Source organism: Rhinolophus sinicus, linkage group LG02 (assembly GCF_036562045.2).
Source record: "Rhinolophus sinicus isolate RSC01 linkage group LG02, ASM3656204v1, whole genome shotgun sequence".
In the NCBI taxonomy this organism is placed as follows: Eukaryota; Metazoa; Chordata; class Mammalia; order Chiroptera; family Rhinolophidae; genus Rhinolophus; species Rhinolophus sinicus.
In genome coordinates this window covers 180,260,580-180,404,758 of record NC_133752.1, presented here as the reverse complement: position 1 = coordinate 180,404,758, position 144,179 = coordinate 180,260,580, and the positions used below count along the sequence as shown (strand labels likewise).

Here is a 144,179-nt window from a genome sequence, read left to right as displayed (position 1 = left end):
GAACAGAACTTAAGAGATAACTTACTTCATCCAAGAGCATATAGCTAAGGGAAAACATTGTATAGAAGCAACATTATAAGTAAAACTGGAGGAGGCAGGAAGACAGATTGGAAAACCTAAAACAGTCAACACAATATTGAAGAAGAACAAAGTTGGAGGACTGACAATACCCAAATTTAAGACTTACTATAAAGCTACAGTAATCAAGACAGAGTGGTATTGGTGAAAAAAAAAAAAAAAAAAAAAGATCAATGGAACAGAATAGACTGGCCAGAAATAGATACAACACCAAAAACATAATCAGTCAAAGAAATAATTGATAAGCTAGACTTCATTAGAAATTTAAAAATTCTGCTCTGCAATAGACAATATCAAGAGACTGAGAAGACATGCCACAGACTGTGAGAAAACATTTGTAAAAGACACATTTGATAAAGGGCTGTTACCAAAATATATAAAAAACCTTTAAAAATCAACAATAAGAAAGTAAATAATCTGATTTTAAAAATGGGCCAAAGATCAAAACAGGTACCTAACCAATGAAGATATACAGATTGAAAATAAGCATATGAATAGATGCTCCACATCTTTTGTCATCAGGGAAATGCAAGTTAAAACAACAATGAGAGAGAGAGAGAGAGAGAGAGATATCCAAGATGGCAGAGTAGATAAACATTGTGCCTTTTTCCTTTTCTGAACACATTAAAATTACAACTAAATTATAGAACAATCAACCTGGAGAACCATCTGAAGTCTGGCAAAACAGATATTTTATAACTAAGGAAATAAAGAAGAAGCCACGTTGTGACTGGTAGGAGGGGCGGAGATGCAAAATGGACTGGCCCCCAACTTCCGTGTGGTGCTTGAGAATCAGGAGGGATATCTTGGACATGGAGGTTTCCCCCAAGAAGTGAGGGACCCCAGCTCCACACCAGGCACCCCAGCCTAGAGTACTGGTGCGAGGAAGAGAACCCCCATAACACCTGGCTGTGAAAACCAGTGGGAATTTTGACTGTCCAGGTCGGATGGAAGGCTGGGGGATACCCAGATGTCCTCTTAAGGGGCCTGTTCACAGATTCACTCATGTGCAGACATTCACTCTGGGCTGTCAAGGACGGACAGTACTTTGGGAGGTGTTGAGGCATGGGAGGGACAGAATGAGGTGAGTGGCTTCGAGGTGAGGGCTGGAGGACAGTCACCATTTTCTCGGAGGTGGCTTTCTTCCTTGTAGCCAACAAGTGGGCACCATCTTTCCTGCGTTGAGCCTACCCCCACAGGCAAATCTGAATCTAATTGGTCTGGTGAGCCCCACTGATCCACCCCACTGATTCAGTGGGAACCCACCTTACCCAACTCCCCCAATGCTGGAGGCACTTTCTTTGTGAGAAGCCATCCCTGTCCACATCACACTCTTTCTTGGAAAACTATCAGAATCCATGGGCCCCAGGTGGGCAGCAACTGGCCTCGGTATACTCTGAGACTTTTGCTGAGTAGCTCCAGGCTCAGCACAAGCACCAAACCAGAATCTACATAACCTGGTGACCACAACTCTTCCCACCCTAGTGACTCCCTAAGAGCCTGTCTCACCCAACTTGCATACCACACAAGGCTTTATCAGTGGCTGAACCTTAAGGGAGCTGGCAGGTGGCAGCATGCCTTCAGGTGTCCTGGATTTTTGCAGAGATATTCCAAGTCCGGTACCAGTGGCAAACATCCTCAGTTCGCAGTGTGGTCTCTCCCATGTGCCTCTAGGTTTAGCACAGGCAATGAACAACCATGAGTCACTTTGCAGCTCCTACCAGTGGGTCACAGGTAGTGTGTAGTCCCCAGTGGGTCACAGGTAGTGTGTAACTGGGCCTGCACTAGAGCCCCTCCCAAGAGGCTCCAGAACCAACATACTTGGAGGTTGGCTTCAGACCACAGCAGAGTACCACCAAATTAACCCCACAAATGGCACACACAAAGGGTGGTCCCAAAGGACACCAGAACTCACTGGAGCAAAGCCAATTAAGTGGGTAAGCCCCCTGTATAGCAGCCTATAAACTGTGGACATGGCCAAACCCCATAGCCAATCAGCCTGAGGGTCAATTCCACCCACTGACATGCCAAAAGCAATCAAAGTTCAACCATAACAGGAGGGCACACACAACCCACACAAGAGACACTCCTGGAGCATCTGGAGAAGGTGACCAGGGAGAGTGTGCCAGGACCCCAAAGGACACCTACTACATAAGGCCACCTGGCCAAAACTGAGAGACATAGCAGATCTACCTAATACATAGAAACAAACACAGAGAGGAAACTAAAATAAGGAAACAGGGCAGCCAGATGACTCAGTTGGTTAGAGCGCAAGCTCTGAACAACAGTGTTGCCAGTTCGATTTCCACATGGGCCAGTAAGCTGCGCACTCCACAACTAGATTTAAGACAACGAGCTGCTGCTGAGCTTCCAGAGGTGTGGCCGGATGGCTCAATTGGTTAAAGCGCAAGCTCTCCACAACAAGGTTTCCAGTTCAATTCACACATGGGATAGTAGGCTGTGGCCCCTGCAACTAAAGATTGAAAACAGCAACTAGACGTGGAGCTGAGCTGTGCTCTCTACAACTAGATTGAAGGACAGTGACTTGGAGCTGATGGGCCCTGGAGAAACACACTGTTCCTCAATATTCCCCAATAAAACTTAAAAAAATAAAATAAAATAAAATAAGGAAACAAAGAAATATGTCCTTGATGAAAGAAAAAGAGAAAACTCCAGAAAAAAAATTAAATGAAATGGAGGCAAGCAACCTAACTAGAGGCAGAGTTCAAAACAATGGGTATAAGGATGTGAAAGGAATTTATGGAGAACTTCATCAAGGAGATAGCAAGCATTATAAAAAGATATAGAAACCATAAAAAAGAACCCGTTAGAAGTGAAGAATATAATAACTGAAGTGAAGAATGCACTAGAAGGAATCACCAGCAGACTAGAGGAAGCAGGGGATCAAATCAGTAATTTGGAAGACAAAGTAGCAGAAAACACACACTTGAAACAGCAAAAAGAAAAATAATCCAAAGAAATGAAGATAGTTAAAGAGACATCTGGGACAACATTAAGCATACCAATATTCACATCATAGGGGTACAAGAAGGAGAAGAGAGAAAGCAAGATATTGAAAACCTATTTGAAGAAATAATGATGGAAAACTTCCCGAACCTCACAAAGGAAATAGGCATACAAGTTCAAGAAGTGCAGAATCCCAAACAAGATGAACCCAAGAAGGCCCACACCACGACACATTATAATTAGAATGGCAAAGGTTAAAGACAAAGAGAGAATCTTTAAAGACAACGAGAGAATCTTTGCCTTTAGAAAGCAGCAAGAGAAAGGCAACTAGTAATTTATAAGGGAGCTCCCATAAGATTATCAGCTGATTTCTCAACAAAAACTTTGCAGTCCAAAGGAATTGACACAAAATATTGAATGTGATGTAAAGTAAGGACCTACAACCAAGACTACTGTACCTAGCAAGGCTATTATTTAAAATAGAAGGACAGATAAATATCTTTCCAAACAAAAAAAATAGAACCACCAAACCAGTATTACATGGAATGCTAGAGGGACTTCTTTAAAATGGAAAAAAAAAAAAAAAAAAAAAAAACCCTCAAAATTATGAATAATAAAATGGTAATAGCTACATATCTATCAATAATTACTTTAAATGTAAATGGATTAAATGCTCCAATGAAAAGACATATGAAGGCTGAATAGGTAAGAAAAAAAACTCTTATATATGCTTCCTACAAGAGACTCACTTCAGACTGAAAGACACACACAGACAGTAAGTAAATGGATCAAAAAAGATATTTCGTGAAAATGGAAATGAAAACAACCTAAAAATCTGGGGTAGCAATACTTATACCAGACAAAATAGACTTTAAAACAAAGTCTATAACAAGAGACAAAGAAGGACCCAGTAATCCCACTTGTGAGTATTTATCCAAAGAAACCCAAAGTGCTACTCAGGGGGACATGTGCATCTATATGTTCACTGCAGCATTGCTTACAGTAGCCAAGATGTGGAGGCAGCCTGGGTGTCTGTAGGTGGATGAATGGATAAAGAGGAGGTGGTACATATATACAATGAAATATTGCTCGGCCATGGAAGGCAATGGGTTCTTGCCAACTGTGGCAGTATGAATGGACCTGGAGGGACAGATGCAACATGAATTCATTTATATGTGGAATCTAAAGAACAAAATAAACAAACAAAACAGAAACAAACTCATAGACACAGAAAATATTTTGATGGTTGCTAGATGGGAGGTGTATTGGGGGTATGGGTGAAGAAGGGGAAGGGATTAAAAAGTACAAATTGTTGTTACTCAGTAATGATGGGGATGTAGGGTATAGCATAGGGAATATTGTCAATAATATTGTAATAACTGTATGGTGTCAAATGGGCACTAGATTATTGGGGTGATAGATGGGAAGGGGTAGGGGGTAAGGTAAAAAAGGTGAAAGGAGGGCCGGCCCGGTGGCTCAGGCAGTTGGAGCTCCATGCTCCTTATGCCGAAGGCTGCCAGTTCAATTCCCACATAGGCCAATGGGCTCTCAACCACAAGGTTGTGGGTTCTACTCCTCAACTCCTGCAGGGATGGTGGGTTCTGGCCCCTGCAACAAAGATTGAACAAGGCACCTTGAGCTGACCTGCGACTGAGCTCCCGGATGGCTCAGTTGGTTGGAGCGCGTCCTCTCAACCACAAGGTTGCTGGTTCGACACCTGCAAGGGATGGTGGGCTGCGCCTCCTGCAACTAACAATAGCAACTGGACCTGGAGCTGAGCTGCGTCCTCCATGACTAAGACTGAAAGAACAACAACTTGAAGCTGAACAGCACCCTCCATAACTAAGATTGAAAGGACAACAACTTGACTTGGAAAAAGCACTGGAAGTACACACTGTTCCCCAATAAAGTCCTGTTCCCTTTCCCCAATAAAATCTTTAAAAAAAAAAAAAAAAAAGGTGAAAGGATTAAGAAGTACAAATTTGTAGTTACAAAATAGTCATGGCAATGTAAAGCATAAGGAATATAGTCAATGATATGGTAATAACTGTCTAGTGCTAGATGGGTACTAGGCTAGTCAGGCAGAACACCTCTTAAATTATATAAATGTCTAACCACTACGTTGTACACCTGAAATTAATATAAAATAATATTAAATGTCAACAACAACAACAACGACATACCACTGCATACCTATTAGAATGGCCAAAATCTGGAACATTGACAACACCAAACGCTGGAAAGGATGTAGAGCAACAGGAATTCTCACACGTTGCTGGTGGGAATTCAAAATGGTTTCGAAGACAGTTTGGTGGCTTCTTACAAAAGTAAATTGTACTCTTACCAAATGATCCAGCAATCACCCTTCTTTGTATATACCCAAAGGAGTTGAAAAGTTATGTCCTGACAAAAACCTGCCCATGGATATTAATAGCAGCTTTATTCATAATTGCCCAAACTAGGAAGCAACCACGATGCCTTTCCATAGGTGCATGGATAAATAAACTGTGGTAATCCAGACAATGGCACATTATTACGCGCTAAAAAGAAATGAGTATAAAGCCATAAAAAGACATGGAGAAAATTTAAATTGATATTACTAAGTGAAGAAAGCCAATCCGAAAAGGCTACATACTGTATGAATCCAACTATATGACACTGGATAGAGTAAAAAAGATCAGTAGTTGCTAGCAGTGGGGGTGGGAGATGCATAAGCACAGCACAGAGGATTTTAAGGCAGTAAAAAATTCCCTGATAGTATAGTGATAAATATATGCCATTATAAATTTGTCCAAACCCATAGAATGGACAACACTGAGAGGGAACCCTAAAGTAAATTATAGACTTTGGGTGACTATGATGTGTCAATGTAGTTATTCCTTGGTAAAAAATGTACCATTCTGGTGAGTGATGCTGGTAACAGGAGAGGCTATGCATGTGTGTGGGGCAGGCAGTATATGGGGAAGTTTCTGTTCCTTCTTCCCAATTTTGTAGTAAACCTATACCTGCTCTAACAGAAAAGCAAACAAACAAACCCTTTAAAGAAAGATCGATTGGGAAACTGTAATAATTTAGTTGTGAAATAAAGAGATCTTGTACTAAGTCAGTGATATAAGGAATAGCTGAAAGAATAACAAAGAATGATCTACAAGGCTCCTGCATGAATATGTGTAGATATCGGGATAGTGCATATGCAAAGATAAGTTCAAATCGAAAGCTGAGACAATTGTGAGCCCATTAACATTACTGTAGAAATAAAGATTTAAAGAAATGTTAAGATTTTCAAACACATAATAATGGCAGAGGGTAGAAAAGCCTCTTGGCACATGGTATGCATTCAACACATGTTTACATTATTTTATTATTATCATTATTATTATCATTAAGTTGTTTACTGCATGGGGGGAAATGTGGTTTAGTGGGAAGAACTTGGGCTTTGCAGTAAAAAAATGTATAGGATACTGGGTACATTACCTCTTAATGTCTTAGGTTCCTCAGCTTCCTGCTTCACTAGAATGTTTCATGGATCAAACAGGACAAAGTGATATATAAGGGACTTTGGAAATATAAAGCATTGTTATTCAAATGGAAGATAATATTTGTCCTGGCCGCAGTATCGCAAGCAGAGTCAAATATCTTCGACTTTCAGGCACGCACTTTGGAAGAAGAAGCAGAGTTCCAGGCCCAGCTTTATCCTACGAACTCTGTGGCATTGAGCAATTGTTTTCTTTTTTTTAACCCCGAACTTAAGCTTCTGGATCTATAAAACATGTATAATTACAGAATTGATAGGGTGAAAGCTGTTGGGATAATGCATGTAACACACATGATGAGGCATGCTGTTGGCACTCAATGTTAACTGTTATTATCACCATCCATTGTGTGGCTGCAATGATCTTCTTACAGTTATGTAGTAATTGTGGCTCATGAAGGCAAAATTCTGCCTGAATTCTAAGAACCAGAAGATCAGAAGGCTTTTAAAGCTGACGCTGAAGGATAATTTAATCAAGGCTGAAGAAAATAAACAAAAATGTTTCCTAGCCCATCATATACATATGAAGTAATAAAAAGCAGTGCATTACTGTTTACTTTTGTAGTTGGAAGTAAAATTGTATGCGGAGTGCCATATTTTATTTGCTCTTCTGAATTTTCGCACTGAGTACATATTACTTCTCTTAAAAGATGTATTTTTAGAAAGTGCAGTTCTGAGAAGCCAGCTTCCACTTACTCTGTGTCCAACACACAGTACATGCACTGAATTTTCTCAGCCTCTGAAGGTTATGAAATGTAAGCATAAAATATTGAAATGAATCACTTTGGACACCAGTGCAGCTGTGTAGAAATTTCAGAGTTCACTGTGGCGTAAGAGCAAGGAAACTATTAATTTCTAATAGTCTATATGAACCTGACAATTGCATGTACCTAGCAGGTGTTGCCCAGGAAGCTGTGTTTCCTTAGAAGTAATGACATGCCATTATTGGAGCCATTTTTCCAAGTCTCTAGAGTGTCTGTAATTAAGAGGTTTAACTGTACTTAAAATGATATAAAGTGTCATTAGTCCCATACTAAATCATTTCAGATTACTGATTTATTTGCCAGTAAAATTAACCAGGTAATTTTCTCAACCTGGCTAATGTAAGGTTTCACATATGAGCACTCCTACTGATAAAGCTTGGGGGCTTTTTAAAGCAAAAGAAAAAAAATGCTTTGAAGCTCCACAAAACTGTAATATTAAGCTTTATTGTTCTTTTCTCTGAGGCAGTATCTTCATTGAGTGGGTTGGACTAGAACAGTGGCCTGCCATGTCATTTGTAAAGTGTTTTATTTTTTTTCCCCTTCATATTTTCAGTGGAACTACTCCTTCAAATAAAACTGTAGTTGAACACTCAGGACAGTTCTGGCTGAAGGAGGAAATCAGCAGAGCCCCTACTGACCGTTTCCCACCCTTACCTAGACCCATCCCTCCTTTAAATCTCCAGAATTACCTGGACTATATAATCTTTAGGCCCTTACTAGTTCCATTATTTTACGTCTTTGTAAGCTTTCCATTTCAGGTGTCTGGTTCATTGTCATTATTTCATTCTCTACACCCTCCCCTTAAAACAAAAATTAAAAGAAGTGAAGTACGTCTGATTAATATGGAAAAGAGAACTAGGATGCAGATTTCTTTTAAGTATATGGTCCACAGTTTATAGTCTTAAACAAAATGAAAGTAAAACAAAATGTTTAGAGTTAGCACATCCTTTCTGTGCCAGCAGTTTGCAGTCTGGTAAGGGGGTCAGTCAGGTGCTCAACACAAAATAATTACGTGTTTTTATTTATGTTCTCGTCAATGCATTGTTCTGTTGTGTTTAAGTTTTCTAACTGTGGTTGTTCTAGTAAGGTCAACTACTTAGGTTTATAGCGGTAACCAATTCATCATTGTACATAGACTTATGCCAACTTCTACTGGTATGGTGAGAGATACAGTGCTTTGATTCATGTAGGCAAGAAAGTGATATAGGATATATGAAAGAGAATTATTAAATTTGTTTGATACCAGGACCCTGAAATGTGTACCATCATAGCTCACCTCTCCTGAGTGAGGTCTGAAGCTTTCGTTAGTTTTGAAAATTCTTATGTCTTAAATGACTGTTTATACTCCCACTCTCTTCCCTGTCCTCTGATACTTTAATTGCATATGTGATAGACTTTTTACTGTGTTTCACATGTCTTGTAGATATTTTTCAATATTTTCTGTTCTTCTTTCTCTGTACTTCAATCCAGATATTTTCTAATGACTAACGTTGCAGTTCACCAATCTCTCATCAGTTGTTTCTAATCTATGATTAAACTCATCTACTGAATTTTTAAATTTCCCATTCTAGAATTTCCATTTATTTTCATTTTTCTAGTATCAGTGTTCTGCTGAAATTCCCCATCTTTTCATTGTTTTTCTTTAACATATTAACCATAATTAATACATTTGAATCATCTATGGTTCTCTTTCTTGATCATTTTTCCTCTTGTCTTTTGGTCATTTGCTCTTATATTCTGACATGCTTGATAATTCTTGATTGAAAGTAGGCATTATGGACAAACAAATAATAGAGATAATGTGACACTCTGCATTATGTTATCTTCTTCCAGAGCTACACTGTCCAATATAATAGCTACTAAGCACCTGTAGTGATTTAAACTCAAATTAATTAAAATTAAATTAAATTAAAAATTATTTCCTCGGTCATAATAGTCACATTTCAAGTGTTCAATGGCCACATGTGACTAGTGGCTATCTCCTTAGAAAGCACAGATATAGAACATTTCCATTATCACCAAAAGTTCTCTTGGACAGCTTTTCTCCAAGAGATGTATTTTTGCTTCTAGAAGATAATTACTCCAGTGTGTGACTGAGGTGAGTAGAAGCTCATCTTTACTCTATGGGAAGGTTGGTCTGTTTCTGGTTGCTCTTACTCTTAGGGTGAAGCCTTTCAGGGTTCCCAAATGAAATCCTGAGTTATTCACCAGTCCTCCTCCTTCTAATATTTTGTCTCTACAGCTCCATTAGACTGCCCGTAGGGTTGCTCAGCTTCCTAATTCCTGGGCTATCACTTTCTGCTTGGTCTCCCAGCCTCTGTCCCTGGTACCACTTGTGAATAGGCAAATGTCTTAAATGGGAAACAACAAAAACAAAACCCAGTATCAAATATTGAACTTACCTCAATGTACACCCTTTCTGTAGCTCAGCTTCTCAAGTATTTTCAGACTTAGTATATCTCAGATATCTTCAAATAGATTTTTTATTCCAGCTTTACTTGTTATTTCAGCAGGAGGTTGGTTTCATACAAGCTCAATTGTTACAGCTCGAAGCAGAATCTTCTCATTCTCTCTCCAACTCCCTGCTATCAGGCTTTCATCCTCCTGTTGAAATATTGAAAGATTAAAATATTGAAATATTGCAGTCTAGGTCAGTAATGACCTCTTTGTTATCAAATTCAACGGCCAATTCTCAGTTCTCATCTCATATGAACTCACAGCAGCATTTGCACTCCAGATGTATACACTGTATTCAACTTCCTACTTGACTTTTCCAATTAAAAATTTAATAGGCATCTCAAATTTAATGTATCTGGTTATAAACTCTTGAGCTCCCATTTTGCTTCTCCTTCAATCTTCTCTCACCTCAGTAAATGACAGCTTTATACAGAATTCTAATTGCACTGGCAAAGTCATCTCTGACTCCTCTCCAATGGCTTTCCATTTCACTCAGAATATCATCTGACCTCTGTACTGTGGCTTATGGGCCATGAGGGATGTGTCCTCACTCTACTTCAGCTTCATCTCCTGCCATTCTTCTCCTCCCTCATTTCACTCCAGTTATGCTAGTCTCCTGGCTATTTCTTGAATACTCAAAGAAGCTTCCCTCATCAGGGCCTTCCACCTGCTGCCCCCCTCAGTTTGGACATGCTTCACCCAGATATATATAAGGTCTTTGGTGAAATATCATTCCTCACAAAGGTTTTATCTGATTGTTCCATAAAAATTAGTACCCCTTTCATCACGCTTCATCCCTTTACTTTGTATTACTTTTCTTCTTTGCTCTTACCACTCAACAAATCACATATTTATTGGCTTGGTTTCTATCTTCTTTGCTAGAATGTAAGCTCTCTCAGAACAGGGACATTATCTGTTCTGTTACCGCTTTATCCTCAGTGCCAGCAACGTAACGGTAGAAATAATGCATCCCTACTTTACAAGTTAGGAATGGGAGAAACACAGAGGTTAAGCAAGCTGATCTGAGCCACCACCTGGTGAGTGGGTGGAGCTACGACTGGACCTGGCAGCCTGACTCTTCACTACTACGTTGTACTCTCTCTAATGGAGGAGAGGTCGTAGTTAATGGCTTGGGCCATGTGGCTCCACAAACTCTTTTTTTTTTTGCTTCCAGTATTTGAGCCTAAAACAAAAAGGCTGAGGCCTCTTCTTAACCAGTATTTCCAATGTCAAATCAAAATAAGAAAACTATCCAAGAGAAAAGGAGTAAGAAGAGGGAAAGGAAGAAGAGGTGGGGGTAGAGGGGGAGAGAGAGAGACCATGCAGCCTCGTGCAGTTTCAGATTTTACTTCTTTTCACTTCATACCACAACTTAACCTTTAACTGACTAAATTTTCTTGTTATTGATTCCGATTCAATCTAAGGAGAAGAGGAGGAGTAAAGGGAGTAATAAACTCTCCCTAGAAAACAAAACACACGTGCTCTCTTAGTAGTTACCATTGGTAGGATGGAGAGAAGAAACCAAAAGAAGATGGATCCTGGCTGGAGAACCGAGGAACCACATGATGCAAGAATACTGTCTGTTACAAAGACTCGGAGAGCATGGAAAGATGAATCCAAGGCTAATGAATAATAAAACCTGTCTGCCAATGGTTAGACTATGAATGGGTGTGGCATAATCCCAGAAATTTAATAGAGTTTACAATCCCCTGAGGTTAAGCTTTTCTAGAAATGATGCAAAGTCTAGTTATAAAAGAAGGCATATGATTTGTATCTACATGTGCTTTTATTTTTAAATGTTTGCTCTATAAATGGCCCGAGGAATTTACTTCCTTTTGAGGCACCTATTCTATCTATGGACAATTATGTAGGTGTTAGATAATTATTGACACATAAAGTTAAACTCTGCTTCTCTATAACTTTCCCAAAGAATGCTACTTTTGCTTCGCAGAGTCACACTGGTAAACTGTGGTCATTTTCCTGAATACCAGTTCTTTAGGTATTTAAAGACAGATATCATATTCCCCTACAGATCTTTCCTGTTATGTTCTCTAGTGTCTTCTTTGGTTTTAATTCTCACTCTAGGTAAACTCTAAGCCCACATTCTAATCATCACCAGCTAAACATTTGGATCAGGAAGTCAGCTCGCTTAGACCTCAGATTTAACATGACTAAAACTGAGAAGAATCACTTCCGTACTCCATAGGCAAACCCTTCTCCCTGACTTTCCCATTGTCAAGGAATCATCTTTGACTAATGTTTCTCCAGTCCAATCCCCAATGAAATCAATCCCCATGTCTTTGTGAACTTTATCCTATTTATTCCTTTCTTCCCACTTCCCTTGTCTTAGCTGGAATCCGCACTATAATTACCTCTCCCTTGGACTTCTAATTGGTCTTCTCACCTCCAACTGCCCTTTCTTCCAATTCATCAAACATCTCCCAGCTAAATTAATTTTCTTACTCAAAATTGCCAGTGCTGTCTCATGGCCATTAAATAAAATTCAAATTATTTAACTCAGTATTTGATGTAATCTACCTTGTGGTCTGACTCTACAGTATTTGTTTTATACCAGATCTCTAAATAAAAAAAAATGACAATAATAACAATTAAGATATATTTGCTACTTCTGAATCCTTTCTATGTTTTATATAGATCCTAGGTTTTAGAACTATGCTTTCCAATATGGTAGCCACCAGACACAGGTGGCTACTGAATATTTGAAATGAACCTAGTCTGAATTAAGATTTGTACTAAGTGTAAAATACACACTGAATTTTGAAGACTTAGTATGCAAAACAGACGTATTATAACTCATTAATTTTACGTTGATTACATGTTGGAATGATATTTGTATATATTAGGTTAAATAAAATATATATTTAAAAATTACTTCTATCTGTATCTTTTTCATTTTTATAGTGTGGATCTTGGGAAATTTTAAATTGCATGTGTGGCTTGTATTTGTGGCTCACATTATATATCTATTGAATAGTTCTGCTTCAGTATGCAAATATATATGCATAAGAACAAAAGGAAGGAGACAACTGTACTGAAATAAAGGAATTATGGGATTGGGTTGGGTTTGCTTATTTTTTTCAAAATAGTCTTTACCCTTTAAATTTTTATAAGAAGTATGATGCTAAATTAAGTTTAAAAATTATAGTATTTTTTCCATCAAGATAACCCTGGCTACGTAGATCCTTCTTCAGGAATCTCATCCGTAAGTAATTTCTTCTTCATTGGATTTTTTATGGCTGTCTGAAACCTGCTGCACATAGAACTCTCCTGTTTGCACTTAAGAAATACCAGATGCCCAGGCCAATTGAATCAAAATTTCTGAGGTTATGGTCTGGCATCAACGTTCTATAAAAGCCACCTTGAGAATCACTGACCATAGGTGTGGAACTTAGTATAACAATGTGTTTACTTGTTATTTATCTCCTTCACTAGACTTAAGGTATGCATGTTTGCATCCTCTGTGCTACGAGGCTTTATACATCATAGATCTTCAATAGGAAAAGTTGAAAAGCATTTCCATAAACAGAATTGTAGATAAACTTAATGAGTCCTGTGTCAATTACTGAGTTAGGCACTCAATACCTCATTTATTCCTCACCATCATCTTATCATGTGAGTCATATTATTATCCTCATTTTACTAATGAGAAAATGGGTGCTCGGAAAATTAAATAAAGCACCTGTGACATCCCACTAATCAGTGACAAAGTTAGGATTTGAACACAGATTTAATTGATTGCAAAGCACCAATGGTTAATCACTACTATCCTGAAAAAACAGCATGTATTACTGCTCTCTATGTTGGCTATTACCACAATGAAGCCTGAACAAGAGGGTAAGAAATTGATAAAACAAGACAGGAGAAAAATGTGTCCCTTTGGGACTGGAGTTTACTGGTGGCAGTGAGTGAAGACAAAAGTTTAGCTTGGACTGGAGCACACTGAGGCATAATCAGGGAATACTGGAGAGTCACTGTCACGCAGGGTGTCAGGCGGGGTCTCTGCTCCCGCTCCCCACAAGAGAACGCAGGATATGGTGAGGCCAAAAAGGAACGCCCACAGAGCCATAAGTAGGGGAGTCATACCATTATATTCTCGCTGGCGGCTGGGTTGGAGAAACAGGAAACAGGAGCCACACAATTCTCAACCCTCATTGCTCCGCTTGCAGGCTCAGCCACCATCTTCTTGCTAGCCCCCATTTTCTGCTAGCATAGCCACAGCAGTTATATTAGTGGCCAATGGCTCACTGGTTACAGTTGATAGCCAACTAGCCACAGCTGATGGCCATCCAATCTCAGTTGATGGCCATTTACTACCTGAGCCAGCACCTGTCTATGTGAGGCTGAGAGCCTGGAAACTGCTCTCTGGGGCTCTGTCCCCACAGTCACAACTTGTGTATTACTCATCTGTGAGCTAAAGCAATTCAGACTGACTCTCCAGAGTCAGGCTTCTCAAACCTCACCATGCATATTGATCTCTGGGGCTTTTATTGTGACACAGATTCTGATTCACTAGGTCAGGGCGGGGCCTGAGATTCTGTATGTCTAACAAGCTCCCAGGTGATGGCAAGTTATTGGTCCTCAGACCACATGAGTAGACAAGTTAGTGTAGACAACCTGTCTGCAAAGAACTTAACTGTCATGCAGGGTGTCATATGGGCTCTCAGCTCCTGCTCCCCACATAAGAATGCAGGACATGGTGAGGCCAAAAAGGAACACACACAGAGCCATAGATAGGGGAGTTACTGCGAACTGCAATCCATGCTTGCCATCCACTATCTTCTTGCTAGCTCCCATTTGCTGCTAGCAAAGCCACAGCAGTTACTTTAGTGGCCAATGGCTCACTGGTTACAGCTGATGGCCATCCAATCACAGTTGATGGCCATTTACTACCAGAGCCAGCACCTTTCCACGTGAGGCTGAGAGCCTGGAAACTGCACTCCTGGCTCTGTCCCCTCACTTACATTCTGAGCTTTCTTTACATTAGAGTGAAAATCTTTGAGAAGTAGCGAACTAAAGCATATGCTGAATTCAATTCATCAAACATTTTTGAGGGTCTCCTGTGTGCAGGGTCCTGAGATGCAATGAATGGGTGCTTGACACATAGTAGGTATGATGAATGTTGAGTACATTGTTGAGTGCATGAATGTCTGAGTAATGATTCATAAGTTCCTGCTCCAAAGGTGCTCACAGTCTGGTGAGGAAAACAGTTAAGCAAAGGGACAGCTGCAGCACAGTCTGATATGTGTTATTAAAGAGATAAATACAGGGGGGAAAGTGGCATGAGGACATAGTGAAAAGTTTCCAGCTAAGGAATGCTATGGATCCCTTCTACTTAAAGATTCCAGGATCCGGGAGTGTGTCCAGCTATTTTTTATTAGCGGTGTCAACAGGAAGCATGTGGGGACAGAGCCCCAGAGAGTAGTTTACAGGCTCTCGGCCTCACGTGGAGGAGTGCTGGCTCGGGTAGTAGATGGCCGTCAGCTGTGGCTGATTGGCCGTCAGCTGTAGCCAGTTAGCCAATTAGCCGCTAATATAACGGCTGCGGCTACGGAGGAGAGGGGAGGAGAGTGAAAGAGAGTCGCTGGTGGGTTGCAGACAAAACGGACAGCAGGTCGCTCGTCCAGTGAACCCAGCCTCCAGTGAGACCGTAGTGGTATGACTCCCCTGCCTATGGCTCCGTGGGTGTTCCTTTTTGGCCTCACCATATCCTGCGTTCTTGTATGGGGAGCGGGAGCAGAGACCCCGGCAGGCCGCCCTGCATGACAAAGCATATGGTATCCAACACATGATACCAAGGAGCCCCAGGAAACCTAAGCATTGCCCTCAACTTCACTTCTCCTTCCCTACCTTCATTCAGTGGTTGCAAATTCCTGCCTAATATACCACCTAAATAGCTTTCTAACCTGTCCCCTGTGGTCTCCATCTCCATTGCTAGCCTAGGAGTTCTCGGTGAAGTCTCTCCTGGATTACTGCTTCAGCCTCCTAATGGGTCTCCCTGTCTCCAGCGTATCCTTTCCTTTCACCTCTACAACCAGAGAGATTTTCCTAAGAAGCAAAGCTGATGGCAATCTTCCCTGTCTCTGGATCGTAAATGGCTACCTATTGCATACAAAGATAAAATAGAGCCTCTTATTTGACATACACTCAGGTCTCTACTTGAACCCTTGTTTTTTTAGTTACCTTTTTTATAGCCTGTGCTTGGGATGTCTTGTCATGCTGGGTGATGTTTCCAAGCTTAACACATGCTGCTGCTTCATTGTGAATGGTCTCCATCCCCCCTCTACTTCTCTTCACTGGGTTTCCTCATTAGCATTCAAATCTCAGCTGAGATGTTACTTCCTTAACATGCTTTTCCTGCTTGCCAAGTCTGGGTAGAGGATGGTTAAATCCTCCAGTACAGCAGTTATTATACTACATCATAATTATTTTCCTTACTTGAGTCTGAGTATCTTGTGTTAAAGAGAAGTCAATGTCTTTCCAGTGTCTATTTCTAATGCCTGACCTAGTTCAGGTCTTGTCACTTAAAAGGAATTCCATGAATGTTTGTTGGTGGAGCCTTTTTAAGCAATCAACCAAAAACAAATATCCTCTCTCTTTGAGTAGGCATGCATGTGTGGGGACAGAGCCCCAGAGAGCAGTTTCCAGGCTCTCGGCCTCACATAGAAAGGTGCTGACTCAGCTAGTAAATGACCATCAACTGTGATCGAATGGCCATCAGCTGTGGCTAGTTGGCTGTCAGCTGTAACCACTGAGCCATTGGCCACTAAAATAACTTCCGTGGGTATCCTAGCAGAAAATGGGGGCTAGCAAGAAGATGGTGGCTGAGCCTGCAAGCGGCGCAGTGAGGGTTGTGGACAGTGTGGCTCCTGCTTCCTGTGTCTCCAACCCAGCAGCCAGTGTGAATATAGTGATTCCCCTATCTATGGCTCCATGGGTGTTCCTTTTTGGCCTTATCATATCCTTCATTCTTCTGTGGGGAGCGGGAGCATAATACCCTGCATGACAGCATGTGTGGGGACAATCACAGAGAATAGTTTCGAGGCTCTCGGCCTCACGTGGAAAGGTGCTGGCTAGGGTAGTAGTTGGCTATCAGCTGTGACTATTTGGCCATCAGCTGTAACTGGTTAGCCATGGTATAACTGCCATGGCTACGGTGGGGGGTTGGTTGGTTGGCAGAGAAGCAGACAGCGGATTGCAGATCATGTGGTTCCTGCTTCCTGTGTCTCCAATTATGTTATAAATTGGTGTTCTTTTTTGGCCTCACCATATCCTGCATTCAGGTGCGGGGAGTGGGACCAGAGACCCTGCATGACAGCATGAGATCTGATTAGAGAGGCTACTATAAGGAACTTTACACAAGTCGGAGATTGGAGGAATATTGTAAGTGGAGGTCTGTGGTGTCCCAGTAGATTAGGGACAATATCAATATAATCAATACTAACTGAATAAACTAGAGAAAATGAGCTTGGAACCAAAAAGCCCTCCTCTGGCTAGTCTAATCAATGTACACACTGTCCAAACCATCATTGAATCAGCCACCTGGAAATACCTGTCTCCCAAAGGATGAATTGGCAGCCAAAACTGAAGAAATTTTCCATCATCAGTGAGGTGTTTTTTGTTTTGTTTTGTTTTTTATAAAATCCTTTGTTCCAATGACAAGAATATAAAAGTACTGTGGGGACAGAACCCCAAAAAGCAGTTTCCAGGCTCTCAGCCTCACATAGACAGGTGCTGGCTCAGGTAGTAAATGGCCAACTGTGATTGCATGGCCATCAGCTGTGGCTAGTTGGCCGTCAGCTGTAACCAGTGAGCCATTGGCCACTAATATAACTACTGTGGCTACGCTAGCAGAAAGGAGGGAGAGAAGAGGAGAAAGAATGGGGGCTAGCAAGAAGATGGCGGCTGGGCTGGCAAGTGTGGATGGCAGTTTGCGGACAGTGTGGATCCAGCCTCCAGTGAGAGTATAGTGCCGCCAGAGAGAATATAGTGGTATGACTCCCCTACCTATGGCTCCGTGGGTGTTCCTTTTTGGCCTCACCATATCCTGCGTTCTTGTATGGGGAGCGGGACCAGAGACCCCGCAGGCTTCCCCGCACGACAAATGGCGCAGCGAGCAGGGTCTCCCGCACGACAAGTACTATCATGCAGGAGATCCTGCTCGCTGCGCCATGTGTCATGCAGGGTGTCAGACGGGGTCTCTGGTCCCGCTCCCCACATAAGAATGCAGGACATGGTGGGGCCAAAAAGCAACACCCATGGAGCCACAGATAGGGGAGTCATACCACTATATTCTCGCTGGTGGCTGGGTTGGAGACACAGGAAGCAGGAGCCACACTATCCACAACCTGCTGTCCACTTCTCTCTGCCAACCAACCCCAATTGCTAACTGTAATCCACGCTTGTTAGCTTAGCCACCATCTTCTTGCCAGCCCCCATTTTTTCTGCTAGCATAGCCACAGCAGTTATATTAGTGGCCAATGGCTCACTGGTTACAGCTGATAGCCAACTAGCCACAGCTGATGGCCATCCAATCACAGTTGATGGCCATTTACTGCCTGAGCCAGCACCTTTCTATGTGAGGCTGAGAGCCTGGAAACTGCACTCCTGGCTCTGTCCCCACGAGTACATAATCTTCTATACAAATGACAAGAATATAGTGAGAATGCGATATGAAGTTCATATCTCATTATGCACTACACTTTAATTAGAGAGGATTCTATCTAAGTTAGTAATGTGAAAATTTTGTGTAGGAACTGCTACTTTTATCAGTAAAAATACTACACTGAAATAAAATTACAGAAAGGGAAATATCACACCTTTGTTTCTAAAGAATTTGCATTAAGCACAAAGAGAGGAAATAATGAGAAATGAAAGAAGTCTTTCATTTGTTATTCAGCCATTTCTGTGTTTGCCAAATTGTCAAATAATCCATTTAATCAATCAGAAAACTAAACAATGTGACAAACCTCAAGGTTGTTTGATATTACAGCTATGCAAAGTATTTCAACTATAGCATGAATCTATGTCACAATAGCAATTACTTAGTGACTCTTTTTTTCTATAACTTTGTTGATTTTACAATTTAGGTTTCAAATTAATTGCAGCTGCACTCCTGTTTGAATCTTGTGTATTTGATTTGAAAATGTTTACACAAATTCTTTCAACATCTGCTTTAATGAATCACACTTTTATAGGGTAACCACACCTACTAAAAAGGAACTCTTGCTATGTTTTAGCCAAAAATTCAATTATAATCTTCAAATCTTTCTTGGACTATGGTAAGATCAAGCTTTGGAGAGGATTTAAGGGTTTTGAGAAGAAACATGAAATATTCCTTTTTTTGGAGGGGGGGAAGGTGAACAGGACTTTATTGGGGAACAGTGTGTACTTCCAAGACTTTTTCCAAGTCAAGTTGTTGTCCTTTCAATCTTAGTTTTGGAGGGTGCAGCTCAGCTCCAGGTCCAGTTGCCATTGTTAGTTGCAGGGGGCGCAGCCCACCATCTCTTGCGAGATTCGAGGAGTCAAACAGGCAACCTTGTGGTTGAGAGCCCGTGCTCCACCCAACTGAGCCATCTGGCACTGGCCCATGTGGGAATCGAACCGGCAGCCGTCTGCGTTAGGAGCATGGAGCTCCAACTGCCTGAGCCTTTGGGCTGGCCCCGAAACATGAAATATTCTGATAACATAAGCTAGGACAAGAAAATCATTTATTCTTCAATAAATGTTGAGCTCCTTTTATGTAATAGACCCATTGGTAAATGCTAGAGATAAATAGAGGCAAGACCAGAAGCAACCCTTTCTTTCATGAAGACTAAGTTATATTTTAGAATAAGAACATTAATTAATCACATAATGAATAGTTAATTACAAACTGAGTCAAATCTCTGGAAAAAAGAAACAAACTTTGCTGGGAATATGTAATGGTTGAACCTGATCTAGATTGGGAAACTGGGGAGGTGGCATATGGGAGGAGAGTCTGAAGGTTGAATAGATGTTCCTCCCTAAAAAGATGGGGGTGGCATGGTGAGCTAGGGGAGCCTTCCAGATGGAGGCAGCCAGGAGTGTAAACAGGTGGAAAAGTACAACATGTTGGAAGGACTGAGGGACACTAAGTTGAATACACAGACCAATGGGGATAGAGATGTAGGAGAGGTAGGCATATTTCAGATCCTATAGTACCTCTGTGGGCTTGGTGATGACATTGCCTTTTATTCTAACAACACTAAAAACTCCTTAAAAGACTTTAAGAAGGAGGGAAAGTTGATGTGTCAAACTTGAATTAAAGAGTTATGTCTGGCTGCACTTTAAAACTGGAAGCTCAGAAAGGGTGCAGAAATAATTGGAAATGCCAAGCTCTAGGTTATTGCTGTCATTCTAGTGTATTGATCTTGGGTAATGGCAGTGGAGATAGAAGTGAATGGATTCCACTGATATACATAAGAGATATAAATTGAAATTAGATTAGAAATGGGGTAAGAACTGTATCAAGGATTATTCTTGGATTTCTACTTTATGCTGAGATAGGAAACTATGGAGAAGGCCCCGGTTTAGGGCAGAACATAGCTAATTTATTATGAATGTTTTGCAACTGATATACCTTTGACACATCCTAGTGTAGATGTCTAGACGTCTAGAAGGTAGTTATATATATGGATTTGGAACTCAGAAGAGACCAAGGAAGTAGTTATTGGAACCATAGGCCTCAAAAGGGTTACCTGGGTGAGAAGAGGAAAAGACCCAGGCCCAAATTTTGAGTAACGTCATATCAAATGTTTGGGCTGAGATGGAAATGCCAGCAAAAGAAATGGAGCTGTGGCCAGAGAGATAAAAAGAAAAATAGAAAATTGTTGTGTCATAGACGTCAACAGAAGAGAATATATATTTTTAACAGGGACTGATCAACAGGGTAGACTGCTGTGGAAAAGTCAGTAATGAGAACTGAAATAGTCCCTTAGATTCAGGTACCTGGAGGTTATTGGTGACCTTAACAAGAACTGTTTATGGCTATGAGTCATGGGTGATAAGCAAATTGGAGTGAACTGAGAGTAAGCAGGAGGTAAGAAAAAGATGATGGCTATAATTATAATAATAATAATATCAGCTTATGCATGTATAACATTTACTAGGTTATACAGGCACTATTTTGTCATAACTGATTTAACCCTTACTGCAACCTTATAAGAAACGCCCTGTAAAAATAAAGTTTTACTGTTTCTCCATAAAGAGAGTGAACAACTTGTCCAAGGTCATACACAATGACAACTTTCTGAAAAAGTTTTGTGCATAAAGTAGAGGAGACACTTATTTGGAAAGTCACTGGAGGGGTTGACTTCTTCTTAACCCTTAGAGGGAAGCCCTTAGTTTGTGTATGCAAGGATAGGAAATATATTTTTAGCCCCTCAAAAAAATGGAGCTATGGCTCCTATTTGATACCTATCGGGAGAAATGGTGTTGCATCCCCCAATTATGGTTGAGGAGATACTGAGTCCTGCTCAGAGCTAGCCAAGAAGGACCAGAATGGGAAATGCTTTGTGTAAAAAGTTATCATCCTTTGCCTAAGTATTCCTTTTAATTTTACATCTGTGTGACAGTAGAAAGAATGACTTTGAATCTTTACCGAAGGTGTAGAAATCAGAGAATGGGAAAGTATTAGCTCTGTGTACTCTCGTTTTATGATTTTCAGGAAGTTATGGCTTTCCACCCTTAAACCAGGATTATATTGTCACTTCTCTAGGAGGCCTTCTCTGATCTCCCAAAGGAACCCCACCTATATCCACTGAATCCTGGGCATCCCTTTTCATAACACTCATTCTGCTTTGATCACTTATTCAGTCTGTGTCTTTCCCCCAGCCAGTAGCCCCCACTGAGGACTGTGCCTGCCTTATTGTTGGCAACATGTCCAGCCCTGGCACAGGGCTTGGCACATGAACCAGTGAATGAACTTCAAATCTCCACATTAAATTTAAAGTGAAAAAAATTACATTTTTTGTCAATTCCCAACTTAATAACCCTCTAATACTTCATCTCCAAAGTACTGTAGTTCATCAAAGTATTTCTGTTTATGTATTTCTTGAGCCAAACCTGAAAACAACCTGAAATGAGAAGAAAGGATGGAATTTATCCCTAAATGAGCAAATTGGGCTTCAAGAGTAATTGACCTTCTCATAGTCACACATCTAACAAAGGGCAGATTTGGGCCTTCTCACTGTAATTCTGCTGTCATGTTTACCACCTGTCATTAGACAATGTGCTCTGTTCTGTTATCGAAAGCTTTTGCTGATTGCAAAAGGATGTTTGAGTCACTCTGACTCTCATTCTCCTTTACGCTTTTTTTTTTTTTTTTTAAGATTTTATTGGGGAAGGGGAACAGGACTTTATTGGGGAACAGTGTGCACTTTCAGGACTTTTCTCCAAGTCAAGTTGTTGTCCTTTCAGTCTTAGTTGTGGAGGGCGCAGCTCAGCTCCAGATCCAGTTGCCATTGCTAGTTGCAGGGGGCACAGCCCACCATCCCTTGCGGGAGTCGAACCGGCAACCTTGTGGTTGAGAGGACATACTCCAACCAACTGAGCCATCCGGGAGCTCGGCGGCAGCGCAGCTCAAGGTGCCGTGTTCAATTTTAGTTGCAGGGGGCGTTGCCCACCATCCCTTGTGGGAGTTGAGGAATTGAACCGGCAACCTTGTGGTTAAGAGGATGCGCTCCAACCAACTGAGCCATCCGGGAGGCAGCTCAGCTCAAAGTGCCATGTTCAATCTTAGTTGCAGGGGGCAGAACCCACCATCCCTTGCGGGACTCGAGGAGTTGAACTGGCAACCTTGTAGTTGAGAGCCCACTGGGCTATGTGGGAATCGAACCGGCAGCCTTTGGAGTTAGGAGGACGGAGCTCTAACCGCCTGAGCCACCAGGCCGGCCCCTCCTTTACTCTTGATGTCACTTGCCCTAGTAGAGTTAGGAGACAGACTTTCCTCAACCTCACTATCTATACAAGGAAGTGGGAAGGTCTAGAAAGCCTCCCCACAGGGGCCCAGTGACCCTTGACACTTTGCTTTCCTAATGGGAGGCAGGAAGCTCACTGTTCAGGTACTCAGAGGACATTTTGCCCTGATAGGACCATCCCTGCCTTTTCTAGCATAATTCTAACCTTTAGCAAGAATTATGGGGAAAAGATGGCAACAATGCACAGAAAGAAGCTGTGGTGGGGGGCAGTGATTGAGGGTTACAAGTTCTCCCTTTCCTTCAGCCATTACAGGAAACAAGGAAATAAGGGGGGTGAAGGGGTGGTGTTGGGCACTCACTCCGATCTCAAATCTCTGAGGATAAGTAGGAGTGAAGGGATCCTATTGTATCACCATATACAAAACTTAGGAGGTGGGTCCGGAGCTGAGAGACATTATCTTAATAACTGGCATACCTAGCATGAGTCATGCCCTGGGTTTGAGGAATGACCTCGGGGATATAATGAGAATACTGTGAAAATCAGGCTGATGAATCACCAACTCTCAAACCCTGTTTCCAAATCTGAAAAAATTAATTGTGGACAATGACTTCCTGGTGAGATTGTTGAGAGGATTCATCAAGATGATGTTTGTAAAGGCCATGGTCTGAAATAGGCTGTTAGTGTGTTATAGTTTTCTTAGTTCCTATGCACCTTGGTGAGGTAGGGGTTAGGGGGAATAGTACAGAAATGGAGTGAAAGGGGATGAGGCCAAAAATATCTTGAGAGGTTATTTTCTAGACTTGAGAGGGTATAGCTGCTGAGAGATATTGGGAGTCCAGCTGGCTTTAAAGATTTGGATTTGATAAAACTGAGGAAAATATTTACTAAAATTATTTTCTATGTTCTTGATAAAAAGGGACCATAACCAAGAAATACATATTTAAAGTAAAAAACAATTGCAAAATTATGTGTATTATTTGTGCAAAGCCTAGTTTCTTTCAGGTGAGCCTCACAACTTTCTGCCCTTGCATTTAAAATAAATTTGTGGGGTGGCTGGTTAGCTCAGTTGGTTAGAGCGTGGTGCTAAGAACACAAAGGTTGCCAGTTCGATCCCTGCATGGGCCACTGTGAGCTGTGCCCTCCTTAAAAATAAATAAATAAATAAATAAATAAATAAATAAATTTGTGCTCCTTAAACAAATGGATATATCCACATGTACACATCTACCCCCATACAACTATTAAATTGATTCATTCTAGTTCCCTTTAGAGGTCTCCTATCAATTTCAGTTATTTATTTTACCTGGGCTCTTACATTTTCTTCAGAGACATTAACAACACCTATCATAAATAACAGTGTATTCTCCATAAACAGTTTGGAATTTCAGACCTTACATTTAAAGTGGGTACCTGAGTTAAGGCATATATTCACATTTTAATGTTTTTTATTAGGACACAGTGTCCTATTTAAGCTATAATTGATTCATCCCTCAAGATCTGGAAATCATCCCTTAAGAGCTCTGTGAATTGTTCTTATTTACCATGGATGTTAACCACTGGTTGATCTTCAGCTATGACATTCTTATAACAATTTAATTCATGAATAAGGTAAGAAAACCTTATCTGAAAAGAAATCTTTTGAAGGAATATACATGTGAGAGAAAAACATAAGACCCATTTTGAGAATTTCAATGGAAAGTCAAAATACCAAGTTTCTTACAGTGTACAATTCTCTACAGAGAGATGAGAGATTATGTGTGCTTGCTCATGAAGATAGATATCTTCAAAGGTGTATAGCTATTTCTAAATGTACGTGTTGGTTTGAATAGTAATTCCCACAAAGTCTCCAAGTGACAATTTTGTGTTAGCTCCAGCGACATAGAAGACATTTTTCTTCTATGAAAAAAGACCAGCTATCTAATAGTCTTACTTGTATTCAAAGAAATGCAATAAATGCTATTAGTTTCTTAGTTGCCTTGTAATTTTATAAAATTCAGAGAGAAGAAAATGTGAAAGAGCCAGATTGTGCAAGAGAGACTAAGATGAACAACTGATTTGAGAACTAGTTAATACAGCAAGTGGAACAGGTGGTTCCACTTCAACGTTATATCCTACACACCATACATATATTTAATCTCTTGACATCAAGAGATATTGTTAGGGGCGATTTGGCATTAATTTTAAAAGGAACAGGTAGGCACTGATAGTTAAGAGTTAGCATGGTGTACTCTGCTTTCTATTAGCTGATTCATGATTTTAAAACATTTTTAGGTGCTGACTTGAGAGTGAGCAGACCTGAGTCCCTCACTCCTAGCCAGTAGTAGAAACCTAGAACTTGATTTCCTCATATGTAGAATAAGGGAATTGGAAAATACAATTTTGGACTTCCTTCTATTTCTAAAATAATTTATTTTATCTTAGAAATCTAGAATCATATTTGAAAAGGTAAATCAAGATAGCACAACTTGACGCCTTTAGGAAGAATAAAGCAAAAGAACCAAGAGAGCAAGGGAATCTGATCAACTTTGTAGAAAAAGCATAATACTGGAAAAAAATATCGGGCAAAATTTTTCTGACATTTACTTTCTGATAGGAATGTGGATTGGTATAACATGCCTGGAAACCAATTTGGTAACATATATAATGAGCCAGAAAAATGCCCATTAACTTTTGATTCAGTAATTCAACAACAAAGAATTTATCCAAAGGAAGAATTGGGATAAAAGTTGATGGACAAAGATACACAACACAGTACTCTGTAAGAGGGGAAACTGGAAGAGCAGAACTATCTATGTTACAAGAAGATAATGCTTAAAGCATGGTTAATTCAAATGGTGAGAAACACATTTCGTTGTCATTATAAATAATTCCAGTGTCTTGACACATAGATGCCAGGAAATGCTAGATAAGTATTACTTCATTCAACAAATATTTGAGTGTCTACTATGTGCAGACACGATTCTAGGCTTTGGGAATAAAGCAGTAAACAAGAGACAGAGCCATCTCCGGGAGCTTATGTTCCAGTGAGGAACGACAATCAATTTTTGATTTTCAGGTAAATATCTAGTATATCAGGTAATTAAAGTGTTATGTATGGAGAAAAATGAATCAGGGTAAGTCTGGGGGAAAGGACTTAACTATCTTACAGAGGATAGTCAGGGCAGATCTCACTGATAAGGAGTTTCTTGAGCAGAGATCTGAGGGAATGAGAGGGTGAGACATGTAGATATCCAGGAAGAGTATTCTAGGTAGAGGGCTCTGAAATTTCAAAGCAATTTCAGAGGTTCTGAAACAGAAGCACATTTGGTGTATTCATGGAATACCGCAGTCAGTGAGGCTGGCCCAGATGAACTAGGGGTAGGAGATGAGGGACGAGAGATGGGGTGAATGCAGGCCACGTGGGGCCTTGTGGGTCACTGTAAGGACTCTGAACCTAATTAAGCAGAAATTAAGTCATCAATATTTAGTGAGCCCTCATTGTGTAACCTAATATTGGGTGACCAGTAGATTGTTTATATATTACTTGCTTAAATTTACTCCCAGAATATTTTTATGTCTCTTGGTTACAAAGTTCTTCTTTTCTTAATGCCCAGTTAAACACATGAAAGATAAAAAAGCTAATAAAATGGATAAATGAACTGTCAGGGCTAATATTGTTACCGTAAACCAACTAAATTATTTTATATTTGTCTTGATAAAGATTAACAGTGAAAAGAAAGGTAAGGAAGCCTGACATCAGTGGCCTCCATCTCTGGCTCGTCCTATGTCTGGGAGCCTCTGTTAGGAAAGGCCATGAAGGGAGGAGCCTTCCAGTAGAATTATGAGAGATTTTCTCAAACCTCATCACACTCACCCTTTGACCATCAGCTTTTCAAATTTAAGGATAGTCAAATCCATAAGAACAGGGTCTGGGGCAGATCTGATTCCCAGAATTAACTTAGAGATGGAAAACATGACTCAGAGATGGAGCTCAGGACCAAGAGGGTCATGCTATTTGGTGCTCACTGAGGTTCTGGGCTCTGCTGTCCGGTGTGGACCCCACACTGATTGAGAGTGGCTGGCTAAACCTCCCTCTCAGTCACGCCTTACATGTACAGTGACTTTGGTGATACAGGTGGGCAAGTGAGAGTGTGGGAAAGCATGAGTCCATTTCCACTTGGGCAAAGACCACTCAGAGTACATGCCTACTTGGTGAGGTTCAAGTTGCGACTAAAAATATTAGGCTTTGCTATTTGAACCATGGATTCAGAGTGCCTGGGACCACCCAAAGAATGAGAGAAGAATCCTGAACTCTTTATTTCACCTTCTTAGGAAGCCTCACAATTCCATAGTGTCACTTGGGATTGGAATGTGTGGCTTTTCTTAAACTGCCCAAACCCAGATCCGATGAATATTATCCTCCATTGGTTAAGGTATTGTTTTGGTGGTGGTATCTCCGATGAAGTGAAACTTCTGATAGCGACATTGGGGGGAAACACAGTGGGAAAAATTACTTTGCTGCATATTCTTTTCTGTCACTCTTTTCTGATGTTGTGTCTCCTGCTTATGCCATGACCACTGGTGAGACAAAGTTTTACTCATTCACATGCTGAGTGAGATCACTTTTATTGCAGCATTCTGTTCCCCTGGCTAACACCTTTATATGAACTGTACATAAGACTACACTGTGAGGTCTTTTACCAACCAATAACTTTGGAAAGGCCAGTCAGTGTCTGGTGACATAGTCAATATCCAGAGCTATTGGAAGAGGCTGAGCCCTTCTTGAAGAAGACCATTTTTGCACAAGTTGCCTCATAATTACAGCAAGTTTTATAGTTTAAATACAACCATGGAAGAATAAAGGAGGGAGGAAACTGGGCAAATACATGGCCATCCTTGAAATCATGGGCCTGCTGGCAGCTTAGACTTATCCTATCTCACATGGGTGATAGCTAATTGCAGCCCATTGAGACTCAGCAGTAATTAATTAATCTAAGTAAGTGTGTCCATTAAAATCTACTATCTGTTTCTAATGGTACTTGTGAAGATATTTAAAAGTAAATATGTTCTTCAGGGTAGAATACTTTATATGCTAGAAAAATTTGCAAGAACCACTCATTCACTTGAGCTTTTCATAAATTCCTTGATAAATTAATTTTAAATCTTTTACTCTTACCTATGGAAATTTGGCTGGTGTTCTAAATCCTGACATGGATCTTTCCCTGATTCTAGGGACCTTTCCTTGCTCTGGATCCCTATAGTAATTTTGCATGTACCACTCATTACATTTTATCTGGAATGGCCTAGTAACATTAACTTTACAGAATTAAACTCTCCTCATTCTTCCAGTAGACCTTTAACTGTGTATGGTGTGTTTGCCCTACTTCCCTAACCACGTAATATATTTTTATGGTGATATGGCCTTTTACTTCTTCATTTCCCTTCCCGCGTCTTTCTCCTTCCTTCCTTTCCCTTTATTCACAAATATTTGAAAAGCTACACGGTATCAGGGACATTACTAGGATCTGGATATATAGGGGTAAGTATGGAGTTTAAAGAACAAATTCAATTACAATCAAGTAACTCTGGATGCAAATATGGTATCATTAATGTTCACTATGTTCTATTTTTTATAGTAAGACACATATTATTCTGTAATTTTTTAAAGTTTTAGCATTTGTGTATTTCCTAAGTCCTTTTCTTATCCACAATTATTCTATAGACTTTAGTGATAAAGTCAAATTATAATTCCTATATACTTATAAGTTAAACTAGCATCAAAGTTATAATTAAATTGACAAACTTCCCCAAGCATGTTGATATGTAAATTCAGGGAGAATATAGTTCTCTCTGCACTGCCAGGGAGCCATTTCTAAGGAAAAGACATCATTTATCTTACTGGGGCAGCCCAGACCTTTTCAGAACACAGGCTAAAATCCCATTGTGTGGAGGAAATGGAGAGGCAAAAGATAACAAAATAATTTTTATTAGAATTCTCATTGAAAAAAATACAGAAAACCAAGGAAAATCAGTATAGGTCAAAAGTCAATATTAAAACAGTTCAAGGAAAAATATGTATACAGAAAATAGTAAAAGCATTCATTGGTCAATTGTCAACATGAAAACAGCTCAAGGAAAAAAAAATAAACAATCCAACTGAGGTATTAAAGCCACATATAGAAAGGTGGTGTGACTAGACATTGTTGAAGTCTTTTCTCTCTCAAAGATGCCATTTTTAGACTAACATCTGAAGGGATGGGAGGACATGAGACGGGGAGAGAAGGGAATGGGAGGGGAAAAGAGAGAGAGGAAGGGAGAAAAACTAACATTTAATGAGTTAAAAAAAAAAAACGTGCTAAATAATTTGTTAGGTACTATATTCATTACTTCATTTAATCCTTATAACAACTTTGCAAGGTGTACTTCTCTCCATTTTAAACATAAAGAGGCTCACAGACTTTAAATGACTTGCCCCAAGTCACGAAGTTGGAGTGGCAGAGATTAGAACCCACCTCAACTCCAAAGCCCTCCTCCTTTCCTCTGACAATAGGAGTTTCTCAACTACACTATACTCGTGAGTGGAAAACAACGCTCAATGGATTTATGGACCTGAGGGGGTGTTGATTTAGCCCATCTAATGTATACCCTTTTTGGAGCTTGGGAGTAAAGCAATCTGGACCACATTTCCAAGAGGGCAAGTCTGATGTGACAATTTCTTCTTTGCTTCAGAAGAAAGACCACAACAGGAAAAAGAAGGCATAGGAGGACAGAATGCTGCCTACCAGACTGGGTGGGCTATTAATAGTTTTCCTAGAGCATGTTTGTCACTAGAAAATGGAGAAAAATGTATGATAAACAGACATGTGCAAACTCAAACGTGCATGTAAATCAATGATTACAAAGATGAATCAACTCTTGTAACCTAGATTCCCTAGCTGTCAAAATCTGAGGATAAAGAAACTCAAAGAAACACCAAGCATGTAGCCAAGCTATACACTAAATCATTTCTCCGTCACGTTCACAGCTCCACAGGCTAACATTTTCTATACTGATGGCCCCTTCTTAGTTGATGATTTTTCACAATGTATTTCATGGCTTCCATCCCTACATGAGACTTTATTACTATCACATAGGAATAAAAAGCCATAAAGCACTAGAGTGAATTTATCTTGGTCGGATGCAAAACTTATTTTCTTCACATGACTTCACAACCATTTCAAAGCTAACCAATCATTTCATGCTACATTAAGGAACATTTTAAACTACACATAAGTGACAGAAAGCACACTTAAATTGTGACATCACAAATTAACACGATGTTATCCTTCAACAACATTCTTAGCTACAAGGACCAGGAAACAAGACCAGGAGACACTCAGCAACACTCAACCATTGAATTCACCAAAAACAAAGGACACTGGGGAGAATTCCTGGAGAAAAGCTCATCACTTTGACATTGGACTTGGAAACACATGAGGAAAGACAGAAGACAGACAAATCACTGATACAAGCTGAAACCAGGGGATTTACTTCAAGCCTCTTATTTCAGCTTCTTTCTAGGAAGCTTTCTTACATGCCCACAGCCAGCTTTCAGGCTTTTCATTTTGGAGCAGGTGGGTAGGGGGGAATCTTAGCATCTGTTTGCACTAAATCAGCGTTAAGCATTCCACACCTAAATAACAGAAAAGAAAGGAAAAAAAAAAAGAGAGAGAGAGAAAACCCTACAGCATGCTAAGTGACCACAAGTGCTAACTGCTCATCTACAGACATTCATGGAGGTTGACACCATCCCCCACCCCCTTCTCCTAGGGAAGAAAATATCTACCTCTGCCAGAAACAATACTGTGCACTAAATCCCTCCGTGATCTAAATAACTCAGGTCCAGAGCCCATGGACCTTCTTTATGCTGTATTAAAGTGAAACATTGTTCGTGGAATTATTAATACACTTCTAAGTGGCCACAACAAAACCCAATTCTCCAGGCCTACTGAAAACTCAATGCCATAAGGTCTCATGGATTTCTGGCCTTTCAAAAATAAACTTGGAGTGCCCATTTGCCAACTCCTGAAACAGTGTCCCAGACTATTGAGCACTGCCTTTTGCTTTTGAAAAAATACTGTATTATGCAAATTCAAATAAAAGAAACAGGAACTTGAGTTTCTCATTAGCAGTAAAGTCTAGGCAAGCTATTTCCACCTAGAGGTTACTATAATGAAATCTTGGTTTATGTGAATCACAGGGAGGAGACTGGAAATAGTTAAATGAAAGGAAGTGCATACATAAATTCAATTACCATGTATGAAACATGCAAATGATTTAAGCACTGCATCTGAAACTCTAGTTTATATTCATTAATCTCAGGTTGCACTTTTGAAGGAGAAAGACATGCTAATTGGGTCCAGATTAATGCACTCCCAAACCTCTCCAATTTGTTTTTAGGTGAGGGTTAAATGATATGTATTAAAATAAACACAGCTGCTCATCTGCCTCTATCTTCCACCTCCCCCACTCCACCCATACCTCCACCTCCAGCTGCCTCACCTCCCCTACTTCATTCCACTACCAGCTGGCTCACCTCCTGCACAGCCTACCCGAGCCGGTCACCTCCAACCACACCTCTCTGTCTTTTAGGGAAGGAATTAAAAAGCCCTAACATTTTCCTTTTGAACATACATAGGAAGATAAACTTGCCTCTTAGTCTTTACAACACTTCCTCCTTCCCCACAAGCCATCAATCTCCAGAAAGAGAACAAGTTGGATATCAAATCCTGATGATGCTTAACTCATGCAAAGATGTGCACACATAGCCTAGCAATTTCATGGACAGTGGGTTCTTCCTACAAGCTTGGGCCTCAGTCCTTTGACCAATAAGTACTGAAGGGTAGTTTCAAAGTGTCCTGGCACTTACTTTCTTGAAGCCAAAGTTGCTGCAGGTTGGCATGGCCATCTTGTGACTCATTTATGTGGGACACTAAAGAATTGAGAGAAAACTTGGGTTGCTGTTCTTCCTTGTGGCTCATTCAGCCAGCAGACTGGCATAGAGCAGAGGGCACCAAAGAGATCTTTTGAAAGGATCACCTTGTTTTCCCTCTCCCTCTCCCTCCTACCTGGCGAAATTATTCTTAAAATAACTTCTTTCCTTCCTTCCTTCCTTCTTTCCTTCCTTCCTTCCTTCCTTCCTTCCTTCCTTCCTTCCTTCCTTCCTTCCCTCCCTCCTTCTTTTCCTTCCTTCCTTCCTTCCTTCCTTCCTTCCTTCCTTCCTTCCTTCCTTCCCTCCTTCTTTTCCTTCCTTCCTTCCTTCCTTCCTTCCTTCCTTCCTTCCTTCCTTCCTTCCTTCCTTCCTTCCAGACATCAGTTTGGAAACTAAGAAATAACATGTTTTAGGGAGAATCTTATCTTGTAAATAATGAAGCTATCAAAATAGTAAAATATTCAATATTCTATTCTTGGTTTCTTGGACTGGCTCTTTGGAAAAATAAAATAAAGGAAGAGGAACTACAGACGATTGGGAATAGACTGAGGCAAAGAGGCAGGATGGAAGGGATCCTCTCTGTAAGAGCAGCCATGAAGGAGTTAAACCAGGCACAGAAAAAAAAGAAAAAAAGAAAAAAAAAGAGGCCTTCAAACTCATTTCACACTGAACGTGATGTTTAATTTGAATCATGCTCTTCCCAAAGGGAAAAGGTTAGTCTCATCACTGGGCTCATATCCTCCTCCTCCTTCTCCTTTCATACGAATTGAAAATTCAGATTGACCATTAATCATGATGTGACACATTCGTTTTTTCCTGGTCCAAAAATCAAATGAAAGCCTGGGACCACATCTGAGAACCCATTGGCCAGCCAATCCTCCCAACCTACGTGCACAACAGAGAGAAGACAAGAACAAGGGTGCATACGTACACAGAGACAGAAATTACTGGACGTGCACTCACAAGGATACACACAAATACATACAGCTATTAACAGTCATTGACTCAGAGAGCCCCTCCACCTAAATTGAATTTTGCTTATTTGCAAGTGTAAAATTAGTCATAGTAAATTACAACAGGGATGAGAGACTCATATCAAATCTGTCAACATCCTGACAAATGCTCTGAGCACTCTTTAGTTAGGAAAGACTCTTAGGGTAGTCGTGGCTCCTAAAAGAGAAAATGATTATACGCTAGCCAAACCCTAAGTACAAGCTAAAGATATTCACCTCATGAAGTCATTCCTCAACTAGCCCCTTGGCACTTGCTGGAATTATTCGCAGCACGAGCTCTACTTTCTCATTTTCTGCTGACTCCATGTGGGTAATTTCTTTCTCATGATTAAAAGTGAGCTTGGCAGATCCTTCAAAGCGTGGCTTCAGGTGTGGTGGGGTTCCGAGTGCATCCTTTGTCTAAGGCCGCTTGCTAGTAATTCATCGGTGGACGGGCAGGCCCGGGGAATATTCACACATCTAAAATGATTTTTTAAAAAAGGCAACCTTTATAGATATCTTTATATAAACATATTTTTATACTGAAACATGCAGCTGACAGATGAAATGAACTGTTTACCTTGGAAAAGAATAGGCAGGCTTTTCTCTTCCAAATAATCACTCCGGCCTTTCTGAATGTCATCCAAAAGCGATTCTGCTTCCTTGGACTTATCCAGCATCTGAGGCTGTGAGATAACCCTCGTCGCACTGGCCTCCTTCCCTGGCCCCTTCGTTATTAGCCTCCTGGTGGGTGAGATAGAATACAGTGAATGTAATAACCGTACTCCACACAACAGGCTCGCTCTCTCTTTTAAATTGAAAATCCCCTTATTACAAAACAAGGGGTGTTCTTTTTCTTCTACCTTTAAGTAGGACTGCCACATTCATTGCTTTTTACAAAAACGCAGCTGCTTTTTAAGCTACAGATAAATAGAATCTGCTAGGCGGTAATTCGACTCAGTCTGAATGCATTATTTTCTAAGACACTTTGGCGAAAGGCTTTTTATTATAAACTGGAATGAACAAGGAAAGTCCTTTTCTCTTCTAATTATGAATGTGTTTTGTTCCCTACTATTAACCTACAATGTCAGATTGATCTTCTTCTTTTTCTGCAGCCAGTTCAATAAATCAACATTTTTTTTCCCTAGAAAATTAGAGGGCTGATGATGAAGTCTTCATGAACTCCAATGACAAAAATAAAAATAGCACAACGGAGAAGCAAATACAAATACAGACAATGAAGTGGCCTTTTGATGTCCAAGGTGATGAATCCTGTTTTGACACTGAAAGTTAAGATAAAGGGGATTTCCTTGTTAACTTCATTTTAATGACTGAATTTTAATAAAAGTAAGGTTTTCTAGGCATTTTCATAAGCTTTATCTAACTACATGTATTCACCTAAGAGGGAAAAATATATAATAAATCCGTAACATTTCTAATAGGGTGCCCCAAACTATTGGGTTTGTTTACTCGTTCATGATGTGTAATAGCCAAGTAATTCTATCAGTCATCCCCTCATTTCTCTAAGCAATGCAATGAAGAATTAAAACAGAAGAGGAGACATTGTGAGAAAGCGCATTCAATGTGAATTTCTGCTGGCATGGCTTTAACTCCAAGCATAAACACTAAGAAAAATGGTGAGTTCCTAATAATATCAAAAGGCAGTCTAGAAACTCCATTAGCCTAGGTATTGCTTTAATTTTGATCCCAATGTTTATATTTCTGACTATAACAGTACAGTAGACCATGGCGGTTTTGCTCTATGTCTATATAAACATAGTGCCTTGTTAAGGGGAGGAAATCCCACAGTGGGGTTCCAATTAAGGAAAAATAAATACTGCTGCAACCCTGACAATACGTGGAGATTGCCAGTATATCACAGAAGCACAGGCAGGTGCCCCCTACTAAATCTACAGATTTAAAGCCAACGCTGTCATTTCCTTTCCTTCAGCCGTAATGGAAAGCAAAGTGTTGAAGATGAACTGTGTGTGGCAGATAGTTTCAGAGCAATTTACTCTTGTTTGTTTACATTATTTTGAGTTTATTTCCAATAAGGGTGGTAGTGGGAATCGAGGGGGCCTTGTGCAAAACATAGAGGAAGAACTATGTTCTGAGACCACATGCATATTCAAGAGACCTCAGATTGAGAGGAAGTGAGAGAAAGAGAGTGCTTAAAATCCTATTTCCATCTAAAGCCATGCTGCCTTTCCTATGTAGTCCTGTTTGAAATTTTTAAAAGGGGAGTATTTATTACAAGTGAGATGCTTCCAAATTTTCAGAACACACACTCTAGGAAGAGATATGTTTGCAGTGAGCGGTGGTGACAGAGCTTTTGAGATTCTACCACTTTGCTTAGATAGGAATCAATTTTCTGTCTTCTGATATGCCCGGGAACAAATGATGCCCCACCGGGTTGCTGGCCTCAGCATCAGAGACTAAGTGATGCTATGGCAACACAGGAAGCCAGTTTACCCGGAATAGATAGCCAAGCCCCTTCACTGAGAAACAGACTGAAGTAAACTAAGCATCACTATAAGAGTAAAAATCGAATCCTTATGCATCAATATCTCCATTGAGCTAAGGCCTCAATAATAAGCATGCTTTGGCAATTAAGAATGTTTATTCTTGTAATATTGATATGTGAGGCAAAGAGAAGAAAAAGAATTCTAGTTGTATATTTGAAGGAATTTAATTTCCTAGATACCCTGATTTAGAAACATGATTGTGGAGACAGAGTTCCAGAGAGCAGTTTCCAGGCTCTGGACCTCACGTGGAAAGGTGCTGGCTCGGGTAGTAGATGGCTGTCAGCTGTAATCAGATGGCCATCAGCTGTTACCGGTTAGCCATTAGCCACTGATATAACAGCCATGGCTATGCTAGGGCGTTGGCTGGTTGGCAGAGAAGCGGACTGTGGATTGCGGATCGTGTTGATTCTACTTCCTGTGTGTTGATTCTACTTCCTGTGTCTCGCCCAGCTGCCAGCGAGATGGGGATGCAGGAAAACCCCTCCTTGGGGTACTGGTGGATATTTGCTTCTGTGTCTCAACCAGCTGCCATTGAGAATATAGTGGTATGACTCCCTTATCTATGGCTCCGTGGGTGTTCCTTTTTGGCCTCACCATACTCTGTGTCCACCCGCTGAGAGCGGGAGTGGGACCAGAGACCCTGCATGACAATTATATTTATAGAAATAGGTTTTACTGGGCTACCCACAAAAATACCTTTGAACCCTTGTTTTCCTCAATCCATCTTTTACGCTGGTAAATTAACACAGACAAAAGACAGCACAGAATCTTCTGCCACTTGTATTATTGTTTACAGGTAATAAAAATTACCTTATAATATAAGCCACTAGCCAGAACGGCTTGGCTCTTATTAAACCTTCAAAATAATTAATAAGTAGCTCTCCTAAAAGAAACTCTGTGACAATGGAGAGAAGAATGGCTGTCCCACTGAAGAAGACACAGTGCGATAGTGCTTTAACAACTTGGATTTAATTTATTCTCTCTTTGAGAAAAGAAGAAGAAAGAGAAGCAAGGTAAGAAGGCAGGAAAAGGAGGTGATGGAGGATGAGGAGAAAGGAGGAAACAGAAGGAAATGTCAAAAACCCATTGAGTACAACAAATAGAATTATTTTTTTCCTTTCCATGTTAAAATAAATTGCTTCACACCATGCCTCTGCCACTTACAAGCAAATCCAGTTTTAACCATTCTAAGCCTCATTCTCTGCCCTTATAAGTGGAGAAGAGTTGTGCCATCTTATCGGACTCCAGTGGAGATTAAATCAGGCCACTATGAGTTATCTGTGCTAAACCAGTAAATAGCAGTTACATCTAATAAGGAACAACTATTAATAGTCACAGCACTGCTAATTAGGCTTCTCCTGCCCCTTGTGCATCTCTACCTGGAACTTCCTGATTAGTTCTCCAACCAACCCCCAAACTCAAAGAACACCCAGCAAAACAAAATAACCCATTACAAATGGATCCCTGCACTGCCTCACTCCTTTCTTTCACCAGATTCAAATCACTTTACACTTGCAGTGGAAAGACTGAACATTGATTTTGTTTTACCTCCAGGACCTAAAGGGCAGGGAAGATGCTATAGCTTAGAAATGGGAAACAGGAGGCACTAAATGTGAAATAATCAGGGTCAGTTAGCTACGCCACTCTCTGTCTGAAAGGGTTCCAACTTACTGAGAGATGACATCCCCAGAGAGAAACTGGACTCCACTGGGTTTTGGAGTTGTCGCCTTCCAATCCCAAGCTCAAGTTAGCATGCATGCCTCACACATGGTTGCACCCATTCACTCAGACAAACACACACCTGCATTAACCTATGAGGTGTACTGCAGCTCCGGTCAAGGAACAGACCTGCTCTAGTCACCTCACCTGAGAGTCTTCACTCTTCCCCAACTGGTGATAAAAACACTACTGCATTGCAAATATTGGGGAAATCTGATGATGCAAAACTGCCAACTTGCCTCATATCTACTAAAAAAAATACCAGCTAACCATACCCAGGCTGTAAGGCGATGTCACTGGGGTTGTGACTCTATGGTCCACATGAATTGAATTGCAAGTGACAAAATAGCAACAACTTCAAAAACCACTGTGGTTGGTTGAAATTGGGGATGTGGGACCATGGATTTGGAGGGCCAACTGTACTCAGTTTCTTTTAAGAAAAAGATATACTGCTGTGAATTCAACAATGTCAGCTCTTCATCCTCTTTTTCTAAACCTATTTTCTGAATCGAGTTGTTTGAAATGATCTCATTTTTATAAAGCCCAATATATGATGATGATCAAACTTGACAATTACTGTACAAGCAAATAAGACTCCTAGAGGGGCAACTTCAAAGAGATTTCATCCTCCTGGTGGCTCTTTTCCCATAAACAGAGAGGCTCCGGAAAGAGGCTCCACACTCCACTGACCACAGGAACTTACAGCCAAGATTCTAATCGGTCCTGCAGAAGGCAGTGCAGAGGTGGTGAAATGGAAGCAACAGCACAGAGTGTGTGTTGAATGTGCTGTGTCCTACAAACAAGGAAACACTGGTATCTTCCCAGAATCACATTCAGCACAGAGATGCTCTAAATATGAAAAGTAAGACAAGCTTTTTAACTCCTTGTCAAGGCTTCCTGACATCCAGCACTTTGGTGAGGTCAAGAAATGTGTCTCCGGCTTCTGTTTTCTGTTCCCCTTCAGAGAACACGGTGAAGAATGGGGCCGTCCAGCTGCCTTTTAGCTCGTCACACTTGGCTGACTCCCGTCCTTACTAGGGAAGTGTGTCCAGGCGTTTGGACTCACAGAAGAAAAACCCAAACCAATTTAACACAAAAGAAATTCCCATATTTTGCCTCTTTCATATTCTACAAAGTGCCTGTGGTAGGGTTAAGTTGAAAACGTTTTATATAAAGAAGATTATTGAGACATAAGTCATACAGGTAAACACTGAGAGGTAAGACAGAGATGTTATCTAAAAGCTAATTTAATTCAATAAAGGCTTCTCTAAAGACAATAAACCTGCTAACCTTCCCATGCTAATATTTTGTTTTTGAAGGGACAGTAAGGGGTTGTAGATTCGTCGTGTGATCCTTTAGCAAAGTCTGAGAAGGTGAAAGAAAGAAAAGAAAAAAAAAGATTAGATGCATGGATTTCTGTGCTGAATGGATGCCAGAGTCAAGATGCAAAGAATAGATAAGTTAGAGATTTGAAGGAACTAAATTTGAAGCCAGCCAGTAAAACCGATTGAACCTTATTACCTCTAGTCACTGAGGAATTCCCGAGACAGTTGGATGCAATTTGAAAAGGTCAGAAAAATATTTCCTGCACAGCATTACTGCTTCATGGTTTAAGGGTGTACATTTGTGAGATGCCAGCTCTAATCATTTTTATTGACTTTGCTTTCCAGAGACAGACAGACAGTCTGGGTAGCAAGACCAGTAGATAAGAGAAAGGCAATCTTATAAATGAAAATCTCTCTTATTTTGTTCTTTCACTTGTGACTGTGAACAATCCCAAATCTCGCCCATTGGAGAAGAAATTACACCAACTTCAGCCAAAGAATGACAGAATAAAAATGAAATCAAGGAAAGTATCACCCTAATTCCAAAAATGCTATCTTCTTTTAAGAGCTATTTATTTAGCCTCTACTATATGCTAGGAATTGTGAAAGGTAAATGACCCTGCATGTTAACCCAAGTGTGGATATTTAAAACGAAACACCATAAAATACACCGGAGATCTTAATTTATTTCCTTTCAGGATGGTTTTATGAAAGAGGGAAATCCATAGGGAAGGGTGAAAATTAAGTGAAACATATAAATATATACTCAAGATAGTGTTTAAATGAAGACTCTATTGTGATTAGAGTCATTCCAAATATAAGAAAAAAAAAGATTGCCCTTTTTACTGTGACTTATATGCAGTAAGAACCTTTGTTAGCAAATCCATTTGTGGATTTTTTTTGTTTGTTTTTGGCATGCAATTAGAAGTCAAAGCTGACTTTTCAAAACAGAATGACCATGATCCATTCTAACCCTGCAAAGGTTTAATGAACATATGACTTTTCCATCTATGAGGAGTCATGTGTTTCCGAGGCAAACACAAGCCTGTTTACTCTTTTCTTGTTTGGTAGCAAGGCTGAAACTTTTTAATGGCCTTCAGACCCAACTGCATGTTTCTCATACAATGTTCAGTCTCCAGGAAGATGGCCTGGCAGTTTTCTAAAGCTTTCCAACCAGCAAGATGGCTTTTCCTATTGAAAGCCTTCATTCAGAGCAATCCCGCACACCGTGAAATTCGGGAATTTCAAATTGTACTTTGTCATCAAGGTCATGACTACCAGCAACACAAAAAGCCAATTATAGAATGGCTTTTATAATATCAGGTATCCAAAAGACAAGTGAAAACACCAGCTCATTAGATAGACATCTGAATACTTGGAAGTGACGGTAAAAGTATCTAGCTTGCGACTTGTTTTCTATCTTACCTGAATATTTGGCATTGGTTAGATATAGGCAATACAATTAAAATTTTCACCATGTGTAGCATCTTAGATTAAACAACATAAAAAGGTGTTTAAGGAAACTTTGTAATGGTGTAGAAGCTTCCAGTGAATCATACTTAAAACTCAAGCTTTTCCACATCTTCATCCATAGGCCCCATGTTGCTGGCAGAAAAAATATCTAATCTAAAAAGTCAACTTTTGATTTGCGCTCCCTAAGTTCTCATAAGAAAAAAATTTTGAATCTTTTACATAGCCATTAATATCATTAAAAAATGATAACAATAATCCTAAAAGGATTATTACGAGTAAAAATAATAATGATACGAAGTAGTGACCATTAGTTGAGCATTTACTAGGTGGGACGCCATGCAAATACATTATTTTATTTAATCCTCACAGCCAATTTAAATAAAGTAAATGTGATTTTTTTTTTCTCTTTCATAATTCCCACGAGGAGAATGAGGGTGAAGGAGGCCAAGAAACTCACCTAGATCAGAAAACTAGTAGGTAGTGATGTTGAACTCAGATGTAGGCTTTTCTGAATCTAGTCCCGATTATGTTATGTCAAAGCCACGTGCCTTTAACAATGTTCCATGAACACAGCAGGACCCAGAAGTACCACCCCTTTCAGATCACATAGCATTTCTGGAACTGTGCTGAACCAAATGTCACTGCTCATACAGATTGAGTCATACACACCAAACGTTTGCTGAACGTCCACCAAAAGCAGCCACCTTCTAGCGCTCTAGGCTAACAGTGGTTGATCGCTTTCCTGTCCTCATGGAATTTACTTCATGAGAGAATAATACACTCGTAGCAGCCTCCTTAATCAGATTGCATGGTTCACCTACACCTAATAAATTTGGAGTCTAATTGTATGTAAATTGCTTTTCTATTTGAATTATCTTTAAATTATGTTCAGAGAAGAGAAAGAAGAGGAAGTTTCTTTTTAGTTGGGGCTTCGTTAAGGTCAAGTGAATCCATCTCCAAACACAACATTAAAAGGGAAAATGTGTAGCTATTTTGTTATTGTCACAGGCAAAAATAAAATAAAATGGAAAGAAAATAATGATGGGTCATAAAGGTTTAGCATATAAACTACTATAGGTGCTGTCTTTCAGTAGAATGTACTAAACATAGCCAGGTTTCAACAAAATTGACAATCATGTATTCCAACCAATTTTACCAAATGTACCCCCAGCAATGATGCTTCCTATTTGTAGTGAGGCGATGACTGTACGTGTTGAAATGCTGGTTGGCAGTTCCCGCACACGTTGTCCAGGTACCTGTCTAAACTAGGAGAGCCTAGTTTACTTGTCAGACCCCTTTTCAGAAGGAGACCTTTCTTCTAGTCCTGAATGTCGGTGAATTCTCCTACTGACAAAGCTGCCTTGGAGCTCAAGGGGCATTAAAATGAGATAAGAGGAGAAATAACAGCATCTGGGCTGCACTTCTTGCAGAGTAAAGCACTGTTGAGGTCTGAAAGTGAGAGTATTTGAAAACTAGAAATGAAATTAGGTGCAGCTACTGAAAGGTGGAGAGAGGAATTGGTAAGGAGGAGGCTGGTGTATACAATGAATTTAGATCTGGAGTATGAATTCCCAGTGCTTCTGAATCCTCACTTTCTTAAGCACAGAACAGGGCAAAGAATGATGATGAGGAGTGTGAAATGGGGGCCTTTTCTTTGCACCCCTGAAATGCTTGGGAACAAAAAGAGTCCAATTCCTAACCAAGGGGAATAAGTAAAATATCCTCTAAAGTGATCTAAGATTTCATATTTCATATGGAGGAATTGGATTTTTAGCCTTGGTTATCTTCAAAAGAAGATGACTGAAAAAACATTTTTAAAACAGGTTAATTGGCTAACTTCTACGTTTTTTGGTTTTTTTTTTAAATTGCAACTTACTCTCAAAACAAATTATAACCTCATAAAAAATTATCTGTGATAAAAAAAGCTGGAAGAAAACATCAAGTGAGCTTATTATATGAAGTTCCTCTTTTACTTGATTCTTCCTGTAAGCAGAAACTCAGCTTCAGGCATTAATATCATTAGGAATTAACTTTCTAGAAATGATGCTAAGGAACAATGACATACAATTAAAATAACAGTATTTATAGCAACAGAAGCAGTTAACACACCTCAGAAGCTGTAGAGAATGAAAATAGCAAAATAGGCTTTCCTTTCTCTTCTCTGGATCAAACATTGAAATTTAGCAATTTCTAAAAACTGATTATTAGATTATTATTTTAATTATTCTTCTAACATGTCAATGTCACAATGTTAAATGCTTTGTGTACCTGCCCAAAAGGATTTGGGTAGCGCAAGGACCCAAATGTTATCCCAGTCCATTTTCTTTGAATTACAGGAATCTCCAGAGCATATGTTTTTCCTACATTGGGAGACAGCATGGCTTAAATTTTCTGAATAATTTTCAAAATTAAATTTGAAAGTTTTCATGAGAGATGATCCTCCCTGGTGGGTGATATGAAGCATAACCTAAGGGGAAACATGAAAATAATTAGCATAAACATATTAGCATATAGATGCCTTTGAAATAATAAACAGCAGAAAACCAAAATGCTTATCCCCAAAAGAAAGTTATGAGAAAATATGAAATTAATGTACACTTCTCACATGACAACTCCAGCCTGAAAGCCAAATAGAATATTCTCGTTCAGTGAAGGATGGAATGACCAAGGAGATGGAGAAATTACCCCCAAACCAACTCTCCTTTGCTCATTATCACAGTATTAATATTCTCTATTTTCCCTTCACCTCCTCCGCCACCCCTATTCTCCTTTACAGGAAAACAAGTCTCTTCCTTTTACTTCGTCTAAGAGCTACTATCAAGTAGAAAGATCTAATATCCTTTTCTTATTGTTCCACATTAGCTAACTTTCTATCTTTCCCTAGATGGCACAAGAAACACTGGGCTTGGTAATTCAGTTGCCAAAAGGACTGAGAGCCTTGGTTGAAAAGTGGGACAGGGCTTAGTGTTTGTTAACAAGAACCATGAACATCATTGATTCTTTTTATATTTCAAATTGGTACAGCCTCTCCAGACAGTAAGCCAGCAGGTTGTGGCATGATTGGAAGAATAAGGTCTTGGGAGTCAACACTCATTAAAAAATCTGATTTGTGTAACCTCATATAAGTTCAATAACACAATTAGTTTCAGTTTTCTGTTCTACAAAATAGTGATGGTGTTTTCTACTTTTCTGGGTTGTTGTGACAATTAGTGGTTATATATATATAAACCATCTGGAATATGGTAGATGTTCAATAAAGGTAGCTCAATTCACCTTTTTCATGGCTTCAGTGAAAACTCCATAAATTTGGGATTCTGGGATTTGGTAAGCCTACTTTCCACCATCCCCCCACCCCACTTTGCATGGATGTGGATGAATATATGGTCCAAATATATTTATTAAGGAGAGATACCACAAAATACGATGTTTTGCTCTGGATCCATGGTGGCATGGATTAAAATGGTGGTAGTATAAATTGCACTGAAATTAATAAAGTCAAGAAAATAAAGATTCAATGGAAATATTTCAGCTCATGAAGCCAAGAGCAGGGGGTTAATTTTAAATTTGCAGCAACTAACAGAAAACCATGAAAATTTTATGTGATTCAAAGGAAGTAAGAATTTGCCAAACACACCTTAAATTATCTGACACAGGTGAATTCCTGAACAAGGCCCAAGTTAGAACATCAAAATACACTCAATGTCCCCATATCTGAACACCATCTACATTATTTTAGTTCTTTTAATATTTAGTTATTTTTAATGGCTGTCAGTACAGTATTTAGAACACTAAGAAGGGGTCGTTTGACAATAATACCATTTGATTTTCTCAATTTATCAGTTTCAAACTTTGCTTGATGCTAATTACTTAACAAACATTATGTGTTTTGCTCTCTTGGCATATAAAGTAGGAAAGGAAACATTCATTACAAAATACTGAATTCTATAGAGATTTGAAGCTCCAACTTTATTCTTTCTGTGGATCACAGGTCTTGAACCTATCCTTTAGTATCGAATACCTGCTTTTATGTCAAGAGTTACATTTCCAGTAAATAATGCCCATCAACTTCTTGAATGTTTATATTGCCTCATCAATACTTAGCACACTGCTTACACATAGTTATGAGATTGGGACATGGGTGGTGACTAAGAAAGGAAAACCCTCATACGGATGCTTTGCATGACCACAAAATACTGGTCCTATGTTTTCCCTTTCCTGTTTAAACTTAACTCATTGACCATTGTCTTGAGACAGACATCATTTGCAGGTCATTCCTGCTGAATGCCCTTTAATCCTCTCATCCCTTTTATCTGCTAGGCCTAATAGAGACCTAATTTATTACCCTTTAGGGCTAGTTAAAAAAATGTTTAGAAGGACACACACAAGTAAATAAACCCAAAGCTAGTGTTTCTTTGGCTTTTGGAATTTGAAAATATTTTGATTGCCTGCATGCCTTCTGAGAATGATTCCTTCTGGCTATGAAGGGAAAGAGCCTGTTTCACAAATGAAATAAATACATATGTATACAAAAGGTATTCTCAACGCTCTACTGGTCGTTTGGTAAGGTAGAACATGTTCTCTTCTGCAATCCAAAAGGAATTTAAGACTCTATCAATTTGTTCCCATAAGGATACTCTTGACTTGTTACAGGACCTCGTTTTAATGCTAATGACATGCAGATGTTTTCAGAGTTGAAAATCACTGGAGGTGAGTAGCCAGGAAATGGGAGGCCTGTCTTCCTGCACACTCTGAAATCTTTCTTCTGTTTTGTTGATGTTCCCAAATCATACTTCGCGAAGTTTTTGCTTTCAGACCTTGGAGTCTCTTAGAGCTTGATAAAAATAAAAATAAACCTTTCAGGTCAACCTCCATTGGTTATTTTTAAAACTCAGTTGGTAGATTTTTCTTTCTTTGTTTTATATATGATCAAAATATTTTTTCTTTACTTCCACTGCCACAAAATAGTCAAAGTCACAAAAATTTACTTTGACACTAACATTACCTTGATTGAAAGCATAGATGAGAAAGAGTGTCTTCTACACACATACACACACACACACACACACACACACACACACGCATTAGTATTTTTTCAAACATTCTCAATGATTGGAAAATAAGTCAACAAAAACAGCAATTTTATCTACCTCATATATAAGTCCTTTAAGGATGAAAATGGCATCTAAATTTGGGATATATTATATGAAGGGGATCAAAGTTTTGCCACCCCAATATATGCTTTTTGGGATATTGATTTTAAACTGGTTACTAAGTAACAAAAGACTTAGAATCTTTGACCTTCCCTGCCCCTTACCTGTTTAATTCAGAGAGAGAAAAACTGTTTAAAGGGAAGGGAGCGCCACCTTAGCATCATAATATTAACCAAATGTGGCAGACAGGGAGAAATCTAGTCAAAACCTGCTTGTGGACTTCCCTCTGTGTCCCATCGTTCCCCGGTGGCCAGCAAAAACACACTGCTTTTTCTGAATACCTGTGAGTAGCCTGCTGTCCCTTTGAAATCCCAGACCTGTGTCTCCCTCTCTTTTGTCCAGATGGCATATAAACCTCAACTGCCCAATGTGTTCTTGGGTCTCATATCTTATGGTAACCCCACATGTACATCCATAATAAATTTGGGGCATTTTCTCTTGTGAACCTGTCTCATGGTAATGAATTATTAGCCCCGCCAGAAGAACTTAGAAAGGTGGGAAGAAAGTTGTCTTTGGACCCTCACAGATAGAAAAACAACAATAGTTAACTGAAAATAATAATGATTGAGGCACATCTCTTTCAGTTCTACATAAATCATCCTCTTCCAGTTCCCACTTCCTCTTGTGTCTGCAATAACTAAGCACTCAGCACTGTACCCACAGAGAAGTCCTTCCTGTGATCTAGAATGTTTTGTCACCTGGTAAACTGTTGCTTAAATAAGAAACTGGCATATTCTCATTTCTTATCACATCCAAGGACACAAATAATCGGTACAAACCACGCCCCATCCATCTTTTCTTCAGCTCTAAAACTGTTAGACATTCTTATGTGAAATCATAGTGATGTTTTAGAGTTAGAAACATTAATGAGCAGGTTCGTTCTTCCCTAGGAAATTTTCCTCATCAAATTCCATGACCTGAGCCACCAACATGTCCTTCAGCAGGTAAATGAATAAATAAGCTATGGTACAGCCAAACAATTGAATATTATTCAGTGCCAGAAAGAAATGTGCTATCAAGCCATGAAAAGACATGAAGGAACTTCAAATGAATATTATTAGGTGAAAGAAGCCAAGCTGAAAAGGCTACACACTGTTTGATTCCAACTATCTGACATTCTGGAAAAAGCAAAACTATGGACACAGAAAAAAGATCACTGGTTGCCAGGGGTGGAGTAGCAGGGAGGGATGAATAGGCAGAGCACAGAGGATTTTTAGGGCAGTGAAAACACTCTGTATGCTATTATAACGATGGATATATGTCATTATGCATTTGTCCAAACCCACAGAATGTACACCAAGCAGAGTGAGCCATCATGTCAACTATGGCCTTTGAGTGACTATGATGTGTCAGTGTAGGTTCATCCTTGGTAAAAAAAAAAAAAAAAAAAAAAAAAGAAGAAAAGAAAAGAAAAGAAAATGTAACATTCTGGTGAATAATGTCGATAATGAGAGAAGATATGTAGATATGAGGTCAGGGGATATATGGAACATCGCTATATCTGCCTCTCAATTTTGTTGTAAATCGAAAACTGGTCTAAAAAATTCATAACCTGGTATATTGCTGGCCTTGCTGTATTACAATTCTGATGTAAAAGCAATTATTCCTAGTCCTATACCTGATCTACCTGCTCGCCTTTCTGTCCGCTGGAAGAAGAGCTTGGGCTCACCTGGAAGCTAAAGTCAGAGAAGCCTTTCCAAAGTTACTAACCGGAGGTGATAGGGGAAGAAACACAGGATAGCATTTCTACATTCCTTATGGCCAGGTTTACTAGCTGATTAGTTTAAAATAATTCTTTCCGAAATTTGTTCTCTGAAGGTAAGACATGCCTGCAGGTATTATTAAAAATTCCCTTCAATGCTAATCATTGCACAAATCTCCCATTTATCATTGTGAAGTACAATCTGAGAATCAGACTCTTAATCTTAGATGGATCCTATATTAGCAACATGATTTGTGTCCTCTGTGCTTGCAATGTCAACTATGGAGGGTTGTGGAAAGAAGAAAACATAAGGCACGTGACTTATATGCTATAAAATACTCTGTAAATATTGTTAGTGTTTTTTTGAGATGCAGTTAGAGTGATGATGATGATGATGATGATGATGGTGATGATGGTGATGATGATGACGATGGTGTTGATGACGATGGTGATGATGATGATGGTGACTGTTAGATGAGAACCACTTGACTTCATAATATACAAAAGAGAAGATACAAGGAAACAGACAAGAGATAGTATGATGATAAAAGTCCAAGAGTATAATTTAAGGTAAACATGATTTTGTTTATCTAGTTCTGAATGGGAAAAATCATAGTCTCATCCAAAAGGTCTTGCACAAAACTGATTTATCCAATTTTCTTCCAATGTATTTGAATATGCTTAAAGGTAATAGATGTCTACGAATAGATACCATTTATTGAGGTTTGTTACCAGGTACTTAGTATTGCTAAGCATTTTGCATGAATTATCTCATTCAGTTAACAGGGGTGGGAATTGATATCCTACCATATTAGTTAATATCAAGATTACTTAACATACAAGTGCATACACTATAAATGGAATCAATAGGATTATGTAAGCCCAAAATTGTGGAATTTGAGTGGGATTTTATGGGAACTTATAAATTCAGAAGAAAGGATGCAGGAAGATTGATTTAGGCACCTGAACTGATTGAAGGAGGCATCACAGAAATGAACTGGTAAAATAATACTGTTGTGTGGATGGAAAATAGGAAAGATTTCACAGAAATGTACAGGTAATGAACATAAGTCCTAATTCCACTGAAGATACATTCCCTCTGGCTATGGAACACTGTTCTCCAGTACACAAATGCATCCCTGAAAACTGCCATTCTTCTGAAGATTTATCAGCCATTACATTCTACATACTGTCCATTCCCTGACTACCTATGTGTCTGGAGGTGATTTTCATTAATTTGCAGGACATTTAAAATTTAATTTTGGCTTCTCCATTTTTTTCTGGCACTCATGTGGGACAAAACCTATACCACTGTGGGAGGTCTGTGCTAAGGTACAGAAACGAATCTCAGCTTAAACTCAAATGGGCAAGCTTGTTTCTTGCTAAAAGTTCCATAATATATTTTGATTTCAAATTTAAATTTGAATCTAAATTAGAATTTGTGTCAATAAGAATGAAACTTGAGCAACCATGAGTAAGCCAAGGTAGAGGCCACAATACCAATTTTTTTCATTCAGCTTGACAGTATGCTTTGGGCTTATTAAAACAGCCTTTTAACCAGCACAGAAACCTGAAGGATTTATTTACAGCATTTATCATCTAGTCTCTTCCTCTTTTCCCTTTTCCACAGAAGAGCAAGTAGGTAGGCAATCAACGAAGAGAGTAATACAAAGTAGGAAAAGTAATTGCCTCTTCAGATTCCTGCTTCTTAGAGTAAAATGGGAGTAATTGTCTTTGCACCACCGGGTTGAACTGCATGGCATAGTTAAGAATAGCAGAGAACTAACAGATCATTGTTATGTGATGATTTTTGCTAATTGAAAGGGTGGATACATTTGTGAGATGACTTTTCAATCCCTGGAAACAACACATGAGACGTAGAAGAGCAGGCTAGCGGGTGTGAATTTTAGGCTCCATCACATTCAAGTATTTGTGCTTCAGATTCCCCATCCATAAAGGGGGGAGAATAACACCTCTCACACTAAAGGTTTTTGTGAGTGCTCAGAACAGTGCCTGGCAGATAGTAAACAGTATATAAGCGTTAGGCATGCTCATCATCATTATTCACAACTATATGTTCATGATTTAAGAGACAAAAGAAAAACTCCATGTTATGCTGGCTTTTGCACAAAGGGGAATTAAATACCATTTTATTATCTCAGTGGTAGTCAATTTATTCATTATCACATACAGCACGCTTTCTATGTGCCAAGCACTATTAAACAAGGCAAAAAAATTTACCTGTCCTTATAGAGTTTACATTCTAGCAAGATGACAGACAACAGACAAGTTTATAATATAATATCTGTAGTGATGAGTATGATGGAGAAAACCAAAGGAAGGTTGAGAAATGCAGTGACCTGTATTCTGTCCCCATATTCAGCTGTGATTGACAAAAAGGCTCACTGCAGGCCATGCTTTTCCTCTGAAAGGAATTCCCAAGCTGACATTCGAGGTAACTGTTTCACTGAAATCCCAAACATTTGGATGCAACAAAAATAATCCAGCATATGAGCGCATCCAGATAGACATATGTACACTGGTTTTCTGAAATGTAATGTGTATGTAATTTCCCGAATGGCTGGTTGTCACATCCATCTGGTCTTATTTCCATAGCACTTGAATGCACCACGAGGATATAAACCCTAAAAGCTAGAAAACAGAATTTAAATACCCAAACACATACGAGGTGTGTTTTCAAAAGCAGCAGACAAGCGAGTACTGTGGTAACTTCATTAACTTCTCAGCCACAGTTGAGAGTAGCTGAGACTAAGCATAAAGGCCACAGAACATAAAAGACATTCCACCGGCAGACCTCATTAAGTGGGCTTAAGACAAGCTTGACAAGCTAATGACAAAAATCTAATTTGGAATTTCTGGACATAAGCACCCTGAACAAGTCCAAATACACCAAAATTCTACCATGCATGTTATCTGAGCAGGCAACAACCCAGTGTCAATTAGGTCCATGTAGTTCATGACTCGAAGCCCAGGGATGATGATGGCCTATTCAACCACGTTGAATAGGAAATCACATTCCATGTGCTTTTGGGTTTGGGCCCTGGTCCTATTTAAATTGCACAGATGTCATAGGTTCCTAAATTAACAGTGGACTCCAGGGAGATGCTCATCAGGCTAAATACACTGAACAAAGGCAGTGCTAGAATGTAGATACCGTACTGCCCGGAAAGCCTTTTTGCTACTATCTTCCCTTTCTCTACAAGATCTTTCCTATTTCTACATTCTGTTAGCATCTATGGAGTCTAAGCCATGTTAGATTGTATTTATTTACATGCCATGTTAGAATTCCATAGTTGCTCTAGGTATGTGTATTTCCATTCCAACTACTTTGATGTCCCTTGAGTGGAAGAGCATTCACTTTCATGAAGTAATCGCACTTGGGAATGTCCCACACAGCGAGAACTATCTTACAAACATTGTCTATCCCCCTATCAATCTCATTATGGCCGACCCAAGTTTTTAGATAAGCAAGCTGAAGAGTCTAATAATTCGCTCCCCCCTGTTCCCACCTTTAATGAGTGGAGAACCAATGATCTATACCCCGACCATCTGATTTCAAAGACCACATTTGTATTTCACTATATAATGTAGGGAGGAAGAAATGCTTGCTGAATGGATACATGAATGAATACAGGCATTACTTAACATCCTTAGAATTAAACGGGGGAAGAATTTGCCATTTGAGCTATACTGCTGTTGTTATAAAAGGTATATGATAAGAGAGTTTAAATCCTTGTAGGCATTGCATCTTGTACTTTCTACATCCTGTCAGTATTTTTTTGTAATAGCTTACAAATACAAGGTACTGTTAAACCAGTGAAATATTTTAACCCAATATAACAAATTATAAATGGGCTGAATGGCTTCCTTGGGTCATTTTCCCTCTCCTGTAACAAGCTCCTTATATGAAAGAAGAATAGATTTTTCTGAAATCTGGCTCCAGGTGTTAATTTCTTAAGAAATCCCTAGACATTCACCCAGGTTTAGACCTCTGGGCTTTTGTCCAGGCCTGAGAGAGACCTAGTCCCAGCGTTTCCAAATATGGCCCATCTCTTTTCCACAAAAGCCCTAGTAACCACAGTGGAAATGATAATGGGTAAATGCTGTGAACAATGCAATCAGTCAGAATATCTCAATAAATATTTGTTGAGGAGAAACACATTCTACTCCTCTTATGCAAACCTGAAGAATGTCCTGGATTTCATAATATACTCATTCTTGGGCCTTATATTTAAATGTAGTAATATTCACTTAGGACATTACTCTGTTTGTCAACGCTGCACAGAGAAACATCATTATTAGTTTCTTTTTTTCTAAGTAGTCTAGAAAAAAATTCCAAATATATTCTCTTAGCTTCATGTCTTCCCTGTCCCTTACTGTAGTAAAAGACATTAGGTAAGCCACTTAACATCTCTGCAAACCCCATTTACAAAGAAGAAAGTAATGTCACTTGCCCTATCATGTTGCTGTGAAGATTACATAAGATAATGTGTACAGAATTATTTTTGAGCTATGAAGTGTTATACAGCAGTATGAAATTCTTAGAAAAGAAGGAAACCAGAAGTTTACTTACCACATATCTTGAGAAGCCAGGTGTTTAATTTTGTCATGTAAATGATATATGTACGTGTATGTACACACATGCACACATAAACACTTGGGGCAAAATGGGTACACACACACACAGACACACACACACACACTGGGAGGACTCTCAAATAACTTTGCTGCACAAAGTTTTAAGAGTTAATGAACACCACATTTAAAAAAAATGTCTCTGTTGTTTTTTGATGAAAAGCCACCGTATTATATAAAGTAATTATATCTATTATATATTAAGTGCCAACTTAATGATAGGCATTGGGTACATTATGAAATTTATTTATCATAATACTGCACACAGGTATTATTAACTCTTATAATGGGTAACCTGAGGCCCGAAAGAATTAAGAAAATGCCCCCAAGGTCACATTGCTGGCAAATGACAGAGGCAACATCTGCATTTAGGTCTGCCTGTCTGCAAGTCTGTGCAGCGTTTACCCATTCAAATCCCATTCATTTGAAATTTGCATTAATCGAGTGTAGCATGTTATACATTTTAGGGGCAAGTTCAAATGAATCCTATCCTTTGTGAAATGTTAGGTTTCCTTTGACCGGAACCTAAACTGATGAAAAATATACAACTTTTTCAAAATGATCAGAAGCTTTACACTTTTCAAAACGTGTTCAGAGGGTTTACAGCCCTCTGTAATACACAGTATCCTGTAATATAGGTTACTGAGAGTTATAACTGGAGTTAATGGCTGTGATTATTAATCAAGGAGTACCTAGAGAGCACCTACTGTGTGCACAACACTTCTCATATGAGGAAGCTCTGTGAAGGTAGAGGGAAAGGTTTAACAAATCAATAAAAGATATCCCTCAGGGAACCTACAATCTATCCTCTTGAAAGAAACTGGCATACATGAAGTGAAACAAAGATTCAAATTAATCTTAGAATACATTAGCAGTACTCAGAAGTAATAAAACTGAATCAAAATTTTTTCAAAGGATTAACCCTCAGCCTTTAACTCTATCTGACCCGCTTCCCCCACATGCCAATTAGAGTTCAAAGAACAAATTCATATACTTCATTTATGGATCCATTGAACCTTGGGCATGGTGATAAATCCTTCATAAGTCAGAAAGATAGCTATATTTATTCTTAAAATTAACTAATTTGCACACTGAAGTTAAGTGATTTGCTTAAAGACAATTCATTGGAATGTCTGATAAAAATCCGTAACTCCATTTCACATTTCACATCACTGACTTGTTTTCCCATTTTAAGGTTTAGTGTGTAGAAATGCTCACGTGCCAACAAAGACTATTTTAAAAATTCTGACACAAACAAGTTCACATATCTACAGGGAGACCAAAAAAAAAAAAAAAAATCAATAAAATATTTAGAAAATCTCATGATGAGAAAAGAGTTCCCCAAACATTACTCTGAACAGAATAAATAGCGGAATTTTATAGGGAGGATTTTTCTTCTTTTATGTAGTCTCTGAAAACAGACTTACATTTACTTAACAGTTGTTTTAGTGAACCAAGCAATACAGAAAGTAAACACACCCAACATTCAAACTGGTTGGCTGAATCTAGTGTTTAAATTCAGCTCTTCGCTTAAGTGATTTTATGAATATATGTGTATACACCACACACACACACACACACACACACACATTTTGGTTCTGTAACAGTGAGCTGTCTCAGACTGTCCACAGAACATTCAGCAAGCTACCTATAGCCACTGGGAAATACAATTTTACAAGTTTTTAAAAATAAAGAAATTATAAGAACAAAGGAGTTTTACAGTAAGCATCTTTGAAAGGACTAATGTTAAAATGATAATCAAGGCAAGACAATTCTAAAGGTGACTTTTCCAAGCATATTATGAAATAATCATCATTATAACACACATGATTTTATTTTTAAAATATTGAGATTGGCTTTATTCATTGGGCAGCAAATAGCAGTAATATGCTACAATTAGTATTAATACAGAAAATAGAACACAAATGGTCTAATTAGGACTTAAATGTCCCTTTTATCTACTATGATTTAAACTATTCAAACACTTCATGTTTTCCTGGGCCAGTTAACAGTATTTAATATTTTTGTAGCTAGGATGTAAAAAAGTCATTTTCACAATTCCTTATTTTCAGTATTAGATCCTATTGTAATTTTGCTGGATCTAAAACTATCTTAAGGAACCCAAATAACACAAAACTTTGGGGATAGAAATTAGCATAATTTATAGAATTCAATTTTTGGTAATTATAATTCTCACTTAAACCTAAACTAAATATGCCAGACTATAATTATGTTCAAATTTGCATCATAAAAATTATCCCCATTTTGCTCATGGCATCTTAAAATATCTAATAAGAGATCTTAAACTTTTAAGTTTGAGTCAAGAGGCCTTACTTTCACAGCCTTTGGGAAGAAAAGACTTATGCATTAAGCACAGTTATTCAGTCTCTTGGGAAAGTGAAGATGGGCCCATTATTTCTTCACTACCGTGTTTTCCCGAAAATAAGACCTAGCCGGACCGTGAGCTCTAATGCGTCTTTTGGAGCAAAAGTTAATATAAGACCCAGTATTATATTATATTATATTGTATTGTATTGTATTGTATTGTATTGTATTGTATTGTATTGTATTATATTATATTATACCCGGTATTACATTATATTTATTATGTTATATATTATGTTACGTTATGTTATGTTATATAAAACCCTGTCTTATATTAAAATAAGACCAGGTCTTATATTAATTTTTGCTCCAAAAGATGCATTAGAGCTGATGGTCCGTCTAGGTCTTATTTTTGGGGAAACACGGTATATGATGTGAAGGATTTGTACTATAATCTTTGGGTATCCCTAAGTCACATTGCAATTAATGAGTGCTGAGTGAGACAGCAGATATAAAAGATTAATGCTTTCTTTGGAGAGTAACCTTAAGCAAAGCAGGTCATGCTTTAGGACAAAGGTAATGGGAACCAAAGACACAAAAGGCTGAAATGCTTTAAAGCTGGGTCCTTGTAAAGAAGCACTGCTTTGCTACCTATTTTTAAATGATAAAGATGAGACAATCTGAAGGCAATGAGAACTCATCTTTCAGCCCTTTGAGTTGTTAATTGATTCTAAAAAAATCCTACGATCAAATTTTTATTGTTATTCTTATTATTATTAGTTTGGGATGCAAAAAGAAAACATCCAGGAAATACTATTCAGTGTAAGGGGTCTGTTTAACTAAATTTTTTGCTACTTGATATCATTAAATTAGCCAGTTGATGTGAGTAAACTTGCAAAGTGGATTATTTATCTTCATCTTTGGGACAGTAGGTGGATATAATGTGGGATATATATTGGTCATGAAATAGATGAGTCTAGATGTGCAGGGCTGGCACATCGTCAAAGCACACGAGGTGTTTCTTACAAAAAAACATACGAATATATCTCCGGTTGAGTAAAATATTCACGTTAATACTGGAATAAGGCAGAAGAGCTCTGGCTGACATCCCATCTGTTCTTATGAATTAAATTTAGAAATCATATGTAATATAGACATTTCTGTCTGAATATCATAAAACCCTGACATATCCAGGCTTTCATTAGAAAGCTCCACGATGTGACTTGAATAACAATCTGTCTTAGCTAATTAGTATTTTCAGTTTAGCATATTCACTTCCAGACATATTGCTGTTTGCACATGGTAATTTAGGTAAACAGATACCATCCACAGCTGCATCAATTAACACTGCTAATCAAAACTGAATTCAGGTAATTAGGCACATTTATGCAAAAAATGTATAATTTTGGAGAAAGCTAGATTCTTCAGTAATATGTCAATAAGTAAAAAATCTCCTTTTGCTTATGAAGATGAAGAATAAGGGGAGAGAAATCATCATTAATATATACATCATGCAGAGTGGAAATTCCTAAATTAAATCTCAAACTTTAATTGGCCTGTATTTTCAGAAATTGGATCATATTTTCATAAATGTTTTCCTCAATGTTTCCACATAGTAAAGTTGATTCACATCTGTCTAAGGGTTTAATCATCCTCAAGCGGGACTCAAATGGTTAATGAATTCTTAAGTATTTATATAATTAGAAGAGATGTTGGTCAAACTTGCTCTTCCATCTTGTCTAGCATCTCTTAGGGAAAACGCTCACAGTGTGTCATGTTTTATTACACATTTTAATTTTCTCGGCTGCAAAGTACTTTCATTTGCAGTTAGACTCACAATAGTAATTTCTTATTTTCCTACAAATACTCATAAGTTTCCCTGATTCTATACAATGCCCTGTAGTTGCTTTTACATTCATTTCAAAATGAATACTGTGAATTATTTTTCACGTTTCCTACTAATATAAAGCAATCTGATACTTTTGATTAAATATTTTTATCAATGCATAACTAGTTTAAATGTTGTTAAGTTATAAGTGACTAACTAGTGACTAACAATTCCGGGTGCGGAGAGATTGCGAGGCCTAGAGTTCAAGCTAAAGTAGAAGAAAATATTGGGCCATTTTTAAAAGCATTCTGATGTAGATATGGGAGTGTATCTATATACACGCATATCTACATCTGCATATCTATATCTACGTTTATCTATCTATCATCTACATTTTAACTTCTTTTGGTCGTCAGACTTTGAAGTTTGGATTTATTTCTTAGTGCAAACACCAGACCTTTATAATGAAGGGATGAGTCCAGTGTCCTAGCTTTATATTAATGGTAATAGTACCTTTGAAAACAATTTAACAAACATTTCCTCAGTATCCACCATGTATCGGGCACTCTTTTAGGCTGTGTGGGTAAATACAAAGATGGATTTAGACTTATCACACTCTCTGATACAAGCCCAGAGAGTCTACAGACCAAAAGAATCAAATTTCAAAAGGTGGACCCAGTCTCCAAGTGAGAATGTATCTATCAATTCCAAACTTTTGGAACCTCCTAGGCTAATTTTGCAGAGGTTTACTTTTTGTCTAACCTTGGTTAATTCTTTCATTCTCATAAAAGTCAGGAAATGGGAATGAAGATTATTTTGCTAAGTAGAATATCTTTTTTGCATGTTGCAGTAATTACATACAACTTGTAGGTTTATTTTTTACATTTATCAAAAAACGTTTTTTCCACATATTCCTTAAACACATTTGTACAAACAATTGGACAATTCCCTATGGAATATAAATCTAACTCTGTGCTCATATCTAGTTTCAAAGCAGGAATGATAAAATATGGAGGCACATTTATCAGTGGGTTGTCAAACCACTCAACCAATGAAAAGTGTATGAGGTGAGATGGAGATACCTCTGATTTTGTCTGTGAAACAGATTTATGGATTTTAAATGACAGGGAGGTAAACACAAACATTTCAAAGACAATTTTTAAAAGATCCTAATGACTGGTTTTCAAAGACCTAAATGATAACTATTTGGAGAGGACAATTTCTAAGGTCCATGAAATGAGCCAACTAAGTAAAGTAAATGTGCCAGTGAGTAATCTTTGACTTTCTAAACCGCATCTTCTCTTAGTCCCTCAGAAGTCAACCAGGGGAGAATTAATTCTTTCATTTTACTTCCTGCATTTTAGTAAATTGCTTTGTATAGAGAAAAGTGTTTTAATTCATCAAAAATCCTGTGCAAATAATCCCCGAGTTTGAGCAAAGTGGAATGCTATGTACATCACAATGATTTGTCTGATAAAGAAGGTCTTGAAATATGGCACCAGCTTCCAACCCAAGTGGGGCCACTGACTAGCTGTCTGACTTCTGGCAAATCACTCTATACCCTGAGTCTCACTTTCTGGTCCATAAGATGTGGCTCACAGAACCAACTCACAGGGTTGGAAAGAGTACCTGAACCACAGGAGGCGCTCAATAAATACTAGTTGAAAGTGAACAAAGATCAATCAGCAATGGCTCCAGAAATACTAATGCTGAAGGCATTTAAGTCAAAGTTATCTTATAAAACAGTTCTCCAGATTCCAAAGTAATATGTAGAGGTGATGTGATCATTTTAATACAGTTAGCATGAAATGCCACACATCACTACATTACATTACGTAGGCTTCCAATTCAATTGAAGACTAATGCTAGGGAACCGGTCTTCACAATTAGCTGGAAAGATAATATCAGAGCATTTATTGTCTCAAGTATTTTTATTATTTGTCAAACAAATTACAAGAAATAATTCATTTGACCGATATTAACCAAACAATTTTATTCTAGAATTATTAGCTGCTAAAGAGAATAATATCTTGAGAAATTCATAGGGGACTACTTTTTGACTATTAATGATTTGTAAAGCCCTAAAAATCCTTGAATTTGCCGGTTGTTATCTCTCTTTAGCTCAGCACAATAAAATTGCTCATGGTAGGCCTACTCTAAAATTTAGTGGAATTAAATTCAATTGTTGACTCACAAATAATATGCAATGAATAAAATGACACCACTGGTCACTTTTTAAGCAGCCTGCTTTTTTGAACAGAAGGACTCCAACTAAACTGTGTGGTCCATAAAAATATCAAACAGATTAAATTGGGCTTGTTAAAGGCAAAGAATGTTATTTCACAAATATAAGAGACAATGTCAGGTCTGGGACTGGATGGATTAGAGGATAGATTGCCAGAAACAAAGGTAACAAAGAAATGAAAATGTCTTCTAAGCACACTGAAGCAAAACAAATGATTGGATTTGGGATTTAACAAAATATAATCTTATTTGTCTTTGTTCTTTCACCAATTCTTTTTTTCTAAACTATGACAATATGAATTTCCCCTTCTTGAGCCAAGATTTTCTGTTATGGAAGCGATTGCTGATAATTAATAGCAATACAGAGAAGGATGTTATCAGTAGTTTGGCACATTAGCTTTTTATCCTTAGAGAATGTTGTATTTACAATAAATTTTAATGCCAAAATTATTTTCATTTCTTTCTGGTAAAAGTAAATCAAATTAGAGAAAATTATTGAATTATATCTGAAGAATTAATACTGCTTATTTTAGGGATTTAATTTAGCAGTAGTGTTTATTTTTGAGTGAAAATTATCTTTAATAAGACAACAAGTATTATCTGAGAACAACTGGATTTTTTTTTCAAGTTTGATAATTCAATGTACCAAAACTAAAGCTAATAATTTATACCGTCTCAGAACAACATATTTGTTTACAATTTGTAGTTAAATACTAGTCCCAAAATTAAAAATTAGGAAATTATCCTGATATCAAACAGATCTTAGTTAAATTAGACATATTATTAATCAATGCTGGAAGCTATTATCCAGCTCTCTGGACGATGTCGCTGTCACTTTGCTAGCTGAATAATCTGTCACTCTATCAAAAGTTTCTCATCTTTGACTTTCTTCATACGTCTGGAGTAGAAACCTATCTTTCAAAAGAATGTTAAAAGAGCACATGAAAAGCTTGTGCAAAAATAAACTCTAGTACCTCGGGCTTCTTAATTTTTATACTGTAATACCTTTGACTTTTCTACCTTGACACATTCAGCATGAATTCTTTGATGAAAAGAGAGAGAAATAAATTACACATGGAATGAAGAGAACCTTTATTATCATTTTAATAGCCCGCAGACACATAAAAGGCAGCTGTGTTCACTACATGGTGGGACCTAAATCTAAAAATATTCACCGACTTAGCAATAAAAAAATGTAATATGATATGAAAAATAGAAACCATTTTTTTGAAGCGATGTGAATATGCAACTTTTCGAGGCTTCAAGAAAATTTAATGAAGAAAAATAAAATGAAACCATTAAACGACTTTGTAAATAACTAGAGTTTGCTCTTCCTATGACATTTTTTAACTTAATGGAAATACTGAATATATCCATAAACTATCAGAGATCATAGGGAATGAAACACCAGCCATCAGAAATAATCAACTTTTACGAACAGCTTCATAAGCAATCGTACAAAACAGCTTTCCCCCACACACCATTTTTAGGAAAAGGCATACAGATTAAACCTGGATAAAATATGCAGCTTTGGTGGTTGGCATTGGATTGGAATGTTATTTATTTCTAACCTTTTTCAGGATATTCCTAGATTGCTTTCTATTGAGATCATGCATTTTCAGTGTGTGGAGATTGACTTCAGGCTCCCTGCTTTTGTTGGGTGGTGGTTTTGATGTTTTGAATGGGGGAGGGAGTGATGCCTGGGACTCTTCCCACGTGCTCCCAATTATCTGTACATTATTCTATATTCTCTGCCACCGAGATGCTCTTGCCAGAGCTATGATCTTTCCAAAGCAGCATCCCATTCAGACGTGCACGAATGAAAATTAAAATAGGAGGGTTTTTTATTATTATTATTTGAATGACATACGACCTGTTCAATGTTTGCATTTAAATTGCCCAGAATAATTCAGCTCTGGCTTTTAATTTCAGAAGGGTTAATCACCCTAACAAAGGTCAATCAAACTTTAATCTTCAATAAAATTGCTACAGCCCCAATCACTTGCAGGACATTTATTACATTCCTATTTCCATGAGAAAGAATGCATTGCTTTCATTATGCACCACTAATCTTCTAACTCTTTACATTAGCACATTTTACCAAAAAATATTAATTCCTTTGAAACTCTGACAAGAGTTCATTTCTACACATATCAGGAGATAATCCTGTCTAAAAGAATGGGTGCATCAGCTGTGAACCACTTTACCCACCCGTTCTAATCCTCATAGACCTTTGCTACTCCAACTGAGTTCTTACAATAGCAAATCTCAATTACACAAAATATTATGGAGGTTTAGATTAAAACAACATTATATTAATTTGGAACTTAATCTTCCCTATTGTCTGTGATTATGCCATTCATCTATGTGTTTCTGTCCATAATGTTTACTGCGTACAAAACTTATTGATTCAGAGGAAGCAAATGTTAAGCATATTTGAATAGCAGTAGGAAGACTTAAATTCATTAATTCATTCACTCGATAAATATATATTGAGTGCCTATTATGTGCCAGATACCAGGAGGGGAGAGAGATGCAAAGTCCAAGAATAAAAAAGGTCTCTGTCATGAAAATGAAATTCTCTTCTGCAAATGATGTCCAGAATATAATAAAATAATGATTTAAACCTTCACTTTCAGCTTGTCGTATCACCGTCATTAAATTTTAGAGAAGATTAAAGCAATGTAAGCAAAATTTAAGCAAAATTTCAATAAGCAGTTTTTAAAAAATTATCTGGATACTTAAAGGCTTAAATATTCATAACAGCTATATACAATGTCAGAGAGGTAGCAGATTGGTGGAGGGGGGTTACCACTTTGTGAGGGGTGTAAATGTCTAATTATTACATTGTTTTGTACACCTGAAACTAATACAAAAATAAAATTCATAATCCCATAAAATGATTCACTGCTTTTATAATTTGAGAATAGGAAATTTGATTGTCAAATTTTAAAATGAGTATACTCAGAATATCTAACCTCCCATGGTTAGGAATAAAACCACGAGAAAGCTTAAATGGCCTTATTAAAAATATACATGCTGTGAATTAATTTGTTTCGAAAATGTTATTTCATGATGTTTAAAAACTGCTATTAACACAAAAGACAAACAGCAATGGGCAGAAAACAAATTACTGCTTTTTTTTTTCCTATTATACAGTGGCCTGGATGACCATATAGGGAAAATAAAAGAACCTTACCGTATGTCTCCAATTACATAGAAAATTGATTGCCTTGGTATTATAGCTCTGGTGTGACACAGCATAAATAACCCAAACTTTGCCTTCTGCATATTTTTTGAGATGCCTTCCTCTCTCTGTACTCAGAGGAAACGCACAAGCGTATACACACAGGCACATGTCTCTCCCCACCCACCCCCCCATCAATATTCTCATTCATTCATTAGCAATATGTGATGACTATAATTGGGGAAATTCCCCAGAGCTTGGATATTCAATCAAGCAAAGCAAATCACAGTGAAAACAAAGTACAGGTATAACAATCAATGGCCAGAATGACACTGGGGAATAGCACATAATTTCAAGAAATACCGGTCTTCTTAAATGTTGTTAAAAGCCCCAATTACTGTGTTTAATTAAAATCAAGACTTCAGCCATCACTTCCCCTACTCTGAGCATTTCTTGAAACTAAAATAGAACCTCTATCTTTTCTATAACTATGCTTGCTTTTTTCACTCCTATAACTAGGTTGACACAATAGAATAAAGCAGAGCAATGGCTTTTACATTGTTGAGCAAAATAAACCCAACGCTACACAATATAAGTGTTCAACTGACATTTGTTACCAAATAGTTATTCTGAAACCTGATAAAGATTAGCTAGACACAACAGACAAAACATTGCTTTATATTTCATCTCGGAACCGAAAGCTACTCCATTATATTTCTGAATTTCCAGATTTGGAAAAAAAAAAAAAACTTTCAGAAAATATGCTTGAACAAGAAACATACAGATCTTTCTATAAATCATTTTGGTCACGAAACAAAAAAGAATCCACCAACCATCAAACAAAAACCTTAATAAGAAAACCCAGGATGTGGAATTATGAAAGAAACATACCTTTGGCCGAACAAGTTCACGATTTCTCATCTTGCCTTATACAGTTTTGCCGTTCCACCTTGAGCAAAAGTCGACTCCGTGTCCCTTGTGATCTTTGTGACAATGCCATCATATCATTGGCAAATTTTTTTATTAAACTTTGCGAATGTAGTAGCAACTTTGTTAATTATGATATTAGCCAGCTGGTGGGTACAATCAGTCAACCGCTGTAAGGAAGCCAGACAAAAAGACATCTAATCATTGCAACCAGAGCAGATAAATTTTGTTCCTTTCTTATACGTGTCACGGATTCTATCCCTTCTGACCCTCTCCTCAGCCATCGACTGTCAAATTTAGATTCTTCAAGCTCCCAGCTTCCCTTTATCCCTGCCTTAGATCTGAAACTCCTGGTTATCAGGAAGACACGCGTCACCAGCTGTCTCAGAGCAGGAAAGCAATCAGGTGAATACTACTTATTATCTTGCATTGCTTTGTGAGCAGTGACAAGATTGATTTGGGACCAAGAATACATTCAGCTCTCAGACATGTAGTTCCTAGGGTCTGAGTTCAAACGGTAGGGTATGTGCAAAGTTGTAATAGGGAGGACTTCAATCCCAGTGCTACGGCTGTGGGATATTAAAAATTTAAGGAGACTTTAAAAAAAATCTATCAGAGTTCCTTTCTCAGATGCCTTTGCATTTTCTTTTCCACCTCTGTGCTCCCTTAGTAACGTACAAGGGCAGACTGTTACCCAAAGGAGCAAGCTTTATGGCTAAGTAGCCTTACATCAACCCACGGAAGTGATATTATGACATTATTAAGTTGTCTCCACCTATCCCTTTCTCAGCAAGAACAGTACTCTATAAATTCCAATTCTATAAATTCCAATTTCTGGAACGTATCCTCACATAAAAGTTCAAATCACATTTATACAGAATAATATGAGAAACTAATTTGGGCGTCTCAGTTAAGAATCGCTCAGACAACTTTGTATTGAGAGACAGACATCCGTCTTTACATCCTAAAACAAATTTTCCCTTCAAAAAAAAAAAAATCAGTCCATTGAAATCATATAAAAGTGTGTTATCTATCAATCAATCCATAGGTAGATACACACACATACATATGATCAATTTACTGAAACTTAAATCCATATCAGATAACATGCATAACATTCCTATAAAATGATATAATATTTCTGAAACATTCAGTTAATCAGTAAAAAGCTTGATCTGCATGGAAAGACATTAAATCAACAGATTATTTACTGACGAATATTTTTCCCCATTGAAACGTTTAAGCACCAGTGAAGTAAAAATTGAGCACTGCAGAGTTTAAAAAAGAGTAATATACAATATGATAATAAAGTTATATCCATCAGCAAATGAGTAGGTCTTTCTGGGGTGGAAGAGTTTAGGGAAAAGTTAAAATGCAATTTTGAAGTGCATTTTACATAAGAAATCTATATATTTGGCACCCTAACGGGACCCAAATAGTTATCTCTACCTGTGAAATTTGCAGTTATAGTTCAGTGTGTGAATACATCGTGGTATATACCCTAAATTCACATTTTATTTTCACATGAGGATGTTCCTGTAATGAGGGTCCCAAGTCCCTGCACTTGGTTTATTTAGCCTAACGTGAGAAAAACATAAACATGTTTAGATGCAATGTAAGACATATGTAATAGGGTTAAGATGATTTAGGGATTCCCAAAACTATAGAGCAAAATACTTTCATCCTAGGAAGATAAAAAGGTTTCTTAAATCCCACCAGCACAGAGACGGGAGGGGAAAAATAGTTTCAAGAATTCTTAGAAATTATATATACACATATCGCGTGCTGAAAGTAAGATATTCTTTATCCTTTATGTCTTGGGCTAATAGTAGGGATTGAACCAGATTCCATAAAAGCAAAAGAAGAAAGAAGTTAGAAATGTTTGAGGACAAGAGTGCGTTGTAGCACAATGACAAACACAAAAAATATTAGCTGTGACTCAGTAATGTTCTGCTGGAAAATGAGCTGTGTCCATCACATTCACAATCATAAACTAGGTGACAACCATGGGGCAAAACGCATAGTAGTTTCTCAAGAAATACATGTTGATGAAGAATGATACTTTTGTTGTATGCACCGGTCTCCTAAAATCCCAATTCACATACTTTTAAAATTAAATCATGCAATAAAAAAATCACGCTTTAGGCCTATGCTAATTACTATGTATTAATTACCATATAATCATTCAAACTACACCTTTAAAATACTGAAAAACAATTCATACCTAAAAATGACAAGAGTTCAAAAAAGACATTTACGATTACAAAATAAGTGTGTAAATCATGCTCACTATTTGCTCCTATAAAAATAATTCAAACTCAAAGTTAGAATGAATTTAAAAAGCTGTTTACTCTTGGACATAAGGACTTTTTTCCTAGGAAATTCAAAGAGAATATATTACTTACACAAAATTTTTCATTGTAGTAGTATCTAAAGAGAAAATGGAAACAAGCTAATAAGTCCTCAGTGAGGGAAATTATTAAATAAATTATAGCAATTACTCATATGCAGTCATTATGTGATAATGAGGATGATTGAGAAAAGCAACTTCTTATGACTATACTGAATGAAAAAAGCAGAATACAGAATTGTAGATATATTGTTTACTGAGTAATTACATTTGAACAAAGTTTGGAAGGGGAAATGCAAAATAGAAAATATGTGCTGTGGGATTAGAAAGTTCTTTTACAAAAGCATATCTTAGCGCCATTATAATTTTTAATTTCAAAAAACTTAGGAATAAAAGACCCCCATCTGTAAAATGGGAACAACACCAATAATAACACTATCTTCCTAAGAGGGTTTTGTATTAAACCTAATAATGCATATAAACCTTTCGCATGTTTCCTGACTTGCAGTAAATACTCATTATGTACCTTAGTTATTATCTTTACTATAATGACCAAATAAATAGTTCTGACATGTCTGTTTATACTAACTACATCTTTTACTTTTTCTATGAAACGTTACCCAAAAGTCACTGAATTAAACGAGCCAATATAGAACAAAGAAAACTCAGTATTTCGAACATAAAAGATAGGCACAGAAATATGGCCTAGATAATAAAATTGATTTACAAAATAAAACAACCAAAACAATCAACAGATACATGTGACTTCAGTTACAAATTATACTTTGCATAAGACTGATAATCCTTTATAATTTTATAAGACCTCTTAAAGAGACCTTATAAGGTCTTATAAAGAGAGCTCCAGTTTCAACTTGCCCATAAAGCAGGACTGCTGGAAACTGGAGCTGAGACAGGAGAAATTGACCTGGAAGAACTGACACCTTGAAGTAGCTCAGTGCTCTTCCTTTTATTTTCCTGCTGATTTCTGCTCCCAGTGGGCACAAATTCCAACTCAGAACAGAATCACCTAAGGCTGCTCTTTTTCTAGAACATGCATGCCAGTGCCACACATCACAATGGGTTGTTTATTATACGTATAAATACAAAGTATAGGTGTGGAATTTCGTAAAGGTGGAAGCAATCAGCAAGATCAAAGCATTCTAGGCTTGGAAACCATGTCCATGGAGAACCGCATGGAAGTACCCATTGTGGATCCATACAGACCACTAAGCCATACTCTGCTACAGATGCTTTAATAGATGTGCCACCAGTGGTCTTCCATTGGCCGTCGCAATAGCCCTTCCTAATCCTTCTGATCACTTGAGTGTGTTTCATTAAGTTTCACACGTGTATTTATTTCATCTCTGCCTTCCAGCCTGCTGGATGTAAATTCAAATGCCTAAATTCCTGTCCTTGTTATGCTGTGGTCTCTGGGGTCTGACATCCTGCTTCCATGCCATCCCTGGATCCCTGTTTATTAGCTCCTGCACTTTGGGCAAGTTATTAAACCTCTTTAAGACTCTGCTGGTAAAAAAACAACAACAGCTTGTAGTGCTATTATAAAGATTAAACAATGCATGTGAGTTGCTCAGTGCGTAGTAGGTATCCAATAAATGCTCTGTCATTGCTGAAGTAGCTATAGAATCACTGGGAAGCAGCCCGGCCCAGCAGTCAGGAACCAGGGATCCAGAATCGATCTTCTTGGGTCAATTCAGATCCTCGCTTTCTCACTTAAATAATTAACAATAATAGTAGCAATAACTTCCTCATAAGAATTAAACGACGACTGTAACATACTTACCACATAGTAAATAATGTTTACAATTATTAGTATTACTCTGCCTACTATGCTAATTGCTTATTTGTTCCTCATGGCTTAACTATTAGATAGTAACAATAAGTCAGGACTTTGTGAAGACCTGAGAATACATGTTTGACAATAGATGGACAGGCATCCTCCTTGCGTACTGCTTATAATAGCAAGAGACTGAGAATGATCTAAAAAGTCACCAAAGGTAACTGGTTAAATAAGGTGTTTTATATCCATAGTGTGTATTTTTTATCCATGTAGCCATAAAATGAATGACATAGGGACATGAAACTAATTCAATGACACATTTTAAGGGAAGGAAGAATGGTGCAGAACCATGTGTGTTATCATTTTGTTTAATAAGAATTTTGTATATAATATTTAGAGAAGCTCTCTGAAAAATACTCAAAAAACTGCCAACAACGGTTTATCAGAGAACCTGAGGCTTGGGGGACAAGAGTAGAGGGAGAACTATTCTTCACAGTATTTTCTTTGCTATTGCATGACTTTATGTGATTTCATGTATATATATATTTTTTTCTTTAAAAACACTAACAAATATAACAACTTAACATTTTTTTCATTATCCCTACTTGAATGTGCTATTGCTTATATTATATTTCAGTTTCTTTATAAGAAAGCCCAGACACCCTCTACTTTCCCATGCTAGTGGAGATGATTCACCATCTTATGTCCCCAGCTGATCCACAGGACACACTGCACTGTTTTTCTGCACCAAACATGACCTTGATACCTTCTGCTTCCAACTCTCATTGCAATGTTATTTTCAATTGCATTTGTTTCATGAGTTGATTTTCCTCACCCAACAAATGCCAAAATGTTGCTATTCCTACCTCATCTCCTTTCTCAAAGGATGTCTTCCTTAGAAAGGATTTAATTCAGCACATGAGAGACAAACTGCATTCTTAGATTCTGCACAATTCTAGAATCATTTCAAGGAAGGAGTCCTCTCTTCCTGTTCCAAATGTACAAATGTCGGTCCTCAGACAAGCAGTTCATTCTCAAGGCTAAGTTCCCTAGATGCCAGCAGGATGACCAAAGCCAAGGGCTTCTAATGGGCACAAGATATTACATAGCACACACTCCTAGTACATAATATAATAAATATGATACATTTTGAAGTGATAACCTTAAAGTTTGATGTGGGATTCAAACTTAAGATTTTCCTTATCTTTTCAAATATGCAAACTTTAGAACTCACTGCCAGTTGCAAATATTACCTAAACAAATGTCAATGGGTACCTTCATAGGAATTTTTCAAGTGTTACATTGTCTCGCTATTTGAAACAAATAGTCTTTTCTACTTTTAGAAGCTACAGCTACTGTGTTTCCCTGAAAATAAGACCTAGCGGGACAATTAGCTCTAATGTGTCTTTTGGAGCAAAAATTAACGTAAGACCTGGTATTATTTTATATTATATTATATCATATTATATATTATACCGGGTCTTATAGTAAAATAAGACAGGGTATTATATTATATTATATTATATTATATTATATTATATTATATTATATTATATTATATTATATTATGCCCGGTCTTACAGTAAAATAATACCAGGTCTTACATTAAGTTTTGCTCCAAAAGATGCATTAGAACTGATTGTCCGGCTAGGTCTTATTTTCAGGGAAACACGGCACCTGCCAGTCACAGCTAGTATACATCAGAATGCTTGGCTTTACCATAGGTTGATCTTAGGCAACCTGTGGCGTCTGTTGCCTCACCTGTAAAACAGCATTGAACTCACAGAGGAAAGATGATGATTAACTGGGTTAGCTAACATACTGCACACATGGCCAACACACGGGAGCACTTGGCAATGGGTGCTCTCATAAGCAACAGCATCGCGGTCATCATTCTTAATTTTGAACACCATCAGGTGGTCAGTCGCAGCTCTAGGGTATAAAAAAATGCTGGTTCTTTCCACTTGTTAATTTTTCTTTTCCAGAGCAAATGCTATCCATGAAATGAATACAAGTTCACACAGCTACTGGTAATACTAATCCTATATACCAGCACTCCTCAAACTTTCATGACCATGTAAATCACTTTGGGGTCTTGTGAAAATGCGGATTTTTGATTCAATAGGTCTGGGGTGGCACCTGGCTGACTCTCCACATTTCTAACAAGCTCTGAAGTGAGGCTTTTGTTGCTGGAAGTGGAGTTTCAAGCTTATACACCACCATGGACCTTAGAGGGTAAGAACAACATGCTTGTTCATGACACAATAAACATTAAACTACATGCTTATGTGAACAACTAAATTATAATTATTTTCTTCTCTCTATTATGCTTACCTTGCTGAATTGCACTTACTTTTCTCAGTCCTAAAATAAAATGCAAGTACACAATGAAAGTACAACTACAATTTCCTCTCTATCTTAAGTCTTGGTGGATACAAAAGCAAGGGGGGGAAAAGAAATCCAATTATATCATTCATAATGTAAGGGTCACATTTATGAAGACTTTTTAAGTGAAAAGGCAAAGATTTTAGCCTTGGGATATTTTAAAAGACTGGTAACTGCTTTTCTTTTTCTTTTTTCCCCTCTCCTTTTATAACACAAGCATATAGTCATAGTTCATAGTCATCCTGTTTGGCTCAACAACAAAATAGGGTATTAACAAAATCCTTTTTCTGTGATCTGTGTATTTCTCATGTGTAACTAAATATTCATATCTGTTTCTAAAACAACTACTTAAAGCTAACCGGTTTAATCATTAAGAATATTGTTACCCTCAGTAAGCTAATACGTATAGCCTAACTCTTAACAATTCTGGAAGTATTTGTTAAGCTTCCATTATTATTTCTATTGCTGTGAGCTAATTCCTTTGATTTATTTGAGGATAACTGGTGAAAAAAAATAATAGAATTTGAATATAGCAAAATAATACTCTAAATTCTAAAACCCAGCAGCCAGGCAAAAGCTTACTAGACGCTATATGGTCCAACTCAGTTTTGTTTTGTTTTTCAGGCTTCATTTGTTTATTTTTTTACTGGATTCAAGGTAAGAAAATATTTACAACACCACCACGTACCAAACACACACTCAAAATATTTTTGGGAAAAAAAATGTATTCATCAAACGACATTTACTATGTGCAATGAATGCACTTTGATATTCTTTCTCTTACCTTTTTCTTTTGTTTGTTTTTTTAACGCTGGTTATGATCTACTAAGTGGATTTCATCATCCACTAATGGGTCATTCAGACTTTTGAGTTTGAAAATAACAGCTTTGGGTAACTTTTGGGAGCTGACGCTGGTTTGATGGAAGTTTGTGGATGCAAGAGGTGTTTAAGAATTGAAGCTAAGTCTTGACAGTCATAGACCAAAGGCATGGTCAGAGAGCCCATAAAGGTTAATAGTTAGGAACCATAGCTCCACCAAGACACACCATATAAATGATTTCTCTCCTCCCTTCTCTTAGGATAATATAAGAAAATTACCTTTCACATTTAGGTAGAATAATGGAGTTCAAGTGAATTACTCAATTACTATTAGGAGGTAATAAGCAAGCAAGTTAAGAATGATTATGAGGCCCACCCCCCCTTCTCTCCCCCTGCTCTCAGTGGGAGCCCTACTCAACCACCTACAGGCATGGAGCATGAGGGGGGGCATTCTCGCAAGTCTTCCCTCCAACCCCCTCTCCCCCCCACTCCCCACCCCCGCAAAAGAATGATTATGGCTCAGAATTGATGAGCACAGGGAACTGTGCAGGTAGCAATTCAGCATATTTTAAATAAACTCTAATATGGTAAGCTGCATTGACCTAGGAGTTAGTTATATTAGTGAACCAAACAGGCATTATTCTAACTTAAACCAGAACTTTTAAGGACTTGAAAATCACACAAAAAAAACATGGAAATAAAATGAGATTTGGGTTTATGCTGATACCTATCATGAGGCAAAATCCTACCTTTCAGAAGTTCAAGCAGCACAGACTCATTCGAGACTAAGGGTATAGGCATTTTTTGTTGCCATTTTATAGAAGGGGCATAGCGATCAGGTAGGTATATGAGATAAGAAACTAAAGCAAAGTCAGGGAACCTAAATGAAGTGCATCGAAACCACATACCGTGTTTCCCCCCAAATAAGACCCAACCAGAAAATAAGCCCTAGCATGATTTTTCAGGATGACATCCCCTGAACATAAGCCCCAGTGCGTCTTTTGGAGCAAACCTTAATATAAAACCTGGTCTTATTTTCGGGGAAACACGGTATCTTAGCTTGTCTGGTTGTTAGGTCTTTTCTTTGCAATTGCAACATTAACAAACAAACAAACAGAAAGCACATCCCAGTGGGTACCAAGACACACAGACGGCTTGGAGGGGACTAATGCCATCTTTAGTGGGTCTCAGAGTAGTTGTGCCTGAAGGAGGATTGAATAACCTTTCATATTTCCTTCCTGCACAGTTATTCTCGGATTCCATATGGGAAGTACAAAAATAGTGAAAACAATCTCCCCAGTTCAGAGTAGGGTACATGCGGGTGCCTTTGAGAGATGCTTTTGAGTGAAAAGAAAGTTAGCTGGATATTTTCACAGCAGCAATATTTTACAGTTATGAATAAGGATCAAACTCCTTACATATTTTATCTCTAAAGGTTTTTAAGAAAAATGTTTATTCTGACAATTCACTAATATATTAATTATTAGTATATTTAGTGTCTATATGTTGGTACAAAGATATGTTTAATAGACTAGAAGGTCATATCACAGTATTCCTCCCCTTAAAGAAAGACCTTTCCAGAACTCTCTCAAAGGCCTCTGGCTCTTATAAAACATCAGTGTTTTGCTCAGTGGAAATTATTCTGACAGCTTTGACATTACATTATCATCACAAGATCATGGTACACTTCAAGACAAACCGGGATTCATGGGGAATTAAAAATAAAAAGAATTAATACAGGTCTCCAAAATACCAGATTAGACTATCAAAGGTTACTCAGATAAAAACTTGATATTTTCCAGGTGAATTAATCAAAACTTTATATGCTTCCATGTGGGTAAAGCAAACAATTCATGCTGTTCTCTCAACATCCCTCTACTCCTACCTCGCACAGGAACCTACACACTTCAATTTAAAGACTTGTTTAAAAAGAAATGATGTTATTTTAGCATCTTATGACCCAGAATGATTTCTCCATATGGATTAGTTCTGATTCTAACTGATTTTCTTGGCAACTCAGTCTTCCTCACTCCCATCAAAAAGAGGAATATTGTCCAGCAGTATCTCAATCGTTCTATGGTAAATTTTTCTAAGCAGGTTGTGTACCTTTTGCTCTGATATGGCCTATTAATAAGATATGAAGCTACCATATAACTTAATAAATTGCAAATGCTGGTCCTTCTTATTTTCTCTGCAACTCTGATTCTACAAAGCACATACACATTCACACTCACACACACAGATTTAAATACTTTCAAGTGTGGGGGTCCCTCGCAGAGTAACATAATTAGACTGCTTTGCGATTGTTTTTCAAGAAAGTTTACTATCACCGGGAAAAAAAAAAAAAAAGTCCAAAATAAAAAGTTTGTACCTGAGTTTTAAATAGCAATTTTTATTTGCTTGTATAGTTATCCATTTATTTTAAGAGCAGCATCTAGAATGGGAGTTTGGAAGACTATGCGTTAAGAGGAAAGATGAAACAGATGCAATACACAGTTAAGATCAAAGAGCCCCATCAATTCATTCTGAGTCAAAATCCAGCTGAGCCTCAGAACCCTGTCTGCATAATAAGAAAGGTTGACTAAAACATAAGGATTAAACAGATGAGCTGTCTCCTGTGGAGGCGTGGGAGAGAAGCCCCACTGAGACACTTGTAAAGACACTTTGGAAGTGCACACCTGCTCCTCCATAGTCAAACCTACAGGAGACGAGTCTGGCCAAAGACGTGCCACTAATGTACTAAATTGCTAGTTTTAAGAGAATGGAATATATGTCCAATGGACGTCTTTTTTATTTGTCATGATGTTTTCAGTCCAAGAAAATGACAAGTTAATAAATCACCTCCTTTTTTCCAAGGTGACTTGCCAAGTGCTTGCTGTTCAAAATTGAGAAAAAAATATAGTGCTAATTTTCCTATGTTGTGAAACAATATTAGAGACATGCCTACCTTATGATCAAAATGTTTTTCCCAATGAAGAATGCTTTTCTTGAGACAATCTTGAATACATTGGGAAATACATGCGGGTTTCATTTTCCATTCTCAGGAAATTATTATTTTTAGTAGCATGAAGTATATACCAATTTTTATGAACACCATGCCACCTTATAGTCATAGCCATGCTAAATTATATAATTTCGTTCTATATAGCAAGAATATAGAACAGGAATCAAATGCACTTAAAGTTCTGTGCCTGTGACAAATGTTACATTTATTCTACTGATCTCACCACCATGTTATGTTGTAGCTACTGATAAGAAATTATTCTGAACATAAAAACAATTTTCTTTTAAGAAAGCTAAGCAAGCTGGGCCTTTAGCAACATAGACCTACCGGGAAAAATTTGTATGGAGTTATAACACTAGATTTCAAATAAAATTTTAAAACTTTACCTTTTTTATGGATTCACTTTCTCAATCACTGCATGTAGGGTGGTTAAACTATGTGATAAATAGACCCAAGTATAAGGTAAGCATTAGGGGTTTTTTTGTTGTTTGTTTTGTTTTGTTTTTTGTTTAATTCACCAAAACAAGCAATCCAATTTGAAGTAAGAGCAATGGAGCCTCTCAGGAGTAGATCAAGTTGTAAAATGTCATGAAGTGGATTCATGGGGTTGAAGTGCAGTCTTTGACCTGCTCCCCAGCAGTCTAATTACATTATAACTCACTCACTCAACCAACACATTTCTATGGTGTTGATTAGGTGTACGGCACTATGCAAGATAGAGAATTTCATGCGAACCACAAGGAGCAATACTAAACCCTACGTGTCAAACGTTTGATGTGAATAAATGCTGTAGAACTGGACCACTGAGGGAGGAAAAAATGGAAGTGTTCATTGAAGAGGTAAAATTTTTTGATTTAGGACATGAGGGATAAGGTACAGACAGAGGTGAAGAGGAGGGAAGTGGTTTTCTTGGGGGAAAATACAGAGCTGGAGGAACCTATAAGCCAGTGTGAGAGACGGCATGTCATTCCATTTGGCTAGAATGCACAGAAACATGTGTGAAGTTAAAAATGTAAGAAAGTTCATTATGAGGAGTCTTTATCATACATTCATATTTCCCCCCCTAGTCTTTCTCAGGATGGAGTCAGGAGAAGCACCTGGCATTCCTACTGAAAACTCGGCTGATTCTACCCACAGCAGACATTGTGAATCAGAATCTTGAGGGGTGAGAACTGCGAAACAGGATTTTTGAACAAACTCACTAATTATGAAATGATATTTAGTCTTTTAGACACAACAGGGAACCTTTACAGTATTCAGGAAGAAGTAAACTGAAGGGTATGTTAGAAGGACTTTGGGAAGGGAGGGTTGGGGAGCAAGAAGAAAAAGTGGGCAGGAAGTCCAAATAAGAATTTCTTGTTGTAATCTGGGTGTGTGCTAATAATAATTACCTTTGCTCCAAATAAATATCAATATTTGCATTTCTCTCAAAAGCCGAAGCCCCAAATCTCATCAGAATTTCCTGTATATCAATATTCTATATGTTTTTAAGAACAACTTTGAAGTGCAACTTATTTCTGTAGGAAATTACTGTTACCTTAAAAAAAAAAACCTCTTTAAAGTACACTGTTCAACTTCAGATAACTCTAAGTACCCATTTTCAGAAGGTCTCACTTGATTCTAATCCTTCAGATAAATAAACATTAGTTTGGTTAATCCTTAGAGATATTAGTTAATCACCCATAAATACTATCATATTGGTTAAAAATTAAGAGAATAAGTAAGTCAGTGCTAGTGAAGGTACTGGGAAAAGAGGACTATTAATATCTATGTCTGAGAGTTCAAACTGATATACCACACTCTTTAACAACAACAACAAAAAAGTGCTTCTAAAAGTCTGGCTGAGAGAAATAACTGCAGAAGAGCGTGAGAATAAATAGATTGCATGAACACAACTGTGCATACGTGCACTCACACATACACATAGATGTTCATATAATCATTAATTTATAGAAGAAAGGCGGGGACAAGGGCGGCCAGATGGCTCAGTTGGTTAGAGCACGAGCCCTCAACAAGATTGCATGTTCAATTCCCACATGGCATGGTGGGCTGCACCCCCTGCAACTAAGATTGAAAACGGCGACTGGACTTGGAGCTGAGCTGCGCCCTCCACAACTAGATTGAAGGACAATGACTTGGAGCTGATGGGCCCTGGAGAAACACACCGTTCCCCAATATCCAATATTCCCCAATTAAAAACAAAAAACTTAGTTTTTTTTCTTTTTTTAAAAAAAGGTGGGGACAGTAAGGGAATAATTACATCAAGGTACACAGATCACAGAAAACTATGCAGTTATGGTCACAAATTCTGAAAATCTATGTGTTATTATGGAATAATACTCAAGATAATTTAAAAATCAAATTATAGAAAAATATGTATAGAATACTCCAATTTTATTGAAAAAAGCTATTTTTATATGTGTATTTATGTATATGTTTCTTTGTTTATAGAAGAAGCTCATTTAATAGTAGAAGATTTGAACAACAGAACAAGAAATGAGGGATCGGGCTTTCACATTTCAATTTACACATGTCTGTATCACTTACCTTTTTTAACAATGAGCAAAAACTTCTCTGTAACTTAAAAAAACTTAAAATTTTAACTTTGAAGTAGATATAAATTGTATTTACTGTTTTAGAAATCTATTAAATGTTTGCCATGTATTTTAATTTAACCTGTGAAAACAGTGTCACTTTACAAGATGGTGTGGAGGGGAAGCTGGCTTCCTTTCATTCTGATTCATGAATTCTTAAAATTAATGGTATTGCAGCCTTTAAAAATTATTCAGAAAAGTTAAAGATGTACATCTTGACTTCTACTTTACAAAAACATTTCTAGTGTAATTAATCTATTTTTCCATTTGATGAATGAAACTTTATATTTACGTCTTTAAAGAGCAGAGTCTGAAATAAATACTTATGTATAATATTAGAGTTTAAAGACTAAACTATGTAATTATGCTACTTGATTATTCATTAGATACCTTTCATGAGCCCACTTTCACTCGTTATCTGATTTAATACGATTAAATACTTGGTTTCCATAAAATATCGTAACTTATAATATATGGGAATGCTACATATGAATACTTATTTTACATTAAAGTTTAATAGCAATTCATTTTCAAAATGACATCCAACAGATGCTATTTTAGTCACTAACTTGATACTAGGTAAAAGATTTTTTTTTCTACACCAACAGAGCAATTTTATAAAATTAACATAAAACTACTTTGTGTTTTTTAAAAGTCAGAACATTTCTTTTAACTTTTAAGCATTATAGAAAAAAACACATAACTTCAACATATAGTTAGGTAGATTTATGTATTTCCCTAGTTTCAGTATTCAATAGCAATTGGCTCTAATCTAAGTTCTAGCTTTACTCCAACTTTTAAAAATATGAAGGGAAAAGTAAAATATAAAATAGTTATGGTGTAAATTAAATCACATTTTCATATATTTAATAGCACCAATGGAACATATGTATCCTCCGCTGGCTGTATATGTTACAGTGAAAGGAACAGTATTACCAAGCCTATTCACATAGGAAATAGTAAGGAGAAAATGATTCGCTGTAGTTTCATAGTGTTTGATAGCAACTAGCAAGTCCTACGGCTCTTATTTTATTTAACTAACTTTTAAGATCATGTTTTATAACTGTGAGACTACTTAAGCAAACATTAAATTCTGAGCAATACATTCTTTCCATAAATGTAAAATTCGAAATTTCAATAAAGTTAGAAAAAATAAGATAAAAAATTTTCTCTAAATGTACGATCAAAGGAAATAGTCAAGCAAAGGTATGTTAAAAGTGGAGATTTCATTTCTCCAATATGGATCAATGAGGTAGGACTTTTAGAAGCACTTTGAATCCAAAGCTGTAGTCAGGTTGATACAGAGAATATTGAGGAAGGACCAAAAATAATTTGCCAATAAGGATCTTATAGAAGAGACAAGGCACATACCTGTGAAACAATTAGAAAATATCATAAAATAACTGAATGTTACTATGTGGAGTACAATCATAGAACGGAAGAGTGGGCCACAAAAATAAGCATAATAATTTCTCTGGTATTTCCCAAATCCTTAGGTATGGTCATCCCCCCCCCCCCATAATTATAACCAACATGTAAGCACATATTTCAGAACACGTAAATATTTTCAACTTCATCACTGCTAGTTTTTTTCCCTCTCCCCGACCACACCCAGGATTTATCACCTGTAGCCATGTAAGAATTGCAAAAATTAGAAGTAAAAATGGTCAAGTTCCACGGCACATATTAGTACCTTAACAACATTGTTTGGAATGATGATTTTTATTTCTTTCTGCTATCAGGGAAACTTGTTTATTTATTTAACAAATACTATTACGTCCCTATGCTGTGCTAGGTACTATAATTGGCACAATGTTAGGTGATGGGATAGAAGATGAACAAATGGATAAGGTCTCTAAACAGATATAAGCTGCTTTTAAAGTTGTTGCTTTTTTCCGAGAAAGTAATTCTATAATTTTCCCTAGTAATGTTTTCCGGGTCCACCGTAGCTATTTTAATACCTTAAAATACTTACATTTTGTTTCTTATTTCAATTTGCTCTCAAAAAAAAATAAAAAAATAGCGTACACCCTTTATATACATGAAGCTTATGACATGTATGCATGTTTTGTGTTTGTTTAACACCTTTTAGGTTATAAAGTTAAAGCTACTGGACAACAAGGAAGAATGATAAAACAACATACTAACATTTGTTCTAGGTAAGGCCTTATTGTAAAAAGCTTAGAATGAAAAGGAAACCAGTTCAATTTTAAATTGAGGCTATGTAAATTATATCAGAAACATAGACGGCTCCCCACAGACTACGTGATATTTCACATTTAGTTGTCAACGACCATGATTTACTTTTGTCCTGACTTAACTGAACAATGTCTTTCAGTATAAATAGTATCACACAACATGCCCAGGTGTGCTGGGGGCTAAGTCATAGCTTTAGGTTTGAAAACAATTACTATTAACTTTTTTTAAGGTTTCACAAAATCAGCAGGCCCAAAGTATTGAAACTAATCTTAACTCCTCCCAGTGTTTGTGCAGCTGCAGAATACAACTTTTCATTTTTTCTCAAAATGCTTCTACTTCATCAGCAACAGGAGAGTTTACTACATTATTAATTCAAATGATTTTTTAAAATTTTTGTTAAGTCCCAATGTTGTCTCAGTAAGATGAGCTTACTCTCTCCGTGTTCCATAAAATATAATCAATCTCTATTATAGTCATGAAAATGATATTTGTCACTTGCTGAGAAGAAAAGAAAAATCAATATATCTTCCAAGGCTGGACAGGCATTTAATGCAATGAATTGAAGTCTGTTAGAGAAATTTAGCTTGCCAGGGGTTTCGGAGAAGCTAATCAAAATCCAGAAAATTCACAGAATGTTGGCCAATAAAATGTATAGTTAGGCCATAGAAATTAATATTTGGGCATCAGAATAACCTGTCATCTTCAATCCTGGCAAGTAAATGGATTTAGACAGGCAAATCTCCAAGGGGTTACCATTTTAAAAACCAGAAGTGAAATCCATACACCAAGAAAAACACTTCTTGAATATGGCTGATAAATAAGAAAAACTTCATTCTCTTTTTCTATAAAATTTACTAGGTAGAGATCTGCTTGTAGAGTTGCAAAATTGTAAGAAACTTTAAAGGTGAGACACCTAAAGGGATATTGTCACTGGAACTATGTTGGCTCTGAGATTTTTTGTGGCTATAAATTATTGCAGTGGTTAACTATGGAGCAAAAATGGTCTCATAGAGTTGGAGACTCCAAGGCACAACTCGTCAGTCTCTCACTCAGAGAAGACGTCCCCTCCCCCTCCCCCACTCTGTTCTTCCAGCTTCTGGGAAGTTACCTTCAGCAAAGAAGAAGCTTGCCCCCACACAACCTCTTGTCTACAGAATAACTCTTCCAAAGAGAAAATTCTGTCTTGAGCTGGATTCTACTTTAAAAAAAAATGCTACTCTTTGATTCTAGTTCAACACTTGTAACAATACATAGTCACTCTGTTGCCTTTCCTTTGAATCAGCCGCTTCAGTGCTTGAAGTCAGCTATCATTTCCTCCAGGCCTTTTCTTTTCTAGACATAACCTACCTCATTCCTTCACCCATTTCTTCTAGCACACCATTTACAGTGCATGTGGTTTCAGAAAATCCATGGTGTTGTCTTCTCAAGACACTCCAATTTATCAATATCCCTTTTAATTTATATCACCAAAAAAAAAATAAACATAATAAAACACACATGTGCAATAAGCACAAACTCCATTAAGAGTCCTGGTTTACTGTAGTTGGAAACTGAAATATAAAAGTGAACTTCCTTTTTCTTTCTCTCTCACAGAAGCTTCAATGGATTTGTTATGGGTTGAGTTTATGATTAATTATTAGGATGGTGCAAAAGTAATTGCGGTTTTTGCAAATTTTAACCTTTTAAACCACAATTTCTTTTGCACCAACCTAATACAACAGAAGCTCTATGAAGGTAGGAATTCTTGTCTGTTTTGCTTACTGCTCCATCTTTATTTATTTTTATTGACTTTTTTTAGCAAGAGAAAATAACTAAATTTAATACATATATATATATGCGTAGGAACCCCACATAGTTGAGAGAATCAGAGGCCCCACATGCATGAGAGCACACAGTATGCGTTCAATATACATATTTGGTGAACCAATGTAAGAATAAAGCAGTCATATACTAAAGCTGTTAGATCTTTGCTTATTTGCACTGTTGATAAGCCAGGTTCCTTCCATTCTGTACTCATGAAACCGATATTTTAAAAATCTAAGTATAGGGCTTTGTATCTGCTGAATATGATCTTGGTTTATACCAAATGTTTGCAATAGCTAAAACTATATCCAAATGCATACACATGAACAAAAATTAACTGTAAAGCAATGGTTCTGGTTAGCCCAGGAGGATTAATGGATCTGAAGTGATTTTTTCACAGTCACATCCCATAGTTTTCAACTACAAAGTAAACATTCTATAAGTTAATTCATCCACTTATAATTCTATTGTAATTAGTTATCCCATTTACTTTTCAAAATGACACCTATCATTTCCTACTCGAGACAACTGAGGCATAGCAAAATTAATAACTTGTCCTGAGTCACACCATAAGTAAATTCCAGAGTCAGGATTCAAATTCATGTACAATAGGACCAAATCCTATATGTGTTTCACTGTCCCATGCTCTCCTTTCTAGAAAATCGAAAGATACTGTGAAAGGGAGAATAACGGCAAGAAATTCCTAAAGAGAGTCACTTTTAAATAATTTGTGTCTCACTGATAAAGTACGATTTCCCAGAGAGTTTATCCTAAGTTCCCAGAAACCATTCTCCTTAAGATAGTTTCCCTTCTATACTCTCCAGTTTCAAACAATTAGAGATCAAAATATTAAAAGAAATTTCAACTTTAAAATTTATGTCAAATTTTGAATTTTCATTTCTATAATCGAAGAAGCTGGTTGAGGTAGAAAACAATAACAGAGTTTAGTAGAGGAGAAACAAGGTCCCAGGTATGGACCCCATGTGAATACACTGACAAATCAACAACTACATTCAATTTCCAAAAATTGTGCATGAAAAAACAAACAAAGAAACAAACTCCAGTACATCCCCTGTTTAGTGGGAATGAGCCAAGATAGACTAGGGATAAACTGATTTTTTTTTTTTTTCAAATGACCATTTTCATGGGTGTCACATAGAGGGAACATGCATGACAATTGTTTGTATCACCCACCGGGTTTCTGGAAGTAACTCTTTATGTGATAAAAAGATCAAGGCAAATTTGACAAATAAATTCAAGCAACTGCCAATTTAGTGAAAATATTCCCCTCAAATAGGCTAACATTCTATTGAGAAAAATTGGATAATCACAATGTACCAATCTATTTAACTATCTTGAAAATTCAATTTCTTATTAAATAAAAGCACATGATAGTTCATCTTCATTTGCAGCAAAATCTGTGGATGCTCAATTCATTTCATGACTTGCTCAATTACAAAGTAAATAAGTGACTCATGGAAATTGTTTATTAGCTGGCAACAATGAAAACCAAAGATCTTATTTTCTCTCCAGCTTAACCTGCCTCTGTCTGGTTTCCATGAATAGGATTATTTAAAGCTTCCATCTATTGCTGGCATTGGTAGGAAATGTTTCTCATAGAAGTTTAACTGTAACTCACCAAAATTACAAAATTGCTTCATTTCTGAAGTCACCAGACAGAGCAAGTTAATTAAATGTATTTCTTTGGATCTAACATGGCAGACCACTACATCTTAAGAGAGCGCTATACCAAGTCTTCTGTGTATATGTTTCCTCCATTATAAATCTCAAAATGTAAGCATGCATATGTTAACTGATCTATTTACTAATTAACTTACTCAACAAACCTTTATTGATCACCCACTATGTGTGAAATACTATATTACATCGTGGGGATTTGAAGAAATAAGGCACAACTCCTTTTCTTTAGGTGGGTACAGTCTAGTGGGTAAGACATAAACATGAGCATAAAATTTCAACACAGTGGAGTAAAAATAGCATTACAGAGATCATTTAAGCTCACAGGTGTCACCAGTACCTGGAAATGTGAATATATTTATTCTAGAATATTCTGACCTTATTCAGTCTGTGTGTGTGTGTGTGTGTGTGTGTGTGTGTGTGTGTGTGTGTGTGTGTAGGGGTGGGTAGCAGTAAAAAAAAAAAAAAAAGGGAAAGGAAGCCGCAGAAGGTATACCATCTTAACTGTTTATCTAAGAGGATTTTATTATAAAGTGATATAAGGTGGTTTCTCTTACATGGTAGGCTCTCAGCCTGAACCTTAGAGGAAAGTACAGTGATTTTTTTTTATATTGAAGCCCTAAGTTATACAGTGACATATTTAAATGGTTGAGAGCAGAATCAGGCCAGCAAGTTCAGTATAGAGTCCACTATGTCACACCTCAGAGAATGTATTAATGAAAAAGCTTTTTATACTTGAAGGCAGACTTCAACAAATTTCTGTGACAGTAAATTAAAGGTTTGACTTAAGACAAATTCTATTCTGCTGGTGTCTTACAAGGGAGTCTTTATAAATAAATTTATAATTATCCCTTCTCAAAGGTCTATCTTTATCATCCCTCACTAACTAGAACGCAAGTGAGAATTCAAGCAATTACAAAGATAGCTGCTGAGACAAAGTAATGATGGTCTCCTGGTTAAAATTCTATTCAAAGGATGAACTTCCTGAGAATTCATTTTACTACAAAAACTCAATATAATTAAGCCAATGAGTCTGTGTTTCCTCTATTTATGCTGCCTTACACAAGGAAGAATTAAGTAGAGTACCTGATTCCTGTCTAAATATTTGTCTTCTTTTAAAGTTGACTTAGAATAAAGTCTTTCTACCAAAACCTCCAAAATTGTAGCAAAAAAAATAAAAGCATTAAGTCTTGGTTATTTAATGTCTGCCACCCTATATCACTACATTACCACTTTTACATTTGCCCCCACTGTCCTGTCATAGCTCTAGATCAATTTCTAACTCTGGGTAATTTAATAGATCTCTATTCCTGCTCCAAAGCTATTCAATGAAGCTGAAAAAACTTTCACCACTGGCCAGATGATGCCTTACAAAAGAATGACTTCGGAAAATCCTTCACTTTCACTTATGTCTCTGTTCTACCATGTTTCCCCGAAAATAAGACCAGGTCTTATATTCATTTTTGCTCCAAAAGACACATTAGGGCTTATGTTCAGGGGATGTCATCCTGAAAAATCATGCTAGGGCTTATTTTCTGGTTAGGTCTTATTTTCAGGGAAACACGGTAGTCCTCAGGGCAGCCGTTACAAATCTTTTCTCCTCTTCTCTTGTCAACTCTCAGCTGACTACGTTGCATCCTTCTTCCTAAAGAATAAGAGCTCAAGAAGTGGCAATCTCTTCATTTTACCAGTTGACAATTGCCCTTAGCTTCTTTCCCTCTCTCGGAGGAGAGTTATCCAGTTTCCATTCCCAGGTCTCGGTGCATGTTGTCCTTTTCCCCTCCACTGGGAGTTACTCCATTAGGTAATGTTTCTCTCTTTCGTTAGAAACATCTTTCCCTACAAATGTGCTCAACTCTCTTGCTTTCTCAAAAGCCTCCCTTCAATCCTACCACTGATTGTGGCTACCATTCTATTCCCCTCCTTTCCTTCAGCACCAAATGCATAGAAAATGGAGGCCGCCTACTATTACTGACTCTGTTTCCCCAACTCATATTCATTATTCCATAAACTATAACATGGTTTACATTGTCAATATTTCAGTATTTCTGAGATGACCGTAAAATTCCTTATTTCTGACCAAAGGCTGGTGTTTATTCTTCGTACTGCTTAGTGAAATTTGGGACCAGTAGGATTCTCTTCTGTTCAAAATTCATTTTTGCCTTCGTTTCCATGGTGTCACTCTTCCCTAAGTCTCCCTTGCTTCATTCTCTCCCCTTTGACAGACTCTTCCATTATACTCGTCCTTTAAATGTGAGCTATTATCGTTTTCCAAGTTTCCGTCTGTGGTACTTTTCTATGTTTTCATTCATTCTCCTAGATTAGAAGTTGAAAGGAAAGATGTTGTACTGCTCCATAAATACTATCTCCTCTATTCAACCTTCATACATTAAATTTATTGTGCATTTATCCTCTTGTTAAGGTGTAAGAAAATAAACGCTTTTCAAGAACCTAGATCTGACCATATTTTCTTTTCATCCTATTCAAAAATTTACAAGTCAAATTTTGAATTTTTTTTTTTTTTTGCAGTAAGAACTATATAAGTAGAAGTTTTCTTAAATTCATTTTAAATACTCTATCATGGCACTAATATCAAAACTTAAATCTAGCTCTGAAAATTTTCTGTGGATTACGTTGAAAACTCTAGAATAAAATTAAAAGTAATCTTAGTGAAACAGAAGCCACCTGTGCATTGTCCATTCCATTATCAAAATGCAGCAGTTGCTGCATACATCTTCTTTGTTAATGGGTAAGAAGAATGACAGAGTTAGTAATACATGTTATTGTCACCACATATATTTATGGTTTTCATGAAAGAAACCATTTGCAATTCACAGTAAGAAACTTGAAGTATTTATTACTGCTGAGGATAAGTGTTAATCTCAGTTAATATTCACTGTAAACCTTTTTAGTCTTTGTTGTTGTATCTGAGCATCTGTTCCCCAACAGTTGAAGAAATCTAAACACAGCCCTATGAAGCTTTCAATTTTTGTTTAAACTGTTGTGAAAACCCAAATTCTTTGCAAGCATTCATTCATTTAAGAAGATTTGCATTCATCACTGATTACCTCATTACTAAGTCATATTCTTAACTCAGAATTGCTTCCATGCTCACTTGTGATTCTGTAAGCATAATAGTAGAAGTATGTATATTTTTCTGATTGCTTTGTGAGTACCTTAAGGGAAACCATTACACTGATTTTGACTTAGACACCTCTAAATAATTTGTACACATCTGACAACTAAATTTCACTTACATCAAAGTATAAATCCCAGAGAGAAAAATGAGAACCTAGTATTTTCTAATTAAAATATTTGATAAGTCATCAACAGCAAGGTGAAATAAAAGTGAACATAGCAGGAAGATTAAAAGGAGAGGCTCTCAAACAGGGATGACCAAGATTTCCAGGAAGATAATCCTTCTTATATTACTTCCTTTACCATTCCCTCCTCTAATCATAGAAAGTCCAAGCCTCATTTTCTATGTTTCCAAAGGGTAGAACTCAGTATAGCAATAAGTGAAGAAAAATCATTCATTTTCCTTATCCTCACATCCTTGATATAAATCAAATTGAAGTCTGAAACCATATGTATTAGGATAACCAAGATATGGTGAAAATAAATATAAAAATAAATGTGACCCCTTTTAACCAATGAAATTTTTTCTAAGCCCTTCTTTTAGTTCATGTTTCTAAAAACAAAAACAAACAAAAAACAAGAATACAATACTTAGAGTCCTCCTTTACTGGTAACACAAAAGGCAAAGATAAAAGCTGAGGTTTTATAATATCATACCCCTTACACATGCAGGTTATTGTGCTAATAATACTTTTAGGGCCATATTTTATTATGAGAAAATGCTAACATAAAATAAGTGTATTTTAGGAAACAGTCATTAAAATTTGGATTAAACCTAGTTATTAAAGTGAGTGTGTCTGTGCATTCTTAATCAGGTATTTACATCTATTTTCAGTTGGCTTGAGATTTAATACAGTTTAGTAAGACAGAGTCATAATAATAAATGATTAACAAGATTCACATTTCTTGCTCTGCTGAAATAAATTTCTGGGAGTCCATTAAAAATAACTACAAGCTGTGCAATTGCATATCTATGGTATTAAAGACCTAAGAGGTGATAGCCAATAAAATTGGTTCAGAAGAGGCTCAGTTTGCATTGAGAAAAGCACAGAGCTGGCTCTTAGTAAGACCTAGAGAATAAAGAGTAGCACAGAAAGAAGGGATCAGGTGGAATGAGTGAAGAGAAAGACGATGCAAAGGCTAAGACTTCGAGTTTGATGCAAGTGATGGGAGCTACCGAAGTTCTTGAACAAGGGAATGACGTATTCAATACAGAAGTCAGTAAATATGTCTCTGAGGATTGCAATGGGTTTTATAGAAGGGAAAAATGATGAAAGAGTAAGAAGAATGACTTAGCAGCCTTGTGACAATGAACTTTAAGACTGCTATTTACATCATTCAGTATGCTAGCCTAGTATTCTGTCATCGTGCACCAAAGAATATGGCTTGCTTATGTGACAAATTGGCACTAATTTCAAATGATTAGGGATGCATTTACTCTCCCTTATTCATCTGAACCTAATACCACAATCCATAGGTTAGAGTTCACAGAAAGTTAGGGGTGTGTGGGGGGGGAGTTGTTTCACATTGACCCAGTCTCACTGTTGAATATTGGAACTAGTTACCGACCAGCTTCACATAAACATCTGAACTTGCAGCTTTAAAATTAGAAGCTCTTTAAAAATTTAGGAGCTAAAATTAGAAGACCTGGCATTGCTATGTCTATATTCTTATATATCAACACACTGTCTTTATCCTCAGACAGTGTGTGCCTTCTGCAGTTTGCCACAGTTCCCATTTCTCCATATCCTCGCATTGATTGAGCCCCTTTCACTATTACGGTGACCTGCCTGGCTCATTGGAGTTCACAATCTCAGATCTATATCTTTCTCCAAAACGGATTTACATTTTGAGATTTTCCCCAAATAGTTTCTCTAGCCATGTAAAGTACTAATACACAAAACCTATCTTCATATAAGCTGTATTGTTTACCAGGATTTTTCACACTTAACACAATCCACACAGTCACCCTACGTATATATCATTTCTGCAGTCTTACAGATATGAGAAAAGAAGTTGTGACAAACCAAGAGGCACACACAAGCTGACCTCTGGTAAATGTCTGAGTTGGCAATAGGCCTTAGGTCTGTTGTCTACTGGCAATTGGTCTTTCTGCTCCTCTGGGCTCCCAGGGCTATATACCCCCATTCTTGTATTCTGGGATTTAAGCAACAGGTCTATCCTATTATGACATCCAATCCTATCACTCACGTATGCTCAGCATTTTCTCCCACCCCACCCTATCTCTGGACTCCAAACTCTGCCCAATCTCAGCCTCTATTCCCTCCCAGCCAGCTTCAATTGATCCTTTAGTTCCCAATTGAAACCTCACTTCCTGAGGAAACTTTCTCAGACACACTCCAAGACTTTGACAAGATCTCCTTGTTAGTTACACGCATGCTGCCCCCTACTTACTCTGTTGTCACATACTTAACCCTACATGAACCAGACATGGGCCAGAAGGGTGACAGAATAGGAAACAAGTGTTTCTCATTCACTGTAGTGTCTCCAATCCCTAGTAGAACTGTGCTGGCACATGTAAAGTCATGATGCCAAGTTTGTGGTTTTGTTTTTAAAAATTGTGTTTTAAAAATGTATCAGTACAGCTTTAAGAAGTGAACAGCGACTGACATTTTTTGAGCACTTCCTATCAGCTTCTTCAGATGTCCAGATATCTTTATTCCTATTCAGAACTACAAGATTCTGGCTAGGAATAGAGTATGTGTCTGTACAAATATAGGACACTGGGATTCACTCTTGCCACTTTTTTGACATGTATAAGAATGTCACACTTCAGCTGACATTTACTGTAGTTTTGGTATTTATCAATGATACTTCTGTGTGGTCCCACCCAACGTCTAGTTTGCAGCCAAGGGTTGGGAGGCAGCCTATTTGGCTCACTTGGGCAATTTTTCTTGTTGTTCAACATTATCTTTTTTCTTTGTTGGCCTTTTTCAGTTTGTCAGTTAGCAATGCATAGTTACAGCCTTTATTCTTTAATGTGCTTATTTATTATTTAATTTTTATAAGCACCACACTTGTCTGCTGTTTAAAAATATCTTCTAATCTCTCTACGATTACTTACTAATTTTTATCATTTTTTTTAACAAAACCCTTCATTTTGTCAAGGTTCCCATAGCTAAAACTAAGTAAGCATTTGCTTATTGTTTTAAATTAAATGTTACCTTAGGTATGTCTTGTCTTGTATATTACAAGGCAAGGTTAAAGTCCTATTTAATAGTTAGTATCTCCTTAACTACTGATGGATTTTATCATAAGAAAAGAAGGAAACAAAAATCACCAGCAGATGCTGAGTTTTTTAAGCTAGAAGGAACCCATGGCAATCAATATGGCAAAAATAGTCCATAGGGAGGTACTGAAAGCACTCATAAAATTTTGCTTTTAACCACTCTAACTTTTAGCCTTTGTCCAGACACAAGGAATATGATGTGGAGAAGCAGAGAAACAATATGAAATATTCCATAAAAACAGTAATTCCACTGAGACTGAATAGGAGTCCCAAGACAACAGGTCATGAATGAAAAGAGTCCCAGGAAAGTCACATTGTACAAAATATTTCTACAAGCATTTACCATGACAGCTAAATTTAAAGCTCTTATTTTTCTAGATGTAGGCTGCATATCACCTATTTGGTGAAGCACTTCCTGACTCCACAGCCCAAGTTTGTCACTTCCTCTACATTCATAGTCCAGTCAGTCCCTTTGTTTATTATGGCAAGTGCTACAAGGTTCTAAATCTGTATCTCTATCCCTGCATCTCCCTACACAGGTTGGAAACTCTGAAGGTGGAATCAAGTTGCCACAAGTGTTTTTCCAAGATCTAGCAGTCCCCACAGGACCTACCACATAGTAGGTACACCATAAATGAATGACCAATGGATGCATGATTTCATGAAATTTGAACAATGGATTAGATACCAAGGTGGTGCATTGTGAATAACAAAACTGGAGCTACATGTGAATTTTAGGGTACTAAGGTCACCAATGGAATGGTCAGTGAAGGGCTCCTTTATAAGGACAAATATGGATCCTGTGCATTTTCTGCCTTTTTTTTTTTTTTTTTTTTTACCTCTACTGAATGCAGAGTAACTTTCACATTAATGTAACTAACATTTGTGATGCAATGATTGGCCCACATAGATCCTCTAATCTAGCCCCTCTTCTCCTAAACCAAATGAAGATTAACCATAACTAACATGAATCCCCTGTGAACACAGCATTCCAAACAGCAGTGATTGGCTTGGAGGGCTGGGCCAGGAATCAGGCAAACACTAGTTTTGTCTTGAGATCTGGGTATGATGTTGCTAAATAAATATCAAAAATAGCGACTCTGACATTTTCTGGTTAAACCCTTTTCTCTCATTTATTTCCTGCAGACACTTCTACAGATGGATACAGAGATGGACACCTGTCACAGACCTTGTTCTCCTCCAGGAAACGTGTTTGCTGTTTTTCATGGCCATTCTATTTTAAGATTTGCTTTCAGGAATATTGAAAGAGGGACCACTGCTGAGCTAACTTGCTCTGCCCAGCAAGGGGAAGGAGGTGACACGCATTTCTCTAGTCACTGTGGGAACTAACTAGAAATGCTTGCTTTGCGGGTTTTATCATGTTTCTTTTCATTTCTTTAACCTACTTGGATCCAGCAGGAGAGAACATTAATTAATCAACACAACAATGAACCTGTCCTCTGGAGAGAGAGAGAGATACACTTGCAATATATGTAGTGGTACATCTATTATATCAAATAAGCTGATTTACTGAGGTCTACATTTCTTGCTTATGTAGGTTATGTGAGGATAGGCCCTTTCAAATAATAGACATATTCCATAAAAATTAATTTAATTCCTGTTGGTATATAAAGACATTCTATTTAACTTTCGTGAGATAAAAAAAAAAATAGAGGCCGTGACTTTTAATATGTAACTGTGTTTTAGTATATTTCTGACCTGGGTATTATTCAAGGTGTTCCTGGTAAAATTGAAATTGAATCTGTGGCTATAAGACTTCTGTTAATGAGCGAAGTAACTGCCTTATCTTCGTCTCCCACATCAGTGCTCCTCCTGCAAGCATTGCCCATGCTTTGGAGCTGGTGCAAGGAGGTTTGTTATCGGTCCCTCATAAGATCAGCCAGGAATTGAGAGCAAGTATTTAGAAGCATCTACAGCAATGTGACAGGGCAATTCTATGTTTGTTGAATCTAATAATAAAGAATTGAGTTTGTGTTTTGAATGTCTTTTGTTAATTTTATTTTTCCAGTTAATTCAATGGTAGTCTATTTTACAAAAATATCAACCCACAACAGCGTATCAATTAAGAGGGGAAAAGGGTACTTTTTGAGAATTAGAGTATTCAGAACAGCAGGGTGCCTACTGTGCCAGGTCAGGCCAACCTGGACAGGATTTCAGCTCTTCCACAAAGAGCTATGGGGACAAGTTACTTAAGCCTAATCTGCAAAGCTCACACGATGCTATCTATATCTCAGGATCCTTGGGAAAAATCCGGGAAACACTGGCTTTCCTGTCAGCGAGCGCTTGGTTTCCCCAACTGTACAATGGACATCAGAATACCTGTGTCACAAAGTTGTTGTAAGGATTAGAGCTCAGCACCTATTTGATGTCTGGCAAAAACACATAGTTGGCAGTTATTATTGAGAATTTCTTGCACATAGTAGGTACTTGAAAAATATTAGTTTTTGTTTTTTTCCTCACTTGTGTACAGGATCCTGAAAATGTTATGCCTAATGATCCTAGTCCAAACTCCCGAGTGACCTGGGGGCATCTCAGTCTGCCCACACCACATACAGACGCTGTACAGAATAATTTGGATCCTTTGAGAAACACTTTGCATACCTAGCCCATCAGTAGGGGCCCCTTGTGTACCAGTGGACGTTTCTCCTGTTATATTTTCATCTGAAAATATTCTCCTCGGGGTCGTCTCTGCATTAAATGAGATCAGACTGGCAGTGACACTGACAGTAATATCATAAGAATGCACACAATAGATAGCCATTTTAGGTAATGAGGTAAAAAGTCAAAGAGATAATTCTCTTCTTTCACAAACTCCTAAACATGATGTGCTTTTCCACGCCATCCCTCGGAAAAAAAAAAAAAATTGCTTGAGGAGGTAGTTATGATGGATAAAAAGAAGACCAAAAATGTTCTAATCATTTTTGAGTTTACAAAACACTGATTTGATTCTTACAACACCACGACAGACCCTTTATTCCCACTTCATTGACAAATGCAGGTTGAGAAACTAAATGGTTTCCCAAGCATATATTGCTGGTGAAGGCATAACTTTAATTCAAACCCATTCCTTCTAACCCTCAAATCTATGCACAGAAAATACAGGTGAAGTAGTTATGTAAGAAAAAAAGAAGAGTATTTCAAGAGAATGTCCCAGCATAATAGTTTGATGTATAAAAAACTTTAAATCATGAATATAGGCCTTTGTGAAAGAAATACAATGGCAACCAGGAATGAATATATGGATGAGATGTGGGTAGAAAAAACACAGATGTCTATCCAAAAATAAAGAAGAGTATTAGGAAAAAATGTTCAAAGGACTATAGCTGTGGTCTAAGGCATAACTAGTTTCAAAAACCCACAGACACAAATGAAAAAAAAAAAAAAAAAAAAAAGCTGACAGACATTCCTAAATGACCCCAGGCTTAGAGAGAGAGGCAGGCTTTGAGGAAGCCAGACAACCCCCAGTAGAGCCCCAGCAAGCACCTTTAGCTGCAGAACTAACTTCACCCCTTGGCCTAGTTAACCATTCCGACTCAGGGGAGATTTCCAAAAAGCAAGGGAGAGATCACACTGGCAAAGAAATTTCTCCAGCTGCTGCCAGATGCCTGCAATCTCATCAGCCCAGTATTTGATCTTTCATAAGAGGTCAGTGACCTTTACAAGGGCAATACCTCAAACATTCTCAGACATCTGGACCTTTGTGTGGATAAATTTCAGGTCCTTGCTTGAAAGGAGGTTTTACAAGTAAAGGGAAGAAGAGAGGCGGGGCACACGGCATTAAAGGGAGTAAGGAAAGAATGAACCTTCTCAACAAAAGCTAGTGGTGGTGAAGGCAGATGTTGCCTTTTTACAATTTTGCCTAAGATTAACCCTCACTCTGTGAATAATGCATCCTCTAGAATACTTGTGTAGAAGGGGTATGTGTGTATCTGCACACACATGCAATAAGTAATAGTAACACTCAAGATCATTGCTAACATGTTTTGACTTTTTACCATATGCCAAGCACTGTGCTTTATACTCATTACTGCATTTAATCTTTACAGTAAGCCAATGGGGGTGGGTATGTTACTTTTCTTATTTAATAACTGAAGAAGCAGGTTTAGAAACTGATTTTCATACAGCTAGTAAATGGTACAGTAAGAATTCAAATGAGTCAATTCAATTCCAATTTAGTTACTACATTTGTGTACTAGACTTAAGCAATAATGTTTTCATCATAACACATACACACACAGCCAATATTTTAGACCCTGCAGCCAAAAAGCCAGAAACTCCAACCATTGAGTTTTTAATCTCCTGCTTTAACACAGACCAAGTGCACAAAAATGGACTAAGAAGGAAAAAATTCAGCAACGCATCTTCTGAAAAGACGGGAAACAAGGAGGGAAGAGTGAAAATGGAAGGATATAAACTTTAAGGGTAGAGTGTTTCCCAAAAGTAGAAATGAAACATAAGCACTTTCTGTATCTCTGAAAAAAATCAAAATGTAACCTTCTAAACTTTGAAGGAATTGTTTTAGGCTTAACAAAAATATACAACTTTGATGAGGCTTTCTCCTAAATTCTGACAATACTCATATAAAATCCCTGGGCAGAAAAATGTGCACAGTATCAAGTTTTTATGGTTATTTACAATTCACCTATCTACTGCCAATTTGTCTGTCTCACAACCTTGTATATCTGTATTCTGTGCTTTTCAAACTTGAATAGGAGAGTCTTGTATATGTGAGAGTGCTGGGGGAGAGAGATAAAATAGTGCCTGGTACACAGTAGGAGCTCAATAAATGTTCTCTGAATGAGTCATTAAAGGACAAACATGGCAGCTCCATCTCAAATATCAGATTTACTCAAAGATAAGCAAGTTAAAAAATTTTTTAAATAATAAAACCGTCACGATACATAATGGAACAGAATGTAAAATGTGAGTGAATTTCTAAGCTAAAACTCAAAGCTTCGTATTAAAAATGGACTTCCTTTGGTACGTGCTTAAGGTTACTCCACCCCCACCCCCCAGACTCTTAGGGAGTCCTTGTTCTCTCCTTCCCACCATTTTTATTACTTAGCTGAAAAATTTGGACAAGTATATGCGTATGAATGTGTGTATACATGTATTTATTCTGGATCATGGACCACTGACCTTCCTATTTTAAAGGCACTTTTAAAGGGAACTTTTTGTTTAACGTCATTTTAGAGAGAAATGATGCATCCTTCCTTTTAGCTTATTAGCAGATACAACAGTGGGCACCTAAGAACCACAGTAGCTAAAGGGTAATTGCCTGCTTCCTTTTCTCCTCTCTAAAACAATCATGCTGTGATTCACATTTCATGCAATTATTTGAACCAAAAACAAAAGAAAGACATTTTATTTTCCACCGCTTTTCATTTAACAAATTAGAAAAAGAAATGCAAAAATATCATCCTTTCAAACTCTTGCCCCCAACCATGACTCTCACCGGAAAGGGTTCTGAACACCAGACAGCACTAACTAAACAAATATGGGCTCTATTGCTACTAGATAACCAGGAGGCCATTTAGTGCACTAAAGTGCAGCGGAGGTTAGCCGTGTCGAGTGTCTGAAAGAATCTGGATATGTCGATGGCAGTGCTGAGTTAGTCAAGCAGAGAAGGAAGTACATGGTAACTGGAATATTTTGAACTTATTGATCCTGAACATTTCTTTAGAAAATAAATGAGTATCACAGATTCTTCATGGACCCCAACGGACATTTAGAAATAAAAAATCTTTGTCAACTTGAGGCCAAAGTAGTTAAAGAATTTGTCTGATGGCTAAAACACTCTTGAAATGATTCCAGGTACAGCCGTGGTGCAGGCATCCATTGGGACTTTAATAATGTCTACATTTTTTTTGCTAAAATTTCAAAGAAAAAGTTATTTTATTGTTCCACTGCACCCTCTGTTAACTTTTGATCCAACCTGGTAAGATATATCCATAGGATGGTGATAGAACATAAAACAAAATAAACTAGGGTTACACTCCAGGGTAAGATGGTGAGTGTTAAGGCTCTAACTCCAGTAAAGGAGAGGCTTTGTAAAATTTATTTCACTGTACGGAATGCAGGCACTAGCTGAGGAATATTTAGATTTATTCATAAAGTATGCTATGACATCATCACAATAATCTAACACATCTCAGCAATTTGGTTTTCCCACCTTAAACGTGTATTACATTTATCGCTCCTAGGTGATTCTTGTATAGCTCTCTTAAGCATCCTAAAAACATATTCAGTATGAATGCAAACTGATATTATTCATCCCAATTTCACCATTTGCATGGAAATACCCCTGAGGAGAAAATTCCACAACCCCCTGCTACTCACGGGGAAAGGCTAACGCCTTTTTACTCACTCTTTCTGCTCCCTCATCGCAAGAAGGTGAGAAAATGGCATCTGACATGGCAGGGTGACAGGTCGAAAGGTCAAGGATCAATACAGTGATGTGCTTTAGGATGGTCGCTTGATTAAGTGAGCTTCATAAAATATTTAAGGAGGTTTATACTTACCACTTAGGAAATAGTAATCAAGTTAACAGAACACATCAATTCTCAACATCTCCTTTTAATGTAAGCAAACACTAGCATGTAAAATGTACTGTTTGAGGAACTCCACAAATACCTACATTTAATAGGAATTTTCACCCCGCATATTCAGTTTCTGCTGACCCAGAAATTATTATTAAAACTACTTGGAATTCTCCCACTGCATCATATTTAGGCAATGGTAGGAAGTAGCCCAATAACATGCTGGGTAGAAGAAGACACACATTTAGGTTGACAAAATCCACCACAGTTAATCCTCAAAAGTGAAATTTCTGCATCCTATAATCAAGAGTTGCTGGGCATTTGATTAAATACCCCAGGCATTTGGTCCCCAACCTATTTTCATTTCCCCCGCAACAGGCAAACAAGAGAAATTAGACCAAGAACCTGAAGAAACAAAGTGTGTACTTTAATACAGAAATGCTTTTACCTGCCATGCCTGCTGTGATCGAAATGGGCTGGGTTTTCAAATGTTAGTCAGCGTAACTCCCAGTTGGTGGCACTGGGAAAATGTAGCCATGCAGTCTTGCTGCTCTGTTTCTGTTCTTTAACTGTCAACTGGAATACAATAGAGAGTCAAAAGGAAACAAAAGAGAGACAGACCCAGAAAGAACCTGAAGGGTGACAACAAAGCATGCAAAGAAAACGATAACGAGTCAGACATTATGCTGGCCATATATGGCAACCCAGACTATTTTCACACTGAAGATAATTATGCTTCAATTAATTGTCACTTTTCCCCTCAGAAATTCACGATATTTTACAGACCACAAATTATCTAGTAGATATTCATCTTTGTAACGTTTTAGGAAAAATCATATGATGTGCTTAACCCAAAGAGAGAACAGCTACTATCATGTTACTAAGATGTGGATGAGATATATTTTACATATTGTGGGAGATTTTGGTATAAACATAAACAATGTTGAAAACAATAGTATTTTTGGACTACAAAGACAGCACCTGATCACTGTGATGGATTATAGTGTATGTACCAAATAAAGAGGGCTAGATATTTAAGTATCTTCATATTGTATCTACAGGCCCTAGAACATTCCATAAATACAGCTCTTCCATTATCTCTTCATCGTCTTTTGTAATTTTTCTTTCTCATGTAGATGTTATATTTTCACAACAGTAAACACAAGGCTGCCACTTACCACAAAATCTTTATTTCTCATTTTAACTTCAGAACACTTCAAAGTATGCCATTGTTTTCGGTTTGCTCACATTTAAGAATTCACATGTCAAAAGTTAAACCTCATCAAAAGTTAGAGAATAGTATGCCTTTCCCCCCCATAAAAATCATAATGTGCATAATTTATCTTTTATTTAAATATGTTACATGCTTAATGAGTCATGCTTATCTAAGCTGCAACGGATGAAAAATAGTAAAATAATGTCATTAATACATAAAAGACATTAAGTAGCTTGGCTTTAAATGTCTCAAATTGGTCACAGTTTAGACAATGTATCTGAAGCTTTATATTATACGTTTGTGGGTCAAATTAATAAATGAAAACTTTCTTGGGGCTGGGAAATTGATAAATAAAATCAAATATAATCTAATCTACAGGACATGATAAAATCTTACCTCATCAGATGGAACATCCAGAATGTTGTATTTTTCATGTTATTTTATTAATAATACAGTATCAGACTTCTAATAGCCTTTCTTATTGAACTTTGTCCTTCACAATAATCAGTCAGGATATTAACAGGATGATCTAAAGTTAGAGTGCAAATTGTAAACAATTGTTGTCGTTGGTTTGGCCAATCTGAAAATTTAGGAAAAAAGAATAAGAATTTTCCATTGGCCAGCAAAAAAAAAACAAATTAATATTAAGGCATTTCTATGTTACCATGAACTTGCTAGCACTTTATATTTTAACTTTCTTATAATCAATTTTTGATCCCACAAAATATTAAAACTCAAATTATATTTACACCAGATATAGCAAAATGGTAATTTGGTAATTTTCTACATTGAGACCTGAATTATCTTCCTTGATTATATACTTGGTCAAATTCATTATAAAAATGACCAATTTACCATCTCACTTCACATGAAGAAGACAACACTGCAGAATGTGGGTCCCAGGGTAGAACAACCAAATGTTACCTGGGGACTGATGAATGTGCCAGAGCGTGGGTGAGTAACTTAAATTGTTCCAATTATTCTTTTGCTTACAAAACGATTCCTATACTCCCCATTATGAGTTCCAAAAACATACACTTGGAAGTAAGAACCATTAGCATACGTCATTTTATACTGCCAGACACCAACTCACAATAAATCTTTTACCTTGTAGAGAGATGGAACATCAGAGGGCTCATAATAGAATGAGTGATGCATAAAATGTTCTTCAGTTTACTTCCCCTGGGATTTATACTTCCAAACCTAGGAACACCGTCTGCCTGCATGGACGGAATGCTAAGCAATGCAGCAAAACAACCAATGCATTATGTATAGCTTTTTCACTTTGCAAAATCTAGAAGAAACTGCAAAATAAGTAAACAAATAAGCAAGTATATGTCTAACTATTCTGGCACAAGTTAGCTGGAAAAATACACTGTTTAAATAAGGAATATTAGAGATGGGCTCATATTTTTAAGTATGATTATGAAAGTAATGCTTTTTCTTAGAAGGTGAAGAACTACTGCATTCTTGGTTATAAGTTTAAGAGACTGTTTTATATTGTATAACACAAGTATTCCACAAGGAAATCACTAGATCTGAATTACAAGTAAAAGGTTGGTCAAATAGTCCTTTTTTTTTCCCAAAAGTACCCAAAGGAATAAAGAAAAGAAATGAATCCAAGAGAAATACATGAGAAAAATTTATATGCTCAAATTCTCATTCAATTTCATTTATTTTCTTGAAAAAATTGTCACTAATTTTTTAAAGGCATAGTTTTAAATCAAAATTGTTTCCAAACCTAAATTTAGCCTCCATTCCTTGTGTCATATTTCTTCAGGCATGAGAAGGAAAATCAATGCCCCTACTCACCTTTAGAAGAATTTCACTGCCAAGTCTCCATAGTGCTATGGAATCCAGTAACCCGTGGCTCAGTATTGATGTTTCTATGACACCTGTAGAAACAGCCTCTCCTTCCTTTCTAATAAAATATAGCAACAAAAATCGTGTAGTTTCTGAATGAATTAAACAGAGGCTATTAAACACAACTTCATCCTGTAAGGAAATGTGGTTACATTTCCTAAAAAAGAGATACTTTTGCCCGATTTTCCTGAGCCATTTAACAAATTTTTAAAAGTAATGTGAACATGTATTTTTAAAGATAATTTGAATGTAGTTCTCTTTAGTACCTTGCAGCTAACTCATATATTACAGGTAGCATTTTTTTTTTAAGGAAATTGACAAATGGTAAATAAAGCCTATGAAACTTCGATTCCCAATTTAAAAATATCTCAAAACCGTTTTTGACTATGAAAAAACACAATCATGCCTTTAAAGTCTAAAGTTTTGAAGAAATAGAGGACTTTTCGAGACAGTGGAGTAGAGTATATCAAATCCTAGGAGAGAGGGTAGGTTAACCTTTGGGTGTATTTTATTACATTCAAAGAGTTGGGAGAACCCGCAAAAGCCACCGACCTTCCACCTTTCCTTTGACAAATACAAGTGCAAACAAAAAATAAATAAATAAAAAAGAAGAAGAAGAAAGAAGTCATGTTTCCAGCATTCTTCACACACCTGATTTAAACCTGAAACATATTTGTTTCACCCTGGGCAGATTTCTTTGGGCATGTCTGAATTTATTCCCTGCAGCCATTCTGCACTGAGTGGAGTAACTATAGTTGGCAACCCACTCCATCACTCACTTCATCAGCCTGAGAATCTGCAAAATAAAAAAAGCAGTGTTAAAAAGATTCCTTTTACATTTGCTTCTCCTGGTAGAATCCTAGAGAAGAAAACACAAAGCAGATTGTTTCCTATAACATATGTGACATCTTGGTTAAAAGTGACAAGGCCATGTTGCACTCTGACAGGTTTAGTGTTAAGACCTGACAGATATAAACCTGCAAGAACAACCTCCCTGCCACAGATATTTAAGCTCATGGCAAAACTTTGATTTGATAGTCCCTTGATTAGCTTGTGCAACAGAGTGCTACTGTCTTTCAAGTTCATTATAAATCATGCTGTTCTTCACATTACTGTCAATTTAAGCTCTCGTTTCACTAAAAGGCAGGCATTTTAACCGCTCATCAAACCTGTGCACATTTTTGAGTTAAAGATTTGGATCAATCCAAACTCCAGCTCTCAAGGGAGACGTTCCATTGTTTATCAGGCCATGTCTACACTGGCTGAGCAAAGCGCTCTGTTCAGAAGGAGAAGCGCCTTTGGCAGCTAGAGTCCACATAGCTGACCCATGGATGCTCGGGCAGGCTGTCTTCACCTAATCACACAATGAAATAACTAGGCATTTGATGAAAATGACCCATGACGACCAAAACACATGGCGTGATTGTTGTTGTTCTAATTTATTTACATGGTAGTCATTTAGAACGTAATTCAAAGAACCTATTAAAAATAATAAGACTGCTTACATTTTACAGGCAATGATGAATATGGGTATCAAAATAGCTGATAACTCAACATTTGTTTAACCCAAGTCATTATTTTTTTCTAAACAAGACGGTGGTGGCACAATTTTAAAGCGCAATATTCTTTCCTAACTTGTCTAAGTTAAGCTTACACCTCTGATCTTATATTTATGAGAGAAAAATTCTCAGAGTTCAAATAACTGAAAAGATGATTTGGATCTCACCAAAACATCGGTCAAAATGATAATTGATATTTTGGAGGAAATATTTACACTCTTCCCACTTGTACAATTAAGATTTAGTAACACTGTGGGTGCATCTATTCTGGGGACAGTACGATGCCCTCAAATCATCCTGAGCATTGAGATCCTTTTGCCAAATTTTATAATAAAGAGTTTAGCAAAAATGTTCTCCTAAGAGGTATGAAATTATAGGCTTCCCCCTTCTTCCACCCAAACGTACTCATACTGTGAAATAATAGATACAACACTAATCACCTTTGGAATTTTGCCAGGCTTCCTCTATCTATGAGCTGGCAGAATTGGACCAAATTTCCATGAAGGAAGAAAGCTTCTCTCACCCCCATGGATACCCTCAGAGGGTATCACAGAGCACTCATTCCAACTATTTGAAGAAAGCAGGGGTGAAGACTTAAATGTGTCAGAGTCTATCAGAATTGTGCTTTACGTGCTACACTTTACCAATCTCACCCCTAAATAAATTTGCTACGTTCAACTCCAAAAACCCCAGTTTCCCTAATCACTTGGACTTTGCAGTCTGGATTATCTCCCATTTTTTTGCCACTTCCACCTTCAGATTTTCAGGATAGTGGTCAGTCTGCTTCTATTGAACAAGGGTTCAATTTAGATGCTAAATTTTCTTTTGCTAGGAGCAAAATTCCACCTTCAGACTGAGTCACGGCAATACATTAGTTGAATAACTTTTAAATTACCACTAGAACTCTAAAACTGAAATAAATCTAGGTGACCAAAGAATTGCTCTGTTTAGCAAAGTCCAACGAAAATAAACCTCATCTATTATTTTCCTCTTCCTTTACGAGGCCCTAAGAATGTCTACATATAAAACCACTGTCTATTTTTGCCACATAATGTTTGAGCACCTCACGATGACGATGATGACGACGATGAGACAGCAAATACCCTTATGGTCCTTACTATGTGCTGTTCTCAATGCTTTATGTGCGTGACCTCATTCAATCCCCATGACAACCCTATTAGGTAAATACTATTATTTCTCTTTTACAGATAAGGAAATAGAGCCACAGAGGCAGCAAAGAACTTGCCCCAGATCACACGGTGAGAAAGTGGTAGAGCTAGGATTTGAATTCAGGCAGTTTAGCGCCGGAGTCTATCCTTTCACATTGCTTCTCTTCCTCTTCCCCGGCTATAACAACCAAACTGATGCCATCAGGAATGGAGATTTACATTGGCTCTTTCTTTCCTATATAAGTAGAATTAATATACCTGGAACTAAAATTTTACTCTATGAACTATTCTGGCCCTTGCGCTCATATTTTTCTGCTACTTACAGGCATCTTCGTCCAGAGTAAGCCAGCATCTCCATCTTTCAGAATAAGTTAGATGCACTCAGAAGCAAAATGGATTCTCGCTGATGATCATTGCAAGATACCATTTCATCTTTAAAACTTAAATTCTCAAAGATATTCACTGAATATGGAAAATATCAAATCAGACAGGAACTGCAAGAATAAAAATGATTAAATAGGGCCTCTGAGTAGAGCACGTACGTCACTGTTGACTCATAGAACCAGGCCTCCTGACGTCAAATCCTGACACGACCTTTTGCAAACTGGGCCAGTTAGTTTATCTCTGTGACTTAGTTTCCTCATCTATAAAATAGGAATAAAAATAGTACGACCACATAGGGTTGTGAGGATCAAATACACAAATCCATTTAAAGTGCTTAACCTAGTGCCTGGCACATAGTGAGCACTCAACAAATATATATGCTTTTGTTATTATTACGTGCAGTTTCTATAAGACTCGCCTCCAGCTGCAACTAAGCACTAACAATCAAAATGTTGCCATTTTGGTATGAAAATATTAATAGAGTTTAGGAAAATTGGTTGTGGTCACAGGAAAATCTTTCAGTCCAGGGAAAATGTGGCTTTAAAAATTCACTGTGACAATGTCACCACATATAATTTCATCCCCCTTTATTTTGCAAGCACACAGGCAAATCACAGAATATGTCAGAACTACCTAAAACATCATCAGAGCGTACAATGTTGTCAGACATTCCCCTCAAGAGCCAGGAGTAGATTTTTCTATAAGGTTAGATTTAAAGCAACACAAAAGGATTGCTTGCTTAATTGCTTTTTTTTTTAAATATCATAATCCAGATGTCTGCACAGAGTTACTGAAGTGAAATTGACCTGGACGGCAGGGATGCAATTTTAACAACTGTGCAATTCAACTGTAGTAAAACTGTCCATGCATTCAGCTTATCTGTTTTTTTCCTTTGCTCCCTTCCCTTCTCTATTTTCTAAAAGCTTAGGCTTATGTTTAAGTGCCAACTCTTTCAGGCCACATGGGTGACTTAGAAATGGCTGCTTAGGAATCTGAAATAGAAATTTCCATCGCAAAAAGAAAGTAATGCAAGTACTAAAAGAAAATTACTCGCTGAATGCCCACTTTGCACTGAGCTATTTGGTAAGTGTTATATAAAGAGAAAGAAACATATTGAAACCGTCTTTCCTTTCCATTTGAAAATGGACACACGATTATGAGACCGAGGAGTCTAGAAGCCCAGCAGGAGAACTACGAAGAAGCTATTCGAGACAAAGCTCACACTTTTGCCTGGATAGTCCCAGGATGCACTGAACTGCCTTTTTGTGGTCCAGGGGCCATGGGACTTAAGAACCACCTTGTCCCCAAAGCATCTGGCACTGAGTAGGGGAATCTTTGCCTCATTCCCAGTGCCTCGAGGGGGCATATTCTTTGGCAATCCTGAGGGTAAGGAAGCTTTGATATATAAAGTAGCACCTTAATCAAGAATTAAAATTTTGAATAGAAGGGTCAGCATGTAGCCTCATTTGGTATAAAGAGAACAGACAGAAAATGGAACGGTGAGACAAAGCGCACAATCCTACATCTGTACCTGTGAAAGCTCACCACTGTCAACATTCAGAAGGCACAACTTACAAACTCACAGACCAGCAGACTGCCATTTTGGAATAAGCTTTTAGCAATAATCAGCCTCGGCTTCTCTAGATGAGCATGGTACATTCCAGAAATACTCATCTGCCTCAAGTATCATCGAATGAGGGGCGGTTCTAGGATTAGAACTCATGGAGGTAGAAGAAATTAGTTGATGTGTTAGAAAAGAAATACATTTCCTGATAGCAACTGAATTATTAGGAGGAAAATGGAAGGGCAAGAAAACACACAGACTTCTACTGGCAAGCGAATGTCAACATCATCAACTGGGAATTACCTACCCAGACGATAAGAGTCATGAAGAGGAGATGCTGTACGGGTTCTCACGGCCCCTGTTCAACCAAGATGTGGAGAACAGGGGTCGTGAGAACCTAGAAAGCGTATCTGGTTTCTTACTTGAGATGATGAGCCATTGTAGCAAAAGAAATGGGCCGTTTCATCAACGTTGTGGGAAAGTTAGCCCATGCGCAGGCTTTCTACCTGCAAGTACCGTTAAGTCCACTGAGCACAGTGCCAGGCACAAAACTGTCCTGACAAGCAATATTCTTATTTTCTTGTGGCAGTCTTATTTTTTCTCATTGCCACATGTTTGCGTCTCACTTAAGGCTGTTTACATCCTTTAACCTGAGTGATTTAAAAAAGAATTATACTTATTTCGTATCCTATATAAGTGCCAACAAATGCCTTTGGCTCCTCAATACCAAATAATCTCCAAACACCAAATGGAAAGTAAAAAAAAAAAAAAAAGAAAGAAAAAGAAAAAGATCAGATGTATGAGTGGTCCTCACTGGCCACTCCGCAGACCTTCTGTCATTTGTCATTATCCTTCCTTTATAATTCCCCTCACAAATTCAACCCAGGTGACTTGGTTCTTAACAAAAAGAATGTGAATTAATTCTGATCATAAATTTTAATGAGGCAACACTTCAGATACTCTCAGATGCTCCAAATGCAAAATTTATTTTCTTCTGTGGTGAAACTGGAAATGCCTTTCGTAGGAAACCTTGGTTGTTTCATCACTGCTGTTGTCGACAAAATGAAACAATTTGCATATCAGTAATGTCAGAGGGGACAGAACTGGAATCCCAACCTTCCCATAGTCTTACCACCATTCCTCCATTACCCATTTCTCATTCCCTTTTGTTCGCAAGTTTCATAATTTCACAGCATTACAGGTTGTGTCGCATGACATCAAGCTTGATCGTGCCATTATGCCTGATTGTTCAAAATTACGCTCGTCCCAGAATGTTGACAGCATTCCTTTCAACCTTTTCTCTTGGCTTTGTAAATGGCAGTGTCATACGTAAAGCATGATTATTTCTAGGGCCACTCATTCAATTCTTTGAAGACTGGACTCCACATTAAAAAAATGTTCTCCCAATTTTCTGCTGTTCTCTCTGTCCTCAGTATATGTGACATATCAGAAATAATTATAAGGGGCTTAATAAATATAGGAGACATTTCTCTTTAATATTCCAGAATGGATGAGTGCTGGATGGCTTTGTTGTCAGCTTTATTCTAGTGGGAAGTTAGCATTCAGCATCAGCAATATCTCATGAAAAAGCAGAGGCTTGCCCTAGTGTTTTCAATTTCTATTTCTGTGAATCCAGCCTGACTTTTCGGGCACTGTTTGTTCCTTACAGATAATTATTAATGGCAAAGGCTCTTCTTCCTTGGAGGTGTCCCTCACCTTCTTGTGCCCCTTTTCATATGAGCATATTCTAGGCAGTGACTTTTCTATGTCACTTATTAATATCAGGGCAGCTTGTTTAAAAACAGGTTTCTGGTTAGAATGTAATTAAAGCTAGAGGTGATGATAAAACCTTGCGTTCAGAGCTCTCTTTCATTTCACACTCTCTTCTGAGAATGGGCACTGCCTGTTCTTTTCATCAAAGGCAGAAAATCTGTTTTGTATCCAAGGTAGATGGAAAATGCCCACACCTATAGTTCCTTTCAAAGCCTACTATTCTCAAATACGGTAAAAAGCTATTACAAAGGGTCCTGCTCTCTCACAGTCTTGGCTGTATTGTAGGATAAATAAAGTCATCTCTCTACAAAACGATGCATTCTATGCACCTCTCCCGGTGGATGGAATGCAATCTGATATTGGGGACATTATCCATGTTCACTTATAATCAGGATGGCAACACACTTTCTGAATCTCTGATTTGTTGGTTGGTATTTGCTCCTCTGCAAGCTCTAGAAAGAAACTCCGCCAGATGGACTTACAAGTGAAGAAGCCCAAGGACCTCTGAAACCTCCTGACACAAAGTCTGGGGGACAAGTTTCTGAGATGGCTGTCACTTGATGGAAAAAGTTCTTGACTTGGACAGATGGAATGGGGTTTCTTCTCTATCACTTATTAGCCATGTGGCTTTGAGCCACTTACGCTCCCTGAGGCTTATTTTAGAAAATGCTGGTAATAATATCTTTTGAGGCTTATATAATAAATTGGACAATGTATGTTGACAATGAAAGCATTGGTTCATAATAAAGCATCATACAAATGCTTGGCATAATTTTTCTCAAATAACGACCTATGGCTAATGAACAATAAAGGCAAGACCTTGGATACCACACAGAAATCCAGCGGGGAGAAAAACCCATGCACAGTATAATGTTCATTCAGCACTTGGAATAGGGAATTTCTTCTAAAGAAAAATTGCCATTACTGAAATTTAATCTTATGTATATATCATCTATAAAGGTGACCAATTTCCAATGAATGATAATACAGTAAAATACTTAGAACTAAATACAGAGTAGACATAAATGAGTAGACACTTCTTAATAATTCAGGAAGCATTTCATTGTCTTATCGTACTTACAGGTCGTAATTATGATTATCAGCGGCTAATTTACTAGAAAAATGGATGGAATCCAAATGACTCCATGATGTAACTGAGAATAAATTTTAGGAATTAGTCCATGCATGTATTTTTAATACAGTCACACGTCTCTATTTCAAAAATGTCGTATCACCTCAATAATTCTAAGTTATCTGACCTGTGCTTTTCAGTGATTTGTATTCTCTCTGAGGGGATGGTAGGCACAGCAGAAAATTCCACATTCTAACATAGCACCAAGTATGATGCCCAAACATAATGACTTTTGGGTGGTACTCATGGCTGGGAGTTCTCCTTGTCCGGTTCTGACACTCCAGGTTTGGAAAGAGCTGCAGAGGTGGGAAATAGGGAGGAAATAGTAAGCTCCGTCCTCACTAATTGATGGGACTGTCAAAAAGGATGAAATGAACTAAAATTTGAGGAAGACTTTGTAACATATGGCACTAGAGAAATCTAAAGTGTTGCTATAATTATTACTATTAATAGTCATACTCAGTTCGCAATGGATATGTTATATATAGCTTGAAAGAAGAGTTCTTTTTCAAATGATAGTACATTTATTCCTCTATCATCCAATTCTTGCTTTCTCAGCTTATCTCTCAGCCAACATGAGTGACATGTATAGTCTATTCTTGTTTTCCTCTGTTTTTGTCACAGTTTGACACAGTTGGAATAGATGGAAAGATCATGCAGAGAATAGAGCTGCCAGTGAATTTGGAAATTTTTAAAATAGCTGTCTCTGAATAGTAAGGTACAAAGTTTTCTGCACATAGAAGGTTAAAGATGCTCTTTGTTAATATGACTAAAAGTGTGTTGTAATTATTGTAGAATGGTAGAATATTCTGAAAGCTCAACATGAGACTACTATATCTGCTAGGATGCCATTGTCACAAAAGGCAGATACATGTCATAATGATCTCCAGTCTGAGCCTGGCCATCTGAATGGTCTCTTTGAAATAAATAAATCTGTGTATGTGTATGTGCATACATGGGCCCTTATGGTTTCATAATTACAAACACACAGAGTTATACAAAAATTATGCCGCAGTAAGAACCAAGGATACATTTGGCAGAGTGCTACAGAACTCGACAAGGTTATCAACAATCATTTGTTAACCAACTAAAAGTAAAACTAGATTAATAAAAGTAGATATTTATTTCCCCACCATGGGAAAGGCTGTTTTCATCTCCTTAATTAACGAATACAAACATCTTTGGAATATGTATTTCTATAAGCACAATACAGTGCTTAAAGTGGGGAGGGGACAAAAGTATAAAGTGGTTATATAATGAGTAGTACTTTAAATGAATGAGGGAGATTTACATCTGCTAGCATGGAAGGAGGATCTCTCTCTCTCTCTCTCTCTCTCTCTCCTCTCTCTCTGGTCTCAGTCAGGTTTCACACACACAGAGCCAAGTACATGTGTAGAAGATGTATACAAAGACAAGGATCAATCTGGTAACAGATGTTCTATGTGGGAATGGAAATAGAAATGGGAAGGGAGGGGCAGGAGGAGGGGACTCTTTAAATTTCAGTAGGATTGCTACTACTTTTGCAATTCATTTTAAAAGATAAGAAACATAAGTTACGACACCTATATTCGGGGAATGTTGAAGGTAATTACAGGGCGTCCTATGTTGGTCACAGAGCTCTATAGAAAAGGTACTTTTTAATTTACATCGAGAGCACCTTTTCTGGCATATGGCCTCTGACCCATCACAAGTACCTCCAAAGCTTCACCCAGAAAACGATGCCTACGATAACCTCAAATCTAAGGAGTCGAAAATATTAGTAAATCCATCCTGCTCCTTAGCCCACAGTCACAGCTGAGGGTTATCCTTCGTGTTTTTAATAGGACAGTTTTAAAGCACTAGAGAAAAAAATCGCACCCTACATATGAAAAACCTATCCATACCTGCTTACCATATAAAACCCCCACAGGCAGCAGTTTCAGAACATGGGCTCAGGTGGGAGCACGCACCGCTTTCCCCGCTGTCCAAGGCACCGATCTTTATCCCAATATCAGTGCAGCTAATCTGGGATCCTTTAAAATAACAGAGCACAGGGAACTAAGAATCTTAAAAATTGGGTCTGATATTGTGTCCACGGTGTAATAGACTTATCTGTTGGTGTACAGGGTCCTTCCTGTTTGTTCAAAAATATGTCTCTGCATGAACCAGGCAGTTTGGTCAGGGTAAGAGCATAAGATGAGTCATCATCTACTCACTCGTCTCAAGAAACAATTGTACAAGCAGTAACTTCAAATATGAAAAGATCTTAAACATTATTCATATTTTCTACCTTTTGAAGAACTCATGCATTTGCCTTTGATTTAACCTAAACTTTTACTCACTATGGGAGCATTAATCTTTATGTACACCACTTTAAAAATCAAGAGTTACTAGTAAAAGTAATGAGTTAAATGGGGAGTTGGCTGACTATGACCAGTGGGACAAATCCAGCCTGCCGCCTATTTGTGTAAATAAAGTTTCAATAGAATACGGTCATGCTGATCTATGTTTTATCTTAGACTGCTTTTGAGCTACAACAGAAGAGGTGAACAGACACAATAGAGAATATGTTAATTAAAATTGGATGATATACTTAAAAAAACAGAATGAGCCTATTTGCCTATTTTCCATTTTGGTGTGTTCCTTTTGGAAATCTATTTCTGTAGGATATTCTAAGAGTGACTTCTTAAGGAATGTGTGTTTGTTCTCTTTTTGATACCAGGAAGAAGAAAAAGAGATAGTGAATAAATAGTATTGTGAAACATAGGTAGCGGGAATATAAATTAGAAATGGAGTGACTCTACAAGTAATGGTTTTTATTCTGAACTTTGCTACTTCCTGCACACCCATCCGGGCCAGGTGCTGAAGTGTTGGTGTGTGTGTTGGTGGTAGGAAGAAAGGCTTGAACTGAATGATTAGGATAATAATGGAGTTTATTTAACCAGTCTTTGGGAATGTTCGTAATGTGAGAACTGCCCCAATTCCTGAATTCCCAATTTTATCCTGGAAAGAATTTGCCCTCCCGCCAAAAAAAAATTGCTTAAGCTAAGTTTTTGCAAAATATTTGCATGGAGGGTGATACTGTGTAGCCTACTGCCAAAGATGCTCCAAAATAATTATGTGAGGCAAGTTGGCTGGGCTTATTTGGCATTTTATTAACAAAAAATAAACCTCACTCTTCTTTCTGAGAAAAGAGCATTGTAGTATTTTTGGGGACAGCAAAGTTCAGTGTGCTACTTCTTGGTATGAAATATATATATATGATAAATAATGCGTTAAAAATCTTTTCTCTGGCATGGTAACTGACCACCCTGGAAAAGCCATGTTTTAGGCATGTGACTGAATATATATCACGTCCAATATACCTTTAATTTTAAAAATCAGAGAGAAATAATGTCATAAAATATTATCCTAAGAGGATTGATCTGGAAATTGAGAAAACAGATTCTTGTGATGCTTCTAAACTAATTATGGTGTAATTATGGTGCAATCCAATCACTTAGTCTTTTTTGAATTTCAGCTCCTTTGTTGGGTAAAGTATAAAGTATAGATGTTGGGGGAGAAAGTAAAATAAAGATACTTGTATATTTGTGACTGAGTTACTGTTCAGAAGGAATGAAAGGTAAAATTGAATTAAAGCCAAAGGCTATAGATAGATATCGATATCTATTAATGTATCTATCTATCTCCTTAAATGAACAGTTTCCTGACTCAGTCGTCAGCGGTGGAACTGACAAAGATCTTTTCTGTTCTGTACTAAGTTCTCATACAAATTAGAGCAGTCTATAGTTAATGCAATTACAGGAATAAGCACAGGGTTTGATAAGGATAGTTGGGATGTGGAAATATATAAAGGAAAGGTTCATGGAGGAGGTGATACGCTTGTGTTGACTGACCTAGGGAAGATTAGAAGCGAGCCAGGGAAGAGAAGGGGGAATGATTTAGAGGCAAAGGAGAGATAAAAGCAAAGACATGATACGGTATATATGCACAATTCCCAGCTGCCATGTATTGTTGGAAAGCGCAGCTTAAAACAGGAAGTAGTTAGGGATAAAATCAGAGAGAGGAAGGAAGTAGCTAGCATATTTAAGGCTAGAATTTAAGTTGGGACTATTTTGAATTTTATCCAGCAGGGTGGGAAAACAAAAAGGGGTTGTTGTTTTTTTAATTGTTTTCTTCTTTCTTTCTTTCTTTCTTTCTTTCTTTCTTTCTTTCTTTCTTTCTTTCTTTCTTTCTTTCTTTCTTTCTTTCTTTTTTTTTTACAAGAGGGTTTTAAGCTTGCAAGGCAGGTTTACTCTGGGTTGTATGTACGGTGTGTATTTGACAGTGACAAGGCTGGTAGCAGAAAGATTATTTCTGTGGTGCAGACGCCCAAATAAGAGATAAATCAGTGTCTGGCAGAAGTTCTGAACTATAATAGTGGCAGTAATGATGGGCATTATAGATTGGTTCAAGAAGTATTTAGGATGGAAGATTAGCAGGTCCTGGTAATGGGACTGATGTGGAAAACAACAAAAGTAGGATAAGAGAAGCCCAAAATGACCCTTAGAGTTCTATTAGGTTTGTGCAAAGATAATTACAGTTTTTGCAATTATTTTTAACCTTTTAAACCGCAATTACTTTTGCACCGATCTAATAATTTGGGTGAATGACTGGCCAGTGGATTCACAAAATGACATAGAGAGCACAGATGGAGAAGCCAGGTTAAGGGGAGGTTGGTTTACACGTGTCGGGTTGAAGGGTACTCAGTAGACATGACAGGCAGTTGGATATTGAAGTCAGATTTGCAGAAAGAGGATTTGTTCTACATATAAAGTTTATGAGTAACTGTAAATCATGACAGCGGATGAGAGTTCAGAAGGAGAGTGTGGAGGTGAGAAGAGCAATGGGCTGAGTAGAAGCCCTGGGGAGGAGGAAGAAAAGGTGATAAAAGAGACAGAGAAGGAATGATTAGAGGATGATCTGGTGAGTATTGTGCCAGGGAAGCCTGGGGAGCAGAGAACTTTAAGAAGAAAGGAGTGATCAATGGGGCCAAATGTGCAGAGAGATACAGGAAACACCCCAACGCCCTCAATTCAAGAACCATCAGTTCAGTTGTGAACTGAAAGCAGGTGCCATAAGCTGGGAATTGTAAAGTGGAGACAAGGAAATAAGCAAAGTGCATGTAGATCAAATTTTCAAGAGGTTTGAATGAGATGGGGAAGAGAGAGATCGGCTGGGACCAGAACAAGGGACAGGAGTTTTAGGACAGGAGCAACACAGGGACATCCACTGGAACAGATGGCCATCTGTGCCTGAGTGCCAACCCAGACCATAGCCAACTCTGCTATGGCTCCATCGGTGGCTGTTCCACCATTCCTTTCCCATTTTTCATTTCTGTTGTTCTACCACATTCACATTTGGCAAACTTTATGGGCACTTTGCCCTGGTCCTAGCCAGGTTGGTTCTTTAGCAAGGAAACATGGAATATGACAGAGTTAGATTCATAACTTTCTTATTATATCTGTGGAAATCAGAGACAGGATAGCTTTTTTCTTAAATAATTACTGTCTTTTAAAAATCTCTTCAACTCCTATATAAGTCCTGTTGGTCGTTACCAGAATGCTTATACTTTATCTTATAATAATGCTTTTACAATAGATGTGGAGGCACATTACGAGACATCAAACCTGAGATCTGATTTACTGGAAGCTGGCAATTATATGTGCAGTGGGTTTTCTACAGTTTAGAATCTCCTACACTAGGAAGGGACGGCACAGCACAGTTAAAAGAGGTTGGATATGTACAGATTTGAGATTTTCCTGGCTCTGTCACTACCTAGCCCTGTGACCTTAAACTAGTCCCTTCTCCAAGTTCTGCTTTCATTATAACTTTGAAATAAAGTGCTTCCCTTTGATGGTTTCCTCTTCTAGAATTTCTAGCTAAAGGAAAAAACAAGATTGAAACTGCAGCTACATTTTCTAAGATGTAGAACATTACATCAAACTACATTTTGTGGATATTGAAGCAAATATTGAGCAGTTCCAAAGTCATAAAATTATTGCATATATCTTGAGAAATGCCTACTGGTCATAAGTAGAAAAGATAGCTATACACACAGTCTTTTCTTTTTTCAAATCAAAAGCTCATTTGAATCACACAATATTTTTCTTCCCTTTCAAAGTCCAATACCAGGTGTTTGATGACAAATCAAAGCAGGATTGTTCCAGCCATAGTACACATGCCAGTGTCTCCAAAAGCAAAGTCAGAACGATAATTTCTGGAGACAAATGATTCATTTCTGTTTCCGCTCGATTCACTGGAAGAACATAACCACAGTTGTGACAATCTGAGGTGCAGTAAAACATAGTATATGGCTCTGCTTACCACACAGACAGCAGTTTCTCTCTGTAGTGTCTCCCTAGACAACATGGAATGAAATGATCTCAGAGAACTCTGGTGTGTGTGGTGGGGCAGGGGGGAGAGTTAGGACACTAAAAAGTGCTTTTTAGCTTTATGTAACTATAACTAACATATACTTTGTGATCCTGGAAATAAAATGAAATAAATCAAAGTGCAAAGAAATAACCTCATTCTCTTTCTTCTTCATTACAGAGACATAAGGAAAAACATGCCATGTTTGGTCCTTCTAGGATTTCCTATATACCCTCACTGAGTCTTGCTCTACCTATAATTTTTCCACCAAAGAAGCAAAATCTTCAAGCAATTTTTAATTCATTTCTATCCTTTACTGTTTCTGAACTCTCCTTCTATACTGCTGAATTTTGTTGATGTTATTTTGTTTGATTATTTCCTTCACAACTAGTCAATTTACCACCTTTTTTACATCACAGCCACAGTTTCAGTCCAGGATCTAGAAATCACTCACTTGGATTACTGTGGCTTCTTTTATCTGGCCCTCTGATTTCTGCCTTTATATGGCTTTCAGATTTCATAAATAAGCCAATTGTCAATACTCAGAAATGCTAAGATTGTTTCCCTACTTTTCCATGGACTTCATTCCTTCCACTTCCTCCTTAGGTTTCCACGTTGACATGTTATTTTGTAGGCTCTCCTATCTTCACAGTTCAGGGGGATATCTCACCCTGCCCTATCTGCTTTGTCTTTTAACCCTTTTGAGTATGCCATATTCTTCTCTGGCAAGGCATCTCAATGCCCACATAATTCAACCATTCTTCTTTCATCACCAAGCCTCCTCTCAAAGCGTGCCCCAGGTTTATAATGATGACTTCCGCTCACTCAGTCTTCTCCCTTCCTTCCCTCAGCAATGCCTGGCTCCGGCTTTCTGTAAGATGTTTAACTTTGCTCGCAATATTGGAAAGCAAACACCCCTTAGTTGAAACTTCTCAAGCACACACCATTCTTTACCCCACCCTTTTTTTTCTGAATACTTAAAATTACCCTATGATTTGCATCATGCCTTCCTGACTTCAGTGGTATTTTCTCACTCCAAATTTATTATATCTGTATCTCCTTTATTAGGCTTTAAACTCCCCAAGTGCAGGAATTACATAGCTACCAATGAACCTTTTAAAGTACTGTCCAGTTATCATCTTAAAAATTATTTTCATAGTGACAATAAAATTGGAAGTATTATGCAAATGTTCCTGTTCTTCCATGAGGACATGAATGAACAGGTCTTGGTAACCACATAGCTTGGCTCTATCAGCTCCCCAGTGGGTCCTGAAAGCACTAAGCTTGTTTCTTACCTTGCTCCCTGTCCTGTGGCGCTAATGCAACTGCAGACTTGCCTTTGAAGTCAACTAGAACATCACGCATGGGTGAGCTCCAGAGAGCACACAAAATCAAGAAAGAAAACTGACATGTTATTCTTAACCAATGGGACTGTGCTATTTCCGTGTTTCTATACCCACTTGGGGTTCCCACAGACTTCAAGAGGCTGCAGATGAAGTAGGAGAAGATCTGAAGTTAGTCTTCCAAATGGAGAATGGACAGCAGATGAAGTTACAATAGATTAAAGTTTTAAATTTCTAGTAAATGATTCTCGTCTTTTTTTTCTTTACCAAAAGTCATACAAATCACAAATATAAAATTCTTTAAGGTTATAAACTCCTCCCTGAGAATGTCAAGCTCTTCTGAAAATGGCATCCACTCTTCATCTAAAGCATTACAATTGCCTTGTAGACTAGCATTCAACTCCATGCAACAGCCATTTATCCAGAATCTTTACTGAAAAGTTGTGCTCATCAAGATGAGAGTACCATCACCATCTTCAAGAAGAAAAGCATAAAGCAGCTCTCAGAGCATATGGCTCTCCACGGCCACTTATAAAGCACACTCTCAAATAGTACCAGTCTGCAATGCAGCAACATGGTGAAATATAAATCATAGCTTTAATACTCCTTCTTATAGCCAAGGGTTTAAAACTAAATGACCTTTTGGAAACTAAATTTAGCATGTACATACCTTTTGACCCTGCAAGTACTTTCCTAAAAACAAATTCTATGGGAATAAAAGAACCAACAAAAAGCCCCACGACTTAAGTAAGAACTATGTGTGCTTTGGGTGGTGTTTTTTTGTTTTTTGTTTTTTGTTTACTTCCTCTTTAAGGCTCAGTATCGTAATTTGTAAACTGTGGATAATAATAGTACTTGCTTTAGAGCTCATGTGGGTATGATGCCTGGCATGTGGGAAATGTCCAAGAAATGTTAACAAGGTGGGTATTACTATCTTTTTCTTACAGAGAAAGAAACTGTGTTTCAAAGATGCTAGACAATTGGTCCAAGATAATAGCAGGTCTGGGATTTGAATGTAATTTGGTTTGATTTCAAAGACTATACCCCGCAGGTCTCAAGGTCTGCTGCTTAACTTAAAGCCCCAAAGTAAATAAGAAAAGGAGGCATCAGCTGAAAAGATTCTGCAAACACCAACCCAATGCTCATTTAAGGTTGCCTGCGTTCTAGAACCATGTCTACAAAGTGTGTGCTCAAATATTAGTACATCAGACTTTCAAAAAACATTCAAGGCCTTCAAATAACAGGGCACTAAAATCAAATGTAAAAATAACTGAAACCGTGACTGCTCAATATAGCCTAAAAAGTGAACATGAACCTGAAAAGCTGATACTCGTTGATTACTGACTGGGTGGGTATGGATTCACCAAAGTACAAGAAAAAGGCTCTCTGCTCCTGGACATTGAAGTAGCTCTATAATTTCGACTTCACGTTGAAATATTTCAAGATAAAGCATAAGAGGTTATATTTGCCATCAGAAATACCATTAATCAAAATACTTTGGATACTTTATTGGGGGAAAGACCAGCCCGAAAATGAGCAAGTTATGCCAAAGTTAAATTGTTATGAATAAGCATGCTAGAGATGTACCAAAGAGGTGTGCCATCCCCCGAAAGAACGAACAAGGTAAGGATGCCCACACTAAAACTTATTTACTTTTAGAGGTGAGTCATTAAAATGAAATTTGAAGAAGACAATGGACATCATGATCTAGCAAGTGAAAGTGAAACTGAGATTAGGTCAATCTGTAATTCAACAACTTGATCTCTCTTCTTCTAAATGTTTTCTTTTATCTCTTCTGATTCACAAATTTAACCAACTGCCATATTCCCCAATGTATTTTGACATTCTCAAAAAAAAGTTTTTTGGATTTGTTTCAGTTTTCTTCAAATGATGTGAGCCTACATGTATAGTTTTAGAGATAAACTAGAGAGAATTCCTCTAAGTCTCTAATCTTCATGTTTCAGATCACACACGGGGTAGTGGGCATAGCGAGAAATCCCATTACAAAATTTCTCAGCCATATCTTTTATTTTGCATGGAGTTCAAAAGTGCCTATTGCAAATGGCTATCAAAATGAAATGCAACTCAAAGCAGACAGCAGTGAGAGGGGTTCCTTACTTGGGGACACCAAAGGCTTTCACAAGTCACAGGGAGAAAGTGTGTAGTGTCTCTGCTATCATTGATTTAGAACGGTGTATGGTGAATCCTGCTACCCAAAGACACTGAGATTCAAGAGTGGCCACATTCTAGAGAAAATGCTGCCATCTCTTCTACAAGTGGGGTTTATTATGTGTCCTTCCATCTGATTCTCCCCATGATGTGTCTAGTATAAGTCCATTCACATAATAGGATATACAGGAGAATTAGTTCCTTGCTATTCCCTCCCCCTGGCCCCTTAATAATAGGACATCTGTCCACCCTCGCTTAGTAGATGTCATAGGTGATGTCTGGTAAGAATGAGGTTTGCATTTTTCTATCCAATTCTTCCCTTCCCTGAGCAGAGAAAGAGGAAAATGGCCAAAAATTAGCCAACACTCTTCTTTCTTTCTATGTCTACAAAATTCAAACTCCCTAATATAAAATAAGAGAATAATTGATTACTGGTATTTTCAGCACACAGTTCTTAATGTAACTAAGAGCAAAAATGTCAAGGCTTTACGTAAAGTTTTAAAATTTTTTGGCTGGCTAATCTTTGGCTTTGGAAATGATAAAATGCATACAAAGTTGTTTTTCCTTAAAATCTTAACATTTTATATTTGAGATATATTTGAGGTGGAAACAGAATTAAACCAATCCCAAAGCTTTTTGCTTAATGTTGGGTTTTATTTGGAACAATGTTTTCATCCACCTGGGTGAATGGTGTAATATTTCTGCCAGAGAGTGAAACTATGGGCAGGGCTTTACACATTCAGAGATGTTCTCAGACAGCTTTGAGAAGTTTTCTATTGTGTTGAATGTGTTAGCCTGTCTTCTCAAGATACCAAGGAAGTTGAAATATTTCAAAAAGCATTTCAATTTATATTGGTGTCCAAATTTTGGAAGAATGTCGTGAAGTACAATTAAGGCAATACACATACATATTTTATCATAAATCATCAATAAAGGAAGATATTTGTAAGTTTTGTACTGCTGAATTAATTTCTAACCATGCGACTCAGATCATTATTTTTAATTCCTTATGAAATGAAAATCTTCTTTTTGCTGATGAAATCAATTGTAAATTGTAAAATCCATTTTCAAGAACTGGTCTTTATTCTGAGTTCTCATTACTGTTCTCACAACAAATAATCTGAAACAATATTCTAGGCCAAAAAGTTATATTTGATTGTTAATACTTCTTTCCACCCGTGAGGAAATAGTTTCTCCCCTCACAGTACTAAAGTATTATTGCTAAGAGTAATTTTATTATATTATCCAATTAGTTCTTTAGAGTTGTTTTTCTCTCTCCAATTATACTAAAGTTGATGAGGAAAAGATCACATTTTCTTCTCCTTTTATAAAATCTTCCACAGTGACTTTAACAACATTGGTCAGACAAGGTAATTAAAGGAAAAAGCCAACTGAATAATTGAGTAAATAAATGACTTTAAGTCTTCCCAAATTTATGACAACCATCATGATTTATTGAGTAAAAGAGATACCATTTTACTTAGAAATATAATATACTGTACCAAGTTTTACTCACCTTGGAATGGAAAAACTAAAATGCCCCAAACCACATACAAATTCTGAACTTTTGAAAAGATTTTGTTTTGTGGTAAAGAATTTGCCATGTGTACCAACATTTCCAATTGTCTTCACCCAACTAAAAAATCAAATAAAATAATGCCATTACAGAGGTAGGTGACTGGAGGAGCTTAAAGTGTTCATAAATATTAGAAATCCATTAAGTAATTGGGTGAATTGAAATAGATTGTAGTGCATTGAGATAGAAGGATTAAAGCAAAATGAAAACTAAACTGGATTAAATCTTTCTAGCACTTTGAAAGCACCAGGCTTAAAAAAAGAATAGATCTGTCTTTAAGATGATATGCTGCCCGTTTATACAGATTATTCTATTCTTATGTCATTTTCCTACTTGTCAAATTATTTCCCTGAACTGAATATAAACACAACATTTGATGGGAGGCAAGATATGTTTCATGTTTCCATTACGTAAACATACACCTCAGGTGACTTCCTAGTCACTTGAAAGTTACACTATTCTCGTTCTTTTTTTAAATTAAAATTGAAAGCTGCTAATGTGAAACTATTTTTGTAAATGTCACCAAAAGAAATTTCTTCTAAAGATCAACAGCATCATCATAAGTTGTACCTAAAAAAGGAATGAAATTATTCATGCATCACTTACAGCCTTTTACATATTAAGTCCAAAGCCAACCAACACGGCATAGTACTCAAGGGACTTTAAAAAACAAACAAAAAAAAACTTTTGACCAAAATGAGTTAATACCTTAGCATATTTTAAAATATCTTCTTTTTGTCTGTACATTCAAATTGTTATGCAATGTCCTCAAATTTACAGGATATGAATTCGAGAGGGAGCCAAAGGTTTTATCTTCGCAGTGACAAAACAACCAGTAAATCCAGAGAAAATAAAATCTTCAAATGACCCAACTGATTGGAACTGTATGGAGAAAACTGGCTGATTAAATATTTCCCTTTCCAACTTCATGTGGTGTGTTCTTATGGCAAATCACAGAGGCTAAATATTGTTCTCCATTGTGCACCCAGGTGGCACTGAGATACCAACAATTACACGCTGTAGTTAAGTGCCAAGGTTCATGCCTGAAATTAGTGTCAAAATGAAAGGACCATAGGAAGTTAGGGTTAAAGGGGAGACAAACTCATCCTCTGCATTTTACTGACTTCAGCACAGCATGAAATAAGCATTTGGAGCACAGTTTCATTTTTGGAACTCTCATGGACTGTTCAACTGCTACTATAACAACACAGATTGAAGAAATATTCCTTCTTTCTTAAAAGCAGGACATTGCTCAAAGCCCCAGGGCTAAAACTTCATCTTCACTTATCTCAACTAGAAGGTAGAGATTCCCAAGGAAGGGGGCTGCTTCAGCAGAACACTCCCATGTAAATTAGAGGGTACGCATAGACTATCACGTTCGCTGCTTCAAGGTACAATTGTTCTCGCTCCAGCCATGAAAATTCGTACGTTACATATATTATGTATTAGTAGTACCTTCTTGAAGTAAGCCCTATGTTCATATCTACAGATACAAGTCATGGCTCTCACAGTCAGTGACATAGCTCCATAGTAGTTGTTTTAAGAAATCTCCCTGTATATTTTCCTACAAAGTAAAATTCCTATCTTAAGCACTGGGCTTAAGAATCTACATATATATATATATATATATATATATATATATATACACATATATATGTATGTATATATACACACACGCATATATACACACACACAGACATACATATATACACACAAACATGTATATATGTGTGTATGTATATACATATATATGTATACATATATACATGTATGTGTATACATGTTTGTTATGAGATTTCAAGGCTACACTTTTGAATACAATTTAGTAAAAACATAAATAAAATTAACCACAAGAACTGCTTATTGAAAAAGAGATTTGCATGAGGATTTTGAATGTTGAATTTGGCTTTTATTGAAAAAAAGTCCAACGTGAAGTGTTAACTAAACTTTATGATGGTTAAGAGAATGGATCTTTTGAGGGGAGGGGTGGTCTGCAACTTCTATGATACTGAAAAATATCCCAAGGGACAGAGAACTATATACAGCATAAAACAATAAAACTAACTTAGAGTCAGCTATTCCATACACCCAAATAGTGATGGAAAACATATACCAATGTAACATAACTGCATTTTTTCTTAGAAACACCAGAAAGTTCATTTTGTATGTAATGCATTAATATTGATGAGTGACAATTTATTCCCAAAAGCAAAAACATATTTCAAAGTAAAGATTATTGTGTATACCTATACATTCAATGATGCCTGCAGGAAATCATGTTAAAACCCTTGAGATCCTGATAAACAATGATACACCATATGTACAGTATCCTTAATAGGATCTCTGACCCTAAATAAATATCTAAAGGTCTTTGAAGGTCTTGGGCTATAAATTTAGGAATATTATTTTTTCTTTCTCTGTTCACTTTCCTCCCATTGCCATTCTTTGTTCCCCTCTTCCCAGCCTCAAATGCATATTAACTGCATACTCTATGCCAGACACCATGCCAGACAGTGGGGCTCTTGCTTCTTAACCTTCCAGTTTTACTTTTTTCTCTTATTTTACTACTAGTTCCCTGAACTCTTTGCCAACATGTCAGTTGGGCACGTCTACAAACACTGAAACAGCCGGCACACAGGAAATAGGCGAAACGTTACCTAGCCTCAAATCACATTAGTCGTTGCAGATGCCATGTGTCAACTGATTGATGCAGATAAAAGAATTTTAGGATTTCATTTCCAAGACAGGCTTTGTGGAAGCCATGAGCTTGACCCAGACACTGAAGGATGGGAGGTGTTGAGAAAGCAGTGGCAAAGGTGTTTCAGGTGCAGGAATGATCAGAGAAAACACAAGGCAAAATCCGTGGTGGGGGGGTGGGTGGGGGGGTGGGAAGGGGCAATGAGCAGATCAGCCTTCTTGTCTAGAAAATTCTTATTTAAAAATAGATAATAATGCAGTTGGAAGAAGGAAGCCAAATTGTGAGAAGTCCAAAAAAGTTTTGAAATTAAAAAAAAAGAAAATTTCCTATTGGCTCTGGGGAATCCATAGATGCAAATGGGATAACATAGTGCAAGTATCAAGGTGTCCGTGAGCTAAGGACAGAGACTTGCCTATTATAGCCACTGCTTTATTCTAAAGACCTTGAGCAGGCCTAGGATGTCACACCTAGGACGTAGAGAAGCTCGATATTTGTTGAAAGACCAGAAGAATGAATAGAGCCTGAAAGATCCGTGTATTAAGTCATCTCAGATGCTAACCAGCTCTGTGACCTCAAGAGAGGTACTTAACTTCTTAAAGCCTCAGTTCCCTCATCCACAAGCAGGGATAGGGAAAGGACTTTTCTCATAATGTAATTTAAGGGATTACATTAGAAAACAAAAGAGAAAGGGGTTAGCACATTGAGTGGCACATAGAAAATAAATGTTAGTCATTAATAAATAGAATTAGAGGCCCCTTAAAATAGTTTTAGAAGCATTGGAAGGTAGTGTAAAAGCAATGAAACCAACTTAGTTTCCACTGCATCGTGAGCCTGAATAATGAGGGAAAAGGTATGATGCATTTAGACAGCAGTTTAAAATACATACCAATAAGACAATTTCGTAAAATGCACTCTGACTGGTTTAACAATATACCCTTCTACATTAGTATATATGCCTAGAATATATTTTAAGCCATTTAAAGAACAGACAAGAGAAATACAAGTTCCAAAATGATATGAACTGTGATGTGACTAGCTGATGGTGTATGAATAACAGGTGAGACTCCTATAATCTGCAAAAGCAGGCAAAAAAATGAATACTGAATTAATGGTGACTATTAAATTCAGAGTCTAGCGCAGGGCAGGCCCTGAATAAATGTTCGTCGAATGAATGAATCAATGAATGAATGAATACTTTCTAAATCCATATGTGAAGACATTTTTATAATAATTTACTTGATTTCCATGTTTCAAATTTCTAGCAAATTGAATTCTTCAAATATTTCCTGAAAACAATCCAGTATTTTCAAGGATGCCTGCAGGAAACTGTGTTAAAACTCTTGAGATCATGATAAACAATGATACACCATATGTTACTGACCACAGTATGCTATCCTGCTTTCCTTTCTCTAAGGAAACTCCTAGCCTTTTGGTATATTTTACTCTTTGCATTTGGACTGTGAATTCAACTGTCAGAAAAATACAGGAAATTCAAGGATTTAGGAATCACAAGTACATGTGCTTAAATGACGCCAAGCAACGTGAAGAACAGAAATGATGGCTTAGAGATCCTATTGAGAATGTAAAAGGGTCCTGTTCACTATGTGGTATAGATCATAAAGTCTAGCAACTTTAGGAGGACCTGGGTCATTAGGAGTCCACACAGGCCAACCCTTGATTTAAAAAACAAACAAACAAACAAACAAACAAACAAACAAACAAACAAAACAAACACCATTAAGCAAACTACAGTTTTCACATTTTAAAATCTGAACCAATTTTTAAATATTCCAATTAATTATTAGTGAGTGCTAGAGTACATAATTAAGCTTTTTAATGTAACTTATTTTCTTAAATCATTCTGATATTTAAACAAAAGCGTCCTACTGATGGCAATGCAGATTAAAATCTGCTGTTGGATCACAGAGGTGATTAAACACAAAACAGTGGATAAAACTTTACCATGTGTCCTGACAACGTGCTAAGTAACACCTTCACTACCTATTGAAGTGGGTGCCCCAACCCTGCCACTTCTTTCTCCATATTAAATTGTCTAGATGGTGTTCACTGTGAATCTAAGGTTTTCCACTTGGCAAACTATTTTGTGGAATATAAACTAAGACAGCTGACGGAAAGACTTTATTGAATTATGCACACAACTTGCTACTACTGGGAAAAATCCTATATCCTAATATCAACCCTTTGAAAAGCGACCCAAGGGCAACTCAAATCTTTCAGTACTTTATACACAATTTCTACTGAAACAAGTTTTGGGTTTTTTTCCCCAAGAAACTCAAACAAATAGGTCGTACACATAGCTTCAAAGTCAAGACAACTTTCTAGGTGACAGATAAGAATATTGGCACACCAAAAGGACAAAAGCCAAAATTATAGTAGGGAGAAAGAAATTAAGAGTAACCCATTGTTCTGCAACACTACTCGTACTTGGAAAGAAATATAATTACAAAAAGAAAGCAAACTTGGGGAAATTTAGGAAACGGATTAGGAGAGGAGAACAATCTGATACTAAAGCTAAATTTTACTGTCACAAAAGAATTGCACTGCTGGCGTGTTAATTCAGCAATAATATTATATCCTAACTTTAAATATTCATTACAATCAAGTTAAATTGCATTAAAATTTTTTCTAATTAGCTTTGAGAACAACACAGTGTGGAAGCTAATGGCTTTGTGTAACTTGCACAGAAAAACTGATTTAAGGATTTCATTTTGACTAACATAAATTGATCTAATATGTCACAACTCTAATTCCCAAAAGATTTGATTCTTTAAAAGCTATGTGATTAACGTTACATGTGTCTACAGCTGGAAGAATTGAAGTGAAAAGATGTTTCTGGTATTATTAGCTGTAATCACATTATGTTTATATATCTGCACTTACCTATTCCATAAAGGTAGATATAATAACTGCATATTTACATACAGATGCATGATTTCCTAGCCCATTTTTAAATTAAAAAAAAAATACATGACATCTGGAAGCACAATTTTGTAATAGTATTTATTCCTTCTGTTTTTCTCAGCCTTCCCGACTTGCATGCCTCTTTGTTTTTCCTCTTTAAACCATAAACTATCATATTTAATATTCCTCCCTGTAAGATATACCTAATTCTTATAACGAAGTACCAAATTAAAATAGGAGGAATCTGGAAGAACTCACTGTTTTATCTCAAGAAGTCAATGCAATTGCTTCAGCTGAGATAAATGCATGAAGTCCTTTCTAAAATAACTTTTACATAAGGCTAAAATGATTTCCATGTAAGAAACAATTACCAGCCAACATCATTATCATCCGAAAATTGTAAGCTAGAATGAGCAATAAAAACACTGTATTTGAAATGAGATATGAGAGAATAGCTATTAAAATATTTTACTCAATTTCTATTACACCTTAAAATGAAAGTCATCAAAATGTCATTACAGGCCTTTTCCCCAGATTCTTCAGAGACCGAATTTAATCATTTCAGGAAATTGAGCACAATCCAACATTCGCTTAAATCCTTTGAAATAACAGCAAAGCAAAACACAATGTGAAATTTATAAGACATTTTATATTAAAATATGTCCATATACATACATAGATACATACCACATGCCAGGGAATAGTTGTCTTCTTCGGAAACCTAGAATTAAATACTTCTTGTGAAATTCACCACTCACATAAAGTATTACCTTTAAGAAGACTTGAAGTAAGAAATCCAAGTTAAGGAGCCACAACTGAGCTTTGCAAAACACCAGTCTTAATAAAGCGCTAACGTAGCAGTTTAAAAAAATACCTTCAAAAATCAATTTTTTGGAAATTACTTCCAGCCCCAATTACTACCTCTACAACAGAGCATAGAACTTTTAACTGCTGCTCAACTAAAGAGGGCTAAACATTAGTCGAATAAGTGCAATTACCCTAATAAAGGCATCTTTATGCGTTCTTTCAGAAAACTAGTACACGGAAGAATTTTTAAGCTAAAAGAGAGACCTTTTAAGCTAGAAGAGAGACCGCCCATATCACCTAATCCTGTTTCATGTTTCCAGTTCTAGGAATAAAATCTACATAAAATAGATACAGATCATTTTCATTGATCCCCAAAATGATCATTTTCTCTAAAATACAAAAATCTGCTTATTTTCAAGGCTGAAAGTAAACAAAGTACCTGGTTGTATTTTGTTAATAAAAGCTAGGCAATTTTAGCAAATGACTAACAATACAATTCCCGAAGATAGTCTCTTCCTGAAACCTTCTACATTAAAAAGAATGATTTAAATTTTAAATCGTTTTATTTAGAAAGCAGTTTTCTAACGCTGCTGGCGAGAAGTAGATGCAATGGCTTGTAAATGGCACTTTAAAACATGTTTAATTTTTACCTTTCAATTCGAGGAGGATGCCCCATCTTATGGAACCCATCTTTTCCGTGCTGGCCGATTTAGAATAAAAGTCATTAGCATATTACTATTAAAAGCAAAAAAACTACACTACGAAGCTGCAGTCTCTCTTGGAAGGAAACTAGTGGTGCTTATAAGCAATAAATGCCTTCCCTGATACCTATTCTGTCACCATCATCTTATTAGCAAAATGTATGCTCCCTGCAGCATATATTAAGCAGTTTTTAAGCGAACGGGGAAATTGTATGAGGGCTCATCTGCTAAGCACGGCTGTGTACTCCACAGCCTGTTAATCACCAGGGCTCCTTTCTAACAAGGTTCTAGAATGCAAGGACGTCCAGGGACCATTAAGTAGCACACAAGCAGAACATTCCTGGGAGTCTCCGATATTGACTACAACTTTCCCTCAAAGAATCAGCGTGAGACGGAAGGCGACAGCGCCGCAGCACATCTGCCTGTTTGTGCCTTAGCACTTGGCACTTGCGAATCCGGGACCGACCCCAACACAGAAACTAGTCCTGACTTCTTAGCGCCCCGGCAGAATCCAAGCATTCGGAGAGGACCTGTTTCCTAGGCAGCCCCAACTGGAGAGAAAGTAAGGAAATGGAAGGTTTACCCTCTCATCCTCAATCCACCTAAAGCTGCATCACCGAATCACAAATAAAATGCTAATGCACAAGAAAATGAATGCCAATTTCCTCCACTTTGCTCCAAGTTTCAGAGGCCCCTCCACAATAAAAGATAGCTGTTTGTGGAGGCTGTCTTGTTCCATACCATTAACTCCGAACAAAACATATTTTTAGTGGGACAGCCGTGTTTACTTGTAAGAACTGATAAATTGTTCGGCACCATTTATCACATGCAGACAAAGACGTTCGGCCACAATTTTGGACATAAATCAAGGTACATGCTCCTCATAAAAGAGAGAGAGAGAAACAGAGAGAGAGAGAGAGAGAGAGAGAGAGAGAGAGAGAGAGAGAGAGAGCTAGAGCTAAGTCCCCAAAACCACAGAGACTGAGGAGGTCAGACTGGCCATAGCAACCAAGAACAGGACTTGGGTCTCCAGAAGGACCTAGCAACCGATAAATGAGTTTAGATCTCTTTTCATCTCCACTGGTGTGAAAGCCAAAATTAAAAAGATTAGATCACCCTGCACCCATTACAAAAGGCGCCACAATGAAAAAGTCATTTCCAGCCTTTGAATCACATCAAATAAATAACATTCATCCCTGCTATAATGAACAACTTTCAAAGTAAATTGAATCTCCATAGTACTGCTTTCCCTGGCTGCACAGTATTTACATAACAATATATCACAGGAAGCTCAGAATGGGTCTTGTAAATGGGGAACTCGGGATAAAAAGCATCTTTAGCCCCGATTACTGTATACTCAGACTGCTTTTCAATCCCTCTCATTTAAACAATGTGTTGTATCGGGAACATAAACAATGTTTTTAAATTGTGGGAAATGAAAGTTTCTGGTACATTTTTCAATATCTGGACTCACCCCTTTTGAGGGGCTCTGAGAATGTAGAAACCACTTAACCTTCTAAATCCATGCCCTGGAATCATTTTGGTGACAAACAATTCTCATCTATGTGCACACTTGCTTCTTTGTTCATGCCAGCAATTTTTTATCCTAAATATCCCCTGAATTTTTATATATCTCTTATGATGAAAGCACATTTGCAGATTTTTTGAGCATGTGGATCATTCATTATTTGTCATTTCCTCGAAAGTATAAGGTATTCTCCATTGTCATAACAATAATGTCTATTAAGTTTTAGCAATATCGCCCTACAAAATAAACATTTTTCTACGGTCTAATTTTGACAAAATTTCTCCAGGCCATTAAAAACATATTTTAAGGACTAATACTCCAAAATTCTTAGACTTTCATTAACTACTGTACAATACATGTATTTCAAATGGAGTATGTTAAATCTATGTTAAAAATATACCAGCATAGTCTTATCTTTCTGTGGGCAGTTCACATAGACATTAGTATTTGAACTCCACAGGGAATCCCATTAATTTTTAAAACTCTGACCTCAGTACAGTTGAGTGTAAAAATAATTACAAATTAAGAATGAAAGAGCATCGCTTGTATTCCACACGGCCATATGCTGTACGCTGCACAAAACATTGCTAACTATAATCAAACAGAATTTTTTTTCCAGATATAAATTTCAACAGCCTGATAAATGTCACCAGACAGACATAAAAAGCAGCTCAGCCTTTCACCCAGCCCGTTCACACCTCACCTCCAGCAATTCTAGTAACACAAAGCCCTGAGAACACAGGTTTGCAGGCAAGTGACAGCACAGATGATAGTCTCACGAAAAGATTTCCCTGCTGAAACTCGCTTTATACTCAATGTCTCTCTCAGCCACACGGATGCAAAAATACAAGAATCCAGGCATAAATATGTTCTTACCTAAAACTTGGCAGAAGGACTGTCCTGGAGTTGAATCCTTGTCATTGTTGTCACCTCTGGTGGCCCCTCTCACCATCGTGGAAAGTGGCTCCACTATGTTTATTGCTCTGTGCCTCAGTTACAGCTGTGACACTCATCTGCCTGCATAGAACCTACGAGGGGAAATGAGAGAGAGAGAAATGGAGAGGGAGGAGGTGTGTGTGTATGTGAGAGAGAGAGAGAGAGAGAGAGAGAGAGAGATTGCTGACTTGAGACTAAGAACCTAAAACCTCCAGCCAAGACAAGCCTGAATAAAAATGATCAAAGCTCTGTCCTGCATCAAGAGAGTAGACAGATATTTTTTTCCCCTCCACTGAAAAGTGGAGCTGTCATTGGGGATTCTCACCAGGAAAGCGCAGACAGAGGCAGACCTTCTCCAGAGTGTCAGCGCTGCCCAGCAGTCCGTGCAGAATACAGGTACCTATTGTTCCAGAGACAGATATGTAGCCAGCCAGTCAGACGCTGACAGATCTCAGCAAACCAGTGAGCCTGCCTTCCGTTTAACTCCTTATTTACTAGTGCTTTTTGGTCAAATGAAAAGGTCTCATCACCCAGGAGAAATAAATGGAGCTCATGGGAGGAACTAATCCTGCATCTCTCATAAAGAAGGACTTTTCACTAGTGTTATTGAAATGCTAAGTTTAATGCAAATATCTTATTTTTCTGGGAAGAAATGAAACATTAGAATACCCGGGGAAGACTTAACGAGTGAAAGAAAACCTTGACATCCAAGATGAACATTGCAGCCAATTTTAAAGGAAAGACTGAGTGTATTCTGGGTGTAGTCAAAGCATCCTGAATGTAAACATATATACTCTAGAACATAAATGAGTTTACCTAAACCAAAGGAGTCCCAACCTTTTGCGTAGGGGTGTGGCACATTCAATCCACACAAAAAGCCACCCCCTGAAGACCTCTGTTTTCCTAGTGTCTGGAGTCTTTTTGGTCTCTCTCTTTCTAGAACCCACTGCTTTCTCAAGTATCCCCAGAACATCGTGCTTCCCCAAAACCGCATCAGTGTTTAAATTTGCCTAAGGCAGGAAAACATAATTAAGGAAGCTAAGAGAAAACTAACTTGTTCTATAATTTGATGGATCCCGAGATCCAGAGGGTACATTTGAGTCTTTATTTACATTCTTGGACCTTTCTAGAGTACAGTGGTTTTCTAACTTTCACCTTTGTGTATTAATTGAATGATTTTCTTCTAAGGAGTGAAAGCAGACAAAATGCCTTGCATTTGATTGTTTAGTACTATTAGAAGGCAGGGAATAGAAAAACAAAAGAAAAAGTAGCTTCTCATTGAGTTAAAATAAGAGATGGACTTATACCCCTCCCGAAGACTTGATATACAAGTACATTGGACTCATTTCTAGACCACACACCAATTTCATTAATTGTTACCATTTACCCAAAAAACACTGCATATTCTGATATAGTAGGTGTGTTGTAGAGTCTCTGGTTATGAAATTCCTTTGTAAAACCCACACTCAAGCATCACTTTACAAAGCCAGAGAATAAACACTCGGTGCAATAGTGGGAGGTTTAACCCCGCCTGGCTGTTAATGGTAACGAGATGTGCAGTATATGTCTGTGCACTGACCCAACAGCTTCTTCTAAAGATCTAGAGTTTGTTTTATTTATCTATTTTTGAGAACCTAATAAGAGATCATGATCTTTCAAAAGTTCATAAATTAAAAGAAAAGAAAAAAGGCCTAGAAAATACAGTTCCCTTCTTTCACACTGTTTCTTCTCTGCAATCCCAGCATTTAAAAAAACTGTTCAAGTCATGCTAAGTTAACTAGAACTCTTTCCAATTAAGGCAGGCTTTGAAAACTCTTTTAGAAGTTAAAATGCTGAATCAGTGACTTCTGAAAGTCTACCTTCTGTTTTATACTCAGGGAGAGCTCCCATTATGCACTGAAGAGAAAGGATATCAAAAGACACTATCTAAAACAGGTGGAAAACTATACAAGGTTTCTTACTAGATTCATCTTAACCTATGAGCCAGCAACAAAACAAGAGAATCTGGTAGCCTGTTTTATCAAAGTGGGATAAGCTGATTGTTTTTTCCAAACCCATTTCAAAGAACACGCATATCTTTGTAAGCTGTGGGGATAACCTAATTTATCATAACTATCCTAATAGCAGAAGCCCATTCAATGAAAGAAAGTAGAGGTTAGATGATAGGTACACATGCAAAACAGAGCTGGATCACAGCGGAGGTGACAGCTGCCATGGAAAGTTCTCATGACTGCCTCTAATACTGCAGTTTGAAAGGGGCACCTAAGTGCTCACTCCTGAGCATGTGATAAGACTTAGGTGTAAGTACAATTAATTAGAGCATTATCCAGGCCCCCTCCAGATGTCATTATCATTTATGGTGCTTTTGCTTTTTTCTTTTTCCTTTGATCTTTCTGTCCAACTTCTGTTGTCTTCAGAAAACCAAGCTTGGTGTGCCAAACAGATTTTAAATATTCAGCTCTTACTATATTTGAATACAGACAGTTCTCACAGTTGGGGTCCATTATTATTGGAGGCATGTGCAGAGGGTTATCAACATTAATGAGAGTCATGTGCGCATGTCAATAAAAACAGAGGACACACTCCTGCAAAGTGTGTATGTGTGTGTACAGATGGGTATCGGTATTTGTTCAAGGTATACATTTTTTAGTTGTTTCATGAGCAGGGGGGAAATATCATTATTTTTCTCAATAAACTTTCCTGTGGAATCCCTACTAGGATAATTTTGTCTAAAAACATTCCTAAAGCCTATTATACAGCCCTAAATTTATAATTCACACTTCTATCCCCAATTTGCCAAATAATTCACGTCAAGCAGAAGTCCAACATAAAGTGCCAACTGTTTCTTGAAAGAAAGAAAAAAAATCACTGTTTCATGTGCTGGGTTTTTAAGGAATAAACACATGAGGTTAGGGGCTTATTAACAAGGGGCAGGCAAATTCCCCCGGCATTCTGCTGGGTATGGATCTCTTTTCATCCACATTGGTTAAACTGAGAGACATGAAATTAGGTTTCCTAGAAGAAATGTGAAAGGAAAACAGAATCTCTTCTTTATATTACAGAATATTCCAATTTTTATAATTCCCTCCCCACCCACAGGACTTGCTACAGACACATTCAGTTACTCATTCACACAATAAACCTCAGGCTGATATAACTTCTAAGAGACTCTCCGGGAGCTTTGTAGGTAACCCGACTCCAGGAAAGTTAAAAATAGTCTCTCCACCAAATTAAACATTATCTAAGTTCTCCACACAGTTATTAAATACATAGAAAATCACCTCTGTGCATAATCTATAAATGGCTTGGATTACGTATTAAAATTCTAATTAAAAGTTTTTGTCATATCTCAGTTTTGAGATTTGAGATTAGAAAGTAAATTCTGCTTCAGAGTGAAAGCTCATGTGGAATCGAGATTTCGATGGTTGCAAATTGGAAATTAATGGCAGTATTACAATGTAATTCTAATAGAAAGAAAATAATACACAACTTTGAACTACTTCTGAGACCCCCTTTAGATTGTGGGTATTTAGTGCCATGAAGAGATTTCCTGGTGACTTATTCCACAGAACTTTACTTTTTTGAAAGTTGGAGATAGAAATGAGAGATGAAATTTCTATGGAGTGTGAAAGGAAAGTATTACCATGATTACATTCAAAACTGAAATCTTAAAAATCTGATAATGCATCTTGGCTGATAGGATAATACTTCATGAAATATATACACTAAAGCTCTTTAATATTTAAGATCCAGGATGAGGTAAATGCTACTTAGGTTTTTGTTTAATCACCAAGTAAGTGAAAACGCTACTTCTGAGAGCCCTGTTCAGAAAAGTCTGTGAAAATTTAATGAAAAATATCAGGGGCTATTTTACACCATCCAAACACCTGCAACATTTAATAGTTTGGCCACTTGATAATTAATAGAAAGAAAATATGCATTTTCCCTAATAATCCCCTCATTGCAGCACAGTAACATATATTTTATAGAGTTTACCTGATCAACTTTCTGACATACAGTTTAAATTAGATAAATATTTGGTTTCAGAAATACTCAATGAAATATTTTACTCACCAATTTGTAAGCAATCAGATATTTTGAGGTAATGTAGAATATTTTGCCTTCCTTATGATACAATACTGCTGGAAGTCAATTCTGAGAACATACATATAGAGGACAAAATGTTAATATTTTGAATAGTAACAAAGGGAAAGTTTTTGCATTGTTGCATGTGTAAATGAAATAATGTTTTCCATGTTTCCATAAATGTCTTTTAAGTGATCTCAGACTTATAGCACAATGAAAAAAATTAACGTGGAGCTGATTGATGACAATTGATAATTCAATACAAAAGCATCTCATTGAAGTTGAGCAACTCCCAGAAGGGAATTAGGCAGAAAACTTGGTAAAGCTTTCCCTATGTTTATTTTGCACAGCATTTTTTTAAAAATCACAGAATATTCCAGAACATGACTATTACCTTCAAGAATTACAATTTGGAAGTTTTCGTTAGTAGACATTTATTACCCCGTATCCTGTTCTTTGAGTAAATTAGCACCTACCTGACTTTTCCAACAGCTGTTTCCAGAGCTTCACAGGGATTGGGAGAGTGGTCTGCTATGTGCCAAGCTTCAGCTAAAAGTGCCCTTCTTTCTCCCTTCCTTCTGTCATGTGCAGTCTTCCCCATCCAAATCTTTTGATGAAAGTCAGGATAAAGCATGATTTATTAATATAGCAAAGTCATTACAATCCTGAGCTAAAATGTTATTGGAGCTTTCCCTAGCTACTGCCGTTTAAGGAAGTCTTTAAAAACCAATTTAATTTCCTTCCACCCAGTCAAGTTTTCTCCACAGATAATTGGTTTTCATTATATACACAAAAAGCATCAGTGAAGTCCGTATGGATGAGGCATTTAAATATTTTCAAATGAAAGGATGCATGTACTTATGTTTGGGTGCCCAGACAAACACCTCCATTTGACTCTGTATTACTGGCCATGAACACTCTTCTAACATGAGAGAAAGCACTGTGGAAATTGTAAAGGCTGCACAAACAGCCAAGTTAATTTGTAGTAGTAGTTCAATAAACTTAGTATGGTGGATATCATATTCTTTTATTTTAAACAAGTATATTATTGTAAAGCAAAGTATTCTCCCTGCTAATTGTGCTGAATTTTTGCAAGCACACAACCAGAATACGAGTGTTTTTAGTTTCATAGCCTTCGTCATTTCACTGGGGAAAAGAAACTAAAATTTTTTTCTAATCATCATTTACACAACAACCCTTTTAGGATTTATAGGACCTATCTCAGTATATTATTATCATTAAAAGTGTGTTAGAGATGCTAGTACAGAATTGCTAATTGTTCATAAGTACCTTGAAACATTAGATTAGCAATGTTTATAATTGTCTAATACAGCATGACGATATGAAATCAATTACCATGCACATCAATCTTTGACATTTCAATATATTATAATTGTGGTAAAGTTGTCATAAACTTAAAAGAAAGTCACAGTTTCTATGGCCTGAAAATCTAACTAATGAAGTAGTCAGTATTCAATTGTAATCATTGTAGAAGTAGGCATAGTAGCATAAGCAATGCTGAAACTGGTCTACTTACTTGAATATTCATCTTCCTTTGAATTAAGACTATTCTTGAATTTGTAGAATTTCACATTTGAGAATTTTCCAGTGTCCTCTTGACCTCACAAACCCTCCTTCACAGGTGAACTGTTATCAGATAAAAAGCTCTCTATTTCAACGACCATACAAAGATCTTTTAAAAGTCACTTAACTTCTGAGAACTGATGAAATATTCGGAAATTTCTTCTGTGACACAGGTGTCTGTTGCTGTGTGTTGTCTAACCAGATTTGTCACAGTTTGTATAGTCACCACCGCCTTCATTTTTTTTTACCTCCTGGGGGTCCAGGGTGCTGAAGTGAGAATAGCTTCTTCCTGGTATTCATTTGCTTTTTGATCGAAAGGAGAGGGTGAGCTTTTTCTGTTTGTTTGTTTTTGATTTTGTCTTTCAATTCAAATCAAAGACAGACATAGTTTCCTAAGTTGAATTTAGGTCTGAGATTTGCTCCATAAAACAAACCAAAACAAAACACAGAGCAGAACAACTCGGTGTGCCTGATTCCATCAAGTCACCGTGATTTAAAAGAAAAAGACAATCAAATGAGAAAAGAAAGGAAACAGTCTAAGCCAATGAGTTTCTTCGCTCAGTCCCACACTACTAGCCCCTTAAACCCCCGACCTCTCTGCAGACCACGTCTTCCTCCTGTTGAATAGTAACTCTTTCTGAAGAGCGTACTTAATGAAGCTAAGGTCAGCCTGCTTCCAGTTGGCATTTGCAGTGATAACAAATCAGAAATGATAGCATCATACAGACTTATGAATTTTTTACCCCTGCAGTCACAAACATCAGACGTTTACTTTATAAAGAGAGCTTTTAGATCCTTCCTGCAGTTTCCATAGTGATTTCATTTTTTCCCTTTTATCACAGATTGGCTGAAGAGCTGCTACCCTTTGTGCGTTAAAAGGCTTGTGCTACCAACTGTCGATATAAAAGGTAGCTGAAGCAGAGACGCAATATATACTGCCAAAAATAATTGAAACAGAGACATGTTGGTGAAAGGTTCCAGAAGAATTTTTTTTTTTTCTGTATCAATGTGATAGTACAGGAGAAAATAATTTTGCCTGAATTCTCATAATTACTTTGAGTTAAATGTAGTTGTATTTTACACTATGTACCATACTTATATTAAAACACTCATCGTACAAAACATAATCCTTTCATAAAAGGGTTTAATATAGCTTACACCGTTCCAAGTGTCTGGGCTTGTTAAACATAAAAGTTCATTATGAAAACATTTTCACTTCAGTTACTTTAGTTTAGGCTGCAATGTTTATTTCAGTGTTTATTCTTCTCTTCTTATGTCTCAGTGAATTCAATTTTATTTTATTATTCTTTTTCTGTGAGGAAAAAGTGAGCTGTACTTTTAAATTAATCTAGACTGTCCATACCAAAAAAGTAAAAACTTGTAGAAGAAATCCATACATTTCTATGTAGTACTAAAGTGAGGGCTCAGCCTAGCACATAATTTACTTCTGCATTGTTTTCTATACATCTTTGCTCTATCAAAATTGGGCATTTAAATGAATTTTAAATGTTATACTGATTTTTCTTTCAACTGTGGTATTATTTAATAAGGCTAGCACCTGAATAATCCTAGTCATAGGTTGCTATAATCTTAAGAGAAATGTCTCCTAACTACTTATTAAATATATTGAATTCTTGTCATGATGCTGTAGTTTGTTTTACAGGTAAACTTTTAGCTCTGAATATGTTTTTTAAGGTTGTGAGGAAGGTAACACCACTGTCAAATACCATGAAAGTTCATGTTCTATTTATATTTATTAAACTATTGAAATGGTAATAGATATAAAAAATTATCATTTTTAAAAAATCTACAGAAGTACTTAAGATATAATATATTCTTATATAGTTCATAGTAAAGTCTTTGAATTTCTATAAGATGTAGAAATCTATGGGTTCTGCCCTATGGTTATCACAACATGCTTTAATTCTATCTCATACTTTTATTTTAATGTCCAAAAATCATACAAACCAAATAGGCCAGCTATTTCTGAATTTTTATTCAATTTTTATTCAATTTTTATAACAAAGTTATATACCATAAGTTATATACCATAAGGTATAATAAGATTTCTTCTTCTCCTTTTCATCACACTTTCATCAGAGAAAATAAGATGTAAAGTGGATTTTGAAAGAGAAAAACATAAATTGACTTACATTATGGGAATTCCAAGAGACGATTAGTTAAGCTTTTTGAGGGTCAAGGAATAGGAATTCCCTTAACATACCTTGGCTAATGGCATAGTTAAGTGTAAGAAGACACAAAGTAATAATTAAGATGGAGATCTCAAACCAACCTACAGAATCATACTTCTGAACATCACAGAGACTAAAATGGGAGTCAAAGGAGCATTAGCGACCTTATCAGCTAAAACTTTCGGATTCGATCATTGAACAAATTCTTATTAAACATGCCACATCCTACTTTGGTAGATGTTGGGTCTATCTCCATCTGTGAACAAGAGACATTATCCTTGCCTTCATCGAGTTTCTAGTGTGGGGAGGAGATGGGGGGGGGGGGAGAAGTACCAAACAAATAAAATATATAATTGTAGTAAAGAAAATAATAGTACCTCTGAGACCTGAAGAATGAAGCTGCCACAGGCTGTGTGGGAGGAGTGTTACAGACACTGCAAGGTTATTCTGCATTTGAGGAAGTAAAAAGAAGAACAGCGTGAATGCAGCAAGGTGAGCAAGAGTGATGACAGGTCAGGAGCTGGTTAAAGAAGGCAAAGACTGTGATTGGAGGTCAATTTAATTCTAAGCATAGGGAATAGTATTGTAGGGTTGTAAGAAAGGAAGGGATATGATCAAATTTTATTTAAGATCATTTTGGATGCTATGTATAAAAGCATTGGAAGAAGAAGGATGTAGAAACAAGGAAATAAATTAGGAGATTACGATAGAGACCCGGTAAAGAGATGCTAATTACCTGGATGATGGGGGTGGAGGTGGGGGGAAGGTTGTTGTTAATATGAGAAGATGAAGATGGATTTGAGCAGACAGTGGAAGTAGAATTGTCAGCATGTGGAGAGGGGAGGCTGTGGGTGGTGAATCAGAAGCAGGAGCCAACAAATTCATGGTTGTTGTGAATGGGAAAATGGATGGGGAATACAGAGGAAGGGTAATACTTGATGGAGTGGAAAGAGCAAAAGTTCAGTTCCAGACATGGTAGATTTTAAATATCTCTGGATATCTCAGAGATATGGTCTGGGTAGGAAACATACATTTGTCAGTTTGCAGCGTATAGTTAGGATTAAAAGACATTTCTTTCTTTTCCAAGAGAAAAAATCTGTACAGAGAGAATAAAATTAGTTCTAAGCTAGAGATATGAGAAATATCAACATTTAAAGTTATAACAAAAAGAGAAACTGAAAAATAACAAAAGAGATAGGGGAAATTCAAAGAGGTGACTCAGAAACTGAGGGAAGAGTCTATTTCAGAAAAGAGGGAATGGTCAACTGTGCAGAATATTGCTAAGAAGTCAAATAATGTAGGAACAGAAAAGAGTATTTTGGATTAAATGTTCATTGGTGACGTTTTGAAATGCTGGAGACAGAAGTTACACCAGAATGGGTTTAAGGATGATTGGTTGGGAGGTAAGAAAGTGAAGATCTCATGTTTAGACAAATTTTTAAGAAGTTTAGTCATGAAAGTATATGATACAGTAGCTTTTGGGGGAGAAGATGAAGTCAAGGGAGAGTTCTTTCTTTTTTCCAATATGGAAGATTCTGGAGCATGTTAACAGTGATGGGATTAATCCATTCATAAAGATGGGTTTACTGATTGAGAAGACAGACAGAAATGAGGGAAGAACTGAAGTATTTGACAAGGCAACAAGGGATGGGATTTCTAGAAGGGGTATTCCCACCATTGTAACAGAAGAGAAGAAAGAGAAGACAGATGAAGAAGCAGGGAGATGTGTAGATTTGGTGGTGAAAAGGGGAGTGAGTGCTTGAGTGACCAAGGGCTTCTTTATTCTAAATGAAATGTGAATCAAGGTGATCAGCTAAAAGCAAGGGGAAGAAGAGATGTGGAAGTTTGGAAAAAAAAAAAAGCATAAAATATGTCACTTTGTGTTGAAAATTAGTCATAACACTTGTTAATGACAGTAAGGAAGACTTTATTTGAGAGAGACTAATGCAATGGTGGCTTTGCAGTAGGGGAGAGCGATCAGCTCCTCTCAGAATGCAATAAGGACAAGTGGGCATTTATAGCTAAGCAGTAGGTTGGTGGCCAATGGATGGAAAATTACTAAGAGGAAACACCAAGGGTAAGAAGGATTCTGGCTAAACGAACTCAACAGGATTCTTGTTGAAGGCAGACCAGGGTGATAAGATATCAAGAGTGGGGGGCGGGGATGAGGGATTTCATCAAATATGGAGGGTGATCATATACCAAGGGTGGTGAATTTTCACTAAATCTACCAAGCAAGATTCTTGCAAAAACTGGACTAAGTGGGCCAAGAAGAGAGCCAAAAGTCAGAGCCTAGTCACAAAAGGTCTCAAAGGAGCTTGTCCTGAGTTTGGTCATTGGAGAGTGCCTTTGCCATTTGTGGATAGAAATATGCTTAGTAGATAAATATAGAAGGGTTGTCAGGCATATTTGAGATTTATGAATTTGAATTTTTAGTGAAACCAAATTCTGCGTGCACATTTGATTCTCCCCCCTCCCCAACAATGAAATTCAACTGCTTGATTTGAGAAGGTACCAGCCTTAGGCTTTGCCAAGAAAAATACCAAAGAGAATTAAATAAAATGAATTTGGAGCATTTTCTAGACCATGGCTATATTAATGGATTATGAAATCCTGTCTTGAAAAGGAGGGAGGAGAAGCATTTCTCACTCTCCTCAAGAGTTAGAATGGTTAGAGCCCATGAATTCTAGGTCTTGACAAAGTTGAAGATGGTATGAATAATTGAGATGGAAGGATAGGAGATGGCAGTCTGAAAATGAGATACTTGAAACTGAGATATGAGGTAGTATAGCTTTCATCAAGACTAAGAGTGATGTCCATGAGAGTAAATAACTGAGAATGAGTAGAGTAATAGGCCACTGGCAACAAGGAAGTTAAGCACCTGGGATGTCTATGGGGAAAAAGAACAGGGTTGCATTCCTGGAACATGATGAACATTTCCTGAATAAAGGACTGTTGGAAAAGAATAATGTGTTCTACAAACAGTGTTCTTATGGACACTTTCCAACCAGATCATAAGGGTGATAACATGACATTTGGGAGGGAGGAAAAGGCCCAAAGGGTAGAGAAGAAGCTATGTATGTCTGATAGTGAACAGAGGGAAAGAGGTACTTGAGTTCTCAAGTAACAGGAAATGTGTCACAAATAATGAATGTACCTTCCAATACATAGCTACCAATGAGCAGTATTTGGGCAATACATGGAAATGGAGCATTCAATGAAGGAAGCAAGTATGATCCTGAGGTATTCCTGATGTTTGACATGTTAACAGTCATGATTAGACTATGACAATGAGAAGGTATACTTTGCTCAAAATCAGCACATTTAATGGAAGTGGTGAAAGTAAAACACAGTATGTCAAGAAAGAGGTTACCAGTAGAGAGCTGCATTTACCTGCAAGTAGAAAAGACTCAGCTGAAAATCCGAGAGGCAAGGAAGAGGAAGAATAATGCCATTGGGACAGCCTACAGATTTCCCTGCTGGAAAACACAATTTATAAAATAAATAACTACAGAGGCAAGACACAGTGATGATGAGTACATCCAATGACTTGGATTTGTTCAGAAAGTGTCCTTCTATTCCAAGCAGAACAATCTGATAACCCCTGGTCAGTCCTTACAACATTTTTACCTCTCAGGTGATGGACTAAGCAATGACTGGGGTGAATTCCTTGAATTTCATTCTTACCCATAAGGAAGCACCGAATTCTTTAAAAACAAAAAATGTATTGAGACGTTATGTGTTTAGTGGAAACCAACGTGGACCCTAAGTGTCAAAGGTAATGTTTTGGGGAGTTAAAATGATGGTAGCCTAGTAAGAACATCCCTATTTCTTGTGGTTTGTAGTAGTCACAGAAGGGAAATGGGTAATCTATGTATGCAGGTTTCAGAATGCTTCAAGGAAATACAGATGGAAGTCCGTGTATTCCAGAAGAAACACAAGAGGCAAGATGTCTCGAGGATGATGAGAAACTCTTAGAACCTCAATTCTGGCAAAAAGAAGACGAAGAAGGAGGAGGAGGAGGGGGGATGGGGAAAAGGAAAGGGAGAGGGAGGGGGAGGGGAGGGGAAAGGGGAAGGGGGAGAGGGAGGGAGAGAGGAAGGGGGAGGGGGAGGAGGGGGTAAGGGAAGAGAAGGAGAAGGAGAAGGAGAAGAAATAGTTATGGTAAATTTATCACTAGCTTTGTAGTGAAACGTATTAGTTTAATACTAAATGGGACAATAAATAAAGATGAACTACCCCACACAACAGTTCAGGTTAAGATTTGTGTCCCAATGAATTTTAGTATAACATTAAAGAAAGGAGGAAGAAAGGAAGGAAGGAAGGAAGGAAGGAAGGAAGGAAGGAAGGAAGGAAGAGGGAAAGAAAAGTTGGTTTTCAGTTCTTTTCTGATTGTGGAATCATGGATAAAGGACTGTGGACTTATATTCTACATAACTCACATAGGGATTAAACAGTGGTGAAATTTAATATATTTAAGAACATTATAGCTGGATCACAAGCCTGTCAGTATCAGAGCATGGAAACTAGCATTGGGTGGGATCCTAAAGACCCCCTGATGTCAATAATTAATCTTCTTATATTTTAAGAAACTCTGAAAAATACTACAGATGATCTGGGGGCTGCCAAGAACACAGTGGAAGAACTAGGTGGACAGGTGACCTTGAGACAATAGGTTTTTTAAACACATAAGAAAGACTTCAAACCAGTATCTTGGAGAGAGACCATTACATTATATTATTTCAGCGTTGGCTGTTATAAATATATGCACAAAGTGGAATAGCAAAGAGAAGGAACATCTAATGTATTGGAGTAATCACAGGGGGCAGGAAGGAGGGAAGATAGTGTTTTGTTATTATTACACATATTTTAATATTAATAAAAATGAATTGAGATCTTATATGTGCCAGGTACTATTCTAAATACTTTATATGCAGTGACTCATTTAATCTTCACATCAGGTGTATAAGGCGGTACTACTATTATCCTCAGTTCCTAAAGACCCCCTGATGTCAATAGATGAGGAAACTGAGGCCCAGAGCAATTAAAAAACCTTCTGTGTGCTAAATGGTCACTGGGTATTGGGTCACTAGGTGTTGGATTTGAACCTAGGTAGTCTGGCTTCTGAGCCTGTGTGCAAAACTGCCACAGTACTTACCATATTGTAAGTGCAGCTTTCCATATCACTCCCTCACACTGTATGAAGGATCTGAGTTTGGGACCAGGGTCTCATTCATCTCCATATCCCTGCATAGTGCCTAGGTCATAGTAGGTGCACAATAAATAGTTGTTACTGCTGCTATTATATGAGATAATGCTGGAAAGATTCTCAACAGTTAGGAGAAGAGGATTCTAGACAGACAACGCAGTTGAATAAAGGTAGGGGAATCTTTGGCAGCAACTCCTTTTGTGATTCCTTCTTCACTACCAAGGACAATAACGTTCAAGTTGAAAGGGGTAGAACTAACAGGCATTGCAAATTCAAAACACTTCATGGACAAGTTCAACAGCATAAATGTGTGAAAATGTTAAGAAAGTAGAAAGCTTCATAAAATCCTCTCTAAGACCAAGATCCATAAACTTAATACCTATGTCTTCTTCTATGTATTTTATTGTTTTGGGTCTTACATTTAGGTGTTTGATCCATTTAGAGTTAATTTTTGTGTTTGGTGACAGATAGCAGTCTAGTTTCATTCTTTTGTATGTGGCTCTACAATTTTCCCAGCACCATTTATTTAAGAAGCTTTCTTTTCTCCATTGTATGTTTTTTGCTCATTTGTTGAAAATTATTTGCATATATACATATATATATTTATTTATTTCTGGGCTCTCAATTCTGTTCCATTGGTCTGTGTGTCATTTTCTGTTTTGCTTATTTTGATTACCATGCCATTTTGATCATTGTCGCATTGTAGTATAATTTGAAGTCAGGAAGTGTGATACGTCCAGATTTGTTCTTTTTTCTCAGGTTTGCTTTGGCTATTCGAGGTATTTTGTGGTTCCATACAAATCTGATGATTTTTTTTTTGTTCTATTTCTTTAAAAAATGCCATTGGGATTTTGATGGGGATTGCATTAAATCTCTATATTGCTTTGGGTAATATGGCCATTTTAACTATGTTGATTCTTCCAGTCCAGGAACACAGAACATCTTTCCATTTCCTTGTGTCTTCTTCAATTTCTTTTAATAATGTCTTATAGTTTTCAGTGTATAGTTCCTTCACATCTTTTGTTAAGTTTATTCCTCAGTATGTTATTCTTTTTGTTGTAAGTGCAAATATATTTTTTTTTCATTTCTTTTTCTGAAATTTCATTGTTGGTACATAGGAACACAATGATTTTATGAATTTGACCTCAAAGGCAAGGGAAGTAAAAACAAATATAAATGAATGGGACTCTATTAAACTAAAAACCTTCTGCACAGCAGAAGAAACCATCAACAAAACTGGCCACCAAACAAAATAGGAAAAGATATTTGTAAACAACACCTCCAACAAGGGGCTAATACCCAAAATATATAAAGAACTCATACAACTTAACAAGAAAACAAACAATCCAAATGAGAAATGGGCAGAGAAACTGAACAGACACTTCTCCAAAGAAGACATACAAACGGCTGCCAAAAGATATATGAAAAGATGCTCAACTTCACTAGCTATTAGGGAAATGCAAATCAAAACCACAATGAGGTATCACCTCACATTGTTAGAATGGCAATTATCAACAAGATAAGTGATAACAAGCATTGGAGAGATTGTGAAGAAAAAGGAACCCTTATACACTGCTGGTGGGAATGTAAATTGGTACAGCCACTACGGAAAACAGTATGGGGGTCCCTCAAAAAATTAAGAATAGAATTACCATATGACCAGAAATCCTTCTTCTGGGTATCAACCCCCAAAATTTGAAAACATTTATTTGCAAAGATATATGTATCCCTATGTTCACTGCAGCATTATTTATGGTGGCTAAGATATGAAAACAACAAAATGTCCTTCGATAGATGATTGGATAAAGAAGATATGGTACATATACAATGGAATATTACTCAGCCACAAAAAAGATAAAATTCTCCTGTTTGCAACAACATGGATGGATCGTGAGAATATCATGCTAAGTGAAATAAGTCAGACAGAGAAAGTCGAGAACCATATGATTTCACTCATATGTGGGATATCAAATGAAAGCAACAAGTGAATAAGACAAACACACACAAAAAAACTGATAGACACAGACAACAGTATAATGGTTGCCAGAGGGAAGGGGGGTGGGTTGGGAAGTTAGACAAAGGTAAGGGCGTCAAATATATGGTGATGGAAGAACTGACTCCGGGTGGTAAACACACAATGCAATATATAGATGATTATTATAGAATTGTACACTTGAAACCTATGTAATTTTATTAACCAATGTCACCCCAATAAGTTTAATACAATTTTTAAAAGTAAATAAAGTAGAAAGTTTAGTGAGGACTGGATGGATTGGAGAGTGGATGCCTACCCAAAGGCATTCAAATTCAGACATCCTGAAAGATTAATTTTACATCATTTGGCATAGAGGGATTTATAGGTGAGATAATTTTAAAAAGAGCATTTAGGGACTTTGAAAAAAATTAGCCAGGAAAATGATGAATAGGACCATTTTTGGTCCTCTTATTGTGAATAGACAAATGAAGGAAAAAATCCAGACTATGGAACATGGGTAAATAGTGTACTTGTACGCAAGAAAAAGGAGAAAAATTAGGTTTCTGAGTCTACAAATCAATGAGTCTGACATTAGTTTTGGGGGAAAATTCTAGTAGAGATGATTGAATAGATAAGTTATAAGAAATTAGCAAAGGAAATATAAATAATTGGGAACCCCCCTGGATTCTTTAAAAAATTAGTTATCCTGAATGAAATATATTTTCTTTTTTGATAAGAGCTTTCCAGACTAGCAGATCATTGTCTTAAGACCTCTTGTGGACAAGATGGAGAATGCTGAGATGGATCTACAGCTAAGAAACCTTGGTGTCTGTTCTCTGCCCTAGGGAAGTTCTACAAAGAGAATCATGTTGAAATCAAGGAACCTAGGCTAAGAGGGGACCATGAGTAATGGGAGCTCATCCAGAGGACACAACCAGTTTGGTAAAATAACTTGAAGACACATTGTATGTACAGAAATAAGGATATTTGGCCTAGGAGACACAAGAGTGGGAGGGGGGACAAAATGGTGTCTTTAAAAGCTTTCAGTGTGTTATTGGAAGAAGAATAATGTGTAAACAAACATATTATAGACTACCTTATCAGACAATGAGATCCCAGGTGCTGGATCACCATGGCTATTGGGAAAGTATCTTTCTGGTAAAGGAGGCAGACGCAGCATTTTATTCCTTTAGTGAGGTCTACTCCAGGTCTATGATTTTATTAATAAGGAAACTGAAAACTGAAGGTAGTAGGTGATTTTGTCCAGTGCCATATAGTGCTAGGAGAAAACCCTAGCTTCTAGTTCAATGGTTTTTCAACAACAGTGTGGAACGTGGAAGCTAATTCAGCTCTTTCTCCATGGGTCTGGGAACTAGAGGAAGGTAGTGCTAATTATTCCACTAAATTCTACTGTCTTTCCCCATGGCTGTAGAGTTCTAAGTGGGAAAAGCCAGAATCTGCTGCTTTGAAATAATATTTCAGCCTGAAGTACTAAATTCTTCAAGTGTCATGTAGCAATTGCCCCCTTCTGAAGAATTTAATCTACTCTATGAGGCAAAGTGAATTTGACTTGCTGGTTTATACTAAAAATCTGTGATTTTCTGGTTGATAGTCAAATCTATCAAAGTGACAGAACTTTCAACCTAGTATGCAAATACTCTCCATCAATACATTAACAAAAGTTTGGTGTGCCAGCAAGCAGCAATTTTCAATCACAAGAGCTTACACGTTTCCTTGTCATTTACAGCAGCAATCACTATAGGGGTCATTTTATAAATACTCAGTACAGAAAAATTTCTCAGTACATGTTCCATGTCAGGTAACATTGACATGAAATATTTCCGATGGTGCCTTCCTAAGAGATCTCAAATAGCCTGCCTCTGTAGAATGAAAAGCAAAACTTCACCCAAGCTGACTTAAGCAGCTCCACCAATTTTAGAAAAGGAAGGGGAAATTAAGATTTAGCAAACACGTTTTATGTGCCGGTCACTGTCATAGCATTTATTCCTCATAGCGATCTGTGAAGCGTTTTAGTATTCAAAACATATTTACCTACATATTAACTTATCAAAAATGTTTCAGGTAATCTATGAAATAGTACTAATATTTTAATTTTACAGATTAAGTTACCAAGATTCTAAGGGTAAGTAGTTTGCTCAAGGTTTCAACAAATGAGTGGAGGGGCTTGAAATTGAATGTAGATATGTTTATGCAGAAGCTCTGTGGGCTCTTTTGGCTGCACAGGTACCATATGCATCAAAAGTGCAACCTGCTATATGATATAAAAAGTCAAATTTAAGGAGAATAGACTTAAAAGTTGAAATGCTTTTTGTTATTATTATAGTGTCTATATAAAATCCACGCATTTTCAAGATGTGACTTTTTTCATCATTCTATCTTTAAGTCAAGTCAATGAGAAAACTAGTTTTAACACACAAGTAAGGTTCAACACTGGGTCTAACTAACCCTTGTGTTCTCCATGACCAAGTGTGGTTGGGAATGGACTTTGCAAAGGAGGTGTGGAAAGTAGAGTTCTCACCATTTTTCCAACACATATGCTCTGTGGGTAGCAGTTTCTTCATCTGTAAAATGAGAGGCATTGAACAATCATTTCTGCAGCACTTTCTATCTCTAAACTTTTATAATTCTTTTAAAAAATTATTTCTTTTTTTTAGTTACAGTTGACATTCAATATTATTTTATATTAGCTTCAGGTGTACAGCATAGTGGTTAGACATTTACATGACTTACTAAGTGATCCCCCTGATGAGCCTAGTACCCACCTTGCACTATACATAGTTGTTGCAACATTACTGACTCTATTCTCTATGCTGTACTTTACATCCCTGTGACTGTTTTGTAACTACCCATTTGTACTTCTTAATCCCTTCACCTTTTTCACCCAGCTCCTCAACCCCCTCCTCTCTGGCATCCATTAGTTTGTTCTCTGTATCTGCGAGTCTGTTTCTGCTTTGTTTGTTTGTTTGTTTATTTTTTTAGATTCCACATATAAGTGAGATCATATGGTGTTTGTCTTTCTCAGTCTGACTTATTTCACTCGTACGCTCTAGGTCCACTCATCTTGTTGCAAATGGTAAGATTGCATTCTTTTTATGGCATAGTAATATTCCATCACACACACACACACACGTCATCTCTTCTTTATCCAATTGTCTATTGATGGGCACTTGGGTTGCTTCCATATCTTGGTTATTGTGAATAGTGCTGCAATGAACATAGGAGTACATATATCTTTTCAAATTAGTGTTTTGGATTTCTTTGGGTAAATACCCAGAAGTGGAACTGCTGGGTCATAAGGCAGTTCTATTTTTAATTTTTTGAGGAATATCCAAACTATTTTCCATAGTGGCTGCACCAATTTGCAATTGCACTAACAGTGTACGAGGGTTCCCTTTTCTCCGCGTACCTTCTGTAATTCTTAATTTCCTCACTTTGTTCTCTCAAAATTCAAAGTAGTATGGGGACATATCCGGCAGGCACTGCAAAGTGCCATAAATATAATAAATTAAAAATCAAAACCCAAAGAGAGTTTCTCATTAGGTTCCAGAAGACAAAGGCCTAAATTATAATACATTAAAAAAAAAAAAGTATCCCCTCCTTGCAACCGCAGCCTTTCTGATTTAGTCTAGGATCAAGGGTGGAAATAAGAAATGTGTGGAAAAATTTGATCTGCTTGTAATTCTAATCCAATTACAAGCAGAAAATGCCAAATATATCTTCTAAAAACCCATGATTAGAATCCTTGCTCATTTTTATAAGCTTAAAGAAGAAAGAGCTTAAATAGTTTTGATGCAAATTCTAGACTCCTGGGTACCTTTCATATTCAACCAATGTAAGGAGCAAATATGCAAAACTTTGCAAGATCAAAAATTCTTCCTCAAAGACACTTAATTAGATTCATTTCTTTCCTTTTCTTTGCTTTACTTCATATTTTTGAAAGGAAGGTCTTTTTTTGTGATGAGG

At 37.3% G+C, this 144,179-nt stretch overlaps 2 long non-coding RNA genes across 2 annotated transcripts; both read right to left on the bottom strand.

The window, feature by feature from the left end:
* Window positions 1-32,039: 32,039 nt before the first annotated feature.
* On the bottom strand, window positions 32,040-96,553 carry LOC109447596 (uncharacterized). The gene is made up of 8 exons (XR_002137390.2): window positions 96,445-96,553; window positions 95,740-95,852; window positions 95,029-95,212; window positions 93,865-93,992; window positions 61,783-61,988; window positions 42,008-42,206; window positions 33,278-33,441; window positions 32,040-33,177 (listed from the first exon to the last, which is right to left on the bottom strand). It is a non-coding gene; the product is annotated as an uncharacterized LOC109447596 (long non-coding RNA).
* A 593-nt stretch (window positions 96,554-97,146) lies between these two features.
* On the bottom strand, window positions 97,147-125,553 carry LOC141570154 (uncharacterized). The gene is made up of 3 exons (XR_012494066.1): window positions 125,475-125,553; window positions 125,090-125,241; window positions 97,147-97,291 (listed from the first exon to the last, which is right to left on the bottom strand). It is a non-coding gene; the product is annotated as an uncharacterized LOC141570154 (long non-coding RNA).
* Window positions 125,554-144,179: the final 18,626 nt, after the last annotated feature.